This window comes from Pipistrellus hanaki (assembly GCF_964339955.1).
Source record: "Pipistrellus hanaki genome assembly, chromosome: 1".
In the NCBI taxonomy this organism is placed as follows: domain Eukaryota; kingdom Metazoa; phylum Chordata; class Mammalia; order Chiroptera; family Vespertilionidae; genus Pipistrellus; species Pipistrellus hanaki.
The window spans coordinates 145,658,258-145,783,301 of NC_140503.1; the positions used below are offsets into that span (position 1 = coordinate 145,658,258).

A 125,044-nucleotide genomic window follows, 5' to 3' on the forward strand; every position below is an offset into this window, starting at 1 on the left:
ATATCCCATGGACACGCAGTAGGGATGTGAAGGCCTGGATGGGGAGGGGCTGGCCGGGGAGGGTGGAGGAGGGGAGGATGGGGGTCCTCTGGAATACTGTCAATAATAAAAATATTTTTAAAATACGTGATTGCTAGGGAAAATATGCACATGCTTTCTGGATTTAAATTGCTATGGGATAGTAGGTGCTATGACCTTTTTTATTTTCTAGTCTTAATCTTTTTACTATAGTAACTACAAAACTTCTATTTCCCACCCACCCCATTTCCAATATAAAAACTCTAAATTGGTTGATTTGTTCCTGAAATATGTACTCGATTGCTCTTTACTCCCAGGGGAAAGGATTCCTATGTTATTCTACCCTTTATTTTAGACATGAGGCAACGGCCCCAGAGTTTCTATCTAATACAGTGTTCTAAACGTCAGACCCCATGTATTCAAGGCATTTGCAAATGAGCTTCATGCAATCTGTATAACCTGGAAAATGGTCAGCTTGCGTGTGGGTTCATTTTTCTAGGGACTTGGGTTTATACTTTTATCATCTCAAAGGACTCTATGACTCTAGAGGTCAAGGACTATGATTTCAGAGAGTGTCCGAGATTTTGTATCACATGACTGGAAAGGGACAAAACAAGTTACATGAAGTTCAGAACAGAGTTAGTCATTCTTTGACTTTTTTGGAAAAGATTCATTTCCAGGAAAAAAATTATGAAGTAGCTGTCATTTTTAGTCAATGTATTGCATATTTTTCTTTAACATACTATCATAGCAATTTATAGGGCTCAGGAGAAATTGTCCCTAAAATCCTCTCCTCTCCCCCAGGTCTGTACCTTGGGAGTGTAGTTTCTCCTTTCCACACTTACCCAAACAAGACACTATAACAGAGTGCAGATTTGATTCTTTGCATTATCTGCTCCTCTACTGAATAAAAGTAATGCAAATTAGTAAGTACACCTGTGTAATAAAACTACCTTGAGGCCATTCAAGATATAATCAGTCTTCAGGTACTCAGTCTAGTAGAATGTTGCTTGACTCTTGAATTTGGATGTCCTATCTCAGATTTGGGGAGTTTTTACCATTATCTTCTGGCAGTACCACTGTGCATATATTGCTGATGTCTCCTAAGTACCTTAGGCTCTTCACATTTTTTTTTTTTCTTTTCTTGCCTCTCTGACTGGATAACATCCAGTGTCCTGTCTTCAACTTTGTTGATTCTTCCGCTGTTGAGCCCCTCTAGTGTATTTTTCTTTTCTTTTTTTTTCTTTTTTTCTTTTTAATTTATTTTTTTTTATTTTAACATTGCCCCCCCTCCCTCCCATACATACCCTCCCTCCCCAGAGTTTTGTGTCCATTGGTTGTACTTATATGCATGTATACAAGTCCTTCGGTTGATCTCTTATCTCCCCCAGATCTCCCTACTCTCCCCGCTGTAATTTTACAGTCTGCTTTTGCTTTACTGTCTTTATATCTATCTTTTGGTTTGTCAGTTTATAATGTTTTTTAATATCCATAAATGAGTGAGGCCATGTGGTATTTCTCTTTCATTGACTGGCTTATTTCACTCAGCATGATGTTCTCTAGTTCTATCCAGGTTGCTGCAAATGATGAGAATTTCTTCTTTTTGATGGCAGCATAGTATTCCATTGTGTAGATGTACCATTGTTTTTGGATCCAATCATCTGCTGACAGGCACCTAGGTTGTTTCCAGATTCTAGCTATTGTAGATTGTGCTGCTATGAACATAGGGGTGCATATATCCTTTCTGATTGGTGTTTCTAGTTTCTTGGGATATATTCCTAGGAGTGGGATTACTGGGTCAAATGGGAGTTCCATTTTCAGTTTTTTGAGGAAACTCCACACTGTTCTCCACAGTGGTTGTACCAGTCTGCATTCCCACCAGCAGTGCATGAGGGTTCCTTTTTCTCCACAACCTCGCCAACACTTGTCGTTTGTTGATTTGTTGATGTTGGCCATTCTGACAAGTTCTAGTGTATTTTTCAATCTCCTCAGCTCCAGAATTTCTGTTTGGTTCTTTTTTTGTAGTTTCTATCTCTGTTAATTTTCTTATTTTCTTCATGTTTTATTTGAATGGTTTCACTTAGTTGTCTGTGTTTTCATGTAGATCATGGAGCTTCTTTAAACTTATTTTGAACCATGGCTGGTGTGCTCAGTGGTTACAGTGTCCACCCACACAGCGAAGGATCACGGGTTTGATTTCTGGTCAAGGGCACGTACCTGGGTTGCAGGTTCAATCCCTGGCCCCAGTCAGGGCCCGAGTGGGAGTCCATCAATGTGTCTCTCTTGTATCAATGTTATTCTCCCACCCTTCAACTCTATAAAAATCAATGGAAAAAAATATTCTTGTGTGAGGATTAACAAAAAAAAGTATTGGAGCCCTGGCAAGTGGGTCGGTTGGAGTGTCATGCTGTACACGAAAATGTTGTGGGTTTGATTCCCAGTCAGGGCACGTATCTAAGTTGTGGTTTTGGAGCATGTACAGGAGGCAACCAGTCAGATGTTTCTCACATTGATGTTTCTTTCCATTCCTTTCTCTCTAAAATCAATAAAAACATCCTTAAGTGAACATTTTTTTTAAAGTGTTGGAGTTGTCCTTGATTGGAGAATTTTCATAATCATAAAAAATCTATCCCAAAATCCTCATAAATCAAAGGACAGTCACCATTAAAGCAAGGAGCACAGCTGTACGTGGTTGCAGATCACTAGACCCACAGTTAGGAACTACAGTCGGATAATGAGGTGCAGTTTTAGCAAAGACCACATGCAGAAACTAGGCTCAGGTTTAAAAAAAATTTTAAAGGACAATTTTTGTTAACCATTATTTAATTTCTAATGACAACATTAAGTTCAAATGGAACACTTTGTGCTGCTGCTGGTTTTACATGCTACGTCCTTCCCTGAAATAGGTGCTATAGTTTGGTTGTATAGTATCGATTGGTTGTCTCCCACATGAGCCCTGACCCGACTGTGGATGGAACCTGCAACCCATCTGCTACTCTTGACTAGAAATCAAACCCGAGACCCTTAGGTGACTGGGCCAAGGCTCTAACCACTGTGTACACTGTCCAGGACCTGGTTTATTCAATCTTGAGAATCTCAGAGCATAGTAGGTGCAAACAAATGACAAGGACTTAGATTAATCTTAAACTGAAGGAAATGATTTCCACATCCCAAGTAAGCTGTAAAATGCTTTCCACTTTTCACCTTCTACTTGGACTTAACAGTTCCAACTGAGGTCCACTAGGAGGCAGCACGTACACATTTACAGTATGAACGTGAGAATCCTCTTAAAAACTGAAGGAACCTGAACTACAAACCCCAGCATGCACCGTTAAGCGCCTGACTTGCTTCTGCACAAAGGTCTCGATTTAATTGCTGGCTGAGTGATCGGAAGGACGCCATCCGTTTGCTGCTCTAACGTAAGATTCCCCAAAGTATTTTAAAAGAAACTTTGGGAAAGGGGGAGGTGGAATTTTTAGATGTTCCTTCTTTTCTGCACATTACCTATATCAGGGTTAATTTTAGCATTTAGATCAGGATAAGGGTGGGTTTTTTAGCGAGTTTGAAACTCTGGTATTTTAGTAAGTTTTTCAAAATAGCCAAAGAAAGGAGGATTTTACAGTGTCTAACGTGAACATTTTTCTTCCTGACTCATAAGAGTTCGTCACAATGCTCTGTTGTGTCTGTGTTCATCGGAAATTAACATTTTGATTCCATTATTTAGAGTAAGAAAGACATCCTGTGTGGTTCTCACTTTGGATGTATTGAAAGTTGCCTCGTTTCACCATTTCAGGCCATGTTTGCACTCATTTTCTTTAAGTCCGTTTTTGTTTGATAGTGCAGATGTGTCTAATAGTGAGCCTTTGGATCCAAAATCTGGCCCCGGAAAGGCAGGGCAGCAGCGAGGGGCCGGCTCTCAGCGGGAGGGAAAGGGCGCTCTGTGTTCAGCAGCTCCAGCCCCTGCCTCTCAGGTGTCACAGGGGAACCTTTGGCTGTGCCCGGGCAGTGCCACGTGTCAGGTGTCACTAATGGCAAGAGTGTGAACTAACAGCTTTGTAACACACCTGCTCCGGATTGGAGCAGGGAACAGATTGTTGGAATCTCTCACTTTCTAAAGTATACATTGACTATAGCTCTTAACTCTTTTCGTGTTTAAAGTGAAAATGTATCACTTGTGTAATAAGGAAAAACAAAAAACAAGTGCAGACTTGTTACTGGGTTACTGGGATCCGGGGTCAGACGGCCCCAGTAACTGACAAGGCCCTGGCTGCGCATGGGGTTTGCAGGATGTGTGGGAGAACCAAGAGAAGAAAAACATGAACCCGGTCTTCCCTGCAATCCGGCCTGGGTTTGAATTCATAGTTTGGAAACACTGGGCAAAGCACAGAATCCCTTGGCAGTGAGTGGATTGGTGGCCAAGCTGGGTCTCATCGCCACCCCTTCTCACAGCCACCTTCTGTCCTCCATGGGATCTTTCTAAAATACATGTCAGATCCTGTCAGTGCCCATGGCCCACAGGAGCAGTCAGCCCCTCATTCCGTAGGGCTTGGACAAAGGCTGAATGAAGGCTTGAAGTGGAAGTGTCCATTGAGTGCAGTCTGAAGTCACGCAGGGCTGAAGAGGACAAGATAAGTTCAAAAAGAAAGGAATAGGTCGTGTGAGTCCTCCAGGCAAGACTAGCTAGCTACCTGTACTTGATCAGGCAAGTAATCGAGCAGACTGTTTCAGTTGGTTATTTATGTACTACTTAAATTGGTTCACTCAGCACCCACCTCGTTCTTCACCACCATCACCACCACCTTTTTGTTTGTTTCTGCCTGGGATGTCTATATGATGCCTTGGATCACAGCCATTCTGTTACTTGGGGTGAGGTGAGAGGCACGCATTAACGACGGCACGGTAAGAGAAGGAACCGGTTCCTGGAAGACGGCCTCATTTAATTAGCATCTGACCCTGAACCACCCCCACCTCATCCCCAGCCACTCCTCTCTCATAAGATCTGCAGTGCCAGCACCGGCCAAATAGCTCATGCACATCTTATTTCCCCTATGTCAGAATGTCTCAGTCCTCCGTTTAAACATTACCGACTGTCTGTTAAAGTGTCACTGCTGCATGCTTAAACTTTCAAAGAGGACCAGCAGTGTTGTGGGCAGAATGCCCACATAGCAGGAGAGTCAGGAGGCCTGAGGTTAGTGCTGGCTCTGCTATTGACCAGCTCCTTGACCTTGAGCAGGCCCAGTCAGGCTCTTGTCTGTAAAGTGAGAGTATTGGATATGATTTGATTTTTCCAGTTCTTATGTTCAATGAGTCTCTGAGGCCAATGGTGGCATCTTTCTTAGGGACAAGGATAAACCTCAGGTGATTGATGTGCAAACCCTGACCAAAGTTTCCAGGAGAGAAAGCAAGGAGCAGCCTGATAGGGAGGGCACGTAGGAAGCTGCCGCAGCGTGTGCAGGGGCAGGGAGAGGGCGGGAAGTAGTCAAGGGAAGGATCTGCTGGGTCCCATCAGAGCCCTCTTCTCAGGTACTGAAGAAATGAAAGGTAGGTACAAGTCCAATGTCTGCCTCAGTTAGCACTTCAGTGGGTTATGCTAAACGTGTTTGATATACACAGCTAGGTATCCTATCTAATAAAAGAGTAATATGCAAATAGTTCGGGCAGCTGCCACACAAGATGGCTGCCCCCATGTGGACACAAGATGGCTGCCACAATATGGCCAGCAGGGGAAGGCAGTTGGGAGGGAACAGGTCTGCAAGGGAAGGCAGTTGTGGGTGATCAGGCCAGCAGGAGAGGGTAGTTGGGAGGGACCAGGCCTGTGAGGGAGGACAGTTGGGGGAGGTCAAGTTTGCAGGGAAGGGCAGCTAGGGGTGACCAGGCTGGCAAAGGAGGGAAGTTGGGGGCGACCTGGCCTGCAGGGAAGGAAAGTTGGAGGGGACCCAGGCCTGCAGGCGAGGGTAGCTGGGGGGACCAGGCCTGCAGGGGAAGGCAATTAGGGGCAATCAGGCTGGCAGGGAAGTGGTTAGAGGGTGATCAGGCAGAAGCAGTTAGGGCAATCAGGAAGGCAGGCAGGCAAGCAGTTGGGAGCCAGTAGTCCTGGATTGTGATAAGGATGTCCAACTGCCTATTTAGGCTCGATCCTGGTAGGACATTCCTATCACAATCCAGGACTGGTAGGATTGGGCCTAAATGGGCAGTTGGACATCCCTCAAAGGGGTCCCAGATTGGAGAGGATGCAGGCTGGGCTGAGGGACACCCTCCCTCATATACGCATTTCATGCTCCAGGCCTCTAGTAGAGTAATAAGCATTCAGATGATGGGCTCTTGGTATGGAGGTGCTGTCTTCAAATTCTTAAAGGTGCACATTGAGCCATTCGTTCTAGATGTTGCTGCTGGCACAGGGCCAGACCCCAGTAACTGACCAAGACCCAGGTAACTGACCATTAGGCCACCAGAACGTGAACTTGACTTTAGATTCCACCACAGGTTCCATTATGGGGCGACTGGATAAGAAAGTCATCATCCTGACAGCAGCTGCTCAGGGGATCGGCCGGGCAGCCGCCATCGTAAGTTTCCGTCTTGTGCTGTTTGCTCCCTAACGGTTGAAGTACTGAATTATGTGGACAGATTCCATGCTTAGCTTCTTCTGCTCTCCTTTTTTTTTTTTTTTTTTTTTTTTTAATGTTTGTGCTTCTATTGTCTAAGGTTACAAAAAGAAAAGTTGCTACTTCTGACCCCGGTCAGATAAGGGAATACCTCATAAGTTTGCTATGTGACATTACAGATAACCTGTGATTCTGGGAAACTTACTCCTCCATCTCGGTTTTGCTGCACCCGGGCCCTAGGGAGCACATAGCTTTCTGAAATCATATCGTTTCAGATAAAGGACACCAGAGTTCATGCTGTCAGGTCACCTCCACCCTCTCGTTTATATCAAACCTCCCACACTATACCCCACTCCTGAGCTAATCACACACTTTTAGCATAATGGCAGCCTGTGGTTTGACATTTATGAAAACAGCGGCGTATGCTTTTGAGAGGAAAGTGTTGAAATAACCCATTTTCCTCTTATTATTTGGAACGTAATAAGAAATTGAATATAATAAGAACATGCTCAGAAATGGAATACAGACTATCAAATCACAGAATCATATTTTGAGAGGTGTTAATAACTGAATCCTAGTTGGTGGGGGGTAACACTGATTTATTTTATATTACAGAGTCAGATGACAAGCACAATATATGTCCAGTTGTCCTAGTTAATGATAAAAATAACAATGGGAAGGGTGAGGTGAGACCAGTTTGATATTCCACCTATTTTATAGGGAAGGGGGGAGACAATGAAAATAAGTTAAAGGAGAAAAGGCCTAATGACTTTTCATTCATGAGAGGAACTTAAGCAAGTACACAAAGCATCTGTTTGTGTATTGTGTCTCCCAGGCTTTTGCAAGAGAAGGTGCCAAAGTCATCGCCACAGATGTCAATGAGTCCAAGCTGCAGGAACTGGAAAAGTACCCAGGTAAGCAAGCCTGCCGCCTGGGCCTGGGATCCGGCGTCTACAGGGATCAGAAAGCAGCCGTGCTCAGGTGTGAAAGAGGATGCCTTAGCCGCGCAGTCCACTGGCCTCCTTTCGGAGCCTGACTCTCTGACCATCAAAGTTCCGTTCTGTGAACCTACAGACAGAAATCTGCACACTTCAATGTATACACGGAACTTTAGATACAGACTTAAAATTGTTTATGTGTCCAACATGTCGAAGGATTCGGGACCTGACAAGAACATTCTGAGTGAAAGTGGAACAGCTGCTAACTTTTTATGACAGCTCGTCACTTCTGGGCCCTCCTTTGCCCGTGGCAGTGCTGTCCCACAGCCACCGAACGTGAGCCACAGGTGCTGTTTTAAGTCTTCTAGTGGCTGCATTTAAAAACTTAAAATGGAACAGTTGAAAGTTCATTTAATAATCTATTTTATTTAACTCGATATAGCTAAAATATCATGTAACATAATCAAAAATTATTAATGTGTTATTTTTATATTCTTTTTTTTCATACTAAATCTTTGAAATCCACGTGTGTTTTACACTTACAGCACATTGCAGCTCAGATTAGCTGCCTTTCAAGTGCTTCAATAGCCACATCTAGCTAGTGGCTTCCATGTGGGAGACAGCTCAGCCCTAAAATCACGGGTCATGATCAGAAACCCAAAGAGAGCACCCAAATTATTTATGTGTATATAAGCCCTTACAGCACCCCAATATCGGAGAACTTCAGTTAGAATTATTCTGAAAGGAATCAGAACAGAAGATTGAAAGAAATCAAAACAGAACGGTTATGTGATCAAACACAAATTAGGTCTTTGAATTATTTAGCTGAATCAGACGACGTTGAAGTATCATTTCAACAGCTCAGAGTAGAGCTATTATGCAGGAAAAGTACAAAGGGGGAAAGGAGTCTTCCTGAAACTCAATTCCATTTTTTCTTTTCTTTGTTCATGTTTTGTTTCCTATATCTAAAAGAGAATAACAAAATAATCCATATATTGTTTTTTAAAAAATACCAATAATGAGTGCCGCTTAAGAGAATGTTTGGATTTCTCTAGTAACTAGTACAGACCCTACACCTGCTCTTTCAAGGCCAGATTCTTTCTCTGGCCTCTCATTTCTTACAGTTTAGGCCAGAAACAAGTCATGATACCTTTGACCAACAGAGTCATTTCAATAAATAATGGAATTGACATAAAAATAAAGTTCACAAATAAAAACAGTCTTTCCCACAACCCTGCCCTTCCTCTCTGCCTCCCCCGCACACACACAATTCAGAATTTCTATTGTAGGGACTCAACCAATGAGGGAAAAAAGGGGCTAACATAGCCGACGTTCAGTTATTACTGCTTGCTTACTGAGAAGCATCTGACGTAGATCACTTATACTTCACTGTAAGTCGTTGCTCAGCAAGCACCTTTATTAATCAATTCAGAGAATGGCGAGACAGGCAGAAAGCCAGGAAAGTGTGTTATTGGGAGGTCCAGTTGGGAAGGACTTGAAGATTTTTACTAATGCGATTCTTAAGACCCTTCTAATGATCAACAATCCTATGATTGTTGGGCAGATACTGCAGCCTTCACACTTCCAAACAGCTGAATCTCCGAGGCTAGATCTTTTTTATGGGTATAGAGAAATGGTGTCTTCTGTTTTATTTTTCAGGTATCCAAACACGGGTCCTTGATGTCACAAAGAAGAAACAAATCGATCAGTTTGCCAATGAAGTCGAGAGAGTTGATGTTCTCTTTAATGTTGCTGGGTAATTCAGAACTTTTTGATTTCGCTCTTCTTACAGGAACTTTCTGTTAGAGAAAGTTCCCTATGACTTTTATTGAAAGAATTTGGATAATATGGCCAAATTATTTATAATGAGCCACAATATAGTCCTTGAAAATATGACCTGATTTTGGACAGAATTTTTATTGCAAGTAAGACAGCTGTAGGCGTTAAAGTGGGTTTGGGCCTAAAAGCCAATTAAGGTCTATTCAAGACAACTGGCACTAATCGAAAGGTACTGACCTTAAAGCTGGTGACAGGCTCACACCAATGGACTTGTCACTGATGTCCCACTAGGATTTATAAAATAAAATGAAAAAGTATTCTAGTTGAGCATCTTTAAAAGTAAGTATGTTGTCCTAACCCCTTTGGCTCAGTGGATAGAGCGTTGGTCTGCAGACTGAAGGGTCCCAGGTTCAATTCCGGTCAAGGGCATGTACCTTGGTTGCGGGCACATCCCCAGTAGGAGGTGGGCAGGAGGCAGCTGACAGATGTTTCTCTCTCATCAATGTTTCTAACTCTATCCCTCTCCCTTCTTCTCTGTAAAAAAAAAAAAAAAAAAAAAAAAAAAAATCAATAAAATATATATTTAAAAAATACAATAAAACTAAGCATGTTATTAGAAATCAAGTACTCAGTGTATTGAAATGCAAGCATTCCCAATTTTTTGACATAGCATTCTAGTAAGTCCTTTATACTATCCTAAGCTCTGTGGTTCTTACTGGGACAATGAACCCCAAGGAAAGAAGTTTCATATTATAATTTTGTATGAAGCACAGAAGGAATTTGTGAAACTGGTTAGGGTGGTCCCAAACTTGCTGAACCACACATGAATGATGAGACTGGAATTGGAGCAGCTACATGTCGATGCAGTGACTTCTAGCACTGTCCTCTCTCATTTGTGACCGTTGCAGTGAATACAATTGAGACTTACACAGAAACTCATTGATACATTCTGAAATTTTACTTTTATGTAGTGGCATATTTGTATCATAGTTTGATAGAATAATCCTAGAACCTTCCTATCTAATAAAGATGGAATATGCAAATTGACTGTAACTCCACAACAAAGATGGTGATGCCTACAGCCAATACGGAGGGAGTATGCAAATTGACGCAACAAGATGAGAGGCTGAAGTTGGCTCCAGGCCAGAGCAAAGGCAGTGCCAGCAGCCAGGGGAAGGAAGGCCTATTCTTGCACGAATCTTCATGCATCAGGCTTCTAGTCTAATATATATTTACTAAAGGCCTGTTGCATGAAGAGATTCATGCAATAGGTCTTCCTTCCCCTGACTGCCCTCACTGGTTTTCCTCTGGCACCCAGGACCCAAGCCTTCACTCTGGCTGTTGCCTTTAGTCTTCACTCTGGGCAGAAGGATACTTCTGTAGTTCCCTCCGTTCCCCTTCCTCCCCCTCATAGCAGTCATCCTGCCCTGCCCGGCCACTCCTTGCCTGCATGTGTGCTGCCCAGAGGCCTGGAGTAGCTAGGGGGAAGGGATGTCGCCTTCTTTGTTAGGTTAATTTGCATACTCACTCCTGATTGGCTGGTGGGTGTAGCAAAGTGATGGTCAATTTGCACGTTTCTCTTTTATTAGTGTAGATGTTTTTTTCCAAACCATGTTTCAGAGCCAGGCAGGGTGGGGAAGAGGGGACCTCAACCTATCCATAGTTTAATCATGTGTTACAATGTATGGAAATTAAGTTAAAGCAGCAGTTTGTGATTATCTATTTTATAAACAACCTGCTCACCCCTCATAAAAGAATATACCCAGAGCCATAAAAAAAAAAAAAAATCAGCTAGAAAAATTAGTTTCTGAGAATTTATTAAACTTTCAGCTAAGTAAGGAGTATTGAGACAGAGCATGTGTTCTTTCTCTCATTCTGCTTACTTGGAAGTACAGTCACACCAATAATATTTTATTAATTACATAATTTTGGTCTAGGGGACAGTGACATCACTTAGGACCCCAGATTTTTACAATGCTTCCTGAAGGAAGTGTGACTTGCAAAAGAGTGATGTTACTTTAAGGTTTTTGGCTTGTTCCACTCTGTCTACTTCATATGTTAGACATAGTGATAATACTTTGCTGCCTGGAGATGTTTTCCTTGCAATTTTGATTTCCCTTGAAATGTTAAATCTGTGCCACCAGGGGGCACTGTTGACCTTGAAAGGGAAGTCAGGGCAGCTGTGATGTTCTCATTTATGTTTGTTTTACATGTTTCCTGTGCTGTGGTATAAAGCCTCTTATGTTTGGTGGCTTCAAACTCTTGCCTTCTTCTAGTAAAAGAAGGATATTGTTTTCAAATATTGTTGGGATACCTGCTAACCTAATGTATGATGTGATAGTATGTTTGATATGTTGAAAATCTTGGTTAAGGAAGGGACAATGGCCTAAGTCAGTGGTCGGCAAACTCATTAGTCAACAGAGCCAAATATCAACAGTACAATGATTGAAATTTCTTTTGAGAGCCAAATTTTTAAAACTTAAACTTCTTCTAATGCCAATTCTTCAAAAGAGACTCACCCAGGCCGTGGTATTTTGTGGAAGAACCACACTCCAGGGGCCAAAGAGCCTCATGTGGCTCGCGAGCTGCAGTTTGCCAATCACGGGTCTAAGTCAATAAATGACAATAAAAATGAAAAGGAAATAGAATAGAAATATTTTTGAAATACTTGATCATTTCCCCCATGTGTAATCACCGTTCCAGTTTTGTGCACCACGGAACCATCCTGGACTGTGAAGAGAAAGACTGGGACTTCTCCATGAACCTCAACGTCCGCAGCATGTACCTGATGATCAAGGCATTTCTTCCCAAAGTAAGGCAATCCAATAGGGGAAGCCCCACTGGATAAGCAGGTCTCCTCATGGGCATCTGGAAAGGACCCCCTCAGTGATAATAGCTGACCTAATGACTAACCTGTATTAAACATTTATATCAAGTCACTTAATATAAGTCAGCTCACCCAGTTCATCCATTCAAGGAATACTAAGCACTTTCTACAAGCCAGGTTCCATTCTAGGTGCAGAAGAGAGCAAGACAAAGCCCCTCTGTAAGGGAAGTCCCCTTTTTGTGTGTGTGGGCTCATGTGGGGCGGGCTAATATGTAATCAAATAAACATACATCATGTGGGTGGTTGTAAGTGCTCTGAGGAAAGAAAAGTGAGGCCCACTTCAGCATCTGGGGAGAGGGTTCCTTGAGGAGGGACAGCAAGGAGGCACACTGGCCAGAACAGTCTGATGAGTGGGCACCAGCTTACCACATCCACTGTGCAGAGATTAAACAGGAGGCTGTGGAACTTGCCTAAAGTCGCATAACTGGCAAGTTGTTAGAACCAGGATTGATTGAAACCCTGGAGGTTAGTCCCCTTCTTGAATTTCAATGTCTAGGCACATGCCCTCAAGATGGATGTACCCCATTGATTTTCTGGACTCTTAATCTGGACTCTTAAGTATTCTGCCAGCACTCCTGTTTTTAGCTAGGCAACAGAGGAACCAGAGAGGTCAGAGACGTTGCATGCTAAGAGACAGTGATCTTCCTACCCTTGAATTCTCCAGCCGTCACAGCTCATCAGCATTCTTAATTTTATTTTACAATCATTAAGTACCTTTTGATAGAAAGCACCACACTAGCTGCTCTGAGGGGAGGGAGGTATAAACATGTAAAGCACTGACTTGAATGAGCTTATAAGTCAATAGTCGCAGATAGCACAGGCTCAGACAATGGAAGGGACTGACTGAGTACAGAACCAGCCCAGGTCAGGATTGTGAGCTGAACCCTCGAGAAAAGCAGAAGAGCCCTTCTCTCCGCCCAGCTGGATTAGATGACGGACATACTGAATGCTGCCCAGCCCAGGGCTGGAGAGAGCTTTTCAGTGACAAAGCAAGGCTGGTACTTTGCTCTGAATATTCAGTCTGATGTCAGGAAGCATCCAGATGGGTTTTAAAGGGAAAAATGGAACAATTAACTTAGTAACAAAGGAATTTTTATAAAATCTACTTGTTGAGATCTTTGGTTGGATCCATGGAATGTTGAACTGGAAAACTTTTTAAAATATATAAATTGCATGTTTTGTTTATTTGGAGTTCAGGATAATCTGTTACTTGGAACTTGCATTATTTTTCGAAGACGTATTGTTAGTGTCAGATGTGGGAGAGAAGCAGAGGCTCTGGTAAAGGGGAAAGCTTAGGGAACAGCTTGCAAGACGGTCACACTATATGGGACTCATTTGTAAAACCAGCCTCCTGTCAGGAAAGCTTTATAAGCATCAGTGAGGGAAGCAGGTGTGAGTGCACTGAAGCTGAACTTTAAACATGTCCATAAGTGTTAACTGAAAATATCAGACACTGACTTGTAAATTAATGAGTTTGTCTATGATTGAAAACACAGCGAGTTTGTATCTACAAAACATTTTAACAATAATCCATATGAGCCAATAACACTCATTTGTTTTAAAAAAAAAAAAAATCCCCAAGAGATATTAATGACTGGGACAGGGAATCAGGAGTCAATGCCACTTACTAAATTTGACCCTGGCCCTGGGCCTCAGAAGACCTCAGGTACTGCCTGAGCTCTGCCCCTAATTCACCATGTGAGCTGGGAGATGGCACTTGCTCCCTTTTAGCATTTATTTATTTATTTATTTATTTATTTATTTATTTATTTACAATATTTATTAATGAGGGTGATAGGCTACCCAATCCCTTCCAGGCCAAATTGTCTAGGACCCTCTGCGTTCATTAACCATGGTGCACGTATACCAGGTTGGAACTTTCCGGGGAGCCCAGGACTGAAGTGTAGGCAGATCTGAAATGTCAGATGGCCAAAACAGGAACACTTGTAGGAAATGTTTGTTCATGGGTAGACAACAGGAAATCATTCCTAAACGAGGATCAGTCAAATGGCAGAGAACAAGTTGAAAATGCTGTAAGGAGGTCAATGCAGAATCCAAGGTCCACTATGGAATGGAAAAGAAAACCCTTGATGGCAAGAATTCTAGTAGGTCTTAGATGTGTGGGGATTTTAACCACTCACTGTATCTTATAGGAGCCCCTACCACATAGAGGTGCTTAGGAAACACTTGTTGGATGAATATGTGTATCTAGGTTGTCAATCCAGGTGGAAGTCAGGCATGGAATCACTGAAGATCCAAAAGCCAGCATCTGCCTAATTTAGGAGCTGAGCTCTGGTCAGTGGGAACAGGAGGGCTGGGTCAGAGTAGGATAAAGCTAGAGGGAATCTTTAGAGATCTTTCCAGCCCCTGCTTGAGTTTCAGAGACATCAGTCCTATGTGGCATTACTATGTACCAGGCACTTCTCTTTATAGTCATCCTTGCCAGAGAGGACGGTTGCATGGGGTGCCAGGAAGAGCATTCACACAATGACAGCAGGTACCAAGCTGGTGCTAAGAAGGCAGAGCAAAGGAGGCAAGAACTATGGGCTCTAGGATCAGCAGAGAAACCTGGGTTGAATGGATAGTAATGGTGACAGAGGGTGGCCCACCATCTCCTAAAGTTTGGCCCAAGTTATTATTGCATTTCAGGAAATGGGAGAGTGAAATTGCTTAATAGCCCATCTTTATGTATTAAACGGGGCTATATGTATTCTATATGCATTTAAAATGGGTTCTGTAAGACAACCATAGCTCAGTAAAACTGGAACATATGAATAAATAAAAATGGGTTGCGCTATTTGCTGAATTTGATGAGAAGGAATAATTGTAAGGCTTGGTTTCCAGCATGACTATGTTGCACTAACTGTCCAGGGGTGTCCCGAGGACCCCGTTTCACTATGATATTCTTTATTATGGAAGTTTTTCCCCTATCGTACACTTCAATCTCTCCTGTGTCCTGTCAGTCCATCCAGCACAATGCTTAGGGTTGTTTTAGAATCTCCTTTTACATACAATTAGTAGCTAAGTATCAAAATAGGAAGTAAGAACACCGTAGTAGAAGCGTATACTCTTGCAGCCTCACCCCTGGATCCATCCAGTCATTTACCTTCTCCAGTCCTCTTTGTCTGAAAGCTGCTGGGGAAACTCACCCTAATAGAAACTTTTCACTGATTTTCATGATATAGGACATACTGGTTTTTTCTCCTGTTCTCTAGTTGGTTCTTCCATTTCCCCCGACAGTTATGGTAACTCTTTACCCCACTCTTGCCCACCATCTCCCCTGGTTCTTTGTGGCCATTTTCGTGGCCTCTGCTTTCAGTGAGAAGTTAGTGCCCAGGAGGCAGAAATTCTCCCCACCTCTTGCTTCTTCCCCCGAAACATACATGGGCACCATGCCCTTGCACATACATGTATTATCTTGAAAACATACTCACATATGATATAATACATAAAGTTCATTTGAAAACGTTGTAACTCATAGCAGCTTATTTCATTAGATATTTCCATTAGGTCTGGGGCAGAGCACAGTAATCTGCACTTTATTTTGATTCATCAAAATGTATTGACGGACTATGGTGTACTCTGTCTAGAAGGACAGGACAGCTAGAGACCGTCCTCCCTCTGAGTTCACTCGTTAGTGGAGGAATTCCGAGGGAGGGGGTCTTCACAGCTCCAAGTGGGGAGGCAGCCCTCATTGCACGTAACCATTTACCAAGTTCTGCCCTTGCTGCCTCAGCTACCTCTTACCCACTGACAGCTCTGTATCTCTGCTTTATCCCTTTCCTGAAACGCTACCTATGCTTCCAGGATACCAGTCATCTCCATAAACCCCCACGTCTGAACATGCCTCTCCTCTGCACTAAATCTTCCTTCTCACCACAGCTGTGCCTTCAGGGTAAAGTCCAAATTCCTACATTCAACCCCACAAGACCCCTGAACCTCACTGCTCCCAGCTCCTCGATGGAGCCTTTCTGCACAGCGTTCTCTCTCCTTCAAACACCGTTCTCTTTGATCTTTCTGACTAACACTGGTTTTCAAAAATCAACTCACATAATTCTTCCTCAAGAGCCTCTTCCGGGTGTCCAGCCCCTGGATTGCTCCCTTCCCTCCCCCTCCCCCTTCTCTGTGAAGGTTGCTGCTGTCCTGGGTGCTGATTAAATCAGCCTTTCCAAGCAGACTGGCAGCTGTCTGCAGGCAGGACTGTCATTGACATTTGCATCTTCTAGACCTAACGCCATGCCCGACCACAGTTAGGTATTCAACAGATACTGTGGTGAATGAAGGCGAGAGCTTTCCAACATCAGGACACACAGTACGGATCACCATTCTTTTCCTTCCATTCAGCTCAATTCATTCTTGGTCTGGCTGATGCTCTTGTGCCTCCGCAAGGGGGTGGGAAATCCCCCTGGGAACTGTCCCCGCCAGCCAGCGGCTGTAGCACAGGCTGTCAACTCCCAGCAGTGATTGGGTCAGACTCTTAAAGAGTGCTGAACTGCACTTAGTGTTAATAGCTAATAAGATGGATCTCCAAATCCTAAGTAAATGCACATCTTCTAAAGAGGCAGTATTTTTAGCCTGCGGAGTAGCATTTTTTAAAAATTTGTTTTGCTTTGGCAGATGCTTGCTCAGAAATCTGGCAACATTATCAACATGTCCTCTGTGGCTTCCAGCATCAAAGGTAGGTCTGTCTCCTGAGGTCATAATGCACAAAGCCCCTCACCTCCCTTCGCTAAGGGGAGGAACCTAGCAAAACCCATAAAAGCCACACGTCACTTCAAAACTGCCTTTAACATTGGTCCTAAGTTCCTTAATTTCCAGTCCCTTTGCCTTAGATGTGAACCAGTCATAAAATTAAACTTTTTGTTGTTGTTGTGCCCTCCTTTTATTTTTTATAATGGGAAATCCGGAGAGGGAAGAAGGAAATCAAGAGGGAGAAGGAAGCATTTCCTCATTTAATTAATCCAAAAAGATGTGTTGTCTTGACCAGCTGGCTCAGTTGGTCAGAGCGTCATCCTTTGCACCGAGAGGTTGCGGATTCGATTCCCGGTCAGGGTGCTTATGGAAGGCAGCCGATCGATGTTTCTCTCCCACATCAATGTTTCTCTCCCTTCCGCTCTAAAACAGTGGTTCTCAACCTTTCTAATGCCGTGACCCTTTAATACAGTTCCTCATGTTGTGGTGACCCCCAACCATAAAATTATTTTTGTTGCTACTTCATAACTGTAGTTTTGCTATTTTTATGAATCGTCATGTAAATATCTATGTTTTCTGATGGTCTTAGGTGACCCTGCTAGCGGTTCTCAACCCACAGGTTGAGGAGCTGTATTAAAGGGTCTTCCACAGTGTGAGAGGATTGTAACAGAGCTTTGTGCAAAGTGCTGTGCCATCACTAGGGAGCTAACTGCCTGTGGATATGAGGAGGGATTCGTGGGGACAGCTGATCTGGGCCCTGAATGAAGAGTCAAGTTGAACAGCAGGATTGCAGAGCAAGCTGGGAATAAGGCCACAGTCTGGCCCAGACGGGTTTGCAGGTTTAAAGTGAAATAGCTGCTGCTGAGATAGCACACCTTAAACCTACACCAGAGAGGAATGCAAAGACATGCCTGGGCCTCTTGGTTTGGTTTTGTTTTCTTTACCCTGACTCTCTTTTGGAATCTGCCAAAGGGGTCTACCAACTGATGATGAGCAACGAAGACCACTCTAGTCACTTAAGTGCAGCTTGTCAACACCTAAGTCTCAGTTGAATTGTGCCAATAAAGATGGTACTTTCCCACTTTCAGAAACTAGCCCTATTAAGGGGGAAAAAACTGATAATTTTTTAAAAGGGTGGGGTGAGGGGAGCATGGCCATGGCTGCTGGGGACACTTATTTGTGCTCCGTTTCTGAAGGAGGCTGTGTTTTTCATTCCTTCCATTGCTGAGCCCTCTCTTCCCCCAGGAGTTGTGAACAGATGTGTGTATAGCACCACCAAGGCCGCTGTGATCGGCCTCACGAAGGCCGTGGCTGCAGACTTCATCCAGCAGGGTGTCCGGTGCAACTGTGTGTGTCCAGGTGAGTCCCACACTGAGGGCCGTGAGCCTGTCCTGTCTGACCTCCCGGCTGCCACTGTGCGAGATATCTACATACGCTGTTCACTCCATGTTTTATTGTCTCCTGTCATCAGGAAACGTTCAAAAGGAAAGGGCTGGGCTTGTTAAGACAATTGGGAATGAGAGGCTAAGTCGTTAGGAATAAGCCACAGAGGCAAAGGGTTTAATGTTATTTATGTTTTTCGGGCAACTCCAAACCACGTGGTGAGAGACAGCCCTGGCCAGGGCATGGTATCTTGGAAGCAGACCAGGGGTGACCTTGTCAGGGCAAAGAGGAAAAGTAGACCTTACTGACGGGACAGCGGGAAGGAGGGGAGAAGAGCCTCCCAGAAGGCAGGGGTTCTAGGAACCTCCTGGATGGCCCTAAGTGAACAGCGTCCTTTAGGCTGTAACAGGGGCCAGCAAAATGATGGCCTGCAGACCAAATCTGGCCACCACCTGCTTTATAGAAACGGATTAATGGGAGCACATCCACAGCCTGCGTACGTGTTGGCTAGGACTGCTCCCGCACTATAGGCAGAGTTGGATAGTTAAAGCACACCAAAGGTTTCTCAAAGCTCAAACTATCCCCTGTCTGGCTTTTCACCAGAAAGTATGCTGACTTTCCTATGCAGGAAAGGGGAAAGGCGAAACTCATTATTAGTAGAAACAACATTCCATTTGTCCAAACAAAAGCATTGGGTAACTTATTTCTTGATTAAAAAAAAAAAAAAAAAAAACTTCCCCTTCTTAATGACCTCGGGAGTTTGGGTTAAGTAGCTATGCCCTTGCACTGGGCTCCACCTACCCCAAATGAATGCAAGGTGCCTGAGAACAGGTATTAACTTCCTCTCTAGAAAGCAACTAAATAATGCCTGTCCAGGATCAGAGTAGTTCACAATGATTACTGAGGAGCTGGGGGGAAGTGTAATTTCACAGTTACCTGTGGGACCTTTTAAAAATCTGAAGGGCCTGCTGGAATTTGGGGTGTGATGGGGAAACTGTGTGTATGGTACAGACGTACCTTGGAGGTATCATGGATTCAGTTCCAGACCACCGCAATAAAGCAAGTACCTCAATAAAGCTAGTATCGCAATAAAGCAAGTCATAATCTTTTTGCTGGCAAAAGGTCTTGTGCTCAATTTATAATAGGCTCAATGGGTGTGAAACACAATAAGGGGAAACACAATAAAATAAGGTATGCCTGTGATTGGAAAGCCCCACAGGAGATTCTGACGTAATCCATCAGGGTCTCCCCTCAGGTTGAAATCCACTGACTTATTAGTTAAGGAGGGAAAACTACTATTCTGTTTACCCGAAAATAAGACAGTGTCTTATATTAATTTTTTCTCCCAAAGTTGCGCTAGGTCTTATTTTCAGGGATGTCTTATCTTTCCATGTGCTAGGTCTTATTTTTGAAGGATGTCTTATTTTTGGGGAAACACGGTAAGTACCCTGCAAACTACAGAATTTCCATGATTGCAGTGTTCTGCTTGATTTTTCTTAGAATAGAAAAGTAAACATAACTCTGGCCAGTCGCTCAGTGGTTAGAGCATCAGCTCATGGACTAAAGGGTCACAGGTGCAATTCCTGGTCAAGGGCACATACCTAAGTTGCACATTTGATCCCCAGCCCCAGTCAGGGTGCATTCGGGAGGCAACTAATCAAAGTGTCTCTCTTGCGTCAAAGTTTTTCTCTCTCTATCCCTTCCACTCTCTCTAGGAATCAATGGGGAAAAAATATCCTCTGATAAGGATTAAAAAAAAAAAAAAAAAGGCCGAAACCAGTTTGGCTCAGTGGTAGAGCGTCGGTCTGCGGACTGAAGGGTCCCGGGTTCAATTCCGGGTGGGGGCATGTATGTTGGTTGCGGGCACATCCCCAGAGAGGGGTGTGCATGAGGCAGCTGATCGGTGTTTCTCTCTCATCGATGTTTCTGGCTCTCTATCTCTCTCCCTTCCTCTCTGTAAAAAAAATCAATAAAATATATATATATATATATATTTTTAAAAAGGTAAACATAGGTAACACTAAGAAAAGGAGGATATAGGTGAGACAATTTTAACACATACTGGTGAAACTTAGGTATAGCTATTCTCAGGGCTATTTACCCAATGGAATAAATGGCAAAATGATTTGGAAAATGTGGTTGTTTTAGCAGATGGACTTTTCAGGAGACTGGAAAATATGTTACCAAACTTTCTGGAACAAGGAACCAGCCATGACTCACCGAGCCGGTCACGGGAGAAAACCTGACTAGGAATGGTTGTGTCTGGGATGACCCTGGTGGTTGTACAGTCACAGCACTTCAACTGCGGACTTGTGTAGACTGTGGCATGGGTGGTGGTCTGTGCCATGGACACAGCAGAATCCAGTGGCAATGAATTAGGATCAGAGTTTAGGTCATGTGAAGGCGTAAGCTTGCTCCACAGTTTTCGTGCAATAGCCAACATACCAGCCACAGGTAGGGTCTGGCGCTCATTTGCCTCAGTGAAGGGAAGTGGCTAAAGCTGTAAGGATTTTGAAGAGAGTGTACAGGGAACGTGTTAGGGGCCTTGAGCACACTGCCGGTAGAATGTTGTACTGTGAGGAGGCTGTTGGTAAGGGAGGTGAGGGAAACACTCTTGGAAACTGATACAAAGTATGTGGCTTCACAAAGTTTATCAACACTATTCCCTGCATTACCATGAGGTAGAAAACATCCCTCATGAACTGGGTGATCTAGCAAAGGCAATTTCCACCCAGAATGTTCAAAAGAGTCACCCACCTACAGTAAGATGTGAGGGGAGAGAGAAGCTAAAGGAAGAAGGGCTGGACAAAAAAAAAAAAAAAAAAGAGAGCCAGGATTTGCGGATTCTGAAGATTCCTAGCCTCTCCAGAGAAATAGCAAATAATGAGAAATTAAGAAATGGTTTCCAAGCAAACATCAAACCTGTGGCATTCCCAGGAGCATGGTCTAAAGACAGAGCTGCAGACATGACTATAAAAGTCACTTATGACCTAGAAAGGTCATGTGGTCCCCTTGAGTACTCTCAGTCAGAAGAAGAAAAAACAGCCTCTCAAGAGAACTGCCAGACTGTGTAAGAACAAAAAATCTGGAAGCATGCTCTAAGTGGGATCTAAAACATTTTTTTAAAATATATTTTATTGATTTTGCAGAGAGGAAGGGAGAGAGATAGAGAGTTAGAAAATGATGAGAGAGAGTCACCGACCAGCTACCTCTTGCACACCCCCTAGTGGGGATGTGCCCGCAACCAAGGTACATGCCCTTGACTGGAATCGAACCCGGGACCTTTCAGTCCCCAAGCCGACACTCTATCCATTGAGCCAAACTGGTTTTGGCTAAAACATTTAGTGTCATTCATTTTTTTAAGCGAAATAATTTCAAATTACATTTTTCATGAGAGTGCTTAAAAAGAGGAATTTGAAACCAATGAAAATAGGCAAGAGAATGAGGAAAATGTAGAACCGCCTAAGTTACGGGGGACGATGACAGCACTGCCTTGGCCCCGCGGTCCCCGGCGTGAACCGAACAGCTGGGGTGGTTTGAGGGCTTCAGGCGGCCTGGGTCCTCATGCTGGGAAAGCACTTCCATGATGGTGTCCACACCTCAGGACGGTTGTGAGGATTAACTGAGATAATACACGTAAAAGTGCTTAAAATCCATAATGGATCATGTTAACCTCCTGTGACTAAAATCTAGATCTTGGGAATGCTGGGTGTTTCACCCAGAGTCCCTGCCTGATGTCACCAAGATATAGTCTGTATTTTAAAAAGTCATAGATATGTCACTACAGAAGTTATAAGCGTCCTACATAACAGGGCTGGCTGGTAGACATGAAATTGTCATTCTGAGTAGTGGAGAAGGCTTTCATTGATTGTCCTATTATATGGAAAGGGAGTTCAAAGTGTCAGGTTTTTGTTTTGTTTTTCAGTTAAAAGAAACTAACCACATTGAATGTCCTGTTTGATTTAGGAACTGTCGATACCCCATCTCTGCAAGAAAGAATACAAGCCCGACCAAATCCTGAAGAGGTATATCTACTCTCCTAAATGTGTTTAAGTCTTCCCGTGAGAAAATGCCCTCTTCCTTACCTAGAGTAGACAAATTTGTAGAAGCAGAAAGTAGAATGGTGGTTGCTAGGGGGGACAGGGGAGACTGAGGGTGTGGGCATGGGGAGTTGCTGTGTACTGGGTACAGAGTTTCAGTTCTGCAAGATGAAAAGAGCTCTGGAGATAGGTCGCACGACAGTGTGAATGTCCCTACTGAACGGTAATGGTGAAGATGGCAAATATCCCACTAAGTGTATTTTACTACCGCTTTAAAAAAAGCTTCCTTCATTAATATGAACTTTTCGATCTGTCACGGAGTCTGTAGGATAACAAAATAGTTTGAGTAGCTAGGAAGTCGCCATAGCCCTGCTTGGCCTGCTTTAGTCCACAATTAGTGATATTCTCACATATTATGCATCATACATGATGCAGGCTCCAAGCCAGTGGTATGTCTAGATTCAGCTTGCCTTTGATTGCCAGGAGGAATTGCAGGTGAGTTCCCACTTCAGCTCCGGTCACTGACGTCTGGCATGGTTTCTGGCCACAGGCACTGAGCGACTTTCTGAAGAGACAGAAGACTGGAAGGTTTGCAACTGCCGAAGAAATAGCCCTGCTGTGTGTGTACTTGGCTTCTGATGAAGTAAGCACTGCTCTTCGCAAGGGGTTCATTATCTTAATCGTATTTGGCCAATATTTGCTAAAAAGAAAAATATTATGTCTTTGGGAGCAATGGACATACACACGCTAAGATGCTGCGGTTACTGAATAGGGATCCGTTCTGGTTCAATTTGCTCAAAGGAAGGCCACTTTGATCTGAGCTGCGAATTTTCCTCATTCAGCTTTACATGTTACTAAATCTTATAGTAATTGAAATAGAGGAGTGAAGAAAAGAATTGCTCAACTTCAAACAGACAGCTGCTTTCAAAAATTGCAGTTGGGGAAACCCTGGTTAAGTGTGAGTCAAACAAATGAGCCTCCAAAATTCTGAGCGCTTGAGGTGAAGCAGGGAGGAGGTCCATCAGATTTAATTGAATGTGGCAAGCACAAAATTGGGGATTTTAGTGTTACCGGTGCCTTTATTTAGCAGACTCTTCCTGGCTCTCTTTTCCTATGAATTCATACTTGTTATCTGTATGGAAGTTCCTAATTCTGTCTCCTTCCACTTCGTACCTACTTAGGAACCAGTTTCTGCTTTAACAGCTATTGTCTGTTTTTAAGTGGCATCCTACTGCAAAAGCAGAAACTATATTTACAAGGTGTAGGGCACAGGAACATCCCTCTCTGTCTTACGGCTTTGAATGTTACATGACCAAGGCACTACAATGTATGAAAAGAGACTAGGATTGCCCTGACCAGTTTGGTTCAGTGGATAGAGCGTCGGCCTGCGGACTGAAGGGTCCCAGGTTCCATTCCGGTCAAGGGCATGTACCTTGGTTGCGGGCACATCCCCAGTAGGGGGTGTGCAGGAGGCAACTAATCGATGTTTCTCTCTCATCAATATTTCTAGCTCTCTAGCCCTCTCCCTTCCTCTCTGTAAAAAATTTATATTTAAAAAAAAAAAAAAAAAAAAGAGAGAGAGAGAGAGAAACAGGGATAAGGAAGTGCATGGGCAGGAGTGAGGAGGTGTGTTACTCATCAGTTAGTTCCTCTTTACAGGAGCGTGGTGTGGCATACCAGATGGTTGGTGAATATGACCAATACAGGATTTGAATCTGACCAATACAGGTGACAGAGCAGTTACTACTTCTTAGAACTACTTGGGGAACTTGCTAGACGAAATACTAATGAAGCATGTATGTTGGCCTTGGTGATTTCCCTGAATGCATGTCTTCGGAAGAGCCCATATGATTTGGGGGTACAACTGATGAGTTAGGTTGCCCTTGTTTATCCAGAGTTTAGGTTACCACATATTTGGAAATGTTCTGGCTTGAAACGTGCAACAAAAGGACCTTTAGCCTCTTAAAGGGGCCCAGAGGAGTGCGGATGTGTTACAGAGAGCTTGCCTTATAAAAACCTTGGGGAAGGAGGGCATCATTTTTTGATAAAGTGATTAGTATCCCTCCTAGTTTATCTACATGATATGATCAGTTTTCATGGAATAGACTTTAAAAATTTCTGTACTCGTGTCTTTTCTTCTTCCCTCTTCCATTGTCTTAGGCTTTCGATAAATTTAAAACTAAGAACACAGATTTTAATCTTTATTATCTATGTTTAAGTTGAAAGATATTTTTTAAACCTCTACCATAAGAAATCATTTTACCTTTCATAATTTGGAAAGTAAAAAATTCTGTCAGAAAAAAAAAAATTATTTGTTTTAACTCCTTTAGCACAGATTTGTATCTAAAACTAGCATCAAACTTTTTCATAGTTTAATAGATTATAATAATTCAGTATCTTCATTCAAATTTTTCAAATATATTTAGTCTGCTTCAGTTCCTGGAATTGCCTTTGGTCAACAAAACTATGTTACAGAAAACCGGAGAAGAACCAAGCAATTCTTAGAGAGATGGAGTTACATTTATTACACGCAGGTCCAGAGGAAAATGTCACGATTGAACCGTAGTGTGCCCCATAGGGCTAGGAAGCCAAGCCATCCAGCTGCCATCCGGGCTGCCTGCAGTATCTGCTCAGTTAGGTGAATCCCTCACCTGCAGCGACTCCACCTGGGCCCACACCCTAGATTTTAAGGCCCATCTCAGGAGCCTTCCTACTTGTCGAGGGGATTCCGAAAGGACGCAGAGGTGTCCTTATTGCTCCCCTTCTATTCTGGCCAACCGCCAGTGATGGCAGGGCATGGGCTTGACGCTCCAGCGCCAGCCATTTTCAGGGCTCCCAAGCAGGATACCAGGCTTTTCCTTGGCACACTTATTGGCTTCAAGTCTTCAGAGTTTAGACAGGGCTCTTTGAAACGTGACACTCCAGTCAAAGTTTCCGGTCAATATAACCACTATTAGAAACCGGTCTTACTGAGTTTATGCAGAGAAATGTATTGTTGTGATTTATTAAGCATTGCCAAATTTCAGAGAAATTATATAAGGAGAAAAATATACTGACCTGCTTTAAGATATTCTGATTTTCCTTGTCAGTCCTTTCTGTGGATTCTTCAGAGTAATGTAACTGTCTTCAAATAACAAGGAGAAATTCAAAACGTGTCTATATTCAAGTAGACAATTATAGCTGTCCTTGTAGTAGGGTTCCCCCTACTTGACCTGCCCTTAAAATTTCATATGGTCTCTGGGAGGGGTGACATGCTCTCAGAGAAAGGACTAAGGGAGCTTTATTGCTTTACAGGGTCTCACATGTCACAGGACCTCCCGGGGTCTGTAATTCCTGTAACAAAGGGCTGGTACTCACCACTTCCCTCAGTTCTAAACAGCCTTCCCCAGTTTCCTAAAGTTGAGGTTTGTGCCACACCTGACATGGGCATGGTCACACAGGCCTGCAAAGACAGTATACAGGCTGCCAACTGTCTTCTAATAGAGACCAAAACCAGAAGGGTATTTTCCTTGCCCATTTGGGCACCTGCCCTTTCAAATCTGTAGGGTTAATGTAACACAATGAAGTACAGTATTGGCGCTGTGGCCACCTCAGGTAGCCAAATCTTCTGCTAACATATATGACACATGGTAGGGCTATACAAATATCTTAGGGAGATGACTAAAGTCTATTTTTGTCCTTCCCACACAAAGCAAAATTGTTCTTGTCTTTCTGGAGTCATGTCCATAAGATGCAGGCATCATCTAAATCTATTATGCAGTGTTCTGCAGGCCACTGTCAGGGCTGTGCATGGTGGCCAGTTCTTCTTTCTAGCCACAAACACAGCCTGTCTGATTTCCTTAAAATTTATTCTGGTGTGGGAGAAGGTTGTTTTGCTATAAACAGGCAGTTTAACCTCTACATATCTGGGCTTGGACATCTGCCTAGAAAGCTGTAATTTATAAGTTGTGGCCTTAGGTCCTTCCAACCCAACAGGGTCTCTGCCATCCTCAGTCAGACTCCTCCTCTCTTGGAGAATCTCAAAGTCCTGAAGGCTCCCTGGTCAAGGGAGAGTGCCTTTCCTTTGCTCTTTGACTTTAAGCTGTCAGTCCAAAGCAGCCAGAGTTGCAGTTAGAAACAGCTTTGCATATTGCCAAGCGCCCCTGTGGCAGTGGCTTGGGTATTAGGCCCCTTGTCTTTCCGCCAGTGGCAGAGCAGCGACCAGGCCTCTCCCAAGGGAGTGCACTGGAAGGGGATCTCAGCCCCTCCTCTTCTAGCAGCAACAGGTAGCAAACCCTTTCAGTACATTTGCAGACAGGGAGCTTTCACTAGCTCTATCTGCTGCTTTTACAGATCCCGGGCCTGATGTTCTATTCCTGGGGCTGCTGGAAGGCCAGTGGCAGTCACTGGCTTCTGGTTTAACTGCTGCAGCCAGCAAGCCAAAGGCCTACGTCTTGTATTGCTTGTTGTAAAACACTCATTACTCACTGGGCAGCAGCGGGGTAGCTCTAATGTCAGGTAAATGTCTGCTGACCCCCGCTTTTCTCACTGCTGCTGCTTCTTCCAGGGCCACTGAAGGCAGCTCAGGCATTCTGCCCCCCTTACCTCCTTCTTTCACCTGGCTCTCACAGGCTGAGTCTGCCTAGCAGCCAGTTTTAAATCACCAGGGCAGCTAGTTTAATTATGCTTGCAGAAAACTTGCGACCTTGAATCTAGTGAAGTTCTGATAAGACACCTGGACCATACCCCTATGCCAGCAGAGTGGTCTGCAGCCAGTAAAAATCAACAAAAACCTATCTCTCCCTGCTTCATAATTAACAGCCAACCCCCCTACCCTTCACCCCCCCACACACACACACACACAGACACACACACACACACACACTGCTTTTTCTGCATTAACCATTTACCTTGTCCTGAAACAAGTCAAATGGTCTGAGATCCTGTATATTTAGGCTTTTTACATTTAAGGATACTTTTTTCTTTCTGTAACCATTGTTTTCCCTCGTGGATTTTTACTCTAAGCCCCTAAACTCCTAGAGGATCTTAAATCTTTATCTTTTACTACTCCTGATTTCTCCAACCATTCCCGTTCCCAGTCCCGTTGCTTGTCCCCTTTCCTATTATGACTCAGAAGAAGACAATTCCTACAGAGGGGAGAAATAGAAACAGTGGGAGTTTCGGAGAAAACTATGGACTACTGCTATAGTAATCCTCCCTCCCGGAGGCTGGGGTCTGACCTGTGGGAAAAAATGACTCTTCTTCAGCCTGGAAAGATAGAGGAGGGGGATAAGGGTGTGCAGGGAGATTTCTTGTGAACTGAAAGCCTGGAGGACCTCCTGAAAGAAAAGATCTTTAATCCAGTTACAGGTGCTATTAGAGGAAGGAAAAGACCAGGTTATGTCCTCTATGAGGATCCTAATAACTGAAAACAGTAAGTTAAACAAAACACACAGCCAGGGTTAAAGGGATCCATAGACAGTTAATAACAACTTCAGCCTTAGTTCCCCTCAGGGGGCTCACGTTGGACTATGATGTCACAGGCAGGGACAGGGCCCGTAAATCTCTCCGCCCTGCAGAGCTGTAAGCTATGTCCCTGGAAGTCTCCAACCACCAAAAGAGATAAGAAAACCATAAATAAAAAGTTCTTTGTTCTTGGAAATGTCACAAATTTATACCTTTAAATTAACCCTAGGACTTTAAAATTTCAATTTAATACAGCAAATTCACAAATCAGAGCAAACTGAAACCCTTACTTATACAGACATAGAGAGAAATTTTTATTAGCTAAATGGGCTGATTTCCTCCTACTGTGATAGAGAGCAAACATCTCTGAGAAAAATAATTCAGCAGAGCTGCTTAAGATGTTTACAGACCATCACAGCAGGTCCCGCCCTATCTTTAAACAATTAAACAATAGAAAGAGATAACAAATTCTCTATGTGTACAGCCAAAAGGCACAAAGTGGCTTTCGTTTCACACAGACCAGTTAATGAGCAGATAATTATGCCAAGATAGACAAACATCCATATTCACACTCTCTCAGTAGATTAGCCCAGACTGGAGCTCAGCAGATAAACAAAACAATGGCACTCCCAGCACCCAGAACAGAATTTTTGACCAACATCTTGGTGAGAACATACCGGAGGAGTAAAGACTGCATCCAGTCCCCCTTCTGGGTAGCAAATTGGCTAGTCCCACACAAACAAACAGCAGAGTGAACTCATAATTCCTTCAGTCACTTCCAGAGCCCCACATTTATATACTAGCTAGTTCGAGTTTTTTACTTCTACCAGATATTTACTCAGAGATTAAACAACCCACCTGATTCCTGATTAATTTGCCTGAGGAAGCCGTATGGCTTCTGGGGAGGTGACCAAGCTCCCCCTTCCACTCACTTGGAGTGGGCTGAACCGACTGGGCCCCTACCTTACCGATTCTGTTGACAGGTCCAGAAGTGTCTGTCCACTCTCCAGATGCAGGCTGGGTCCTGGGCTGAGGTCTGAGAGCGCCCAGAATTGAACTGGGGGACTAAATCAGCAGAGCGGACCTCCTGGAGGCCTATCCGGCTCCCCCAGGCCCCAAACCTGGCCCATTCACCGGAGGCCGAAAGGCCAAGCACAGTTGTTCGCTGGTTCAGGGAACCAGTAATGTTACAGAAAACCGGAAAAGAACCAAGCAATACTTAGAAAGATGGAGTTACATTTATTACACGCAGGTCCAGAGGAAAATGTCTCTCAAATTCTGGGCCCCAACATGGATTTATATGTTTTTACCTTCTTTGTCTCCCAAATATGGGGTGTTTCCGCCCCCCTTTGCAAGTTCTTAAAGAGCCCCTATGTGCTGGAGCCTTGAGATCTCAACCAAAGGCCTGGCCTGGTGTCAGTACTGGTAATTTCATCCAGGGAAGGTTTAATGGTCTCTCTGAAGTCGGAGTAGTCTTATTCTCCTTATTATTTAAGCAGGCAAGCATTTACAGAAGCCAAATAGCAGGGTTAACATTTCAAGCAGCAGTTTTTATATAAGATGGATGCTTCAATACAATATCTTTTAAAAAAATTTTTGGTTTGGTAATTGGCATGACCACTTTATGACCGACATACCTGATTATATTCAAAAGTTTATCAATGGCACAAAATTCAGCTCATTTAGAATAGTTCTGAGTTTCAAAATGCAAATGTAATGTTCTAGCCTAGACTTTATCCTAATTTCAGGAATGACTATATGTCACCGAACTTTTATTTTTGTTTTTGTTAATCCTCACTCAAGTATATTTTCCCCATTGATTTTTATTTTATTTTATTTTTTTTTAATATATTTTATTGATTTTGTACAGAGAGGAAGGGAGAGAGATAGCAAGTTAGAAACATCGATGAGAGAGAGTCATCGATCAGCTGCCTCTTGCACACCCCCCACTGGGGATGTGCCCGCAACCAAGGTACATGCCCTTGACCGGAATCGAACCCGGGACCCTTCAGTCCCCAAGCCGACGCTCTATCCACTGAGCCAAACCGGTTTTGGCCCCCATTGATTTTTAGAGAGAGAGGGAAGGAGAGAGGGAGATGGGAGAGAGAAAAAAACAGACAGACAGACAGACATCAATGTGAGAAAGATACATTGGTTGATTGCCTCCCGCACATGCCTCTGACTGGAGCTGGGGATCAAATCTGTAACTCTTGACTGAGATTCAAACCTGTAATCCTTTAGTGCTTGGGCCAACACTCCAACCACTGAGGAATACCAGCCAGGGCTACCACCTAACTTAATTTTCTGATTGTGAGACCAAACACCTCATAGACATGCTTAGAATATGACATATGTTGAAATATGAGCCAGAGGCCAGACCACAAGAACACAGCAATGTTAAATCATCCCAAAATTTAATTCAGACTTTCGTGAATTCTCTTTGTTGAGTGCTCCCTTTACTCTGAGAGTAAATTGTTTAGCTACATCAGTCATAGATGAATTTGGAAAAACGCCACCTGTGTGGAACCTGGTTAATTGTTCTGTCTCCGTGTGTTCGTCCCTGCAGTCTGCCTACGTAACAGGTAACCCCGTCATCATCGATGGAGGCTGGAGCCTGTGACTTCAGGCTCTCCTTGCTGGGAGGAGGCCCTTCCTGTCCACTGTGAACCTGGTTCTGAAGAAGACTCACCCATCACATCTTTCTTGTTAATGGCACAGGAATGAAAATAAGGCCTTCGTAATGATATCATTGTTTGTATGGCTGGTTCTTTAAATATGTTAATTGCTCTAATCTCTTCTACATTCCATTGTAGATGACATCAAAGATAAGGAACTCACTACAAATGGTTTTAACAATAAACCCCAATTTCTAAGCATTTAAAGTAAAATGTGAATATGAAGAAAAAAGGAAAGTTGTTTTTTTGTTCTTGTTTTTTAAGAAAAAGTATTCATTTCTATTTTACCTCTACTCTGTTTTCCAACATTCAAGTGTTTTTGTATAGTTCTGCAGTGGTCTGTTTATGGGTACTAATTTTAAAATCTTACACCTTTATAAATGAATACCAGAGGTAGGAAGGAGTTTGGCTCAATAACTTACATTTAAAGGAGTTTAATCAGAACTATATTGCTAATCTGTTACATAAAAGAAATATAATCATCAGGCATTTATCCTTAATGGATGCCATCACTTATAATTATAAGTACTATTTTCTTAATGCTTAATTTTAGTCGAACTAAAAAATATTTATTAAAATAAACAGTGATATTTGACATAGGCCTAAAAAAATGTAGTTCACTAACTTGGTAGTATTGTCAGTGTGGGGAATATTTCTTAGATTAAGTATAGATTTTTTTTTTTTTTTTTTTTTTTTACCAAATTCCAGGATAATAAACAAGAGGACATACATGAAATTTAGAAACAGTTTCTGGATAAATGAATATAAATGAATCATGTATCAGGAATACATAAAGAAGAAAATAAATTTTTCAAGAAAAGCATTTAAATTCACAGATGGTAATTCTATAAGAGATTATGAGAAAGAGCTTTTTCTTATTCATTTATTTACAGGGTTTTATTTTATTTTTATTTGTTGCTACTTCAAAAGAGCAAATAGTATGATGTACATAACCTATCTAATAAAAGAGTAATATGCAAATTGACCATACCTCCGCTTTACCCACAAGCCACACCCACCAGCCAATCAGGATCAAATATGCAAATAAACCCAACCAAGATGGCTGTGGCCACGGAGAGAACAGGAGGAAGGCTTGGGTTTCCCCAGCAATGGAGGAAGCCAAGCTTTCCACCTGCCCTTGCTGGCCTTGGCCAGGGGAGGTACTGGGCAATCAGAGCCGGCTGGGGGTCCCCTGCCCAAGGCCTGAGCCTCAGCCAGAAGCTTGCAGCCTTGGCGGGGGGTAGAGCTGGGTGATCAGAGCCAGCTGGGGGTGCCTTGCCCAGGGCCGGAGGCTTTAGGCCTTTGCAGGGGTGGAGCCAGAGATCAGAGAAAATAGGTATGAACTACAGAGAAAACACCTTTTCTGACTACTCATTGGCTAAGTTCCCTGTATGCCACTGGTAATAGTAACTTGGGTATGAAAATCCAAAAAAATGATCTAGGGCTTTCTACCACACTCATGGAGAAAGAAAAAAAAAATGAAGGCCCTCTCAGTGGATATTGCCTAAGTTTGCCAACCGCAGGTCTGGGTTTGATTCTGATCAAGGGCATGTACTTAGGTTGCAGGCTCCTCCCTGGCTGGGGCCTAGGTCAGGGCTCATGCAGGAGGCAACCAATCAAAGTGTTCCTCTCACTTTAATGTTTCTCTCTGTCTTTCCCTTTCTCTTCCACATTCTCTAAAAATCAATGGAAACATATACTCAGGTGAAGATAAAAAAGGAAGAGAAAGAAAGAAAGAAAGAAAGAAAGAAAGAAAGAAAGAAAGAAAGAAAGAAAGAGAAAGAAAGAGAAGAAAGGAAAGGAAAGGAAAGGAAAGGAAAGGAAAGGAAAGGAAAGGAAAGGAAAGGAAAGGAAAGGAAAGGAAAGGAAAGGAAAGGAAAGGAAAGGAAGAAAGGAAGGAAGGAAGGAAGGAAGGAAGGAAGGAAGGAAGGAAGGAAGGAAGAAAGAAAGAAAGAAAGAAAGAAAGAAAGAAAGAAAGAAAGAAAAGTCATATCCTATGAAAGACACATCTTGAAAATGCCTAAAGAAAGTTGTCATTTTTTTCATGATGAAGGGACAGGAGTTCATGTTGATGAAAACACCTTGGTGGCTGTGGTGACTGGCAGTGGCTGCAGCAGCAGAGTGATGGGGCTGGTGCCTTTCTCTGATCAGCCCAGTTGTCTTCAACAAAAAGAGGCCAGATTGCAGCTTAGGCCTAATCCCCACAGGGAGCAGGCAGAAGCCACCTTTTCTGACTACTCATTGGCTAAGTTCCCTGTATGCCACTGGTAATAGTAACTTGGGTATGAAAATCCAAAAAAGTGATCTAGGGCTTTCTACCACACTCATGGAGAAAGAAAAAAAAAAATGAAGGCCCTCTCAGTGGATATTGCCTAAGTTTGCCAACCGCAGGTCTGGGTTTGATTCTGATCAAGGGCATGTACTTAGGTTGCAGGCTCCTCCCTGGCTGGGGCCTAGGTCAGGGCTCATGCAGGAGGCAACCAATCAAAGTGTTCCTCTCACTTTAATGTTTCTCTCTGTCTTTTCCTTTCTCTTCCACATTCTCTAAAAATCAATGGAAACATATACTCAGGTGAAGATAAAAAAGGAAGAGAAAGAAAGAAAGAAAGAAAGAAAGAAAGAAAGAAAGAAAGAAAGAAAGAAAGAAAGAAAGAAAGAAAGTAGGACATCCCCTGAGAGCTCCCAGTATGTGAGAGGGGGGCAGGCTGGGCTGAGGGGACCTCCCCCCTATGCACAAATTTCGTGCACCGGACCCCTAGTAGGAAATAAAGCTGAATATGGTTCTAACTTTAAGGAGCTCACAGTCCTCCCTAAACTAACATGAAAAACAAATAACCATCTGGCAATAATTTCAATCTAACCATCTGCCCCAATTTTTCTGAATTCCTTATATTCAAAAAGTATGGACCCATGACTTTGAATCAAACAATGAATTGAAGCTAAATATTTTTTTACTCAATATACTCATCAAACCTCCATGAACTTAATCTACAAGTTTTCTTTTAAAAAGTTTTTTCACTCTTTTGTGTTCTTAATCCCCTGAACTATTATAGGTTCATTTTTCTCATGCATAGGTACTGCCATAGGAAAATGAAATGGAAAGAAGCTCATTCTCCTGTTCAAATAAAAACATTAAAAAACAGAACAGCAGATTCAAGATCCCCACCCCCCAACCCCCACAAGTACAAATGAACACATTTCCAACCCCATTAAACCTAGGCAGCTTCTAAAAGTCTAATATTAGCGGCCAGCATCGCTGCCTCTCAGAATTGCTAAGCATGCTAGCAAATGAATCATTCACGAAAGAGATCAGGGCTGGTATTCTGACACTAATTTCCAAGATGCAGAACACAAAGCTGAATTATATCTGCCATTCTTAGGTGACTCTGACAGTTGAGCTTGAAGTACGGAGTTTTGGCAAAATACTGAATTTCTCTATTCTGTGCCCTAAGCTTTATGGCACAATAACAACAAGGTATGCTCTTGTTGCAATTTCGGTGGGAACAAACAAAAACCTCTAATTTTTTTTCATATCTACATGCTCCAAATTTTTGTAGACGTCTTTATGACTGTTACTTCTATGTATATGCCAAACAGGATAAACCCATGGAAAGCAGCACTGCTAAAGAACACCAGGAACTTTATGCAATTGTAAAGCCAGTTTGGCGAGTAGAGTAGAGAATAAACAGTGGTAGCCTTTTCTCTTAGAACCTTACCAACAAGGAAAATATTGAAATGAACAATGAAAGGATAACATTTTAGGAAGAAGAATATTTGCAGTTGAAAGAAGATAAATGACAGCAAAGGATATTAACTTTGAGTTCAAATGACAGCAAAGGGTATTTTGATTAGCATTCCCAAAGAGCCCATTGATTGCTAGATTCACTGTGAGGTTCTGGGCCAGTTGTTCCTCTGCTGGCTCACAGAGAGCTTGGTTTGTGACCTAGAGCCTGTTGCCCAGTTTATCTTGGATTTTCGTCTTCTGGTTTGTGAAATTAGAAAGCTGGGCCAAATGGCTTGCATTTCTTTTGGGTGTATCCTAACCAAACTGCTGTAACTTTTTCTCAAGTGAAGTATAGAACACGAAAGTCTATAAGTTTGTTCTCGAGTACTTTACACTGTGAGCACACACACATGTATTTGTAGAGCTGTGAACAAATGAATTTTAAATAAATTTGATTCTACAAAATGCATTCTAACTTGAACAAATGCTCCCTCCTAGTTATTTCTCTCAGAGCTAACTGTAAGCTGTGAAACATTATAAACAATAAAACCAAAGTAAAATCTAGCTCAATAGTTCATTTCTCCAAAGTCATGCTAATGACATTGGGTGACGTATCAGTGAAGATCATGTGACTGGAAGAAAAGGGAAAATGTGCTTCACTCCTGTGGTAAGAGGAAGCTGGATGTAACTAGAAATTTTGCCAAGCTGTGGAAGAGGAAGGGGCCAGTTTAGGAAATAATCATGTCAGGTGCTCTGGAGAAGCTTATTGGGCGGAACATAGGTTCATCCATTCTTTCCACCAAGGAGGACCTGAGAGGCAGGAATGAGTGGCTTCTGTCTGCTGGAAGCAGTTACTGAACATTGTCCCTCTTGCCTGGAAAGAGGTGACTAAAATTGGCACTTGCTTAAAGGAGTGAAAAACCAGGTAAGACTTTTTTTTTTTAATCTTAGAAGAAGAAAATGTAAATTATCCCCAAAAGGGATGTGCGGGCATATGCACAGCGCACACTCAGTTGGTGGGTCAAATACAGAAGAAAGGCAGGCAATGGAAGGTAGTTTTAACGGTAAAATAATCAAACTGATGAACAAAAAGATAGATACAGAGACAGTAAAGCAACAAACAGACTGTCAAATTACAGCGGGGAGGGGAGGGAGATATGGGGGAGATAAGAGATCGACCTAGGACTTGTATGCATTTATATAAGCAAAACCAATGGACGGAAAACTCTGGGGAGGGAGAGCATGTATGGGAGTGAGGAGGGGGAGCAATGGTAACATATGTACACATATAATACCTTAATAAAAAAATTAAAAATTAAAGGTAAAATAATCAAACTGCTGGTGGAAAGGTTAAACCTAAAACAAGAACAAGAAGGGCACGAGGGGGAAGAACAAGATTTGGTCCCACTTCGTTGGCCACCAGAAGAACGATCCTTGGTCTTCCCGTCGCACAGGAGAAGACTCATAAAGTGCAACTAAAAGGTGGCTTTCAAGTCCGGACAGAGAGGCTTAGGGACCGATGAGCCAGCCGTGGCCGCAGGGCCTGCCCCCGGGGCTCCTGCAGGGCCCGCGCTGCGTGCCCCGGCCCAGGGCCTGCCTATGCGGGGCACCGCGCCTCGCCGGGGCCGCGCTCCACCGCGGCCTTCCCGGGAGCTCCCCGCAGGGAGGGCGCTGGTCCGGCGCCGGGGCTCCTCGGCGGCCGCCCCTTGCGCGGAGAAGGCGGGGCCGCAGCCCCGGGCGATGCGCCGAGCTCCGGCCGCGGCAATAACTGGGGCCTCGGCCCCGCCGGCAGCGATGCGCGACCCGGCGGCCCGCAGCGCCGCGTTCGGACCTGGCTGCCTCGAAGACGTTCTTAGCTCCTTTCCGAGGCGGGGGGCAGCGCCCGGGGCAGCGCTGGAGACGGAGGTGAGTGTCCCGGAGAACGGGGAAGGAGAAGGATAGGAAAAATCAGCGTCCTGGACAGGAATCTAGGGTTTCGGGGCCAGAGACCAGCACCAGCGCCCCGCGTTTCTGCTTGCGGTTGCGCTCCCCGCAGAGACAGGAGTGAGTGGTTGGTGTTGCTGTGGCGCTGGGTTTCTCCTGTTTGTTGCTGCCCTGGGCGACGTTAGCGCCCCGAGGTGCTGAGAACCAGCAGATCCTACCGACTGGAGAGCAGAACCACCTGCTCAGGGCGCCCGCTGAGGCTGCCTGTGGCTCCTTTCCCTGGCCAGGCGTCCGCTGGTTCTCTCACCCTAGACTCTGGTAAGATGTGTGGCCCCGAAAGGTTACTAGCAGAAAAGTACTGTTTCCTTAAGCCTCCCATCAAGAAATGGACAGCAGCGCCGGAACCTTTCTTAGCCGGGCCAACCCCTGTCTTCACTGGAAGACTGACACCCCTTTTTCCCTGCTCCTCTGTATGGGGGCCTCACCTGACATTGCATCTATTAGTTACTCATGAAATCTGGCTGTTTCTCTTCAAGTCCGGAGTGAAACATCTCAATTCAGCAGATACCTGCGTGTCTTCTCTGATCCAAGCAGGCCCGGGGAGAGGAGATACAAATAGAAATCGAATACAGCTTCTGCCTGTGAGTGGTTTGAAGTTCAAAGTGTCCTACTGTCCCTAACAAGTCGTTCGGCGGTGTGATTCGTGCTATATACCAACATATGAGCAAAGTATTCACACAATGTATTTTCCAGCCTCTTAAGATCTTTAGGATTATTCCCCTGCTGGCTAAGGTTCATGCCCTTTGTTGTTGTTTTATTCTTTGGGATTTGCATAGCAGGCCTTATAGCATAAGAGGGAAAGGTCCGTAATGTAGGTCAGAGCTCGGAAGCCTACCCTAGAAGTTGCTGTGCTGGATATGGCAGTCTGGCGCTCCCATCCTCTCCTCCCGCTTCCGGTGTGCCTTCTTGTACCGGAGAAACTGGGGCGCTGAAAACGTTCCCCGCACCGCCTTCCAGCTAGAGTTCTGGAAGTAAAATTAAGGTCAGGCAAAGAGATGACTTGCCTGACATTTCGAAGGCAGAGGTGAGGCAGAGGTCCTCTCCCTGCTATGTGGGGCTGTCCTCTGTGGGCAAGCAAGGTCCTGGAGATGCCAGCGTCCAGGCTCTGGACTGTAGGTGTTGGCAAGGACTTGCAGTCTGCGACAGCCAGACACAGCATTGCTGTGCTGACTCACGAGCTCTGTACTATCAAGAGGCTGTTGAGGAAGGTGGTGAATAACATACTCTGTGCTCCCTCCCCAGGCAGCTTTCAGATCCCAGCTTCTAGGGGTCACAGATAAAGGTGATGTTCTTGAACTCCACAGTCCCTGTTGGCTTTCCTAATTGTGCAAAAATAGTACACTGTTCGGTTGCTCAGTTGCTAATATTCTAGAATTCATTCCTGGAGGCCAAGCCTAGATCCTGTACTTCTAGCCCTTTGGCAGTTCACTTAATTCCCTGTATAAAATTTCTTTCTGCTTAAAATACCTGGTGTGGTTTCGGTTTTCAGCTCTCCCTGCCTCTGATTAATGTGTTTGCTCTAGAGCCTCTAAGAGTCACTTATGCCTAGTCTCTTCAGTTTCCTTAGATGAGAAATGAAACCAGGAGGTTGGATCCAGAAGCTGGCAGTGATTTGAATATCATCAGTGGGGCTGTGCCTTCTCCAAGGGCCTCAGACCCCAGGTTTCTGTTTGGCCCTGAAGGCATATGAGCATGTTGCATATAGACTGGATTATCTCTAAGTCTCTTGCTCTACAAGTACAATGTAAAACATTTCTTTGTTTAAAGCACTTAAAGAGATTGTTGAATATCTGGCTCATGACCAATTATTTACTAGTAATCTCCTATATAATAAAAGGCTAATATGCAAATTGACCAAACAGCAGAACAATTGGTTGCTATGACACACACTGACCACCAGTGGGCAGATGCTCAGCCAGAAGGCCTCGGCGGGAGCCTCTCCCACCTCTGCAGCAGCGCTAAGGGTGTCTGACTGACAGGCCCAATCTGTCAGTCGGACATCCCCTGAGGGCTCCGGACTACCAGAGGGCTCATGGCAGGCTGAGGGACGCCCATCTCCCACTAGAGGTGTCCTATTTATTACTAGAGGCCCAAATGCACAAATTTCGTGCACTGGGCCTCTAGTAATAAATAGGCCACTGACTCTTTGGTCAGCGATCCCAGTGATAAAACAGACTTTTCCTCTGTAGGAAAAGGTTTCCATCTGTTTTAGATAAAGACTAGGAGCATTGTCTAGGGGGAAATGGGGCTACCAATGTATGCACTTGTGTAGTCATGTGTAGTACCTGTTAAGGAAAGCATACTTGTGTTAAGTTCTAGAGTTTTCTAACAGCCTTATGAAGTAATTAAGTATATCTGGTCCATATACTAAAAGCTGTTTGCCTTTTTAAAAATCCATTTTTAAAATTTATTTTTTTCTGTGGTTTATCTGAAGGACTGCAAGATCCAAACCTACCAGTGTCCTTTATCTGATACAGTCTATGCATTCTCAGGGAACATCTTGTAAAAGGAAGATAAAGCATTGGGAGCACTGCATGGGGACTCTAGCATGTGCCTCGTACTGCTTTAAGGCTTTGTGACATAGGCATTATCACCTTTCACAGGTGAAGAAACATATCCAGACTGATTCACTTGCCCAAAATGGCCCAAGTAGGAGGCAGTGTCACAGGATTTACATTTAGGATTTTCATCTCCATATTCCTCTGACCACTCCACATTTTGAGCATGATGCTCTAGTAACTAGAGTCTAGTTAATATAGCCATACATAGAGTTCCCTATATGCACTTTCCTTCCCACCTTTCACCCTTTAATCATGTAGTTCCTTGGCCTGTAATGGTCTTGATTTTATTTACAAGACTAAGTCATCATTCAAGGCTTAATTCAAGTATCACTTCACCCCAGCCAAGCAAGGCAATACTTCCTCTCTCCTGCTTAACTCTATGCCTACACTTCTCATCTCATGATTATATTGTCTAAAGGTAACGCCAACTGCTGTAACAGGTGAAATCCAGAATCTCAATAACAATGCAGTGGGAGCTTATTTCTCCCTCAGGTAAAGCCCTTTTTTCACTCATGTAATGGTATTTAGCTGGTGGCCTTCGATTCACTGATGCAGGAACCCAAACTCTTTGTATCTTAGGGCTCTGCCATCCCCTAAGACTTTAGTTTCCAGGTAGTAGTCAGGAAAAGAGAGAGCAGATATGTGGAGGATTGCATAATATGTTTCTTACAGGTGAGGAATGGAAGTAACAGGCATTATTTATTCCCACATCCCATTGGCCAGACCTCAGTCACATGACACACTGACCTGCAGGGAGGCTGGGAAATGTCAACTATCTAAGTGCCCAGGCAGCAGGGGGAAACTAGCTCGGTGAAGAGATATTAAAAGAGTGTCAGCATCTCAGTCATCTTTGTAACTTTTGGTGCCTTACACACCATAGATACCCAGGAAAAATCTGATGAACTGCAGATTGTAAAGGGGTGAGGTTACTAGCGCATGTGCCAAAAATGAAAAGTTACCACTCTTCATTATGGTTGCTTAAGGAATGAGCTATTATTGGATGACTAGATTACAGCCTGTTCACTTTTGAATTCCAGCACAAGGGCTAGAACTTGGCAAGAGTTTAATACATTTTTGTTAAATGAATGAGTTCTTAGAAGATAAAAAGGACAGAGGTAGTTTACCTGGACTTAGGAATTACTAATTGATGTGTTTTAAATGAGATCTTGAGTAACTAGTAGAATTTTGCCAAATAGAGAAAGGAAAAAAAAGTTATAGGCAGCAATAATAACAGGGTTCTGTTGTTGTTTTGCTTGTTGAATAGAAATTTAGATAACAATCAAATGCTGATAAGTTCAACTATTTTTTTCATTCAGTGTTCAAACATTACAACTTCACTTCAAGTTGTAAGGGTTGGGGAGAGAAACTATATAACCTTACAATCTATATAATCTCTGTTGACTAAAAGAATGATACTAAAACCCTTGGCACTAAAATGTTATTTTCTGGAATTTTTTAGAATTATCAATACAAAGGCAGTGTCGTGATCATTCATCTTCTATGTTGTAATCATTCTTTTTTTTTTTTTTTTTTTTTTCACCACGTCAAAGAGCTAGAGAGCCTGGGTAAGCCGAAAGTTCCTTGCTCATCATTACTCCTTATCAGAGCTTCGCAGAGTTGACTCTGCATCAGAATCATCTGTTATACTGGTTAGGCTGCCTTTGACAGCAAGTAACAGGATATTTGGCCAAAATTGCCTTAAAAAATATAAGTTTACTTTTCTCAGACAACAAGATGTTTGAAAGTAAGTAGATACAATGATAGCAGGGTCTAGGTTGCTTTCTGTGAGCTAATTTTGACATTTTTTCCATGGGTAAGTGATGGCTGCTAGAGTTCCAAGAAACACAACCCTCTTTTCCCCCAACCCCCACCCCTTCATCTCCCTCACACACAAACACCAGGGCCTTTGAAGACAAAAAAAGAATTTTCCCCTTGCTTCTTTTTATTAGAATGGAAAATCTTACCCCGTGGCCTCAATAGCCTTATGCACAAATTTCATTGGCAAGAAATTAATCATGCTTAGCCCTAAACCTACAGGAAAAAAAGGAATGGTATTACAATACTGATATTGACCAATCATGACTTACCTCTAGGAGTGGGGAAGGGACCCCCTGGCATACCTGCGCAGTGGCACTTAGAAAGTAAATCTTGTCAGCCAAACTTGGGGAGATTCAGTCTCTGGAGATTCTGAGTTTATTTGAGATTCAAGAAATATTTGCCCTTCATATGGAGAGAGATCAGAAAGGAGAGAAGCCAGTATTGAGTCCTTTCTTACCTAGGCCTAACATTCTTTTATTGATAATTCAACCAAATTACCATAACAATTAGACAAATAGATTAGCAGTTTTCCTTTGATACTTGGTCTCACATGGTTGGCACACCTAACGCTTTTAAATAAAATAATTCTCATTTGGGGGAAGCATTCTTAGTCATTTCTGTAATTTCATTGTCCAGGAAATTTTAAGCCTTACTCTTTACTTGATCTGAACTCCTCACTGCTGGGTAGGGTTTGATTTGGGAAATGACCATTAGATTAGAATTGATTAACAATTCAGAAAATGAAAGGTTTCTGTATATTCTGCGTAGAAATACTGCATGAGACTGAGAAACTACATGTTCAACACATGAATGGATGAACACCAAAGATAGATTTCCATTATTATAATAATTATAGAGCATATAATCTATACTAATAGAAGGATAATATGAAAATTAGACCAGACATCTTCCGGACAAAGCGTGGTGGTGGGGGCTAAGGCAAAGGCTATTAGGGGTGATCAGACAGGCAGGGGAGAGCAGTTAGGGGTGATCAGGCAGGTAGGCAGGAGAGCAGTTAGGAGCCAGAAGTCCTAGATTGGGAGAAGGATGTCTGACTGCCAGCAGTGGAACATCCCCCGAGAGGTCCCTGATCGGAGAGGGTACAGGCTGGGCTGAGGTACCCCTCATCCCCCTGTGCATGAATTTCGTGCACCAGGCCTCTATTCATTATTATAATCATTAATGAACCCTTGTGGAAACCAGCACATAGAGTTCCTCCAGCAATCTATACAAATGCTCACACATGGAAAATAACAGGGGTAACTAGTCTTTATCCATGTGTTGATATTATAGCAGGAATTCAGTTGATATCAGAAAGCATGTTTTACATGACCAGGAGCCTGTGGACATTTGCAAGTTGACAGCTCTTTTATTTCCTCTGAAATATTACAGAAAGCGCTTTCAAATATTTAGCTCACCAAGACAACCTGAACAGGAGAAGGCTGATTTAGCCAACATCTATCCATATGTAAAGGCATATTTACCAGGTACAGAGGCGGTTTCCAAAGTGGGCTTCGCTTGCCAGGCGGAACAGCGGTGGGTGGACAGGGCCCCTCCAGCACCACCTTTATCTGTCCCATCATTGGGTTCAGGATAAGATTTTATTGGATAAAAGATTTTTGGCTTGAAAAATATTTGAAAACTACTACCATACAAGATTCCAGGTAGTTCCCTATCTTTTTTGTAAACCACAATAATAAAGAAAAGACCTTAAATTGTGGCTAGTGGAATTAAGTTATCTAAAATCCAATTTTCAAATGCTATCTATGAAAAATATTACTAAGGAAAGTTGTATCATTTTCTATTCTCTAAAGTTTTAAGAATTGCATAATTCATTGTAATGTATTTTAACTTACATAAGAAAATCCTATTTAATAAAAGAGTAATATGCAAATTGACCATCACTCCAACACACAAGATGGCTGTCCCCATGTGGACACAAGATAGCCACCACAAGATGGCCAGCAGAGGAGGGAATTTAGGGGTGACCAGGCCAGCAGAGAAGGGAAGTTGGGGGCAACCGGGCCTATTGGGAAGAACAGTTGGGAGGGGAGGGAACCAGGCCTGCAGAGGAGAGCAGTTAGGGGTGACCAGGTCTGCAGGGGAGGGAAGTTAGGGGGACCCAGGCCTGCAGGGGAGAGCAGTTAGGCATCAATCAGGCTGGCAGGGGAGTGGTTAGGGGGTGATCAGGTTGGCAGGCAGAAGCAGGGACAATCAGGAAGGCAAGCAGGCAAGCTGTTGGAAGCCAGTAGTCCTGGATTTTGATAAGGATGTTCAAATGCCCGTTTAAGCCCTATCCTGGTGAGATCGGGCCTAAAAGGGCAATTGGACATCCCTATCACAATCCAGGACTGGTAGGATTGGGCCTAAACGGGCAGTTGGACATCCATCAAGGGGTCCCAGATTGGAGAGGGTGCAGGCTGGGCTGAGGGACACCCTCCCTCATATATGGATTTTGTGCTCTGGGCCTCTAGTAGAGTAATCAGCATTCAGATGATGGGCCCTTGGTATGGAGGTGCTGTCTTCAAATTCTTAAAGGTGCACACTGAGCCATTCTTTCTAGGTGTTGCTGCTGGCACAGGGCCAGACCCCAGGAACTGACCAAGACCCAGGTAACTGACCACTAGGCCACCAGAACATGAATTTGACTTTAGATTTCACCACAGGTTCCATTATGGGTCGACTGGATAATAAACTCTGTAACATTCTTAGCAATGAGAAAGAGTAAAGCTAAGATAACACAAGGTAGAAAATAAAAATACTTATATTTGCTTATAGAGTGTGTTTTTAAACTTCTTGTGGAATGTGTTTTCAAACTTACAATTAACTGTGGGTAATATGAAACAAATTTTAAACAAAATATTACAGCAAAAACTGTAAAAATAGAATGCAGAGATTTGATAGAAATGATATGAAGTCAAAGATAGACTCATTCCACAAATTTTTATACAGTTCTATTATGAGACTCTGGCTGATAATGTATTTGTTGAAAAAAGTTACTTAGCTTTTCTAGGCTTCAGTTTTCTCATTTGAATATTAAAAGAAATAAGACTAAGTAATTTCTGAAGATCTTTTCAACTTTTATTATTCCATGAAACTATGATTCTTACGTACTTGGGAACCATCTATTTTCTTGGGGGTTTTTTTGTTTGTTTGTTTGTTTTAATCCTCATATGAGGATATGTTTTTATTGACGTGTTTTAGAGAGAGAGGAAATTAAAGAAACATTAATATGAGAGAGAAACATTGATCAGTTGCCTCCTGTACACACCCTAACCCGGAATAGAACCTGCAACCTAGGTATGTGCCCTGACTGGGAATCGAACCATAACCTTTTGGTGTATGGAATGACCCTCTAACCAATTGATGATCCACTTGGCCAGGGCCATATATTCTCACTTTTTAATTTTTCTATCCCAGACACTCACATGTCAGATCAATTATTTTCCCCACCATGGTTTATTATTTATTTTTAGCTATAATTGACATATAACATTGCATTAGTGTAAGGTGTATACATAATCCTATATAATAAGAGGCTAAATGCACATAGACCAAAGTGCAGAACAACCGAACAACTGGTCACTATAACGTGTGCTGACCACTAAGAGGTGCACACGGAACATGGTAGGCGTGAGCAGCAGGTGGCAGAGTGTGGAACATGATGGACGTCAGCTGTATCAGGACGGTGGAGCAGGTGAGGGGGGAGTGCCAGAACGAGGCGGGGCACCAGCCGCTGTCATTGGAGTGAGCCTCTGGTGGTTACTGAAAATTCTCTGCTCCCATGGACTGCGGCCCCGCCCTGCACTTGCACCTGCTGCCAGTGCCAGCTCCATTCACACCTGCTACTGGCATCAGAGCCACTGCTCGCAACTGCTGCCAGTCCCTGATCGTTCAACACTATCAGTGGTTGTGGGCTATGGCTGCTGGCCCCAACTGCCCCTCAGGGCTTCTCCACCTCCCCCTGCTCCTGAGCAGTGATCAGGACTGGCAGCTGACTCTCACACCTACTGCCGACACCAGAACTGCCACTCACAGTCACTGCTAGTGCTGTCCCAATCACTCTGAGCTGTCACCAGGTGCATGTGGCCTGATGCCATCAGCATGTGGGAGCAGGAGCGGGGCTTCTGGCAGACAGGACCAAGGGCCATGGCGAGCGGGGCTGGAAGGGGGCGCAAAAGATGGGCTGAGACTTGCCCCTGTGCCCAGGGCTGAATACTCGGCTGGCTTACTCATGGCGTGTGGAGAGGGCTGGCTGCAAGTGCATGGCTAGCTTTCTCATTCAGGAGGGAAACAAAACCTCCAAACTGCACTGAAATCCAGATCCAGGTGAGACTTTGGATACCCAGACTCACTCGGGGAGAAACTGGACTGTCTGGCAGTGGCCGAAACTCGAGAGCAGCCTTCTCTCAGAGGTGCGTGCAGCAATTGCTGCAAGACACTGAGACACAGGGGCCTCTTAGGGCGGAGCTGATGAGAAACCAAGGCTGACTGCTCCACCCTGAGACTCTACCCCATCCAAGCTGAGCACAGAAGCTCTCCCAGCAGAGACACAGCTGATCCTTACAGCCAATTGGCCTGGAGATCAACTCTCCCAGTGATACTAATAACAATCTAGGCTTAACTACAACAAGACTGCACACACAGCCCACAAAGGGGTGCACCAAGAGTGTCCATCTCAGGTGGGGAGGCTGAGCCACTCGGCCATATAGGACACCTAGCACACAAAGCCACTCCATCAACCCAGGGAAGCAGCCAAAATGCGGAGACAAAGAGACAGGTCACAAACAAAAGAAATGGAGGAAATCAGCTATGCTCACCACTATACCACCAACGCAAATCAACAAACGACAAGTGTTGGCGAGGTTGCAGAGAAAAAGGAACCTTCATGCACTGCTGGTGGGAATGTAGACTGGTGCAACTACTGTGGAGAACAGTATGGAGCTTCCTCAAAAAACTGAAAATAGAACTCCCATTTGACCCAGTAATCCCACTCCTAGGAATATATCCCAAGAAGCTAGAAACACCAATCAGAAAGGATATATGCACCCCTATGTTCATAGCAGCACAATTTACAATAGCTAGGATTTGGAAACAGCCTAGGTGCCCATCAGCAGATGATTGGATCCAAAAACAATGGTACATCTACACAATGGAATATTATGCTGCCATAAAAAAGAAGAATTTCTCATCATTTGCAGCAACCTGGATGGAATTGGAGAACATCATGCTGCGTGAAATAAGCCAGTCAATGAAAGAGAAACACCACATGACCTCACTCATTTATGGATGATAAAGAACATTATAAACTGATGAACCAAAAGATAGATATAGAGACAGTAAAGCAACAAGCAGACTGTCAAATTACAGCGAGGAGGGTAGGGAGATCTGGGGAACATAAGAGATCAACCAAAGGACTTGTATACATGCATATAAGTACAACCAATGGACACAAAACTCTGGGGAGGGAGGTCATGTATGGGAGGGGGTGCAATGGTATATGTACAAAGATAATAATTTAATAAAAAAAATTTAAAATAAATAAATTAAAAATAAATTTTTAAAAAAGAAAGAAATGGAGGAGAGCAAGTGACTGGATATAGAGCATGCTTATAAGGTTCTATAACCTCAGAACCATGGTTGTAATGTTTTTCAAGAATTTCCTAGAAAAGGCCGATAAATTTAATGAGATCCTCGAGGATATGAAAAAGGATCAACTAGAAATTAAACATACACTGACTGAATTTAAAAATATTTTACAGAGACCTAAAATCAGATTAGAGGATCACAAAAATCAAATCAAAGATTTGGGACACAAAGAAGAAAAAAACACTCCTCTGGAAAAGCAAAAAGAATCCAAAAATGTGTAAGGAGCCTCTGTGACAACTTCAAGCGCACCAACATCAGAATTATGGGGGTCCCAAAAGAAGAGAGAGAGCAAGATACTGTAAACCTATTTGAAGAAATAGTGACAGAAAACTTCCCCCACTTGGTGAAAGAAATAGACTTACAAGTCCAGGAAGCACACAGAAACCCAAACAAAAGGAATCCAAGGACCACACCAAAACACATCATAATTAAAATTCCAAGAGCAAAAGACAAAGAGAGAATATTAAAAGCAGCAAGAGAAAAACAATTACCTACAAGGGAGCACCCATACGATTTCAGCTGATTTTGCAACAGAAACTATGCAGGCCAGACGTGAATGGCAAGAAATATTCAAAGTGATGAATAGCAGAAAACTACAACCAAGATTATTCTACCCAGCAAGGCTATCATTCAGAATTGAAGGTCAGATAAAGAGCTTCACAGATTTAAAAAAAAAAAAAAAAAAAAAAAAAAAAAAAAAGCTAAAGGAGTTTATCATTACCAAGCCAGAATTATATGAAATGAAGAAAGGAATTCTTTAGGAAGAGGGAAAGAAGAAAAAGATAAATATAAAAATTATGATCAAAAACTATGTCTCTATTAAGTGAATCTAAAAACCAAGGGAATAAAAAATCTGATGAACAGTAGTAACTGGTGCATATAATAGAATCAGAGGCATAGAAGAGGAGTGGACTGACAATTCTTAGGGGAAAAGGGGAATGGGGGGTGTAAGAGGAGACTGGACAAAAAGCGTGCACCTATGGATGAGGACAGTGGTGGGGAGATAAGGCAGACAGTGGGGTGGGAGCCTGGTGGAGGAGAGCTATGGGGGGAAGAAAAGAGGAACAATTGTAATAATCTGAACAATAAAGATTTATTAAATTTTTAAAAAAAAGAATATGAATGTGCTGTGACCCAAAAAAAGGGGTGTGACAGGTAAGAAATGCTTGTCAGGTCAAAGCTTCAAATATTCCTTATGGAAAAGATATATATCCTCATATTTTGTAGCCTTAGATTGCTATCTTTTTTATCTCTCACTAGCAGTTTTTACTCATGCTGTTGTCAGTTTGCCTCTATCACAATCTCTTCCTACATTTTAACTTATAATAGCTTATCTTCCAAAGGTTTAGAGACCAGATGAACAAAATCATTAGAATTGTTTTCAAAATAAGAGTTAATGGGCTCAGAGGTGAGGCCTCAAGTGTCTCTTTGTGAGTGAGGAGTATACACTATCTACTTTTTAATGGATTTCATATTATTTTTTACAAACCTTTAAAGGGCATTTTTGCATATTTTCTGATATTTATTTATTTATTTACTACTTATCTACACTAACAAAAGAGAAATATGCAAATTGACCATTCTCTGTAATGCCCACCTACCAATCAGGAGTGAATATGCAAATTAGCCCAACAAAGATGGAGGGTTAATTTGCATATGAAGGCATGGAGTGGCCTGGCGGGGCAGGACACCTGCTATGAGGGGTGGGCAGGGGGTAGAGGGTGGTACTGGAGTGGGGCTCCAGCTGGGAACGAGGACCTGCAGGCTCTCAGGCAGCTGGGAATGAAACCAGGGAAAGGAAGGCCTATTCTTGCATGAATCTTCATGCAATGGGCCTCTAGTTTACTTATAAAACTGCCTTCTTAATAGAGCATATACCATTGTAATTTCAAGAACCAAAGACTATGACCAGTAAATGCCATGGACATTACTTTAAGTAAAGGTTACACTTTTGTGATTTTCCTAAATTTAAGTGGTTTTCTGAAGTGAGACTGATGGTACATGTTCTTTTGAAAATGGAAACATAACAGAAAATGAAAAGAGCTGACAAATTAGTTGTAAGTTGCTTTCCTGGACTTATTAGAGTACCTTAAAAGGTACTTTATTTTACCTTTCTTCCTGCAATACCTCTCTGATCTCAAATAAGTACTTTGGCTTCTATGGTAGAGTATAGGGAAACAGAAGGAAAAAAAAAATTTAGAACACAAAACTGTGTAAACACCCACAGAGAGCATATACTGTGCAACATTCCAAGTCTTGATTATGTTAAAAAGAACCACAATGTTAATAAAATAAAATTTTAAAAGCTTCATTTTAGCTAGTAGTTTATATCTTCTATAAATAATCATTTGTACTTGTTGGCTATTTTAAAATATTCTTCGTAAGTGGTGGAATTGGCTGACCTGGGGAATTTCATAAAGGGGGTTATTCTAGTGACACTGCCCCAGAGTGTCTATGTAATTCTTCTAATGAGAGAGGTGAAGAAATGACATTGGTGAGTGTTATTATATTCATCTAATCAAGAAGTCAGCCTCAAAAGAAAGATGTGAAAAGCATGATAAAATCAAAGAGATTGAATAGTAAATTCTTCAAGACTGGTGATACCTTGTCCTGCTTCATAAGAAAAGCAAAAAGATTCTTAGAGAATTGTGATTATTGAGATTATTAGCTAATAACCAACACTATTGAATGCTTACCATATGCATGGTTGGGACTACTCTAGCCTCCATTGTACAGAAAAGGAATCCGTTACAGTTTGGTGGAAGATGGAGCTGAACTTCAGGCTCAGGTTTGTCCAACTCCAGAGCCAGCAGACCTCTAATTGTGGATAAATAATTTCCTCAACGCTTGGCAGCCCCAGATTGACGTAGCAACTCAAGGATGTCACCAAGGAACCAGCTCTTCCAGTTTTACTTATGTACCTTTGGTGTAGGACCTTTTAATCTCATGGTTGAAAGATGGGTGTTGGCCCTTCAGCTATGTACCTACATTCTAGGAAGAAGAAAGAGAAATATTAGAGGGTAAAGAGTAAACAGTATGATCCTTGAAAGTCTTGCCTCATTATTTGGGAATGAAATTCCCCTGAGAGATTCCCATTACAGAGAACTGTGACCCTTGGCCACCTCTAGCTGTAAAGTGGAGTACTTGGCTCTCAGCCTACATAGCATAGGACACCTAGAGAGAAGGGACTGAAGTGGGTATTTATGGGGTATGCCTTACAGGTTTTTTTTAGTTATTTTGTGTAAGTTTATTTTTCCTGGGATACTGTAAACCTATAGAGAACAAAGAATATGTTTTCATATCTGAATTGCCCACTCTAAAGGGCAAGTGACTACCATGGATAGCACTTATTACAGTATCTAAGACATTGTGGCTTCTCAGATCAATGTTGGTGTTGGTGGTTTAACTTTAATTTAGAAATAACAGCCACGCAAGAATTAATGACCCTAGTTCCTCTGAAAGTGATGGAATCTGTAGATTTCTCTCTAGTGACTTATTTCCTCATATCAACACTGGAAAATTACCTGGAGCTTTTGTGCTTCATCGAAGCAGAGAAGACAATTTAATGGTAGTATTACTTGGAATATTTGAAGTATAAGTCACAAAAACAAGGTGGAAATAAATCATAGAAAACTATGATGGTCAACAAGGGCTTTTTCAAGAGAGGTAAAAAGATAGAAAAAAAATAGAATAAGATATTATAATCAAAGAAAAGATTAACGATTAAAAACTAGGAACAGTCTAAAGTATTTTAGCCATTCAGAGTTCTAAGGGGAAGTACAAGTCATTCATTTGAATTGCTCAAATTGCTATTTAATTTATTTGTTCAAATCTCAGATTGCCAAAAGAGGAAATATAAATAAATAAATCTCCGATTGCCATTTTGTATCTATACTGTTTCTCCTTCAGAACAGATCTTGTTTGTTGCCCCTCTGTCATCTTATTAACTATAAATCATGAGGGATGAAGATAAAACAGTTGAACATGAAGATTTGGAACCATCCACAGGGATGAATCACACAGCCTCTTCGAATCAACAAATACAGGTAAATCTGAAATCCTATGAAGTTCATCCCAACTATTTCCTTAAAGAAAGGACTACATATTTGTTTCCAAATCTATGATAGAATTGTTTTCTTTTCATTATATCATTCAGTTAACAATTCTCCCTATTTTTTATTTTTAATTATGTTTTTATTGATTTCAAGAGGAAAGGAGAGTGAGAGAAAGATAGAAACATCAATGATAAGAGAGAATCATTGATTGGCTGCTTCTGCATGCCCCCTACTAGGGATCCAGCCTATAACCCCAGCATGTACCCTGACTGGGAATCAAACTGTGCCTCATGGTTTACAGGTCGAAGCTCAAACATGAGCCACACCATATGGGTACTTATTCCTGTTCTTAATCCTCAAACTCATACATTCCAGGATAAGTGTGACTACCAGTTTTCCCAGATAGTCATTAGTAGCTGGCCCAACATAAGGTTAGAAATATAAAAAACCTGTGAATTTCTTTATGTTCCCAGCCAAACCCTTACTATATCTAGTAGTGTTTTTTTGTGTGTGTGTGTTTTTGTTGTTGTTGTTGCTTAAATTTAAGCAGATGAATAAGTGAGAATTTATTTTCAGCAAAGATAGTTATCTTCTTCTGGATTACTTTTATATATTTACCAACTATTGCCTTAAATCATATCTTTTTGTTTGTTTATTTGTTTGTTTTTAATCTTCACTTGAGGCTATGTTTTATTGACTTTTTAAAGAAAGAAGCAGGGAGAGAGAAAGAGAAACATTATGGGAGAGAGAAACATGATTGGTTGCCTCCCATATACACTTTGATCAGGGATGAACCCACAAACTAGGTATGTGCCCTTACCAGGAAGCGAATCTGCAGCCTTTTGGTGTATGGGACAACTCTCCAACCAGCAGAGCCAGGGCTTGAATCATATCTTTTTTTTTTTTTAATATATTTTATTGATTTTGTACAGAGAGGAAGGGAGAGAGATAGTTAGAAACATCCATGAGAGAGAGTCATCAATCAGCTGCCTCTTGCACACCCCCTACTGGGGATGTGCCCGCAACCAAGGTACATGCTCTTGACCGGAATCAAACCCGGGACCCTTCCGTCCCCAAGCCGACGCTCTATCCATTGAGCCAAACCGGTTTGGGGGAATCATATCTTAAATAGGCTCATTTTTAAACTCAGGATTGTAAAACATAATGAAATTGTATGTGACTCAAACATTTATAAAGAGACAAATAATGACTCAATGGTAAATATACCCAACATAGTTCTTGTTCCAAGTATTAGCTGATTAACTAATAATAAAGCTGTACATTTCCTGGTACTAGCTTTGATTGTAGTAATGGGAATTTGATTTGTGATGTGATGGCTCAGTAACTTAAAAAAAAAAAAAAGTATAACAAATATACTATTTTTAAGTATTTTTTTTTTCTAAAAATTTCCTTAAACACAGGAGGTACCTGTTACAAACCAAATAGGATTAGATGAAAATGAATCACCTGAAGGAAGTAGCGTTTTGACCAGCAGTGGGGAAAGACTGCAAGAAACACAAACTGAATTAAACCATTTGCAAAGACTAAGGCAAACATGTGCTTGCCCTCCACATGGCTTACTGGATAAAGTAATAACAAATGGTATGTATTAAACAATAAGGATGAATTCAGAAACAGAGGGTAAAATACGAAGTTGTTATACAATGGGAGATTCTAAATAATATGGTTTAAAGAACAAAAAGAAGTTACTTCTCTCTCACATAAAAACTACTAGGTGGAGAATCCACAACGGTAAGTTGCTCTGCTCCATACAGTCATTCGGGAGCCCAGGCTGAAGGACTCCACCATGTTTGACACCAGGCTCAAAAGAGCGCTGTGGTCATTGCCATTCCGGACACCTGGAAGAGGCAGAGAGCGGGAAACGAGGACCTTTTCCTTTTTTGTATCTGAGTTATTGCACAGGATTATGTTAGGGCTCCAATGAGAAAGTGATTGAGAACTTGCTTGTAAACAGAAAACACAACATAAGTGTTGCTTGTTATTACTGTGAGTTAATGCAACTAATGTTCGAGGGAACACAGCTCAGTTTGTACTTACGAATGAATCATGTCGTTTTATAAGTAAAGATCTTGATTTGCAATTCAACTTATTTCAATAAAGATGCTATTACTTAAAATATTTGGGGGATTTTTCTTTGGGGAATTGATTTCAACATGGTTTTGAATAGAAACCCCATGAGGGTTTAAAAAAAATGAAATGTTGAATTCCATCGCTAGCAATATGGTAGATAAAACTCAATAAAAAATTTTTACTTTTACCAATGAAAACATCTGGAAAAAAATAGTTTAAATATTTTTTAATGCATCTTTTATCTATCAAGGAAGCAGAAAATCATCAGGACACTAAAACAAAGTATAAGAGAGAGAAATAAGCCTTCAATATAGCCTTCACCCTGAAAGCTTCCGCAAAATGCCGATGAATTTGAGATTTATTTTAAGAACTATGTGAGTATAGGAGACTACACTAGAGCCTAGGTTGGGAGACATGTAATAGGAGAAATTATTCTCCCTTATCCATACACAGCTGGAACCCAGGGCCATGGTGAATTTGAAGTAAACGATGGGCCAGCAGCTAAATCTATCTGTGGGAGAGTATCTACTGAAAATGTGTAACTTCATGGTGATTTGTGTTCCAAAGTCAGTGAAGAAAATCAAGCTGAAATACAGTATGTCTAAAAGTGGTCCTGAATTATTAGCTTCTGAGTACACAATAGAAGCAAACTCAGAGCCTATCTGGCAGAGCTCACATTCAACCTAAGGCTCCAACAACTCTCAAAGATAAACAACTTTCCAAGAAAGTGGTTACTATTGCAAAACAAACCAAAAAATATCACAATGTGAATAAGAGAACAGATTTCAAAATTTTGCATTACATGAAAATATAATATAAAAATTTTTTGGTAACTATAAAGAATTTGAGATTATAACAATTATGAGTACAAAATAAGTAACTATTTTTAAAATGAACATAAATATTCTATTAAGGAACAAATTGAATTTCTAGAAATGAAGGATATGGTATCGTAATTGAAATAGAAAATTAGTAGCTAGATTAGGCAATAAAGTAATAAAAAGAGAATTGATGAACTAATAAATAGGTCTAAAGAGATTACCTAGAATGTAGTACACACAGACAAAAATAGATAATATGAAAACTAGGGTTAACAACATATGTGTCACTATCTAGTCGTAGTTCCAGAAAAAGAGAATAGGAAGAATGGCGAAGAAATATTTGAAGAAATGAAGACAGAATTTTCCAGAATTGATGAAAACCAAAAGGAATCCATACCTAAACATAACATAATTAAAAACAGCCAAATAAAAATTTCCTAAAAGAACTGAAATTAAACTTAAAATGAAATTAACAGCAGCAAAAGCCAGAAAAACAAGTAATAATATTGAATATTTTCAAGTAACTGAGAAACTCTCAACCTAGTATTTATACCCAGAAAAATTAACTTTTAAAAATGAGAATAAAGACAATTGTAGACAAATAAAACAGAATTGACTACCAACAGATCCTAGTGAGAAATATAGCATACTTTACTGCCAAGTGTTTCTATACCACTAAGCTCATTTGAAATGGTAAATAGAGAATCATGTCAGTGTAATATGAAATTTGCATTTTTCTGCATAATTTTTCCTGGCACATTAATATTTAACATCATCAAGAAATAGAAGTGAATTGAAAACAAACAAACAAAAAATCTGACATATGCTTTCTTACAATAAAAGATTAAGACCTTGCCCTAGCAGGTTTGGCTCAGTGGATAGAGCATCAGCCTGCAGACTGAAGGGTCCTGGTTAAATTCCAGTCAATTGCATATGTCCAGGTTGTGGTCTTGATCCCCAGTAGGGAGGCAGCCAATCAATGATTCTTTTTCATTGATGTTTCTATCTCTCTCTCCCTTTCCTTTCCTCTATGAAATCAATAAAAATGTATTTTTTAAGTGTTTTTTTTTTAAGAGTAAAGTCTTGCTAAAAAAGCTGAAATCTCTGTGGAAGTGCCTTCTTTTTAGGCAGTTAGTTGCTGGTTTAGGAACTACATAAGACCATTAACTTTCTACCTCACCCTACCTAATGAAACCAAATGTCAATGAAGAAGCTAACAGTACAGATGAAGAAGCTACCAACACTTTTCACTCAATTAAAACATTTGATTGATGGAAAAGACTGCCAATTTAGATGGAAGTCCTCTCTATTTAAAGCAAAGCCCTCAAGATTCTCCATCTTGAAATAGGAGGTGTGGTTCCAGGGTTATAGTGTGCAAAGAAGAGACTAAAGGAGAGAGAGACAAATGTCAGTGGAGATTTAACTGTGTCGGTACTTTTTTTAAAGGATTTTTATTATTTTTGTTAGTGCTTTGGTCACATGTTTTGAGATTAGAGTTGGTCTGGCCAACTTTGTTTTCCCATGAGCCTTTCTATTTTCAGTGTATAGTTTTGTAGAAAACAAGGTTTTCAAACAGGAAAAAGTGTTTTACATTCTAAGAAATACCTCTACTAAAGGGCATACTTCAAGCAACTATTGTCTCAGGTGAAAGGTGTAAGATGACGTAATGAATGATGATTATAAAAAAAAAAAAAAAAAAATTAGGTAAGACCCAGCCAGTGTGGCTCAGTGGTTGAGCATTGACCTATGAACCAGAAGGTCATGATTCAATTCTCAGTCAAGACACATGCCTGGGTTGTGGGTTCAATCTCCAATGGGGGTGGTGCAGGAATCAGCCAATCAATGATTCTCTCTCATCTTTGATGTTTGCATCTCTATTTCCCTCCCCCTTCCTCTCTGATATCAATGAAAATATATTTTAAAAAGTAGGTAAATATGTGGTAATTCTAAACAAACATTTGACTGTAGAAAAGAAACAATAATAATGTCTACTTCAAGGCAGAACTAAAATACTGGCGTGTGATTGATTGTTCAAGTATTCTCAGGTTCCTGGGAAGAGGGTAAAGATAGTGATTCTCTTTTTAATATTAACTACTGGGATACTTATGGTAAAACTAAAAGAAAAATAAGAAAATGGCAAAAAAACAAAAAAAAACCACACACACAAAACATTCAAAATAGTAGTTCTCCTGGCAGTGTGAAAGGAAATGGGGATGGGACTAGGAGCGGGGCACTTAGGTGGATTCAAAGCCAGGGGTAACAGTCTATTTCTTCAGGTGTTGGTAATTCCGATTGTTCATAGTACTTATGTTCTTAAACTTACACATGGTTATAAGCATTTGTATACATATTCAATGTTGTTGTTGTGGTTTTTTTTTTTAATTTAGGTTATATTTAAACCTGCATATAATAACTTATTGATAGAAATTCATTTTCCTGGTTTATTTCAGTGACCATGGTTGTTCTCCTGTGGGCTGTAGTTTGGTCAATCACTGGCAGTGAATGTCTTCCCGGAGGAAACCTGTTTGGGATTATAATCCTTTTCTATTGTGCTGTGATTGGAGGTAAACTTTTTGGGCTCATCAAGTTACCTACGTTGCCTCCACTGCCTCCTCTTCTTGGTAAGTGCTAAACACTTCCTGTCTTCTTCCGTGCAAATCCGTTTTAAGAATAGTAGTTTTTCCAAAGTTTGGGAAATAAAGGAATAAACTATTTCTGCATTTTCTGTGCTTGAGCTACAAGTAAACACTGAAAATTAAATTTTGAAAAATTTTGTGAGCCTGTTGTGAAAAATTATGATTTCAAAAAATTAAATTATAGCCGGGACCGGTTTGGCTCAGTGGATAGAGCGTCGGCCTGCGGACTGAAGGGTCCCGGGTTCGATTCCTGTCAAGGGCATGTACCTTGGTTGAGGGCACATCCCCAGTAGGGGGTGTGCAGGAGGTAACTGGTCAATGTTTCTCTCTCATCGACGTTTCTGACTCTCTGTCCCTCTTAATTCCTCTCTGTGTAAAATCAATATAATATTTTTTTAAAAAAAATTAAATTATAAATACTTAGAGTTAAGTAATCTGCATTGAAAACAAGAGCAATAAATACTTAAAATTGATCATAAATCTGATCCTAAATCTTTTTGCTATATTTCTCCTTATCGCTGCTCTTGAGATTATGGAAATACTACACAATAGTGTGACACTGCTTGTTTCTTTCAACTCCACATTTGGTGATATAATATCATGTTCATAGCTTAACATGGGCCAGGATAGAAGTATTTATAAGACAGAAACCAGCATATGCTACAAATCACGACTTGATATCTTGTAAGTCACTCACATCTTTGACAAACAAGTGAGATTCCAACACATATTTTCTTCTTATTCATTTATGTAAATAAACGAAAATATCAACCAATATTTCTGGTGATGCTAGTACTCACTCATCAGTGATATGAGTGATTTATTTGCTAATTTATTTCAATAAGGATTTTCTTCTAAACTTGGAAGCATTTGAAATAAAAGTGGCCTTTTGTTGATAACTCTTTTATATTTAAAAAGAAACTTTCTATCATACAAATTAAGGGGGGTGGGGGGAGAATACACCTTGTCAAAGAAGGTGTTCTTTCCTCTACAACCAAGGCAGATTTTCTTGTATGCTGAGAGGCAAGTAGAGGACACCTGCCATATCACAAGCAGGTGGCCACATCAACCCAGACCTTGGGCAAAGGAAACACAGTCCCAGGAAAATTATTTTTACATTCATTTGGAGAATAAAAAGTCCTCCTTCCATAAGATATTTTTGAGATTTCATAAGATTATTATTCTTTTTGATTTCAGGTAGTTATATGCTTTAATAATTATAGTAATGATTACCCTACCTGGTTTGGCTCAGTGAATAGAGCATTAGCCTGAAGACTGAAGGGCCTGGGGTTCAATTCTGGTCAAGGACACATGCCTGGGTTGCAGGCTTAATTCCCAGTGTGGGGCATGCAGGAAGCAGCCAATCAATTATTCTCTCTCATCACTGATGTTTCTATCTCTTTCTCTCTCCCTTTCTCTGTGAAATTAATAAATAAATATATATATATATATATATATATATATATATATATATATATATATAGCACTGATTTACATCCACATTTTAAGTTTCAGTAAGAAACTATGGACATAGAATAAATGTATGGTTACTGCAGTATTTTTGGCCAAAGACTCATCAATACCTATTAAAATGTTATATGCACCTGTACTCTAGAGCCTAACATTTCCACTTCTATGAATTATTCTGTGGATATCCTATATAATAAAGAGTAATATGCAAATTGACTATCACTCCAACACACACAAGATGGCCACCCCCATGTGGACACAGATGGCCACCACAAGATAGCTGGCAGAGAGGGCAATGTGGGCAATCAGGCCGGCAGGAGAGGGCAGTTGCGGGGATCAGGCCTGCAAGGGAGGGCAGTTGGGGATGACCAGGCCTGCAGGGGAGGGCAATTGGTTGGGGGCTGGGGGGGAACCTCAGTCACACTCAACTACTTTCAGGTCTCAATTGTGTTCCATTTTCTCTACCTACCTTGGAAGAAACTTCTGTGTCTTCCATAAACTTCTCAGCTCTTCTAACCCTGCCTTTCTCCCCTTCCCCTTCTTTGGACCTCTGGAACTCACCTCTCCTGTCTCAATTCATACTTGTGCTTTCATAACATTGAGACTGTCAGTTCATCTTGCTCCTCTACAGGCTGAAAGCAGTACTGAGTCCTTGTTCATTATCTCAAACTAGTGACCCAGTGCACAAAATTTGTGTACATTAAAAGGGAATTAATTAGAGGAAATATTTTTATATTGCTATTTGCCCTTCCTCTATAATAGAAGTGTCAGCAATGAAAGAAAATTAGTAAAATATATATGAAAATCTTCCTCCTGTCAGAGTCTGGAGCACACCACAGGACCCAGAGTCAAGTCCCTGCCCACCGGCGTGCACCTCGAAATCATTAGAGACCCAGACCTGGCTGGTCCCACCCCCATTGTGCAAGATCCAGACCTGGCCAGCCCCATCCCTGTCAAACCCCACTGGGTGGGGAGCAGGGCCTGAGGCCCCCAATCAAGCCTCAAGTTCCCTGCCCCAGCTCGACGCCGCCACACAGCATCAGGTCCCTGCTCATTGCTTGTTACAGGAACCCCGCCTCCACTGTGGGCATAGCTATCTTGTGACAATGGGTTGAGGGTCAATTTGCATATTACTTCTTTATTATATAGGATTATATAGTATACCCACTACAGCAAGCATGTCAAACTCAAAGGCTAACACGGGCCAAATAAACGTGGTTTAAGTTTATGTGGGCCCCAACAAAACAAAAGCTTCAATTTTCATAGAAACGTAGGTTTATTTCGATAGAGACATGCTAAGTACAAAGGGCTGAAATAAATGAGTAATAGTTAACATAAAATAATGGAATATTTTAATAAAAATTAATATTTTTTCCTGAACATTAACTTACCAGACATTGAATAACTGCAAAAATTAATAAGTGTAAAGCCAATAAACCTATTTTTCTTGTTCTCTCAAAGCAAAAAACTTCCTGTTGCGCACACCAAACAAGTCAGTCCAAGACTAATGACCTGGCAATTGGCTGCTAAAATATTCGCTACTAGAATTAGTGGAGAGAAGTGATATGCCTGTACATAAGGCACATAAGGGAAATGAATGCAAGATGATTATAGCAATCAGTCATTAGTGAATGTTGTAGTTCGTTATTAATAATCATGTATAACAGGATATTATAAAAATTAAGCTACGGAATTTTTATTAAAACGTTTCTTATATACCGTTATATTGGCTGGGCCACAAAAATACTCATTGTGGGCCACATGCAGCCCACAGGCCATGACTTTGACATGCCTGTACTACAGTGTCTCAGATACTGAAGGCAGTGGTATATGTTTAATGACTAAATGAAAGGAGGCACCAGCTGACAAGATAGAACAATATCCAATTCACCATAACTCACTTTTAAGCCTTTGTAAAGCAGCTTATGGATTTTTGTTTTTTATTAAATTATCTTGTTTGAAGGTAAAATAGAGCCCAGATAGGTGTTTATATTTACTTCAGGTAATCTGACTTAGCAAATAATTTCAGGAACTACTTGTGGTTGCACATAAAGTGGTGACTGAATTGGACATTTTATTAAAACGTTTAATATTTGATCCCACTTTCTAGTACTGCCTCCTATGTCTCTCTTTCAATTTCAGTCATTCTAATAATTATTCTAATCTGTCCTTTTATTCTGCATTCTAAAGCTTTTTCTTTGCTCCTTTATTATATTAATGTTAACTTAAAGTTTAATGTAACTTTATCTGAGGGCTACGAATAAAGGAAGTGGCTCCTGAGATTACAGAGTAGTTCTCTCTCATGTCCACAGGGCCAAAAAGTGTTTTCTGTATTTGGAGACTCTCTAAAAGTTTGTTTGACTTCTCCATTCCAGGCATGCTGCTTGCTGGGTTTCTCATAAAAAATATTCCTGTCATCAATGATAACGTACAGATCAAGCACAAGTGGTCCTCCTCGTTGAGAAGCATAGCCCTGTCCATCATATTGGTTCGTGCTGGCCTTGGGCTTGATTCAAAGGTACTGAGGTTGTAAATGCCTCACTGTTGCCTAGGAATGTTATTCTCCCAATGTCGCAAGTATTTAGAGTCACTGAGCTTTAGGAAATGGATGTGGACACTGCATGGCATTCTCAAAAAGACAACTGAATTTACTTCAAGCAGGACTGTCCCCAGAAGATGTCCCCATACCCTTTCTTAGAGAAAGGTGGAGTTACTGCCTGTTTGGGGACAGCACCAAGAATAAAGCCCCTCCCTTACTCTGACAGAGATATAGGCCATAGTTATAAGTAATGAGCATGAGAGAAAAACCACATTTTAAAATATATATATTTTATTGATTTTTTTACAGAGAGAAAGACAGAGGGATAGAGAATTAGAAACATCGATTAGAGAATCATTGATCAGCTGCCTCCTGCACACCCCCTACTAGGGATGTGCCCACAACCAAGGTACATGCCCTTGACCGGAATCGGACCTGGGACCTTTCAGTCCGCAGGCCAACGCTATACCCACTGAGCCAAACCGGTTTCGGTGAGAAAAACCACATTTTTGATGCACAAAACCCTGTGCAGGTGAGGTGTTCAGGGATAACAATACTGGCTTAGTAAATGGCCTGGTGTATAGAATGAGTCTCAAATGTGTTTTTCTAAAATGCTTTTATTCATGTATGTTTTTGAATATAGAATGAATATGCTTGGGAATGAGTCTTTAACCTGGGTTCATGCTGGTGTTACAGGTTATACATAATGCCAACACTGAGAAGGTTAAACTGGTGTGGAGATTATGAGCCACCTTCCTGGATTCAAACCTAACTCCACCATTCACCAATTTCATGGTCTTGGGCAAATCACTTGAACTTGTGCCTTTTCAGATGAATACATCTAAATAACAGTGGTGATAATAGTACCTGTATTGTAGCGTTGCTATGAGGACTAAATAAGCTATCTCTAAAACACTTAGAACACTGAAATGTTTGCGGAATGAAGCGCATTACCTGGAACCTTCATGATGATCCAGACATGGTCTGACTACTGAAGAAAAAGAATTGAATGTCGTTTTCCCTCTGTGTCTTTAGCAGATTGTTTTAGAGTGTCTGTTTTTATATTTCAGGCCCTGAAGAAGTTGAAGGGTGTTTGTGTGCGATTATCGATGGGTCCTTGTCTTGTGGAGGCATCCACGTCCGCTCTTCTTGTCCACTTCCTGCTGGGTTTACCATGGCAATGGGCATTTATACTGGGGTAATGATTTTTCCTTGTCGTATGAAAATATGCATGGATATTCAGAACTTCCTCTAATTCGATACAAGAGAATGCATAATAGCGTTTTCTTAAGGACATCAGAAGATACAAAATGGATATTGTAGCACAATATTATAAGTATTAATATTCCAACATGTATATATTTTAACTTCAAAATAGAGTATACATCCTTGTCAGTACCAACTTTTACAGTGGTTGTAATAATTTATACGATTGAGTAAGTAATAGACTTTTTACCTACATTTGACCTCGTGCTGCTGAGAGAGCTGCTGGATCTCACTCCAGAGTCTGCACAAAGGATCATAGATACCTCAGCAGTGATCACCTGGTCCTGTTTTCCTCTAGACTAGGGGTGTCGAACTCAATCAGAGAAGGGGCCAAAATCTAAAATCCAGCCTAAATCGCGGGCCGAATGGTTTACTGAACAGTTATAAACTGACAATGTCATAAACTGACAGCGGAGTGCAGTGATGACAGCGCGGTGCGGGCCACATTGCAAGGCCTGGCAGGCTGGATTTGGCCCGCGGGCCTTGTGTTTGACATATGTGCTCTAGACTATTGTGATTACGGGATTTTGCTGCCTCTTCCTTGAACTGTCAGTTCCTATTTCCGAGGGCTGAGAGCCAGGAGAGGTAAATAAATATAAATTGCTGAGTAAAATTGTGGTGCTAATAAGTAGGTGAGAAGTCAGTTATTACTTCTCATGGTGAAGACTCTGGAGCTATATCCTGCCTGGACTCGGTCCCAGCTCTGTGACTTTCCAGTGTGTGATCTTTGGCAAGTTATCGTACCTAAGATCTCTCTGTGCCTCAATGTCTTCATTTGCAAAATAAACAGAATGATTGTAGCTACCTCATAGGGTTGTTGTGAGGATTAAATTATTTAATATATGCAAACAGCTTAAAATGGGGTTTGGCATATGGTAGGCACTATGACGTGCTCCTTGTGTTACGACTGCTGCTATTCTTAGTATCTGTCAGGATGGCCTTCCCCTTCCTAGCCTGTTGTCTTATTTTACATGCCAAGCCCCGATAGAAAACCTGAGATGACTAGGTTCCAATCCACAGATCCATGGCCATCTTTTTAAAAAGGCAGGTGCCTGGAGCCTAACTCCATTAGTGCAGATATATATTAAGTGCAGATATATATTAAGATATATATTAACCCATAAGTGCAGATATATATTACGCAACCAAAGTGCTTGCAGTGCAGGTGGTTTGTGGCCACAGTTTGCAAAGTGTTCTGTAGCACTTGTATGTGTGTATGTGTTTCTGGTTTGATGCATCATTGCCATTTGAAAGACCATGTTAGGTGTGGTCTAAAAGAGCAGAGGTTATTGTAATGTCATAATAATGATGATGAGAGAGATGCTACCATAAATGTTTGAAGCACCGCCTGCTTAGTTTTGTTGTAGGTGCTGTCTCTCCAGCTGTCGTGGTGCCTTCAATGCTCCTTTTGCAGGAAGGAGGTTATGGTGTTGAGAAAGGCATCCCGACCTTGCTCATGGCAGCTGGCAGCTTCGATGACATTCTGGCCATCACTGGCTTCAACACGTGCTTAGGCATGGCCTTTTCCACAGGTAAACCGATCAGTTCACCATGTGCTGTTCTCTGCGCTCTAGAGACAGATTGTGATGACATAAGTGTGGCATATTTGCTTGGTGATTGGTTAAGGCAAATTAAAATAGAGAAAGCAGTTCCAAGAGTTAGGTCCTAACCTAAGCGGGGGACCAGGAGCTTCCTGGTTTATTACCTTTGCCTTCTAGATCAGTGTTTCCCAACCTTCTCTCATGATGAGAATCACCTGGTGGAGTTGTTAAAACACAGATTCCTGAATCCCAACTAAGAAGTGCTAAACTAGAATTTTTGAGAATATATAGGTAAAATTGCATACCTAACTTAGGGCTCTGTATATAACATCTGTGTTAGAGCACTAGTTAAGTATAGTGCTCTATACTAAATAGTGCTAAACTAGAATTTTTGAGAACATATAGGTAAAATTGCATACCTAACTTAGGGCTCTGTATATAACATCTGTGTTAGAGCACTAGTTAAGTATACAATTTTACCTATATGTTCCCAAAAATTCTAGTTTAGCACTTCTTAGTTGGGATTCAGGAATCTGTGTTTTAACAACTCCACCAGGTGATTCTCATCATGAGAGAAGGTTGGGAAACACTGCTCTAGATACAGACTGCTCAAGTAGCATGAGAGGTGCACAAAGGGGGATGCAAAGTAGGAACGTTTAAAGGAAAAGAGCTTCTGTGTGGAGACTTCACACAAGGGATGAGTAGGTTTTCAATGAGCCCAAATGACAGAATATTCCAAGTGGAAGGAAAAATTTCTGTTTTCTCATCTTTAACATTTTATGAGTATTAACAACAATGATTTTAATAAATAGCCTATTAACACTTGATAATTGTTGATATGGATGTATTTTGGTTTAAGTAATAATAAAAAAGGAACACACCTTAGAAAATTACATATTCTCTCTCTAGCCTGCAGGAGTTATCTTTTTTTTTTTTTTAATATATTTTATTGATTTTTTTACAGAGAGGAAGAGCGAAAGATAGAGAGTTAGAAACATCAATGAGAGAGAATCAACTATCAGCTGCCTCTTGCACACTCCTATCAGGGATGTGCCTGCAACCAAGGTACATGCCCTTGACCAGAATAAAACCTGGGACCCCTCAATCCGCAGGCCAAACTATCCACTGAGCCAAACTGGTTTCGGCTCCCAGGAGTTATCTTAACCATTTATGGTTATATATGCTTTACACTGATTACCTAAAACCTCACCTCTTCTGTAGCCCCAGTTGCCTTACACCCAGTCCCTGAAATTTCTCACTAGTAAACTAATCTTATCAGACTATGGTTTTCATAATGTTACTTTCTTGTTCAAGAACCAATGAAGATTCCCTTTTATCTATTAAATTCATTCTACACTGTTGTCTTTATTTTAACTTTGCTGCACCTATACACACATGTTCTTGCTGATTTCCTGATATATACGTTTAAAATAATGGTTCTCAGCCTCAGCTGCACACATGTCAATGTAAGAAATATCCAAACCTGCAGAAAATTTTTATGCATTTATTTGGGCCAAACTAACTACAAGTGCCGAGAAGCAAAATTTCAACATATTGAGAAAATGTTTTAGAGAAAAATGGTTTTATAGTTTATTTTATACATTAGAATCAAAGGAGGAGCCGTATGTGAGGGAAGAGAATGCTACATAAAATTCATTGGTGGTGGATTAGGGAGGCAGAAGAAAGCAAAACAATGAAATTTCTGAGATTGGATAAAGAATAAAACATACTTCTTTTTACTGGTGGGCATAGGATAGTTAACTATTATTTTTGTCTCTGCTATTTGTGACCTGCCTCTTTGTCTCCGCATTTTGGCTGCTTCCCTGAGTTGATAGAGTGGTTTTGTGTGCTAGGTGTCGTTTCGAGCCCAGTGGCTCAGTCTCCTTAATTACGTGAGGTGGACACTCTTGGTGTATCCCTTTGCGGGCTTTGTACAAGTCTTGTACTTAAGCCTTGATTGCTGTTGGTATCACTGGGAGGAATTGACCTCAAGGACAATTGGCTGTGACTACCAGTTGTGTCTATAATGGAAGAACTTCTGTGCTAGAGACACCCTTATGGGGTAGGATTTGCTTCAGTGGGGCTTTGGTGCTCACTGAGTCTTCCCCCTGAGTGTGTCTCTTATAGATGTGAAATTTATAATCTGGTATGGTCTCACACTGACCACTGGTAAGCTGGCTCTTGAATCTCCAAGGAGGTGCAAAGTCAGCCACTGCCTGAGGCCCCCCAGCAGGAGCTACAGAGAGATATGCAGCTTCCTCCTCTTAGTTAAGAGTTTGGAGATACCCGGGTGAGGCCCAGCTGTGAAACAATGCAAGCTGCGCTAGACCCTTGTGCCTTCTTTTGGAAGCTCTGGGGCTCTCTGACCCAGCATCAGTTTGTTAGGTTTTAGATTGCAAAAGGCCAGGCCATTCATATGCAAAAGCATCTGTGAATAGCTTGGGTGGGGTTGTAAATTGGTGGGCAGGGTCTCAGAGAATCACCAGGGCGGAGCAGATAGCAATGGCTGCCCATCAGCCCTACCCCAAAGAGGCTCCCAGGTCTCTGTGTCCTGCGTCACCATGCAGGAACAATGATCGCTGCAAGCACCTCTGAGAGAAAGCTTCCCTTGCATTCCGGCCCAATGCCGGACAATCCAGTTTCTCTCCATATGAGTCTGGGTCCCCAGAGTCTTGGCCGGAACTGAAATTCAGAGCATTTGGGAGCTTGTATTTCCCTCCCAACTGAAAAAGACAACAGCATATCTAGTTTCCAGCCCCTTTCTTGCTCGCCTCCATACCTTCGTACTTCCACACCTTCGCACCTCCTACTGGATTCGATGTGCTTTTCCCTTTCCTTCTTGTTGTAGAATTTCCACTCAGCCAGCCTTCCAGTGGTTCTGTATGATATCCATTTTGTATTTTAGTTGTAGTTTTTTTTGTTTGTTTGTTTTGTTTTTGTTTTTTTAAATATATTTTATTGATTTTGTACAGAGAGGAAGGGAGAGAGATAGAAAGCTAGAAACATCGATGAGAGAGAATCATCGATCAGCTGCCTCCTGCACACCCCCCACTGGGGATATGCCCGCAACCAAGGTACATGCCCTTGACCGGAATCGAACCCGGGTCCCTTCAGTTCCCAAGCCGACGCTCTATCCATTGAGCCAAACCAGTCTCAGCCTTTAGTTGTAGTTTTGATGTGGTTTTGCGTGGCAGCTAGCTCAGATATTTACCTATGCCACCATCTTAGTTGTCTAGGATAGTTAACTATTAACACTTACAGTGCACAAAGATAGTATGCCAGGAACAAGATAACTATGAGGGGCTTGTGATATGATGGGGGGCTCTGAGGGAGCTGGAAAATGAGATTACTCTGATGTTGCAAAGGTATGTTATCTTAGATGGAAAAAGACAATAAGCTCATCAGGGTAAAGACTGACATTTGTCAAGGAAGCTACAGGCAAAGGATGTGACTAAACACCATAACACACTTTTAATTAGGAATTTTTATTATTCAGACCATCCTATGTGGTTACTATCTGGTCTCTGAGTTTGTAAGATCTGCCATGCAGGCCTCTCCTGAGTTTGTCAGGTTTAGTATGAGGTTACTTTTTGTCCACACTAGAATTACATAGGGAGTGGGGAATTAAAAAAAAAAAAAAAATTCATATATGGGCTCTACCTTAGACCAGTTAAATCAAAACCTATGGGAATAGAAAACACAACTTTGGAGTGTTAAAAAAAATACATCAACCAAGTAAACTTGAACATCTAATTGGCCTTAATGATTCTTAATGTTTTCGATCCCATTACTTCGAATTACTATTTTACTTAAAGTAGAACATTAAGACTAGAATGGTCATCAATTTAAAAAAAGACTGACAAAAAAATTATTCATTGCTGTAGATTCTTTTAAATTTTGAAAATGAACTGTATGTTAATAATCACTGACTTTATAATCATTCAAAGAGTGTATACATTTTTTGTGGATACCCTGTACTTAAGAATGCAGTCAGAAAATATCTGTAAAGTCTTCCTTCAATGTAATTTGATGTTTTATGTTGATGTTTAAAGTCAAATCTGTTGTGGATTTAGAGTTTTGTCTGAAATTTTCCTTTTTATGTGGTTTTAAGGTTCCACCGTTTTTAATGTCTTCAGAGGAGTTTTGGAGGTGTTAATTGGTGTGGCAACTGGATCCCTTCTCGGGTTTTTCATTCAGTACTTTCCTAGCAGTGACCAGGTAAAAGAAACAATCCAATCGGCGAGAAAGCCGTCCTCTGAAGTGTCATTGAAAGAACAGGGAACACTTCCTTCAAAGCGGAAGTGAAGGGCGGGACTTAGACAATTCCCCCATTTCATACTGTTGATTGCTCTCACAGTGCTGTCCATGAGCTTTATGAAGAGGACTGAATGCATAAGATTTTAATGCAGTCCTGAAAGTTTTTCTCAACTTTTATTTTGCACATTTCAAGTTTCGCTGTAAAACAAGTAACAACAATTCCAAGTTTTTAATTTTTAAAAATTATATGCACGTTTTTAATTTTTAAAAATTAATTTATTTTAACTTTATTTCTATTTGTGTCTATTTGTTTTTAATTATTATTCATAATATTCAACTAAATTAAGATATAAAATAACTGTTGAGCCTCCTTTTTAATATCAAAATACCTTAGATTCGATATTCTATCAAATAGACCTTAATATTTCATTACAATATAGTCCAATATTTCTAACCAAGGAAATCAAAGTTCTTTATTGTTCACAATGATTTCTTAATGATTATCATCCTAAGTTCCTTAGGATAAATAAATTAAAAAAAAAAATTTTTCTATATGTATTGGCATTTTGAAGATTTCAAAGTATTCTGAATGCGATTAGAAACAACTAAAGTAGAAATTTAAGTAAGAAGATTAATATTTCTATTTCCAGTATGTTGTTTTGAATTTATATTATACTCCATAAAACTCCTAGTAAAATTGTTTTGTAACAGGCCATTGTAAAAAATTTTGTAAAAGAGTTTTTTTATTGCAAAAAGAAAATGACAAGATTTTTCTGATTACACAACAAAATAAAGAGAAAAATGTGTGTAAAATTGTGTGTAAAATGATATGGTAAGTTCAATAAAGTACCACTCTGTTCCATATGGCAGCCACTAGCTACATGTGGCTAAGGCAGATATAGACACTTCCATAGACCATGCAGATACATACATTTCCATCATCACTGACCGTTCTGTTGGGAAGCTCTGATCTCCTACAATCCACTGGTAACCTATGATGTGAATACTATTTATACAACCCTTTTATTGACAAGGAAGTCAAAGCTTAGGAAGAAGTGACTCGAAGAAGGTCACATAGCTAGACTGCACTGCAGTAGGGAATTAACTTAGTTATTTCACCTCCAGAGTCAGCATGGCTCCAAGTCAAACATTTTTAAAGCCCCTCTCTCCTTCTAATGTTAACACAAAGTTTTAAAGGCTGAACAACAAAAAGTAAAGGGAAAGAGGTACACATTTCTTAGACTTTAAAAATCAACAACAAAAATAAAACTCAACAACAACACAACTCAGTCTATAGCCTCTTAAAGCTTCTTGGTATTTAGAAAGAAAAACCAGGAGAGCATCACATTAAAGAATAAATAGATAATATCTATAATAAAAAATGATAGATATGTCCTATCTTTATCCTTTACAAAATGCCCATGGGGTAAGTCTTGAAGATGAAAAAAATCAGTAATATGAAATAATTGGGCTAATCAACCTTTTTCTCCTCCAGAGCAAACTCGTATGGAAGAGAGCCTTCCTTGTCCTGGGGCTCGCTGTGCTAGCGGTGTTCAGCAGCATGTACTTTGGTTTCCCTGGGTCGGGAGGACTCTGCACATTGGTGATGGCTTTCCTTGCAGGCCGGGGATGGGCCAGCAAAAAGGTGCATTTCATTCTGTTCTTCTCATAACTACTTACTGCCTAGATTAATTTTTCTTTCCAGATACTTTCTTAACATCAGGTTAATAAAATTATTTTAGCATAAAAGCTATTTTCTGTGCAGAGATAAATGTATGCCCAAATGTACACACACACATTCCTTTTTTCCCGTTACATACTGGTCTATAACTTGAGATATATCTTGGATCCATTCTCCTGATGCCTTCCTTATTCTTTGTAAAGGCTCTAGTGTATTGCATTGTATAACTGCATTATACTTTATTAAACCAGTCTTCTACTCACAGACATTTAGATTGTTTCCTGTTTTCTGCTAAACAAACAAACAAACAAATCCTTGTATATACCATATTTTATAAACTCTAAGACACTGCCAAGTCTAAGAAGAAAGAAAAAGAATGTTGCAGTTAAACTATGACATGACATCCTAATTTCAGAAATGTTTAAATGTGAAGAAATGTGTACCTTTAAATCAACAAAATATACATATCTTTGAGTTAATCTACAGGGTAAATTTCTAGGAAAAAAGTCTGCTCTATGAAAGAGGAAGTACATTGCTACTTTTTTAATTTTACTTTTCAATTACAGTTTAGATGTGTGTTATTTTTGTGCTAGTTTCAGGTATACAGCATAGTGTCTAGATAACCAGATACTTTACAAAGTATTTCCCTCTATATTCCCTGAACCCACCTGACACTGTGCATGATTATTACAACATTATTGACTGTCATTCTGATAGTATCAATTTACTCTTTTATTAAGGCAGTACCATACTGATAGGTAAAAAGTAATATCTTGTTTTCTGTTTCTTTGATTAGCAGTAAAATTGAATATTTTTTCATACATTTAATCACTTGTATTTTTTTTCTTTTCTTTGATATCAATCTTTTGTCCAGTTTCTTCTGAAGTCTAATGCATTGACTGTTGATCTGTAAGATATACTAATATACATACATATAGATGATATGTAGTTCATTTTTAACATACAAATGATATTTTTATGTGGTGAGATCTATAAGTCGCTTATGGCCTTTCCTCAATAGCTTTTTCCCCCTTAAATATCTCTTTATTATGCAGGTAAAATCTTCCATACGTCATCGCATTTATTTTTTACAATAGCCTTGACAAATATATATTCCACCCACTTTGCAGATGAGGACATGGAGGCTTAGAGATCTTAGACAGATTGTCCAAGGTCACAAAGGTGCTAAGTGGCAGAGCCAGGATGAGAGCACACCTGTAGAGTATAGAGGGTCCCTGACTCACAGTGGATCAACTGGATTTTTTGACTTGACGATGATGGTGCTAAAGCAGGACACCTTCAGTAGAAACTCTAGATGCAGTTTTGAGTTTTGATCTTTACCTGGGCTAGCGATATGCAGTCTGATACTAGATACTTTTTCTGATGCTGAGCAGTGGCAGTGAGTCTCAGCTCCCAATCAGCACAGGATCATGAGCAAACAACCAATACTCAGGAGTGCTGTGTGGCCAGCATTTTTGAATATTGTGTGTTATGTTTTTGTATTCCATCATGTCAACAAAATGCCTATCTGTGTTTCTTGCTTCTGTTGAGAAGAAGCAAAAGACAATTACTCTTAAGGGGAAACTAAAGATAATTGCTAAACTAAGTGTCCTGAGCACATTTAAGGTAGGCTAGGCTAACCTATGATGTTTAGGAAGTTAAGTGCATTAAATGTATTTTCAACGCTGATGGATATATTGGGACATAATCGCATCATAAATCAAGGAGTGTCTGGATAATCAATATGATTCCATGAAGAAAGGAAAGGAAACAAATCTTCATTGAACAATCATGTGGCAGGCACTCTGCATACCTTTTGTAGTTTAGTACTCAAGAGACTTCTTAATTCTGGAGATACCAGTCCAGTGTGTCCAGATTTTGGACTTCTTTTCTCCCTTGGTCTGGAATATGGCATAAGGTCAAGAGCTCTGACAGGCTAATCTTACCTGTACAAACTTGTACCTATATTATCACATATAAGTAATCTAACTGCTCAGTCCTCAAATTCTGTATCTCAGGAGTGGGGAGAGACAACAGTAACAACTACATTGGAGGACTAAGTTAAATAATCTCTATAAAGCAAAGTGCTTAGTCATAGAATGCACTCAGTAAATAATAGCCCATATTATTTTTATACCTACTTCCAGAGCAGTGCAGCATAGTAAAAAGAGCATAAAATTAAAAATATGGAGATTGGGATTCCAATCCCAATTCTACTATTCTCTACCTGTAAGTCCCCTCCCCAAAAAAAGTCACTTCCCTCTCTAATACTCAGTTTTCTTAACTGTAAATTTGAAGAAAATAATAACATCTAAAGAACTGTTGGGACTCTTATGTGGGAAAATGGAAATTGAATATTTGTAACCTCAACAGTGCCATAGCAATATTGTTGACTTGTATTTTGAAAAACTCAAATATTTTATAAAATTTAATTTATGCCTGATAGTTTTAGAACATTATTTTATACTTTTATGTTTGGTTTTTCATATAATCATTAACCTTGCCATTTGTTGTATTCAAAAGCACTCACCTTCACAAAACCTCTTTGGTGTATTTTTAAAATCTATTTTCAAATCCAGTGCTTCTTCAGATGACTTTGGCAGTCATGGGATATTTTTCCATAATTTGGATCTCCTGAATCTTGAAATGTTGTTATCTCTAAGAAGAGAAGGATCAGCTTAAGTAGATATTTAAGTCATGAAGAAACTTTATTTCTCTTAACTTCTCATTTTGCTCATCTTTGAAAAAAATTAATATTTTTGAATATTCTTACTAATAGTGCATTCATATTTGTAAAGTGGCGTAAACTTTCAGTGGACAGTACAGTCTTCATTTTTCTGGGCTCACCTTCTTTTATACTTAGCCTATTCAGTGAGTCTATTTTCTTTATAAACCAATTCACTTTAGTTTTGAAATTATGAAAAAGCCACAAGAAAATATATTAGCAGAGCTAGCCATTGTCAATAAATGATGAAGGATATTACAGATGAGAAAAATGAGGTGCTGAGTAGCAAGTAGCTTACAGCTAGTGAGAAGCAGAATTTGAACCAAAGTCATTATCTGTTTCCTTATGATGTGAAAAATTCAACTTTTTGCATGATATGAGAATACAACTATATACAATAAATAATCAACAAACTTCCTCACATCTCTGCCTTTCACATTTATAAGCTAAGGGTAAATAGAATATTTATCCTAATAAAACATTAGAAATAAGAAACAGAGAAACTATGTAATCTTCCTTTGTTAAGCTGCTTAATACTATATATACATGAAACTGCAAATCCTTAAAGATGTGTAAGTATAAAAATGTCATCTAAAAATATGTATTCTTACTAGTTTATTGAAAAATTTGTTGAAGGTAAATTCTTTGATACTGTAATGGTTACTGATAAACTTCCTTCCAAGAAAAGCATTATCAATTTGCTCTCCTACCAATTAGTAAGAATTTCCTTAAAATTTTTATAAATACTTCACATTATTAAAACTTTTTAGTGTATTTTCCAATGTGATAACCCCCATCCTCAAAAATAGATGGTGTATCATTTTAACTTGCGTTTCTCTGATTACTGAGTTTTAGCTTCTTATTTTTTGGCTACTTGTGAATATGCACTGCCCATTTTTCTATTGGATTCTATGTCTTCTTTCATATTGACTGGATATTGCTCCTTATTCTGTTATTCTTAGTACAGATATTTCTTCTGGTTTGTCACTTTTTTTTCTTCAAACATTTTAGTTTTACTATCGTCAATTGTGTAAATATTATCCTAGGGTTTTGCACTATGTGTTATAAAATTAGTACTTAAGGTCTTGCCAGGAAAGAGAAGCCATATAGTAACTGGAATATGGAAAGTTTATTGTTAACCAGATATTATCTTATAAGATGTAGAGATCCCTAAAGAATATAGGAATAGCAGCTATAACCCCCTAGGACTCAGATGGAGCATCCCTTCCTCCCCCCACCACTACCAATCCACCTACTCCTGCCCCCAGAGCTGAGAATCCAGACCACGTTTAGTGCTTGGGTTCTAAAATACTAGATGGTAGAGAAGTCACTGGTGCCCTGCCAGCAGAATTTGCTGGAAGTCTCCCCTCCAAATTTCCAAGAAATCCACTGTCTATGGTACATGGGAAGATATATTGCTCAAGGAGTTGACTATGAAATCACCCAGCAGTAGGCTGGGGGAAGCTGCTGGCCACTGGGTGCTGCCGGCCACCAGGCACTGAAGGATCCTGGCGCTGGAGAAACCGCCTGGTCTGCAGGAGCCTGGTGCTGTAGGATCCTGTGGGAGGAGCCACTGAAACCAGGAAGAGCACCTTCTTCTGGCAGTATCTCTTCGGCGCCCTCTACTGACAAAATTTAACATGGTGCTAGCTAGTAAAGGAGAAATATTTTAAAGAGTTTAAAGGATGGGGCTCCATTTTCCACAGAGCAACAATGAAAGGAGACAAGGGACAATAAATTAATAACTGGAACAGCTTTTTATAAGTAGATTTTTATTTTTATGCACAATTTGAAATGTCCTTAAAAGGTATTTTTATAAATATAAAATAAAATTGGAAATAACTTAGAGGTCCATCAATAAAGAAATAATTCAATAAACTGTGGTACTTCCATAACAGATTCCTATGTAGCAATAATGAGGTACCTGGATATATGTGCTAAAATGAAATTTAAGTCATAGTGTTAAATTAAAATAACCTTAAATTTTAAATTATGAAAGAAAACTAAGTATTATAGTATGTGAACACACAAATATTATGCATTCAGAAGTAGTTCTGAGATTACTTTATAAGAAATATTTATAATTAAGATCTATTTGCAAAGCAACATTAAACACCTCATTTCATAACTGTGTTATAAATATGTGCAATTTTGTGCTCTGTTTTAGCTAATCTCTTAATTTATAGATGTCACAGAAGTAAAGCCTATCTCAGCTCAAATAAACTCAAATCTCAAATTAGTAAGATTCTTAGAACTTGTAACTTTACATAATAAAAATTCATATGTGTGTTTGTTTGCTTAGGCAGAGGTTCAAAAAATCATTGCAGTTGCCTGGGACATCTTCCAGCCCCTTCTCTTCGGATTGATTGGAGCAAAGGTGTCTGTTGCATCTCTCAGACCAGAAACTGTAGGTAAGAATTTCAAAGTAGTACCTGGGCTAAAATCAACTTTTCATATTCAGTTGAAATACCTTTAGTAGGTATATGTTCAGTAGTTCCATTGTCACATTATAGTTAATAATGCTTTAAAAGTAGTTGGTTAGAAAATAATGTTTGTCAGCCCCAGATGGTTGCTCGGTGATGGGAGTGCTGACCCTCAGGATTGCAGGTTCAATTCTGGTCAAGGGCATGTGCCTTGGTTGCAGGTTTAAACCCCACCCCCTGGTCGGGCATGTGTGGGAAGCAACCAAACAATGTGTCTCTCTCACATTGTTGTTTCTCTCTATATAAACCAATGGAAAAAACACCCTCAGGTAAAGTTTAATAAAAAGAAAAAGAGCCGAAACTGGTTTGGCTCAGTGGGAAGAGTGCTGGCCTGCGGCCTGGGAGGTCCTGGGTTCGATTCCGGTCAAGGGCATGTACCTTGGTTGCGGGCACATCCCCAGTAGGGGGTGTGCAGGAGGCAGCTGATCAATGATTCTCTCTCATCGATGTTTCTAACTCTATCCCTCTCTCTTCCTCTCTGTAAAAAAATCAATAAGATATATTAAAGAAAATAATGTCCATCATCTAAGATAGTAAGTTGTATATCTTTACAATTACTCATTGTAAAGAAAAGTAATACTCCTTATTACTGTCAAAAATGTAGGCCTTAAAATATTTTTTTCTATTGAGTGTTCATCTAGCCTTGTTCTGATCAAGGGCCAGAATGTTAAAGATAACTAGTCATTTCTGTAATATGTACCCATGGAATGGAAATGTTTGTGCATTCTTTTTTTTTTTTTTTTTTTTTTTAAGCATTTAAAAGCCACCATATTAAAACTCTTGGTTCATAGTACCTATTTCAAGTTAATTTGCACATATATTCTCTGTATTTCCTCCTTTCCTCACATCACAATATGCTCCCTCCATCCTAGGGATCTCATCCTTGCCCTCTCCTTCTGGATCTCACACAGATTCTTCTCATGCATCTTTGAATGTATTTGTCATGTGTATACTTGTCGGTTTCTCCTCTTCAGAATTTAAACAGAGTTTAAGCTCTCTTATCTTAGAATAAAATTCATTCATTCTAATACATGCTGCAACATGGGTGGACGTAGATGAGAACAGTATACTATTTGAAATAAACCAATCACCAAAAGACACAGACTGTGTGATTTCACTTATAGAGGTGTCCAATAAAAGTCAAATTCATAGAGACAGAAAGTAAATGAGGGTTGTCAGGGTTTTAGGAGAAAAGATCTAGTGATTGGTTGCATAAAAATGTGAATGTTTAGTACCATGTAGTTGTATATTTAAAATGGTTAAGATGGCCCTAGCTGGTTTGGCTCAGTGGATAGAGCACTGGCCTTCAGACTGAAGGGTCTCTGGTTGATTCCCGTCAAGGGCATATGCCCAGGTTGTGGGATCGATCCCCAGTAGGGGGCGTGCAGGAAGCAGCTGATCAATGACTCACATCAGCTCTATCTCTCCCTCTCCCTCTCTGAAATCAATAAAAATATTTTTTAAATGGTTAAGATGGTAAATTTATGTGTACTTTAACACAATTAAAATTTATTCTTTCTCCATTTCACTTCCCTCCTCACTTACTTTAATCTACCTCTCTATTCCTTTTTTTCAACTTTTCCAAAGAGGCAAGTAATCATATCCCCTTTTCCATCTTAATTCTTATTCTTTTATTCAATACATTTATAAAAATAAAAAATACATTTCAGACCAGCTTTTGCCCTTTCACACAACCAACTCTGCTCTGATGAAGGTCATATTGCTAAGACCACTGAATGTGCACCACTCTTTATTTTATTTGAGCTCTCAACAGCATTGGGAGATCTTTAAGCCACTTTTTAAACAAATTTTATTGTTTAAGGTATTACAAATAGCAGTGCATATGTCTCTTCTCCCCCCGCCCCCACTAACCTCCCCCCGGCCTCCCCTACCCCCCAACACTTGCCTTCGTCTCCCTGCCCCCAGTGTCTTGAGTCTGTTGGTTGTGCTTATATGCATGCATACAAGTCCTTCAGTTGATATCTTACTTCCCTCCCCCAACCCTTCCCTACCTTCCCGTTATAGTTTGACAGTCTGTTTGATGCTTCTCTGCCTCTTTTTTTTTTTTAAATATATATTTTATTGATTTTTTACAGAGAGGAGCAGAGAGGGATAGAGAGCTAGAAACGTCGATGAGAAAGAAACATCGATCAGCTGCCTCCTGCACACCCCCTTAGGGGGTCGTACCACATTATTGTTTTGATTTGCATCTCTCAGATGATTAGTGAGTTTGAACATGTTTTGATATGTCTCTTGGCTTTCTGAATGTCCTCTTTAAAAAAGTGTCTATGTAGGTCCTTTGCCCATTTTTTTTTTATTGGATTGTTTATCTTCCTTTTGTTAAATTGTACGAGTTCCTTGTAAATGTTGGAGATTAAACCCTTATTGAAGATAAAATTGGCAAATATGTTCTCCCATACAGTGCGCTTTGTTGTTGTTTTGTTGATGGTTTCTTTTTTTTTTTCTTTTTAAAAAAAATATATTTTATTGATTTTTCACAGAGGGGAAGAGAGAGGGATAGAGAGTTAGAAATATCGATGAGAGAGAATCATTGATCAGCTGCCTCTTGTACACCCCCCACTGGGGATGTGCCGGCAACCAAGGTACATGCCCTTGGCCGGAATCGAACCCGGGACCTTTCAGTCCGCAGGCCGACGCTCTATCCACTGAGCCAAACTGGTCCCGGCTGTTGATGGTTTCTTTTGCTGTGCAGAAGCTTTTTATTTTGATGTAGTCCCACTTGTTTCTTTTCTCTTTAGTTTCCATTGCCCTAGAATCTGTATCAGTAAAAATATTGCTATGACAAATGTCTATTTTGCTGCCTATGACTTCTTCTAAGATTTTTATGGTTTTCCATCTTATGTTTAAGTCCTTTATCCACTTTGAGTTTATTTTTGTGTATAGTGTAAGCTGGTGGTCTAGTTTCATTTTTTTTTTTTTTTTGCAAGTATCTGTCCAGTTTTCACAACACCATTTATTGAAGAGACTGTCTTGTCTCCATTGTATGCTCTTGTCTCCTTTGTCAAATATTAATTGTGCATCGTGGTTTGGGTCGATCTCTGAGTTCTCTGTTCTGTTCCCCTGATCTATATGACTGTTCTTGTGCCAGTACCAGGCAGTTTTGAGAATAGTGGCTTTGTAGTATAGTGTGATATCTAGTATTGTGATCCCTCCAACATTGTTCTTCTTTCTCAAGATTGCTGCAGCTATTTGGGGGTCTTTATTTTTATTCCACGTGAACTTTTGGAGAATTTGTTCTAGTTTTTTTAAATATGCCTTTGGTATTTTAATGGGAATTGAGTTGAATTTATAGATTGCTTTTGGTAGTATGGACCTGTTAATGATGTTGATTCTACCAGTCTATAAACATGATATATTTTTCCATTTGTTCATGTCTTCCTCTGTATCTTTTTTAGCGTTCTGAAATTTTCTGAGTATAGGTCCTTTGTCTCCTTGGTTAAGTTTATTTCTCGGTATCTTAATTTTTTTGGTGCAATGGTAAGTGGGATTGCTTTTTAAATTTCTCTTTCTGTGAGTTCATTATTGGTGTATATAAAAGCCATACACTTCTGGGCATTAATTTTGTATCCTGATATATTGCCGAATTCATTTATTAAGTCTAGTAGTTTTTTGATGGAGTCTTTGGGGTTTTCTATGTACAATATCATGTCATATGTGAATAAGGAAAGTTTTACTTTCCCCCCCCCCCCCCCAATTTGGATGCCTTATCTGATCCCGATGGCTAGTACTTCCAGTACTGTGTTGAAGAGGAGTGGTGAGAGTGGGCATCCCTATCTTATTCCTGTTTTTAGGGGAAATGGTTTTAGTTTTTGCCCATTGCATATGATGTTGGCTATAGGTTTGTCATATATGGCTTTTATGATGTTGAGGTATGATCCTTCTATTCCAACCTTGCTGAGAGTTTTCATCGAGAAAGGGTGTTGGATTTTGTCAAATGCTTTTCCTGCATCAATGGATATGATTATATATTTTTTATCTCAGTTTGTTTATGTCGTGTATCACATTTATTGATTTGGGGATGTTGTACCATCCTTGCATCCCTGGGATAAAGCCTACTAAACCACTTTGTATATTGAAGTATGAAATTATGTTTTCCAGAGCCTTTTGAGTCCTCCTCCTTTAAAATATATATATAAATTATTTTTAAAAGGAGGAGGACTCAAAAAGAAGAAGGGAGAGAGAGATCAATGATGAGAGAGAATCATTGATTTGTTGCCTCCTGCATGCCCCCCACTGGGGATTAAGCCTGTAATCTGGGCATGTGCCTTTGATGGGAATCAAACCAGAGACCCTTCAGTCCGAACGCCGATGCTCTATCCTCTGAGGCAAACCAGCCAGGGCTTGAGTCCTCCTTTACACTCACCTATATGTGGCTTAAATGCTGCTCTTTATCTAATTCTTTCCAAAGCTGCTATGCTACTTACCCTACATCACATCTCTGAGCTCACCTACACTCCCTCTTCCCAAACTTTTAATGTTACCCTTTGAGAGTAGTATCATTTCTTGTATTTATACTTCAGACAACAAGTACTTTGGAAAATTTATCATCATGGGAGAAATTTTAATACCCTTCAACAAAGAGCCACATAGTTGTTGTTTTTTGTTTTTTTGTTTGTTTGTTTGTTTGTTTGTTTTTTAATAAAGAAACCTTATTCACAATAGATTCACAGTAGATCCCCAGCAATGTTTGTCTGATGTTTTACAGCCAGAAAGTTTATCTTTTCTGAATTTTCTTTTTCAACTGTAAAATGAGAAAAATTACCCCATGGTTGTAAGATTAAGTAAAGTAATATACTTAAGGCTTAATACAGAATGTTGCACAGAGTAAACACTTAACAAATGTTACAAAAAAAAAAAAAAATTACCCTATTATTTACCAGTCACCTTAGCTATGCCTTTCTCAGATCCAGTAACCTGCAGCAGCCATTGTCACAATCCCTTATTTTGCAAATCAGGATGAACTTATCTCTATCAGCAAAGGAATTTAAAGGACTGAATGAAGTACTGTTCAGGTGAACCAGGTCTAATGGGCACGTCAGTATAAACACAAGTGTGGTAAAACACAGGGGCTGATAAATATTTTTAATATCACTTCTGGTCTTATACTCCAGCGTTTTTCAACCGCTGTTCCGCGGCACATGTTGCCTGGTGTGCCGTAGGTGCAGACAAGACAAGAATTTTATAATTTTTCACTATTTTGTTTACTTAATATTTCATAATAAAGTAATTATAAAATACTTTCTTTGTGTTTATTTGATTCCTATTCAAGAGAATTACTTTATATATAGTCAATATAGGCACAGAGTTAAATTTTTTAACATTTTCTAATGGTGGTGTGCCTCGTGATTTTTTTCATGAAACAAGTGTGCCTTTGCCCAAAAAAGGTTGAAAAACACTGTATTTATACTCTATAAAGAATTCTCAACCATTATGATGAAAATACTGATTTTTTTTCTTCTTCTTGCTCTCTTACCGATATATTTATACTTTACTTTTCCTTATAGTATATTAACTGGTTGTTTATACTTCTGGTTTCCTCTGACTTAGAAGTTCATCGAGGCAAAGTCTATACATTATATATTTTGTATAGCCAGTATTTAGCCCAAATCCTGTCATGCATTGTTATCATTTAGTAAATTATTGTTGAATAAACACATGAAAGAAAGTGTGGTTTTTGCTATAATGCATAAGGGAAATAACATTCAAATCTCCTTTGCAGAAAATCAAATATGTTTAATTAAGTCTTCATTTTATTCTAGGGAAAATACCTTCTTTTAAATAAATGGTCTGACTGATTGATCCTCAATACAGGCATTGGCAAAAGTAGGTTTACAGTTATAATACAAATAAATAATACAATAATTAATAAATAATAACTGTTTCAACTGTAAACCTACCTTTTTCCTTTTTTTTTAAATATATATTTTATTGATTTTATACAGAGAGGAAGGAAGAGAGATAGAGAGTTAGAAACATCGATGAGAGAGAGTCATCGATCAGCTGCCTCTTGCACACCCCCTACTGGGGATATGCCCGCAACCAAGGTACATGCCCTTGACCGGAATCGAACCCGGGACCCTTCAGTCCCCAAGCCGACGCTCTATCCATTGAGCCAAACCAGTCCCAGCTAAACCTACCTTTTTCAACTCCTGTATTAATATTTTGATAAATTATGCCTAACCATTTTCGTTTTTTAAAAATTTTAATAGATTGAGATTACTGCTGTTGATAGTATTATGAATCAATAATTATGAGATTTGATTTCTCCCCAGTAGTATTTCATTATGTCTAAAAATTGAGTATTTCTTCCAGGCCTTTGTGTTGCCACCTTGGGCATTGCAGTATTGATACGAATTTTGACTACATTTCTGATGGTGTGTTTTGCTGGTTTTAACATAAAGGAAAAGATATTCATTTCTTTTGCATGGCTTCCGAAGGCCACAGTCCAGGTAATGGTGGATAAAGGATGGCTTTACATTTTAACTCCCATTTCTATTTAATACCTTGAAAATTTGAATAAAAGAGCTTAATCAAATTTGGTGAAAATAAGCAATTAAGTTTGATTTGTGAAAAGAATTTTACTAATCTATTTTTAAAAGTTTTATTTTTGGTTACCAATTCCTTAAATATGACAGCTCATTTAAATTTATTTAGATAACCAGGGCACAACAAAAATTCCAATAAATCTCCCTCACATTGTTAGGAAGCAGTAGTAGCAGGAGGAAGGAGTTTGACTTTTCATCAATCAGAGCTCTTTAAATCCCCCAGAGAGATAGTTGTTAATACTTTCCATTTCATTATCTTCTAAGAAGAGAGTAAACAAATAGCATGGTTTGTCTTAGTATTTGGAAATACTTCAGTGTTAATATGGTTGATGATAAGTTATGCTTGACCACAGTCTCTTTTTTAAAATATATATTATTGATTTTTTTACAGAGAGGAAGGGAGAGGGACAGAGAGCTAGAAACATCGACCAGCTGCTTCCTGCACACCCCCTACCGGTGATGTGCTCGCAACCAATGTACATACTCTTGACCGGAAACGAACCTGGGACCCTTCAGTTAGCAGGCCGACACTCTATCCACTGAGCCAAACTGGCCTTGGCTTGACCACAGTCTTTATATATACAGTAGAAGACTTTATTGACAAACATTTCAGAAAATGTTTTACTTATTTCCTATATTATTAGTTAATGTTGTTTTTCAAACTAGCTGAAACTTCTGTCAATTGTCTCAACGCAGAACCCAAAATTTGTGCAATTAATGAACAAGGCACTAAAGGTGCTTGAAATTATTGACCAGGAATTTGATAGGATCCCTATAATTGCTCATTAAATTAGCATTCTTTAGAGTACGATTTGCTGCAAATATAATATATTCCTAATTGTATCACATGTTTGTTTGTTTTTTTATCATCACTGAGGATATGTTTTTTTGTTTGTTCGCTTGTTTTATTTTAGGAAGAAAGAGGAAGGGAGAGAGAGAGAGACATACATTATGTGAGAGAGAAACATCAATCAGCTGTCCCCTTTAGGGATCAACCTGCAACCTGGGTATGTGCCCTGACCAGGAATTGAATCCATGACTTTTCAGTGTACAGATGATGCTCCAACCAACTAAGCCACACTGGAAAGGGCTGTATTGCATATTTTCTAGAGTAGTTATAGCAAATGAGATTTAACTCTTCCATCCCTGATTGTTCTGCAGTTATTTAAGTATCTATTTCATGAAATGAAAATCAAATATTCATACTTTTAGGAAGTTTTGGTAGGTGTATATGCTCTGTAATTACATGCCAGATTTTGTACAGCTGCAGGCTTAAGAATTATTTCAAAAAAGTTTTTTCTTTCCATCAGACTTCAAAGATGTCTGAGATATAATGGCTAAGAATACTGTGAGGTTAATATAGTACAATCCCTCAGTGTCTTCAGCTTCCACACTACTTTTGGTAACTAGTAAATAAATATTAAAAGAATCCTTCTAGTAACTTTGATATGAAAGATTTGTTTCTAAAAGTTAAACTTTAAAAGATGGCACCTTCCTGTTATCAAAGCAAAATTTAAAATACAGATATATTATCTAGGATGTGTTGAGAACGTATGTTCTGTGAAACAAGTATTGTATAGAATTTTCTTTTTTCTCCTTTTGCCACAGCACAAGATACAAGACATTTTATATATCTTTTCTATATTAGTTGTTTATCAAACTTTTTTGTTCATATGATACTATAAAAATATACTTTAAATCACAATTCAACATGCATACACACTCCAAAAGATTATATATATATATATATATATATATATATATATACACACATACACACACAAAAGAGAACTGAAAGAGAAATATACAGTTGACCCTTGAGCAGCACAGGACTCGGGGATCAAAAATTCATGTATAACTTTTGACTCCCCCAAAATTCAGCTGTCCCTCTGTATCAGTGAGGGATTAGTTCCAGGACTCACCTGTAGTTACCAAATTCTGAGTATGCTCAAGTCCCTTATATAAAGTGGTGTAGAACAATGCATACATTCAGCCCTCTGCATCTGCAGATTCCCAGCTGCAGGTGGAAAATGCTGTTTTCAATCATGGTTAATTGAATTCCCAGCTGCAAAACCTAGAGATATGGAGGGCTAACTGTAAACTATTGGGGGAAAAAATCACGTATAAGTGGACTTGCAGAGTTCAAACCCGTGTTGTTCAAGTGTTGAATATATATCATCATGTGTTCAATTCTTCCCAAGAATTCATGAAACATTGAATTAGTTATGGTACCAGGTAACCTGCAATAACAAAGAAGCCTCAATACAGGGACTACATTAGATAGCTTTTTTCTTTCTCACCAGCAGTCCAGCAAGGGCATCCCAGAGCTGGCAGGGTGACTGCTGTCCTCAGCATGTGCTTTTCAATGATTCCAGTTTCCACAATTTCTCACCCAGTGGGAAAGGGGGAAAGATTAAGGTACAAGTGTTCCATTTGTTCTCAGGGAGCAACCTGAAGTAGCATTTATCACTTCCACTCACTTCTCAGTGGCCTTAGATACAGAGTTTCATCTTGTTGCAAAGAAGGCTGAAAAAAAGTGTCTGTATGGACAGCAGTGAGACCAGCTAAAACTCGGGAATTATAAGGAAGGGAAAAGGGACATCCAGATATTTGTGTTCAATTAGTAGTCTCTGCCATTGTATCTCATGCACACTAATACCTCCTCCTCTGTTTCACTGTCCTAGAGGCTAACGTGTTCAGTGGAATAGGGGAAAACCAGATAGACTAATATATGACTTTCCCATATGCACTAATCCTATATTTTGCCTCTAAAAAGAGAAACAAGAATGTTTATAAGATTTTCCAGTAGATAAACTTTAAGTGAAACAGTTCACCAATCCTGAGCCAAAGAGTTAACCAAATCCCTAAGTTTTGAAGGTACTACCACTTTCAGGTTTCATGATGTTTAAAAATTAGTTTTGATTCTAAAACAATACATATTCTTTTTTTTTTTCATTTACAACTTCATCATCTTACAGTAACTACTTTTTTCATCTTGTTCTTTCTTAATTCCAAGTTCCTAAAGATGAAAAACTAAGATGCCCAATAACTTTCCTCTTTAAGCAGAAGAAATTTAGTATAAAGAATCATATTATAATTAACTAAATGATGAGTTTGTGTTTGCTTTGTGTTTTGAAATATATATGCCTGATATTTTTTGTAACCTTACCTTATGCCAACAGGTATAGATGAATTATCATTCTTTCCCCATTCAAAGGCAGGGTCAGTTTTCAAACAATCAGAACCAACTTCAATATACTTTGAATGAAAACTTACTGAACTTTCTTAGTTGAGCAAAAGAATAAGCAATTTTCCCTAGCTTTAAAAGAAAGAGCGTCGGCCTATGGACTGAAAGGTCTCAGGTTCAACTCTGGTCAAGGGCACAAGCCCGGGTTGTGGGCTCGATCCCCAGTAGGGTCCATGCAAGAGGCAGCCAATCAATGATTCTCTTATTATTGATGTTTCTATCTCTCTTTATCTCTCCCTTCCTCTCAGAAATAAAAAAATATATATATTGTTTAAAATATTATTTTAAAAAGAAGAATAAGCAGTTTGTTTAAAAATAATTCACCTTCTGTCTATGTGTTTAGCTTATTATGTTTCCAAATTTACCTTTAAACTTTTATAGGCTGCAATAGGATCTGTAGCTTTGGACACAGCAAAATCACGTGGAGATAAACAATCAGAAGAATATGGAATGGATGTGCTGACAGTGGCGTTTTTGGCCATCCTCATCACAGCCCCAATTGGAAGTCTACTGATTGGCCTGCTGGGCCCCAGGCTTCTCCAGAAAGTTGACCATCAAAATAGAGATGAAGAAGTTCAGGGAGAGATTTCTGTGCGCTTTTAGAGATGAAAAGAAAGTAAGCTAAATATAATGATTAGAAAGCTGCTAGAAGAGGCTACTTTTATCAAGATGAATACTGAAATATGCAATGTTTAAGCTTAAAATGTAGTAGAACGAAATGTGTAACTATTTCTTTAAAAAGCATTTTTAGCCATTACCCTTTCCATGTGGATGGTGATGTTCTGCATCTCCAACCTGATCCCATTACCTTATTTTTCTTTCAAGCACGCCTTCATCATATATCTCAATTTGTACAGGGACATATACATTGAATGTGCTACCACAATTTAAATTTCACCTCGGAAAGACCAAGTTCAGAATCCTGTTCTGCCAGCCAACAGCTTTCTCTGACTGGCTGTTAGTCACAGCTTCATGATCCCTGGTCACCTAGCTTCTCGTGTGTTGAGTTGGCTCCTTTTGGGGGGCTCATCTTTTCTCTTTTTTTTTTTTGTTTTGTTTTGTTTTGTTTTTGTTTTTGTTTTTGTTTTTAAATACCCTAATCCAGTCCCCATCAGTTTCTACTTTCATTTTCCCTGAGAATCTGCCTCACCTCCATTTCTACCCCTTTTATTAGAACAGATTCGTCCTGCCAAAATATTAAAGTACACAAAGTACCTTCATTGGTTCTTCCCTTGCACTTTCTGGACAACGGAAGCCCTTATCCTGACTCCTAGCTGGCTACACAGAGTCCTCCTTTCAGTGGAGCCTCTAAGTTTGCTCCTCGTAAAGAGTGCCCTGTCCAGCCCTTGCCTGTTTGTTTCAGACTCTTCCTGTTCTCTAGGTGAAAGATAGCTCATTTTCAAATCTATGCCAACCCCATAAGCTGCTATAATGAAGAAACAAACAAACAAAAAAATACCGAATAGAAATTTATTCATGTGTCAGGAAACTGGCTGGCTGGTTGATGCTGACAGGGTTCTCCACTCATGAGGTAACTCAGACCTACACCCTCTGTCCGGAGGCTCTGTTCAGGACACAGGTTAAAGATGGGTCTCTCCCACATCTCCTTTCTAGCCCTCGGGACAAAGGGAAAAAGGAAGTCTAAGGCAAGGAATTTGTTTTTAAGGAAGTGATAAGAACGTGGGCACATGTCTCCCTTACATTCTATTGGTGACAACCACACCAGCTGTGAGGAGGCAGAGAAGCATTCACGTTCCTACGAGGAAGGAAAGATCAGATTTGGGAGCCAGAGGTGCCATTGTGCTGGCAGGTACCATCACTTGATAACATACTCTTGCATTTTAACAACGACTTTCTAAAGTTGGTACTTTTAGCCAAAAAAAAGTGACGTCTGTGGCTGGAATTTCAGACATTGTGACATGCCAGCAGAGAGGATAGTAGAAGAAAAATTCATCTGCATGGGTCACACTGTATCCTACTAGGTGTACCAGTTATTAATGGGAATTTTTTTCAATAGATGGAGTTACACATATGTTGATATGTATGTGATGTGATATTTATGCTATTTTGTTGTATTGACAGCAAGCTTCAAAGTGTCATATGTCAAATTTGCTGAAGGTGTTAACATCATAGATATTTTTACACTTAAAAATGTCGAATTTCGTGCCAAAGAAAACATTTGTGGGAAGTTTTAATTCATTACTTTATTTTGAAGAAAAAGTTATCGTATACTTCCGGAAGCTTATGGTGAACATGCTCCTTCTCAAGATACTTGTGAACACTGGTTTAAATGCTTTAAAAGAGATGATTTTGAAAGACAAAGAACTTGGTCAAACAAAAAAGTTTGAAGACCAACAATTACAAGCATTATTGGATGAAGATGCATGTCAAACTCAAAACCAACTTGCAGAAAGATTAAACGTTGCTCAGCAAACAATTTCCAATCATTTACAAGCAATGGGAAAGATTTTAAAGGAAGGAAAATGGTTACCAGATCAACTGAACAGACAACAAATGGAAAACTGAAAAGTCATCAGCAAAATGTTGCTTCAACAGCACAAAAGAAAGTCTTTTTTGCATCAAATTGTGACTGGTGATAAAAAGTGGATTTATTTTGAGAATATCAAATGCACAAAATCATGGGTTGATCCAGGTCAACAATCAACATTAACTAAAGTCCATATTGCTTCAGAAAGAAGACAATGCTTTGTGTTTGATGGGATCAGGAAGGTGTGGTGTATTATGAGCTTCTAGAACCAGGTGAAACCGTTAATACTGATCACTACCAACAACAATTGATCAATTTGAACCATAAGTTGATTGTGAAATGGCCAGAATGTGCCAGAAGACATGGCAAAGTAACTTTGCTTCCTGATGATGCACCATCACACACTTCAAAACCAGTTAAAGACACGTTAAAAGGTCTTGCCTGGGAAATATTAATGCACGTGCTGTGTTCACCATACGTTGCTCCTTCAGAATACCACTTGTTCTGATCGATGGCACACACACTTTCTGATCAGTATTTCAAAATGTTTGAAGAAGTGGAAAATTGGGTCTCTGAATGGTTTGCCTCAAAACAAGAGAAGTTCTATCGCGATGATATCCACAAATTACTTGAAAGATGGAAAAATGTGTAACTAGCAATGGACATTACTTAGAATAAAGAACTTAAATATATATATATATATATATATATATATATATATATATATATATATATATATAAAATTGATTTTTTACAGAGAGGAACAGAGAGGGATAGAGTGTTAGAAACATTGATGAGAGAGAAACATCGACCAGCTGCCTCTTGCACACTCCCAACCGGGGATGCGCCCGCAACCAAAGTACATGCCCTTGACTGGAATTGAACCTGGGACCCTTCAGTCCGCAGGCCAACGCTCTATCCATTGAGCCAAACCGGTTTTGTCAGAATAAAGCACTTTTGATGTTTCTCTTGAAACTGTCGTGTTTTCTTTGATTATGAAATCTACATTATTAATCGGTACAGCTAGTACTTACTCAACTATCTCTGCTTTTGTGTATCACCCGTAAGTGCCTTTATTATTATTGGTCAACTCCTAGTTGCTAAAATAATCATGCTAAAATACTGATTGCAACTATTATCATGTTGTTTGTATACATGAATAATTTATTACTTCTTGTCATATCCCACCTAAACCATGTCACCTAGAATTCAAAATTCTATCTAATCTTGAATTATATAATATGTATTAAATGTGTGGATTATGAATATTCTGATTCAACCAGAGTAATCTGTATACAGCCTCTCCATGCCTCTTTTGTCATCAGATTACCATTCCAGCCCCTTCTCCCATGATGTTCACCTCCATTCAAAACTAGCCTAATTTGTATTCAGCTAACATACTATAAAGTCATACCAGGCTTCATTTTTATGTCAACCTGACTGATTACTCTCTGACTTTGGTTACTGTATTCCCTCACTGTGCATGTTTTCAATTTGGACTGAATTTATACCAAAGTTCAGATGGATCTTTCAAATTGAACTTCACTGGGTAGGTGCATCTTGGTGGTAACACCATAAACTAAATGCTCTTGTGTTTCTTCTTACAAGGGTACCAATCTCACCATCAGGGCCCAACCCTTAGGTCCTCATCTAAACCTAATTATTCCCCTATAGGCTCCAACTCCAAAAACCATCAAAATATGAATTAGCAGGGAGATGGGGAGTTCAGTTCAGAGCAGGGGTGTCATACTTCCAAGGATGGTGCTAAACAAGCATTGAAAATCCTTGTTCTTCAGTGCCCTTTCTATCCCTATAGTCAGTGTCATTCATATCACCTTTGAAAAGTATTTTTTAGATAGAATTATTAGGTTTCAGATCTTTATTCTGTTTTCACATTTCAATGTATTTCTCTTTGGCATTAACGTCTAATAGCTTTGATCTAACTTGGGTGTGCTCAAAACTTCCCAAGCCATACATTTGCAGACAATCTCATCCATTACATTCTTTAAAAATAGTACTTATTTTTTTTTTCTGATTGAAAAATAACATTTCAATTACAGAAAATTTAGAACACAGGAAAGTAAAAGGAAGGAAACAGAAAGTACTCATAGTGTAAATACCCATTTTATTCAGATTCTTTTAAATTTTACCCTTGCAGTTCTGAAAAATGTGTTATTTTCATAAAAATATATTCTCTATTAAGTTAGTTGGGCAAAAGTTAACATAAATGCATACACTTGAGCTTTGTAAAGATATATAGATTGATGAATATTTGTTGTATATAATGAATGTTAAGCTTTCCAAAAAATTTTATTCACCTGTTCCAATATTCATTTTGCAATAAATAAAATAAAAATCCTTGCTGTCATGGAGCTTATGTTTTAAAATCCATTCATTTACTCATTCAAATACACTTAAAAACATGTCTGCTATATGTAGATCGTTTAACCTTTAGAGTTCCCTGCTTTTTTGATGTTTTTCCTCCCCTTTCTTTTGCTTTTTGTTGTGGCTGGCCTGTTTCTCCCCCTCTTTCATCAATTTTCTCACATTTGTTGAATCTGGGTTCAGACATGTTTGAGGCTCATTCTTTATTGTAGCAATGATTTCAGTTTTCTCTCAAGAAGAACTTGGGGAAAACTGCTTAAGATCCTTTAAAGATTTTAGGTGGGTCATCCCTTGGTTGGCATTGTCGCAGAAGCAGCGTCCTTTCTTCGTTATAGGGACTCCATTCTTCTCTCATGGACCCCAGAACCAAACACATTGGGAGACATGGCACTGCTGCCCATCAGAAGTCAGTTCAAAGGCCCTGCCCCTTAGATGTCCAGGATGGCATGTTCCCTGGGAAGACTTCCTTGAATCCCAGACTCGGTCCGGTCCTCTCCCATATGCTCTCATGCCACCTGGCGCACCTGTCCTGGTCCAGCCCATTTCCAAGGCCACGTTAAGTTTATCTGGAATCCTATGGTTAACATCCCTTCCTGCCACAACGAGGGAGGCGTTGGAGAATCTACGCTGAGCACAGGGCCTGGCACACAGTAGGTGCTCAGTAGACATGTGGGTGGGCAGGAGCGAGCCTGCTGGGTGCCAACTGAACCAAGGATCCCAGTCTAGCTTCGCACTGCTCCTGCGAAGCACTGCCCGGCTCCCTGGGGGCCGAGATGCGTTCTGCGCATGCGCAGGCAACCAATGGGGCCCAGGCGCGCTCTGCGCATGCCCAGCCAGCCAATGTGGGGGTGGGGGAGGGGCAGGCGCGCTCTGCGCATGCCCAGCCAACCAACTTCCAGAACTTTCGGTGGGGAAGCAACGGCCGGCCGCTGTAGCGCCCCTCCTCCGCTCTCTGGCCGCTGCCGGTGTCCCTGCCGCCCGCGCTGTTCCCTCCTGGAGAAGCACATCGGGGGGGAAAGGTAGTAGCTGTACCCCTGGGGGTCTCGCCTCCCGCCTTCTGCTGGTCCCACAGCCTCCAACCCGAGGCCGCCGCTCCTCCTTGGGGAACGCCGGGAGGGGGCCCATTTTGCAATTTCCACACCAGCCGCGGGTGGAGGCCGAAGGGCACGACGGCTTTAGAAGGGCCTGGGCACGGGGGAGGAGGCCGCCACGCGAGGCTTGGGAAGGGGGGGCCCTGCGACCCTGGGCTGCAGGGACAAAGGCCTCTTGGACGAGGAAAGGAGGTGTTGGGGTCAGTGAGGCGTCGCTCGAGGCCCGTCCTTCTCATGCAGAAAAGACTGATTTTCGGTGGTGACAAGCAGATGGGGGTGCTCCTGGGGGGCCAACCCAGTGGTGAGCTGCTGCCCGTGAAGGCCCTGGAGTGGGCTCCGCTTGGGCCCGTGTGTCGCAGGCCTCCTTGAAGTTGTCCTGAAGACGAGATACAGCACGTCGCTGTCGGGGCAAAAGGACTGAGAAAACTCCCAGGAAAAGGCATTTATGGATAGTTATGGCCTTTAGGAGAAATAGAAACCAGGTGGTGAAATTTTGCAGACATTTCTCACAGTCCTGGGAAAGGCGCCAAGGATTCTCAGTGCTGTTGCAATCAGATGGTGGTCCATTTCCCTTGGAGGGAGTCTCTTTTAAATTTCATTTATTACAAATAGTAGTACATATGTGTCCTTTGTTACCCCATTGATCTCCCCCCCTCCCCAGCCCATGCCTTCACACCCCACCCCCACCCCCACCCCCGTGTCTTGTGTCCATTGGTTATGCTTATATACATGCATACAAGTCCTTAAAACCCTCCCTCCCCTGCCAACCCACCTCAGCCTTCCAACTGTAGTTTGATAGTCTGTTCCATGCTGCTCTGCCTCTGTATCTATTTTTGTTCATCACGTTATAATGTTCTTTATTATCCATAAATGAGTGAGATCATGTGGTATATTTTTCTTACACTGGCTGGCTTATTTCACTTAGCATAATGCTCTCCAGTTCCATCCATGCTGTTGCAAATTGTAAGAATTCCTTCTTTTTTATGGCAGCATAGTATTTCATTGTGTAGATGTACCTCAATTTTTAATCTACTCATCTGCTGATGGGCATTTAGGCTGTTTCCAAATCTTAGCTATTGTAAATTGTACAGCTATGAACATAGGGGTGCATATATCCTTCCTGACAGGTGTTTCTAGTTTCTTGGGATATATTCCTAGAAGTGGTATTATTGGGTCAAATGGCAGTTCCATTTTTAATTTTTTGAGGAAATGCCATACTGTTTTTCCATAGTGGCTACATTAGCATTCCCACCAGCAGTGAAGGAGGGTTCCTTTCTCTCCGCATCTTCGCCAGCACTTGTCATTTGTTAATTTGTTGATGATAGACATTCTGACAGGTGTGAAATGGTACCTCATTGTTTTGATTTGCATCTCTCTGATGATTAGTGACTTTAAGCATGTTTTCATATGTCTCTTCCCTTTCTGAATGTCCTCTTTCGAAAAGATACTATTTAGGTCCTTTGCCCATTTTTTTTTTTTTATTAGATTCTTTATCTTTTGTTAAGTTGTATGAGTTCCCTATAAATGTTGGAGATTAAACCTTTATCGGAGATAACGTTAACAAATATGTTCTGTTGTTTTCTTGACGTTTTCTTTTGCTGTGCATAGCTTTTTTATATATATATAGTCCCATTTATTTTTTCTTTACTTTCCATTACCTTAGGAGCTGTATCAGTAAAGACATAGCTATGACAATGTCTGCTATTTTGCTGCCTATTTCTTCTTCTAAAATTTTTATGGTTTCCCATCTTACGTTTAAGTCCTTTATCCATTTTGAGTTTATTTTTGTGTATGGTATAAGTTGGTGGTCTAGTTTCAATTTTTTTTTTTTTTTTTTTGCAAGTATCTGTCCAGTTTTCACAACACCATTTATTGAAGAGACTGTCTTGTCTCCATTGTATGCTTTTGTCTCCTTTGTCAAATATTAATTGAGCATATTGGCTTGGGTCAATCTCTGGGTTCTCTGCTCTGTTCCCATGGTCTATATGTCTGTTCTTGTGCCAGTACCAGGCAGTTTTGAGAATAGTGGCTTTGTAGTATAGTTTGATATCTGGTATTGTGATCCCCCCAACATTGTTGTTTTTTCTCAAGATTGCTGTAACTATTTGGGGTCTTATTTTATTCACGAAGAATTTTTGGAGAATTTGTTCTAGGTCTTTGAAGTATGCTGTTGGTATTTTAATAAGGATTGGGTTGAATTTATAGATTGCTTTTGGTAGTATGGACCTGTTAATGATGTTGATTCTACCAGTCCATGAACATGGTATATTTTTCCATTTGTTCATGTCTTCCTCTGTATCTTTTTTTAGCATTCTGAAATTTTCTGAGTATAGGTCCTTTGTCTCCTTGGTTAAGTTTATTCCTAGGTATCTTAATATTTTTGGTGCAATGATAAATGGGATTGCTTTTTTAATTTCTCTTTCTGTGAGTTTATTATTGGTGTATAGAAAAGCCATAGACTTCTGGGTGTTAATTTTGTATCCTGCTGCATTGCCGAATGCATTTATTAAGTCTAGCAGTTGTTTTTTTTTTATGGAGTCTTTGGGGTTTTCTATGTACAATATCGTGTCATCTGTGAATAATGACAGTTTTACTTCTTCTTTTCCAATTTGGGTGCCTTTTATTTCTTCTTCTTGTCTGATCCCAATGACTAGTACTTCCAGTAATGTGTCAAAGAGTACTGGTGAGAGTGGACATCCTTATCTTGTGCCTGTTCTTAGGAGAAATGGTTTTAGTTTTTGCCCACTGTGTATGATGTTGGCTATAGGTCTGTTATATATGGCTTTTATGATGTTGAGGTGTGATCCTTGTATTCCCACTTGGCTGAGAGTTTTCATCAAAAAAGGGTGTTGGATTTTGTCAAATGCTTTTCCTGCATCAATGGATATGATTATACGAGGGGCCTGGTGCACAAAATTCATGCACTGGGGGTGGGGGGTCTATCAGCCCAGCCTGCCTCCTCTCATATACTGGGAGCCCTCAGGGGATGTCCTATTGATGGCTCCCGTTGGGAGAGGGCCTAAGTCACAGTCTGGCCTCCCTTTGTGGGAGGCAACTGGACTGATCAGGGGAAGGCATCAACCCTATCACCCCACTGCTGCAGCCACTGCTGATCACCTCAGCCACCAAGGTGTTTTCATCTACACGGACTCCAGTGTTGATGAAAAGTTATTTTTTCACCAAGAAAAAATAACTTTCTTTAGGCATTTTCAAGATGTGTCTTTTATAGGATATGCCTGCCTGCCTGCCTTCCTTCCTTCCTTCCTTCCTTCCTTCCTTCCTTCCTCACCTGAGGATATGTTTCCATTGACTTTTAGAGAATGTGGAAGAGAAAGGGAAAGACAGAGAGAAACATCAAAATGAGAGGAACACTTTGATTGGTTGCCTCCTGCATGAGCCCTGATCTGGGCCGCAGCAAGGGAGGAGCCTGCAACCTACGTACATACCCTTGATCAGAATCGAACCCAGACCCTGCTGTTGGCAGGCCGAGGCATCATCCAGTGAGTAAAACCGGCTAGGGCAGGATATGACATTTCTTAGCCCTCCAGCAGCAGACCTTTGTTTTTTTCTTTAGAAGTGGTGGAAAAACCCTTGATCACTTTTTAGATTTTTATTACCCAAGTTACTAAGAATATTACCAGCAGCATACAGGAAGCTTAGCCAATGTGCAGTCAGAAAAGGTGGTTTTAGGCCTGGGCAAGGGCCCTCCAGCTCCCTTTGATTGCTGGCTCCGCCCCTGCCCAGGCCTGCTCAGACTGAAAGCCTCTGGTCGGCCTTGGGCAGGAGTGGACCCCTAGCTCCCTGCCATTGATCACAGGAGCGGACCCCCAGCTCCCTGCAATCGATCGCAGGCTCCGTTCCTCCCCCCTTGTTCTGATTGCAGGCTTGGCCCTTCCCAGGCTGCTCTGGGCCCATGCAGCCTTACCTCACAGTGCCCTGGGTGCCAGGATGTTCCTGGAACACAGGCACTAAGCACCTATGTATGCAGATTAACTTCCATATTTTTTGAGTTAATTTGCATACTCACTCTGATTGGCTATGGGTGTAGTGAAGGTACGGTCAGTTTACATGTTTGTCTATTATTAGGTAAGATGGTTTTTATCTCTCAGTTGGTTTGTATGGTGTATCACATTTATTGATTTGCAGATATTGAATCATTCTTGTATCCCCAGAATAAATACTACTTGGTCTTTCTAATGTCTTACTGGATCCAATTTGTTAGAATTTTGTTGAGGATTTTGGCATTTATGTTCATGAGGGATATTGGCCTGTAATTCCCTTTTTTTGTATTGTCTTTATCTGGTTTGGGGATTAGGGTAATGCTGGTTTTATAGAAGGGGCTTGGAAGTGCTCCTTTCTCTTGAATTTTTTGGAATAGTCTGAAGAAGATAGGTTTTATTTCTCCTTTCAATGTTTGATAAAACTCCCCTATGAAGCCATCTGGTCCAGGGCTTTTGTTTGTTGGAAGTTTTTTAATTATTGTTTCAATTTTCAGTCTATACAGATTTTTTTTATTGCTCCTGGTTGAGTTTTGGAAGGTTGTATTTTTCTAGGAATATCTCCATTTCTTCTAGATTGACCAGTTTGTTGGAATAGAGTTGTTCATAGTATTTTTTAACAATCCTTTGTATTTCTGTGGGGTATGTTTTTATTTCACCTCTTTCATTTCTGATTTTGTTTTTTGGGGGGTCTTTCTCTTTGCTACTTGGTGAGCCTGGCTAGAGGTTCATCAATCTTGTTCATCAACCTTTCAAAGAACTAGCTCTTGGTTTTGTTGATCTTCCATATTGTTGTGGGTTTTGTGCGTGTGTGTGTGTGTGTGTGTGTGTGTGTGTGTGTGTTTATGTCTCTATATCATTTATTTCCATTCTGATCTTTATTATTTCCTTCCTTATGCTCATACTGGGCTTTTCTTGTTGCTCTCTTTCTAATTCTTCAAGTTACAGAGTTAGATGGTTTATTACCAGTTTTTCTTGTTTTTTTGAGGTAGGCCTGTAATGCTATGAACTTCCCTCTCAGGATTATTTTTACTGTGTCCCAAAGATTTTGGATTGTTGTGTTTTCATTGTCGTTTGTTTCCAGGATTTTAAAAAATTTCTTCTTTGATCTCTTTGGTAACTCACTCATTTTTTAATAGTATGCTATTCAGCTTCCAAATGTTTGAATTTTTGTGATTGTTTTTACTGTATTTGATTTCTAATTTTATGCCATTGTGATCTGAGAAGATGTTTGATATGATTTCAATCCTCCTGAATTTGGAGAGACTTTGCCTATGTCACAATATGTGGTCTATCTTTGAAAATGTCTCATGTGCACTTAAGAATGTATATTCTGTAGTTTTGTGGTAGAATGTTCTAAAGAGGTTAAGTCCATCTGATCTAGTGAGTTGTTTAGGATTGATGTTTCTTTGCTACTTTTTTTGTCTAGAGTATTTATCCAGTGATTCTCCTACTATGATTGTGTTGCTGCCAATCTCTCCCCTAATATCTTTCAGAAGTTTTTTAATGTATTTGGTTTCTCCTGCACTGGGTGCATAAATGTTTACCAGAGTTATATCCTCTTGTTGTATGGATCCCTTTAGAATTATGAAGTGGCCTTTCTTGTTTCTTATTATGGTCTTCACTTTGAGGTCTATTTTGTCAGATATAAGTATTTCTACCCCAGTTTTGTTTATGTTATTTTTAATTTCTGTTTCCCTGGAAGATATTTTTCCATCCCTTCATTTTCAGTCATTATGAGTCCTTTGTTCTGAGAAGGGTCTCCTGTACACAGTATATATAAGGGTCATGCTTTCTTATCCATCTAGTCACTTGATTTCTTTTGATTGGAGCATTTAATCCATTTATGATTAATGTTATTATTGATAGGTGCTTGTTTGTAGCCATTTCTGTATTTTATGCCTGTGTTCCTTCCTCCCTTATATTCTTTTTTAACAAATATATATTTTATTGATTTTTTTACAGAGAGGAAGAGAGAGGGATAGAGAGTCAGAAACATCGATGTGAATCATTGATCAGCTGCCTCCTGCACACCCCCTACTGGGGATGTGCCCGCAACCAAGGTACATGCCCCCGACCAGAATCGAATCTGGGTCCTTTCAATCCGCATGTCGATGCTCTATCCACTGAGCCAAACTGGTTTTGGCTATATTTCTTCTTTTTACAGCATTTCCTTTAGCATTTCTGGCAGTGCTGGCTTGGTAGTGATAAACTCCCTTAGCCTTTTTTCGTCTGCGAAGCTCCTGATTTCCCCTTCAATTTTGAGTGATAGTCTTGCTGGATAGAGTATTCTTGGACTCAGTCATTTGTTCTGCAACACTTTGTATACTTCCTTCTATTCCCTGCTACCTCAATGTGTTTCTGTTGAGACATCATTTGATAATCTTATGGGGGATTTTTTGTAGGTAGCTCTCTGTCTCTTTCTTACAGCCTTTAAGAATCTCTCTTTGTTGTTAACATTTGACATTGTAATTATGACGTGTCTTGGTGTGATTCTTTTGGAATTCATCTTGGTTGGGAATCTGTATTTGTGTAACTTTTTCTTCCCCATATCCAGGAAGTTTTCTATCATTATTATTTCAAATAGATTTTCTAATCTTTGCTGTTCTTCTTATCCTTCTGGCAGCCATATTATACATATGTTACTTCGTTTCATGTTGTCCCAAAACTCCCTAAGGCTCTTCTCCTGCTTTTTAATTTTTTTCTCCAGTTGCTGTTCAGATTGGGCTTGTTTCCCTACCTTAGCTTCAAACTCACCAATTCACTCCTCTGCTTCTTCTAGTTTAGTGTTGAAACCTTCCATGGTGTTTTTTATTGTAGATATTTCACTTTTGATTTCTTCCTGATTTTTGCATAGGTTGTTGATTTTCCCATTCATCCTGTGTATGAACTGTATAACCATTACTCTGAATTCTTTTTCAGTCATATTGCATGCCTCCATTTCACTTATTTCCTTTCTTGGTGATTCCTCATTTTCTTTCCTCTTGGGGTTGTTTTGTTGTCTCCCTATTATAACTATCACTGGAAGGTTCACATGCCAAGTATGCATAGGTCCATGGACTATGCATATATACATATAAGTTCTTTGTTTAATCTCTTCCTATAGTTAATTATTTTCTTCAGAGATAGTTGAAAGTTGCTGCTTTATTTAGGAAATAAAAACTTTTAGGAACATTTATGGTTCTGCATCTTAATTTGAGCTGATACATATTAATATTTGCTTCCCTAGATAAACTCATTCTACAAGAGATAACATTTTGAAATGGGAAGATGATTACTAGGGAAAAGAGATTTTTGTAATTGTAACTTAGTAATATATCTAAAGCTATTGGAGTAGAGATAGAGTTTACCAACAATAAAGATAAAGTTTGCCTTTGAGAGAGAGAAAAACAAGAAGAATAGAAATTAGACAACTCAGGTATTAGAATAAGTTCCAAATACTATCTATGTCATTTCCAGTCAGTACCTTTCTACAGTCACCAGTAATACTTACAGATGTAGGTATTAATGTAGTTGATCATGTTTCATTTTAAATTTTCTTGAAATCTGGTCAGGAAAGGAAGATGGCTGCCAACGGGAAGGCAGACTGCAAGATAGGTTGTGAGTGAGAAAACAAAGGGAGAGTGTGTGGTAGCATGGGGAGTGTTTGTTGGTGAGCTGAGGGACAGCTATACTCCAGGAGACTGTGACCAGCTCAGATGTGGAGACCATGCCATCTTGAAGGGGAAAATGGATGTTATTGGAAGCCCGGGGAATCTACAATTATGGCGCCCACCAAACAGCTGCAAACCCAAGAACACCAGTCCCCAAGTGGCACAAGCATTGTGAACTATTGAGAAGTATTATATTTTTGTATGATAATAGTTGTTAAAATTTGGGCACGTCTTTGGTTAATAACTTTAAAATGAAAATTAGAACTGTTTTGATTATAAAGATATCTAACTTGACTATGATACAACTTTATGATTTAAAAAATCATTAAGAAATGAATCCCACTTAACTGTGTTTATTCTCAGATGGAATTATAGTCCTGTTTTTTTCTTTTAAATATTAGCATGAACATCACAGAACTAGCAAATAAACATTTGGAGGATATAAGTATTCAACAATCTCTAAGTTCTCAGGTAAAAACTTAAAACTATGCTGTAATACATGATATAAAAATTTACTTGTCTTAAAATATATTTCTTAAGCTTATTTATTAGGTTTTTCTTTATGTTAAAATATGTTTAATATGTTATGTTAAAATATGAGAAGAGGTCATTTTAAAATAGCTTGTTTTAATGGGTCCTAAGAAATGAGCAAAAGAAATAAAAAGATGGGAAGGGATGAGTACAGATTATTTTGCAGTTAAAAGAGCATATTTCAGGAATATTGGAAATGTATGTAGCTTCTTATTTTTTGCCATGTCCAGGAAAAACTCAGTAAGTTAGACTATAAAAGGTAAAGACAAAGCCAACTAATTAAAATGTTGTACTGTATACAGGGTGAGGCAAAAGTAGGTATATAGTTGTGAATATGTGAAACAAGAGTTTTTTCTTATATTATTATTTATTTTATATTATTCTCCCTACTAAGAACTGCAGACCTACTTTTGCCATATTCTGTATTTGAAGTAACCCAAGTTCTCTTTTTGCAAGTATATAGAATCAGTAGACTGTTGGTTGCTCTAGTTTTACTAAATAATAATTGTTCATATTAGTACTTATAATCTTTTTTTTAAAATGAGACTTCTATATTTCTTAAGGGCCAAAGGCTCTTCCTTTAGATAGTTAAAATATTCACCATTGATTGCAACTATTACTTTTAGTTGTAAAGACTTCATCTTAGTTTATGTCAATTTGTTATAAATTCTGAAATAATAAAATTTAAAGAAATATGGTTTTATTGTATATGACCTTTTACTTACCTTAATCAAAATTCACCTTTGTATCTTTACCTTGGCTCTTTTGTATAGAGACAGACTTTAAAAATGATCTCTACACATGCCGAAATCGGTTTGGCTCAGTGGTAGAGCGTCGGTCTGCGGACTGAAAGGTCCCAGGTTCGATTCCGGTCAAGGGCATGTACATTGGTTGCGGGCACATCCCTGGTAGGGGGTGTGCAAGAGGCAGCTGGTCGATGTTTCTCTCTCATCGACATTTCTGGCTCTCTATCCCTCTCTCCTCCTCTCTGTAAAAAAAAAAAATCAATAAAATATATTTTTTTAAAAATGATCTCTACACAGGAACTCAAACAGATTAATGTGATTAGATTTAAAGAATTTTTATCCTAAAGAACTATATAATTTGTGTACATTAGCTTCTATAGTGCTCTTTTCCCCTAACCCAGTGGTTGGCAAACTGTGGCTCGTGAGCCACGTGTGGCTCTTTGGCCTCTTGACTGTGGCTCTTCCACAAAATACCACATGCAGGCGCACACATACAGTCTGATTGAAACTTCGTGGCCCATGTGCAGAAGTCAGTTTTCAGCCTGGGCAAGTCCATTTTGAAGAAGTGGAATTAGAATACTCAAGGGGCCAAAGAGCCCCATGGGGCTCGAAAGCTTCGGTTTGCCATCCACTGCCCTAGCCATTAAATGTTTCCTCATCCTTTCCTTATTCTGCCCATGCTCTCTAGCCTTCATTACAATTTCTTGTGACAATATGATGTTCTCTCTTCCCTGCACTCAAAGACCCAAAGTATTATCAATACACACACACATGCCAGGGTTCTTTTCCCAGCCATACAAAGGGTTCAGCATTCTGGAGAAAGGGGCTGCACGTAGATGATTTAAAGAGTCCAGAGACAAAAGATAATTTTGAAAGGCATTGGGGGTCAGAGGAGCTTCAGCTAAAGGGAGCTAAAAGACTCACCTAAGGACCCCATGGTATTTCTTAAACACAATTTGTCCTTAGGCAAGGTGGAAATATACACTTCACAGGGTAGGATTTCAAAGGGTTTACAGAATCTTATCAGTTTGTAGGGGTGTCGAACTCAATCAGAGAAGGGGCCAAAATCTAAAATCCAGCCTAAATCTCGGGCTGAATGGTTTACTGAACAGTCATAAACTGACAATGTCATAAACTGACAGCGGAGTGCAGTGATGACAGCGCGGTGCGGGCCACATTGCAAGGCCTGGCGGGCTGGATTTGGCCCGCGGGCCTTGTGTTTGACACATGTGGTTTAGGGAATAGCCTAAAGTTGATCAGGTGTTGGCCAGTAGGAAGCAATAAAATGCCCTGTGCTATCTGGCAGCAGGCAATAACCCTATTGAGGTTTGGGGGAAGTGCCATTTAGCCGTTTCCAACAGGTAAACTAAATACAGTGGCTCACCCTTGTTGAGCCCACCAACCTTTTGACGGAACTTTTGTAATTATTACATTCTGGAATTGGTTCTTGGCATTACACCCATTTTGATTTTTTTTAAATTTAACAAGAATGTATGTTTTAAGATTTTTAAATTCAATGGAAAGGACAGAGTTCTATAAAGTCCCTTTAAATTGCTGTCAGGTATAAAGGAATTAACCTGCAGTCAATTCCTTTTTGGGCTAATAGTTCTTTGAGTGCCAATTTCAATGTCCAAGTTTCTTATGTGTACATGGCAGCAATGATATTTCAGTTCTGGATGGTGAACAAACGGTGGCAATGCAGGTCCAACCCTCTCTGGTTTGGTCCTGGGCAACCTGCAGTGATGCACAGCTGCTGACTACTAGCTGGCAAGACGTCTCACCATTTTCATTTTTGGACTGTTTCTCCTCTGTTCTTGGAGAGCAACTGCTTTTTCTGTGGCTGGAGCAGTCCTGTCAATTCCTCTCCATTGTTGCAGGAATCCACATGGTCTTGGAGTTTTCTGGAAATACACAAACATATTCTCGACCAAAGATTAATAAAAGAAACTTTTCTATAAATTAAATTTGGGATCCGTTTTATTTTTACCCAAACAACTTTCCTTTGGCTTATTTTAACACCATGTGATTTTTCATGGGTGTCTTGCTGTTAGATTTATAAATAAAAATTAATTTTCAAAGTAAGAATTTCTTGATTTAATTTACTTACAAGGTATTTCTTATAGGATATTATTCCAGTATCCACCCTTTTTTATTTCAATATTAGGATGATTTTGGAAAAATTTTAATGCAGTCTTGATAACTTTTAATTTTATTTTTTTGCACAAAAAAATGACATTGCATGTTGAGCAATTTTATTGAGATGAACCATAATAAAAATTTTTTTTATTAGTTAATACTTCAGGAACAGTTTTTTGTCCAGTACAATTAAGTTTTCTTGAATGTTCACTTATTTCAGCTAGCCAAATTAAATCAATCTGAAATAAGGTTTTTTAACTTTACTTGTCTTAGGTTTTGGACAATGAATGACATTAATTAAATTTTTGCAAGTAGTTGAATAATTTAACATAAACTTTGTCAAAAAGGCAAAAATACAAATTATTTACTTCAGTTTATGAGGCTAAATATATTGACTTTCAATTATAGTTCTTCAGATGTTTGAAGAAAACCTCTTTTAATTTCCTTCCAGAATAAGTTTCAGGCTATAGAGTTTCATTTTAAAATATTTGTCTTTCTTTACACCAAACAACCTACAGGAATGATGCTTAATATTGGCTTGTACAGCCAAATAGCTAGCTATATTACAAGTATTTTTACAGTAAGGTTGACTACTAATTTTACAGTCAGATTTAATACTTTAGCAATCTTCTTACTTTACTCTGTAAATATTAGTGAAAGAGACGTCAAAATTTTTAAATTTCTTCTTTTTATTAAATTTATAATTATATTTTTAAAGAGTATCCCTATAGTCTTATTGGCAAATACAGAGGGATCATGGGAGGTCCAGTAACTTCCTTAGAAGACTTAATCAAATGTCTTACAAAGACATTTGATTACTCAAAGGCAGGGGTTGGTCTTTGCTGTTTCCAGATGGTGGCGCCCAGAGGAGTGGCAAGCCATGTGGCCAACATGGGAGCTGCCAAGTCATACAGTCCAAAATGGCAGCTGTCTAAACTGTTCTTTGACAGAAAAGATGATTTGTTTATTCTCTCAATAAACAAGAGAACAGCAAACTGAAATTCCTAAAAGATAGACAGTTAAAATTATATTGCAGACAAATAGGAATCTCAATGTCTGTTTCTAGTGGCTTTATTAGAATTTAATTGTTTATAAAATATTAGAGGCCCAGTGCATGAAATTCATGCGGGGGGGGGGGGGGGGGGGGAGGTTGTACCTCAACCCAGCCTGCACCCTCTTCAATCTGGGACGCCTGGAGGGATGTCTGACTGCCTGTCCAACTGCCTACCAGGATCAGGCCTACACGGGCAGTCAGACATCCCTCTCACAATCCAGGACTGCTGACTCCCAAATGCTTGCCTGCCTGCCTTCCTGATTGCCACTAACTACTTCTGCCTGTCATCCTAATCACCCCCTGACCACTCCCCTGCCAGTCTGATTGATGCCTAACTTCTCCCTGCCAGTCTGTTTGCCTCTAACTGCCCACCCCTGCAGGCCTCGTCACCCCTAACTGCCCTCTCCCTCTCCTGTATCCTGTAGGCCTAGTCACCCCTAACTGCCCTCTCCTGCAGGCCTGGTTCTCTCCCCCCACCCCAACTGCTCTCCCCTGCAGCCCTGAGTTGCGGGGGGCCCCCCCCCTCGCCCAATTGCACTTCCCTGCAGGCCTGGTTGCATCAACTTCCCTCCTCTGCTGGCCTGGTCACCCCTAACTGCCCTCCCCTGCAGGCTTGATCACCCCCAACTGTCCTCCCTTGCAGGCCTGGCCCCTCCCAACTGCCATCCCCTGCTGACTGTCTTGTGGCAGCCATGTTTAACCACATGGGGGCAGCCATCTTTTGTGTTGAAGTAAAGGTCAGTTTGCAATATTACTCTTTTATTAGATAGAATTGGCTTTTCATATAAGTTAATTTATACTGTACCTCGATTTATATATATTTTTAAATTTTATTTTTTTATTGATTTTGTACAGAGAGGAAGGGAGAGAGATAGAGAGCCAGAAACATCGATGAGAGAGAGTTATCAATCAGCTGCCTCCTGCACACCCCCCACTGGAGATATGCCCGCAACCAAGGCACATGCCCCAGACCGGAATCGAACCCGGGACCCTTCAGTCCCCAAGCCAACGCTCTATCCATTGAGCCAAACCGGTTTCAGCCCTTGATTATATTTTAAAAAGCCAATTTATAAAGTAATTTAAGTAGATATCTTTTATTGAAAAGCAAAGCAAATTTAATAAATGTTTACGTTGATTTACAAGGTGCAAATGTTGCCCCACCTCTAGCCTATTGAAAAATGCAGGCAGCTGTGGGCTTTTGTCATTTTAAATTTCCTCTGTTGGATTTAAAGAAATATTTAGTTACTTCATTTTGCCCTTTTTAGAGGCCAAAACTTTCATAACATTTATAAATAAAATATAGTTATTAATTTTTTAAAATATTTTCTTGATTTTTTACAGAGAGGAAGAGAGAGGGATAGAGTGAGAAACATTGATCAGCTGCCTCCTGCACGCCTCCCACTGGGGCTGTGCCTGCAACCAAGGTAGATGCCCTTGACCGAGATCGAACCTGGGACCTTTCAGTTCGCAGTTGACACTCTATCCACTGAGTCAAACTGGTTTCAGTTAGTTATTAATTTTTATTTGATACAGCTTTTCATGTGATTTCAAGTATATTAGATCAGTTTAATTTCAAAAATATTTCCTTTAAGAAGAGAGAATAACTTCTTGAAAACACTTCAGGGCCCATGAAAATGTCTTAAAATCATCCCTCCGTTATAGCCTTGAAATTTAATGTGGAAAAACCATTATTTATATATAAACACACAGATATATATATGACTTAAAGATTATAATACTTTTACAATTATCTTAAAATATTAATTAAATTTAAACTGGTCTTTATATTTAAAATTTCAGTTGGGTTCATAGAATTAATCTTTCATTATTTAATTAGACCAATAAACAACATACTTTGAATTCCTAATTATCAGACAAAACACACTTTATTTTGTTCAAAATAAATTTTTAAACTTTAGACATTTAGTTACCACAATTACATTTTCTCCCAATTTAATTTGAATCTTGAACTTTTAGAGCTGACAAGTCAAATATTTAGCGTTTCTAGATTAATAACCCTTTATATTTTTTAGAATATATTTCAAAAACACAAAACATAATCACTTTAATTCTGTCTTCTAGATTTTTTTCATAAGGCAAATTTAAATATTAGCATTTTTTCATTTCAAAATATCTAAACATTTAATTTTATTATTTATATAATTAAGCAAACTTTCAAACTTTTTTTTTACAGCCAAACAATATGGAAAAAGTTTGTGGCCAATGCTACAAATGCAAATTACCACATTCCTTAAAGTTGTCTACTGGCGGGAAACTGGCCTACCTGCCCTGGGAAGGGCTACTAGCTTTCTTCCTCCTTTAACAAAGGGTGTAGCCAGCCCTCCTAGGCTACTTAATCTTTATAATTAATACATTATCCTATTTAATAAAATAGTAGTATGCAAATTAGCCACCACTTGGCCACACCACCAGCCACGCCCACCATCCAATCAGAGCGATTATGGAAATTAACCCAAACCAAGATGGCTACAGCCACAGAAAGCAGGAGGGAGGCTTGGGTTTCCCCACAATGGAGGAAGCCAAACTTTCCACACACCCTGGCGGGCCTAGGCCTCCACTCAAGGGTACAAAGTTTCAAGTATAGAAGGTAAATTCCAACAGAAATATCAGCAGCCATTGAGCTGGAAGAGCTGGAGGCTAGGGTTGCCCCAGGCGATGGAGAAAGCCAAGCTTCTTCATCCCTGGCTGGCTTAGTCCTTCACTCCAGGTTACAAAGTTTCAATTATAAAAGATACATAAATTCCAAGAGAAATGACTGCCACCACAGAGCGAACTGGAGGCTTGGCTCTGCTGCAGGCTACAAAGTTTCAATTGTAGAAGATAAATTTCAAATACCAGGGCCTCCTCTTGGGTTGCCAGGGGGTGTGGCTGGTCTGCAAACCACCACAGGCCCCTCACCCAGGTTGCCCCACACCCCAAGGGAACCCCCACCATGATCTGGGACACCCTTCAGAGCAAACCAGCTGGCTACCACCCATGCACCAGGCCTCTATCCTATCTAATAAAAGACTAGTATGCAGATTGGCCATCACTTCAGCACATGTTGGCTGCCCCCATGTGGACACAAAATGGCCACCACATGATGGCCAACAGGGGATGGCAGTTGGGAGGGACCAGGCCTGCAAGAGAGGGCAGTTGTAGGTGATCAGGCAAGCAAGGGAAGGAAGTTGGGAGGCACCAAACCTGCAAGGAAGGGCAGTTGAGAGGGACCAGGCCTGAAAGGGAGGCCAGTTGGGAGCATCAACGCTGCAGGGGAGAGCAGTTAGGGGTTACCAGGCCAGCAAAGGAGGGAAGTTGGGGGCAAACAGGCTGGTAGGGGAGCAGTTTGACATCAATCAGGCTGGCATGAGAGTGGTTAGGGGGTGGTCAGGATGGCAGGCAGAAGCGGTTAGGGGCAATCAGGAAGGCAGGCAGATGAGCAGTTGGGAGTCAGCAGTCCTGGATTGTGAGAGGGATTTCCAACTACCTACTGGGATCGGGCCTAAACAGGCAGTCAGACATCCCTTGAGGAGTCCCAGATTGGAGAGGGTGCAGACTGGGCTGAGGGGACCCCCCAACCCCCTGTGTACCGGGCCTCTAGTTTATCTATATTTCCACAATTTCTTTGAGATTCTAAAGTCAATTATAATTATTTTACATCATTTCTTTTGCAAATTTTTGTAACAGACAATTAACTGATTTTCTTGAAGGCCTTGAAGTTGTTTTAACACACTTCATTAGCATTTTGAAAACCACTTTTTATTATGCAAATGCCAATCTCACTGCTGGAATTATCCTGTGTCTTCTCCTGGGTCAAATTACCCTTCTTTCTTTTTGCAGGAGAAAAAACAGTCTTGGGTTTTTCATTTCTGTAGCTTTTGCAGAGAGTTAAGTTCAGCCAGAAACCTATCTAATATGTACACAAATTGGACAGTTGCTCGCATTTTCTTTTAAACTAGCTTCTCTCCTCACGAGTGCAGAAATCCCAGACACATTTCTAAATTTTTATGACAAGAAAAGAGACTTTAAATTAGCATACTGGGAGGGTGGGCTTCCATGTTGGATCTCCATGTGTCTCCCTTCCCCCACATCCTGCTCGCTTTGGGGAAATTTTAGCAACAGTTTCTTTTCATGCTTAATAGATAAAGGCAGATATTAATTTTTTTCCTTTTTCACTTTCCAAAGTAATAACTAGCACCCACGCTTATTTTTGCCAAAATTTGGCTATCATAAGATGTTCTTCGGTAATTTTTAAACAAAACTTGAAGTAATCTCATTGTTGGAGAGCAGATAGCTCTGCCCTCTCCTGCCACATTTGAATTTCTCCACACTAGAGGCGGTTTTGGCAGTGAAGTTTCATTTATTATTACAGATTTTAGATTCCAAATACAAATTAAGATTTTAATTTGAATAAGAAACCACATTAAAGACAACCATGGCACTCTTTTTTCAGCCCCATTTTAAAAAGTACCTTTTGATATTCCAATTTCTTTATAAATTTGCCTTTTGACCAAATTTTCCCTCATAATAATCTGACTGAAACACAAAGTATCACTCACACACTTACTGATCCTCAGGGTTCCAAAGCTGACCTGGGCTCTACACACAGTGAACTTTACCATTTGCTCAGGCAAATCCTTCTTTCTCCAGACGCACTCCATTAATGTTTCCAGGGTTGAAGTCTAGCCCCAGGTCGGGTTGCCATAATTGTTGGTACCCCTCATTTGGGCATCATAATTCCAGGGTTCTTTTCTCAGCCTTACAAAGGGTTCAGCATTCTGGAGAAAGGAGCTGCACATAGATGATTAAAGAGTCCAGAGACAAAAAGATAATTTTGAAAGGCATTGGGGGTCAGAGGAGCTTCAGCTAAAGGGAGCTAAAAGACCTAAGGACCCCATTATATTACTTAAACACAATTTGTCCTAAGGCAAGGTGGAAATATACACTTCACAGGGTAAGGTTTCAAAGGATTTATAGAATCATTTTCAGTTTGGGGAATAGCTTAAAGCTGTTCAGGTGTTTGGCCAACAGGAGGCAATAAAATGCCCTGAGGAGAAACCAAGATGGCAGCATAAACACCTATACTGCTGCCTCACACAACTGTTTGAAAACTGCAACTGGAAGACAGAGCGGACATCGTCCAGAACCACTAGAAAGCTGGCCAAGTGGAAATTCTAAAACTAGAAGTAAAAATAAAAGGACACTGAGACCCAGAGGATCTGTGGAGGACAGGTGTGTAGACCCATGCACTCAGAAAGGGCAGATGGCTGAATACGCAGCTGGCTTACTTGTGGCGCTCAAGAGAGGGCAGGCAGCAAGTGCACGGCTAGCTTTCTCATTCAGAGGGAAACAAAACCTCCTGACTGCACTGAAATCCAGATCTGGGTGAGACTTTGAATACCCAGACTCATTCAGGGATAAACTGGACTATCTGGCAGCAGGCAAAACTCAGGGAAGCCTTGTCTCAGAGGTGCAAGCAGCAACTGTCACAGGACACTGAGACACAGGGGCCTTGTAGGGTGGAGCTGATGAGAAAACAAGGCTGTCTGCTCAGCCCTGAGACTCCGCCCCATCCAAGCTGAGCACAGAAGCTCTGCCAGTGGATACACAGCTGATCCTCATAGCCAATTCGCCTGGAAGTCAACTCCCCCTAGTGATACTAACAATAATCTAGGCTTAACTACAAGACTGCACAGCCAACCCACAAAGGGGTGAACCAAGAGTGTCCACCTCAGGTAACTGAGGAGGCTGAGCTACTGGGCCCTGCCAGGACACCTAGCACATAAAGCCACTCCATCAACTCAGGGAAGCAGCCAAAATACAGAGACAAAGAGGCAGGCCACAAATGAAATAAATCAGGAAAGTAAACGAACTGGATATTGAGTTCAAAACCACAGTTATAAGGTTTTTCAAGAATTTCCTAGAAAAGGTCGATAAATTTAACAAGATCCTCAAAGATATGAAAAAGGATCAGCTAGAAATTAAGCATATACTGACTGCAATAAAAAATATTGTACAGAGACCTAAAAGCAGACTAGAGGATTGCAAGAACCAAGTTAAAGATTTTAAATACAAAGAAGCAAAAAACACTCAACCAAGAAGGGGAAAAAAAAAAAAATAATCCAAAAATTTGAAGATAGTGTAAGAAGCCTCTGGGACAACTTTAAGTATACCGACATCTGAATTATGGGGGTGCCAGAAAAAGACAGCAAGATACTGAAAACCTATTTGAAGAAATAGTGACCCAAAACTTCCCCTACCTAGTGAAAGAAGTAGACTTACAAGTCCAGGAAGTGCGGAGAATCTCAAACAAAAGGAATCCAAAGAGGACCACACCAAGACACATCATAATTAAAATGACAAGAGCATGCCGAAACCGGTTTGGCTCAGTGGTAGAGCATTGGTCTGCGGACTGAAAGGACCCAGGTTCTATTACGGTCAAGGGCATGTACATTGGTTGTGGGCACATCCCCAGTAGGGGGTGTGCAAGAGGCAGCTGGTCAGTGTTTCTCTCTCATCGATGTTTCTAGCTCGCTCACTCTTCCTCTCTGTAAAAAAATCAATAAAATATAAAATAAAATGCCAAGAGCAAAAGGCAAAGAATATTAAAAGCAGCAAGAGAAAAACAGTTACCTACAAGGGAGCACCCATACAATTGTCAGCTCATTTCTCAGCAGAAACTATGCAGGCCAGATGGGAATGGAAAGAAATATTCAAAGTGATGAATAGCAAGAACCTACAACCAAGATTACTCTCCCAGCAAAGCTATCATTCAGAATTGAAGGTCAGGTAAAGAGCTTCACAGACAAGAAAAAGCTAAAAGAATTCATCACCACCAAACCAGGATTACATGAAATTCTGAAGGGTATTCTTTAAGAAGAGGAAGAAGAAGAAGGAGATAAAGATAAAAATTATGGACAACAAATACGTATATCTATCAACAAGTGAATCTAAAAACCAAGGGAATAAAAAAATCTGAGGAACAATAAACTGGTGAATATAATAGACTCAAGGGCGTAGAAAGGAAGTGGACTGACAATTCTTGGGGGAAAGGGAGCGGGGGGTGCGGGAAGTGACTGAACAAAAAGCATACACCTATGGATGAGGACAGTAAGGGGAGGTAAGGACAGAGGGTGGGGTCGGAACCTGGTGGAGGGGAGCTATGGCGCTAAAAAAGAGGAACAATTGTAATAATCTGACAATAAAAATTTATTAACTTAAGTAAAATAAAAATGCCCTGAGCTGTCTGGCACCAGGCGATAATCCTATTCAGGTTTGGGGGAAGTGTCATTTAGCTGTTTCCAATAGGTAAACTACATACGTGGCTCACCCTTGTTGAGCCTACCAAGTCCCATCAACCTTTTTGACAGAATTTTTGTAATCATTACATGTTGGAATTGGTTCTTGGTACACACACATACACACACACATCATGAAGACAGTAAGACAAATTTGAAGATCTCTGTTCTAGGGTTAACTTGACTCTTTTTGGTTTTTTATTTTAAAAATTTTGTTTTAACCTTGGGAAAAGCTTTTCTATATTCTCATGTATTGTTTTGTCCCTAAATCAGTAGTTTCATAATTAGACCAACTATTATTAAAAGTCTGGAGGGTTGAGGTATACCCCTGAACTATCTGAATATGTTATCTATAAATAATAATAGAAGCTTGAACCTTCACCTTTTGAAGGCTTGGTCTGTTTTTCTTTTTTTCTTTCAGTTATATAATTTTTCAAATAAAATAAGTCCATGTTAAATTATATTTTACCTTCTTTCCAATTTAGTTGTATTTTCATTCCACAAAAGTTTTGTTTGATATTTTTGGGGAGTTAGATTGAAGAGGAACACTTTTAATTACTCTATCCACACTAGAGGCTCATTTATTCATATACATAAATCACAAATGAAAATGACAGGCTTAAATTCTAGAAAAGGCTAAGTCAAGGTGCCCTGCAAAATAAGATGCACACCTATGACATCCCCATATGTCAATATTATATATTGATATAGAACATGAATAGACTTTTATCTGTGTAATTCTCCATGTTGAGAGTAATAATATGAGTTTAATTATGAGATTCGGTGGTTTCATACCTTCATAAATTTGTATGGAAAGTAAATTTTTAAAAATATTTCTTTGTTTTACTTCAGATCCCCAATGATTATAATACTGAAGAAGATAAAGAAAAAGAGGAATCAAAACCACAGGTGGCAGAAAGTGTTTGTCCTCCACAAGGAAGATTGAATAAATGTATTACAAATGGTATGTAAAATAAAGAATATAAATGGAGAGAAAATAAGATACGTGTTTGATAAATATTAAACCACAAGCCTACAAAACCACTGTTTATGTACTCCTGGATAAGGTTATCAGGTTTATTACAGTCAATATGTAAACAAAAAGAAAAATTTTCCTTGAAGCTGTCAAACAAAATTGCTCAACAGATATATATTTTTATAATTTTTATTGTTAAATTATATATATTAGAAATAGCATTGACTATGTTTTTTAAGGGAGAAGGAAAGGGAGAGAGAAGCATCAATCAGCTGTCTCTTGCACACCACAAATGAGGATCGAGCCCACAAACCCAGGCATGTGCTCTGAGTGGGAATCAAACCAGACCTCTTGCTTCATAGGTCAACACTCAACCACTGAGCTCACCAGCCAGGCCACATTTATTTTTAAATTAGCTAAAATGAACATATACTTCTGGCAATATTACAGTTCTTATTACATTAGGCTGCAATTTTTCAAACATCTGTTGCCTTGTAAATAGTTATATAAAACTTGCTTACACACTAACACTTTAAAGTATCTCATTGCACCAAATATGTGTGAGAATTTATTGATTTTTTCCCTAGATATTCCATATAATTAAACTTGAGATTTTGACCTCCAGAAATATAAAGCCTATAGAAATCAAAAAGTATTTTAAAATACGAGTATAATTGAAGTTTTAAACTTTTAATTTCTTATTTGCTGCTTTGTAACTTTAAAGTTTTTAAAATATATTTTATTGATTTTCCACAGAGGTTTGGATCAATATCCGGATTCTCTATTCTATTCCATTGAACTATTTGTCTGTTCTTGTGCCAGTACCAGCTGTTTTGAGAACGGTGGCTTTGTAATACAGCTTGATATCTGGTATTGAGATCCCTCCTACTTTATTATTCTTTCTACAGATTGCTGTGGCTATTGCGTCATTTTTTCTGAAATGGTTTTCTTTTAGACAGCAGATATATTGGTCTTGTTTTCTTATCCAATCCGTTACCCTGTGTCTTTTGATTGGGTCATTTAATCCATTTAAATTTAAAGTTATTATTAATAGGTACGTATATGTCACCATATATTTTTATTCTATAATCATGTGCTCCTTCTTCACCTCCTATTTCTTTTTTCTTTTTTAGCAGAGACTCTTTAGCATTTCTTGCATTGCTGATAAATTCCCTTAGTCTTTTTTTGTCTGTGAAGCTCCTGATTTCACTTTCAATTTTGATTGATAGCCTTGCTGGGTACAGTATTCTTGGATTCAGACCCTTCCTTTGCATGACTTTGTATATTTCATTCCATTTCCTTCTGGCCTGATGAGTTTCTGTGGAGAAATCAGTTGCTAGTCTGATGGGGGTTCCTTTATATTATATATAACTTTCTGTCTCTCTCTGACTGCTTTTAAGATTCTTGCTTTGTCGTTGGTGTTAGCCAATTTAATTATAATGTGCCTTGGCATCGGTCTTTTGGGGTTCATTTTGCTTGGGACTCCGCAAGTTTCTTGGATTTGTGTGGGTTTTTTCTTCTCTATCTCAGGAAAGTTTTCTGTCATTATTTCTTAAAACAGGTTTTCTATGCCTTCCTCAGTTTCCTTTTCTTCTAGAACCCTTATTATGCAAATATTGTTTTGTTTTGTATTGTCCCAAAGTTCCCTTAGGCTCTCCTCCTACTTTTAAATTTTTTTCCCCAGAAGCTGCTCTAATTGGGTATTTTTCCCCATCTTGTCTTCTAGCTCTCTGATGCGGTCCTCTGCTTCTTCTAGTCTTCTCTTGATGCTTTCTATTGAGTTCTTTACAGTAGCAATGTCATTTTTCATTTCTTCTTGGTTCTTCATTTCCTCTTGGTTCTTACTCATATTGTCAAATTTGTCTTCTATTCTTTTTAGCCATCTTATGATCATTTCTCTGAATTCTTGCTCTGATAGATTGCTAGCCTCTAATTCGTTTACTTCCTTTTCTGGTGATGCCTGCTTTTCTTTCATATGTGGGCTGTTTCTTTGTCTCCCCATGGTCTCTCTTTTCAGGATGTCTGGTTATGTAGTTCTATCTCTCCTGTGTTGATTTAAAGGCATAAAATACAACACAACCAGGTACAACGCACAAGGCACTGAACAGAAATGTATTTTTGATATTAATAACCTCCAATAAAGGTGACCACTAGAGAAAGGCAAATTAGGGGATAGGAGAGAAAGAAGAGTAAAAAGAGAAGAAAAAATAAATTAAATAAATAGATAGATAGATAGATAGATAGATGGAGTGTCGAAATGAAATTGGGAAACTGGAAAGAAAATAAGGTAAGAACAAGACTAAGAGAGAAAAGGGGAACAAACTATATAAGATTCCAATAGAACAACCACTAATCTTAGCAAATGCCCTCAACACTACTTGAAGATTAATACACACTACAATACCAACTAATATAAAGCGAGGTAAGGGAAAACAAGTAAAAAACAAACAAAAACAAAGCAAACAAAAAATACCAAGCAACAACAACAACAAAAGAATAAGTAAAACAATCTCACTAAAAAGAATAAAAATGCAATATAATCAACATTCAAGCAAACAACAACAAAAGGACAGAGAGAAAAACAATTTTTTTTTTTTATAGTTAAGACAGTGAAGAGTATGGGTATGCACTTGGAGTTGGGGATTGGATATTAGATATATAAGTAGGGTGAAATTTTAGCAGGGGTTAGACAGAAAGGATAAGGAAAATATAAAACAGGAAAGGATTAAGATAAACAGGACACCAAAAGGGAAAAAGTTAGGAAAAGAGTGATGGCAAAAAGGTAATGTTGAGATAGGGTTAAAGGATGCTAAAGGAAAGATTAAAATAGAATGTAGAACACTAATCCCAATGCAAAATAAAGAGAAAATAAAATGGCACTTTAAAAAAAAGAATAAGGAAACAAAAAAGGTAAAATAGCAGTAGTAATACTGAGTGAATCTAAAAATGTAGTAATTAAAAAGGTAAAATCAAGTGAGGAAAAAAGAAAAAAATTCATTTCTTAAGTAAAAGATGCAAAAAATGAAAAATTTTTTTAATTAGCATAAAAAATGCCCAGTAGTGAAGGTCATTCACTTCCTCTATTATTCTGTTTGGCTCGCCTGCTTCTCAATCCAGACAGTTTGCGGTTCCCTGTGTTTCACTGCTCCTCAGTGTTGTAAGCCAGTCCTTATTTTTAAGTAGGTAGTTTCTTGTATTTCTTTATTTTTTATTAAATAAAACTAATAATAAAAAAGTCAGTTTGTAATTCAGCCCTTAGGTGACAGTGTTTCTGGATTGACTTCCCATTGTTTTTGGCTGCTCTAGCCTTCTTCCTCTTTGGCACTCAATACCGGTTTGTGGAGGTGGACTGCCTCGGAGCTGGCTCCCAGATTGTCTCTCCTCTCTCTGATCCCCAATTTCCAGAAAAGCTACTTCCCCCTGAAGTCTCCCAGGGTATGCCAGTCTGGGTGATGCTTGCTTAGTGATCAGAAGCAAGGGGATGAAGGTGGAAAAGCCCAGGTGTGCGAATGATGGGTCTATGCGCAAGTTTAAGCAGACTGCATACCTTTCAAATTCTTATGCTCTCCCTCCATGTCAGATCAGAATGAGTTAATTTTAAAGATCCCTTCTGTTAGCAACTTTGAGGACCCCCTTCCACATTAACGGATCACGCCAGACCCAACAGCAGGGGACTTTTGTGGGCACAGACTTCCCCGGTCCTCAGGGTCCTAGAGCACGGCTTTTCTCTCTGCCGCCGCTGCTGCCACCACTGGCACTGGGACTCAGATCCCTCACCTTATCCCCAGCAAAACTTGACCTTTCCATGGTGAAATGAAGATCTCCCTTGGATCCGCATGTTTTCACCGATTGGGGCCTCACAGCTGTTCAGTAGTCTCCACAGTTGTGGGTTTTCAGGCCTCTGATAAGATCCACTTTCCCTTGCAAGATGGAGCAGTTTTCTGTCTGAGCCCATAGCTCTGGGAGATGTCTCAGCTGCAGTTTGAACTGCTTAGACAGGGAACCCCATCTAGGAGTCACCCACCTTCTCTTAGAGTTCTGCTATCCCTTAGCTTGCCAACAAACACTCCCCTAGTGACTCTCAGGTGCTCTTTCTATCAGCTCCAGGACAAGGCTTGGAACACGACTGTCTATTCTGTTGCCATTTTCTCCCCCACCCTCCCCCGGAGAATAGCTTTTAGTTCTTCCTTGAATGTTTGATAAAACTCCCCTGTGAAGCTGTCTGGCCCCAGGCTTTTGTTTGCTGGAAGCTTTATGATGACTGCTTCAATTTCTTCCATAGTTATTGGCCTATTGAGATTTTTAAAATCTTCCTGATTGAGTTTTGGAAGGTTGTATTTTTCTAGGAATATGTCCATTTCCTCCAGGTTGTCTATATTGTTGGAGTACAGTTGTTCATAGTATTTTTTAACAATCCTTTGTATTACTATGGGGTCTGTTGGTATTTCATCTCTTTCATTTCTGATTTTGTGTTTTTGGGTCTCTCTCTTTGCTACTTGGTGAGCCTGCTAGAGGTTCATCAATCTTGTTTATCCTTTCAAAGAACCAGCTCTTGGTTTCATTGATCTTTTATATTGTTTTTGGTTATATTGTTGTTGTTGTTGTTGTTTTGTTTTGTTTTTTGGTCTCAGTGTCATTTATTTCTGCTCTTATCTTTATTATCTCCTTCCTTCTGCCACTTTGGGCTTTTCTTGTTGCTTTCTTTCTAATTCTTTGAGTTGTAGAGTTAGATAACTTATTACCATTGTTTCTTATTTTTTGAGGTAGGCCTGTAGAGCTATAAACTTCCCTCTTATGACTGCTTTCATTGTGTCCCATAGATTTTGGATTGTTGTGTTTTTATTGTCATTAGTTTTCAGGTTGTTTTTAATTTCGTATTTGATCTCATTGGTAACCCAATCATTATTTAATAACATGCTATTCAGTTTCCAAGTGTTTGCATTTTTTGGATTGTTTTTATTGTAGTTTTTTTTCTAATATTATGCCATTGTGGTCTGAGAAGATGCTTGGTATGGTTTCAGTCTTCTTGAATTTGGGGAGACTGCTTGTGACCCAATATGTGGGCTATATTTTAAAATGTTCCGTGTGCATTTGAGAAAAACATATATTCCGTGGCTTTGGGTTGAAATGTTTTGAAGATGTCAATTAAGTCCATCTAATCTAGTGAGTCATTTAGGATTGCTGTTTCTTTGCTGATTTTTGTCTAGAGGATTTATCCAATGATGTTAGTGCTGTATTAAAGTACCCTATTGTGATTGTATTGTTGTTGATCTCTCCCTTGATATCTCCCAGGAGTTTTTTTTTTTTAATATATTTGGTTGCTCCTGCATTGATTTCATATATGTTTATCAGGGTTATATCCTCTTGTTGTATCAATTCCTTTAGTATTATGAAGTGGCATTCCTTATCTCTTGTTATGGCCTTCACTTTGAGGTCTATTTTGTCAGATATAAGTATTGCTTCCCCAGCTTTTTTTTTTTTTTTTTTTTTTTTTTTTTTTTTTTTTTTTTCCATTTGCCTGAAAGATATTTTTTATCCCTTTACTTTCAGTATATGTGAGTCCCTTGATCTGAGGTGGGTCTCTTGTAGACAGCATATACATAGGTCGTGTTTTTGTATCCATTCAGCCACTCAATGTCTGTTGATTGGAGCATTTAGTCCATTTACGTTTAAAGTTATTATTGAAAGGTACTTGTTTATAATCATTTCTATTTTTGTACCTGTGTTCTTTCTTAACTTTTTATTTCTTCTTTTTACAGCATTCCCTTTAGCATTTCTTGCATTGCTGGCTTGGTAGTGATAAACTCCCTTAGCCTTTTTTTGTCTGCGAAGCTCCTGATTTCCCCTTCAATTTTAAGTGATAGTCTTGCTGGATAGAGTATTTTTGGACTCAGTCCTTTGCTTTGCAACACTTTGTATACTTCCTTCTATTCCCTGCTACCTCGATGTGTTTCTGTTGAGACATCATTTGATAATCTTATGGGGGATTCTTTGTAGGTAACTCTGTCTCTTTCTTACAGCCTTTAAGAATCTCTCTTTGTTGTTAACATTTAACATTGTAATTATGACGTGTCTTGGTGTGATTCTTTTGGAATTCATCTTGCTTGGGATTCTCTGTACTTGTATAACTTTTTCTTACCCATATCTAGGAAGTTTTCTGTCGTTATTACTTCAAATAGATTTTCTAATTTTTGCTGCTCTTCTTGTCCTTCTGGCAGCCCTATTATACATATGTTACTTTGTTTCATATTGTCGCAAAGCTCCCTTTGACTCTTCTGCTTTTTAATTTTTTTTCTCTCCAGTTGCTGTTCAGATTGAACTTGTTTCTCTACCTTATCTTCTAACTCACTAATTCGGTCCTCTGCTTCTTATAGTCTACTGTTGAAACCTCCCATGGTGTTTTTTATCGTAGGTATATCACTTTTCATTTCTTCCTGATTCTTATATAGTGTGTTGATTTTTTCATCAATCCAGTATATGAATTGTACAACTATTTCTCTGAATTCTTTTTCTGTCATGCTGCATGCTTCAGTTTCACTAATTTCCTTTCTTGGCGACTCCTCATTTTCTTTCCTCTGGGGATTGTGTCATATCCCCATTCTGACTATCACCAGAAGTTTCAAACATTGAATTGCATGGGCCTGGGCCGTTTGCATTGGGAGCCTCGCACCACCCAAGTGTCACTGAAGAGCTCTGACACTAGGATGTGTGACTGCCATGGGTTGGTGGGAACCAGGCTCGCCCAGAATCAGCACTCAGTGTTTGCGCACCTAGAATTAGGGACCCCGCTTGTACCCTCCTGAAACGGAGTCCCCACTGGCATATGCCAAAAATCAGAGCTCCCTAGTGTGTGTCAGGAGTCAGAGTTCCCCTGTACCTGCACCAAGAATCGAGTATCAGAGTCTCTATTGCTTCGTGCGTTCTGGCACTGAGATCAGGGTCCCTGTGTGCACATGCACCAATAATTGTAGTAACTGGCTCTTAGTGTGAACGCACTGTGAGTCTGGGATCCCAGGCACACACGATAAGAAACAGATTCAAGTCACTGGTGCTTAGTCCTGCCTCCCGCCTGCAGAAGTCTTGGTCAGCTTGGGGGACTGGGTTGCACAGTAGCACTGTGTCGGCAGGAGGTCCACCCCTGCTCTGCAGAAAACAGACTTCGGTGTATGCTTGCCCAGAATCGAAGTCAGGTGGCACTGCCTCCCTGCATGGGCTTAAGATTTGGTCCCTGAATTGTGTTGCGGGGAACAGATTCCCAGTGTCCACATGCTTCCAGGCTCAAATTCCTGTAGTGTTACTGCAGTCCGTGCGAGGAGTAGATCTGTCATTTTCTATGGCACTGCCCATAAGCCTGGGGAGGAGGATAGGTTCTGTGAAACACAGAAATCTGCGGCCGGGATGTCTGGATACTTGGTGTCTGTGAGTCTGCAGCTGTGGTCACAGGTCTTTGTCCCCAGTGGCTGTAGGGTCCTGGTTTGCTTCTGAGACCAGACTGGGTGGTGCTAAGGCCAGGATCATAGTCTCAATCAGCTTTGTTTCTCAAGTGCCCTTACTGGCCGCCCCCGAGTATCTGCGTTGGGAGCAGGACTCTGCTGTCCAAGACTGCCCAGTTTCGCAGTCCCTTGGAAGACCTGCAGAATCTAACTGTCCCTAGCTCATGCATACACACACCACACACATCCACACGCCCTTCTATCACTCCCTCACTCTCTCACAGTATCTACTCCCCTAGCTTCCTGCCATTTGCCATATTCTCTATCTTGATAAATTTCTTATCTCCATTTCATTTAGCTTTTCTGGAGAAATCTTTTGCCCTTTCATTTGGGGCTTTTTTTTTTTTTTTTTTTTTTTTTTAAATATGGGAGCCCAGCCAACCCTCTCGTGCCTCTGTCCTTCCTACCAGTCTCTATCCAGTCTCCTCTTTCCATCCTTGATTATCAGGTTCCCTCTAGCTAGTCTTCAGTTGATTGTTCAGGATGGTTTTTCTATATTTTAGTTGTAATTACAGTTTGGTCCTGGGAGAGTTTCATTGTAGCTTCTACTTAATCTGTCACCATTTTTCTATCTCTGTAAGTTTTTATTTTAATTTCAACTTCAGTGGGACTTTATCTTTGGGCTTTTATGCATCTGAAATCAGTAGAGTTTATTAGGATTATTTTGAACTAGCATCTACTAACTGCCCTAGGGATAGTTCCATGGAAAGATGCTTCTTATGGTAGGCTTAGGGTTTGGAGGCTCCAAAACCATGCAAATCATATAAATTTCTCCTTAAACATAAGTTATTTGAGACCTATTTATATATGGATTTTCAGAGGTTATTTTGCCTCTCAGAGATCAGTGAAAACAGACAAACTGCCTTTTCTTTTCTCTTTGTCAGTAGAATGACATTTTCTGGTCTGTTCTTTTAGTAAGAATTCAATCCTTCAAGTGCTCAGTTTTGTGGAGTAAGAAATGGTCAGAGGGGAGAGCATAAGAATCTCAGTTCTTACTTCCTGCTTTTAATTTGTCAAAATCCTCCTCTTTTACCCTTGGCAATACTATGAAGCCAAAAAGCCATTACATAAGCTGTTTCAAGAACCTGAAAAAACATTAGAAACTATGATTCATAGCCATTTAATTTATAGATGGCAATTTACAGTCATCCATACTTTATAAAAAATCTAAGCCATTAGTGATCAAAGAAATTCAAATTAAAAGTGACAGTGAGATACCACCTCATACCTGTCAGATTGGCTATCCTATATAATAAAGAGGTAATATGCAAATTGATTGTCATGCCCTTGCCCAAGATGGCTGCCCCCAGTGGTCACAAGATGGCCGGTAGGGAAGGGCAATTGTGGATGATCAGGCCAGCAGGGGAGGGCAGTTAGGGGTGACCAGGTTGGCAGGGGAGAGCAGTTGGGGGCGACTGGGCCTACAGGGGACAGAGGGCAGTTGGGGTTGACCAGGCCTTCAGGGGAGGGCAGTTTGGGGCAACCAGGCCTGCAGGGAAAGACATTTGAGATCAACCATGCTGGCAGGAGAGGGCAGTTAGGGGTGACCAGGCCGGCAGGTGAGGGCAGTTGGGGGAGACCAGGCCTGCAGGGGAGGGCAGCAGGGATCAGGCCTAAACTGGCAGTCGGACATCCCCAAGTGGTCCCAGATTGGAGAAGGTGCAGGCTGAGCTGAGGGACACCCTCTTCCTTAGTGCATGAATTTCGTGCACTGGGCCTCTAGTCATTAATCAACAAACAACAAGTAGTGGTCAGGAGAAAAAGGAACCCTAGTGCACTGTTGGTGGGAAAGCAGACTGGTGTAGCCACTATAGAAAACAGTATGGAGCTACCTCACAAAATTAAAAATAGAATGTCTTATGACCCAGCAATTCCACTTCTGGGAATATATGCAAAGAAACCTGAAACACTAATTAGAAAGAATATATATACCTCTATGTTCATAACAGCATTATTTACAATAGCCAAGATTTGGAAGCAGCCCAAGTGCCCGTTAGTAGATGGGCAGGATGGGCCTAAAGAGTATTATGCTAAGTGAAATAAGCCAGTCAGAGAAACACAAATGCCATATGATTCCACTTACACTTGGAATGTAATGAACAAAATAAATTAACAAAATAGAAACAGGCTCATAGATACAGAGAATAGACTAACACCTGGGTCTGGGTGAAAAAGGTGAAGGGATTAAGCAAAAAGAAAAAAAATGAAAGAAAAAAAACTCATAGACACAGACAATATGGTAGAGTATGGTGTTACCTCAGAGCAAGGTGGGTGGGAGGGGGAAGAAAAGAATACAGGGGGAATAAATGGTGATGGGAGGAGACTTGACTTTGGGTGATGAACACACAATATAATATACAGATGATTTATTACAGAATTGAACACCTGAAACCTATATGATTTTATTAATCAATTTCACCCCAGTACATTCAATTGAAAAATAAAATACTTCCATTAGATTAAAAAAAAACCCACACATTTGGATATCCTTGTTAGTAGGGCCTTTTCTTAGTATCTTTTTGCTAGAAACAAGATGTCTATTATCTTATTCTTTCTTACCCTGCCCATCTCTGCTTTCTATACATAACTAAGATACTTTATATTCAACCAAAGGCCAGCCCTTATCTGCTTTAATAATTTATATCAAATATCAACTGAGTTATCCTTTCAATACAAAAGTTTATTCTGCTCCTGTTAAAAATATGAGAATTCATATCACAACCAATCATCATCTTATTCCTCATGGAAAAAATACTTTAAAATATATAAAATGAAGTAAATCTCATTATATTGTCATGACATTTTTTAAATGTCATATAATTTGAGAAATATTAAGCACTTTAAAGTATTCACATAGTTTTGAAATATTCTAATAGGGTTTTATGGATTTTTAGGGAGAGAGAGAAACATCAATGAGAGAAGCATCATCAATCAGCTGCCTCCTGCATGCCCCTTACTAGGGATTGAGCTCTCAACACAGGCATGTACCCTGACCAGGAGTTGAATTGGTGACCTGTTGGTTCATAGGTTGTCACTTAACCACTAAGTCACACTGTCCATGAAGTTTTAAAGTATTTTTTTAAATAAGAAACTTTGTTTAAAACTCATCCCATACAGTGGGGTAAAGGTGGAGGGTACTTATCTGTACTATTACTAACAATAAAAGAAAAAACAATCTCATCCCATAAATTGGCAGGGATTTTAGAATATATGTTAAACAGATATTTCTTCAAACTAGCAATAGATATTATTCTACAACAGTGATATTCAATCTTTTTCATTTCAGAGCACACAGAACCTAATTACTAAAATTCTGTGACACACCAAAAAATACATTGTTTGCCATTCTGACAAAAAAAAATAGGTATAATTTCAATAGATTTACCTCCCAAAATTAATAGTAATTACCTACCATTTTTGCTGCAAAGTGACTTTTTAAAAATCAGGTGCCTACATGTCTGAGTTTCCGGCTCAATTCCCAGTGAGGGAGTGTGCAGGAGGCAGCAGATCAAAGTTTCTCTCTCACTTTAATGTTTCTATCCTCTCTCCCTCTCCCTTCCTCTCTGTCTGAAATCAATAAAAACATTTAAAACATAAAAATTAAAAACCCGGCGCATATATATATATATATATATATATATATATATATATATATATATATCACTATGTATCTTTTAGATAGCACTGGCTATTAATAAGATACTTGATAAAATATCCATTTTTAAATGTATATATCTATGTCTGTGTGTGTATATAAAGATAGATAGATATGTATCTTTTTATATTTTAGGATTTTTACTTTTTATGATATGGTTTGCAATCTCGTCAGTTTCAAGCCATGGCCATTACCCTAATGAAAATTCATTTGGACTGCTATTTGTCTTTTTTTGTTCCCTAATTGCGGGGAAACTTTTGCAAGTCTGTAGAATACCTTCAATGCCTCCACTTCCACCTCTTTTGGGTAAGGGTATAATTAGCTTTAATTTCTTCTTATTGATTCCATGTAAACTATGAGCATATTCTAGTCAGAATAAATATAATTTAGAAATGTTTTAATGTAATATAATTTATATAGCATCTTTATATGTGTATGTATTGTATATGTGTGTATATATACCTAATTTATGAGGTATTTATTCTCTCTACATATACACAGATTTTTTTCTGAAATATATCTTTAAAATAACAATTATACTCAGTATATAATTCTTGTTACTTTATCATTTAATAGGACATTTTTAACTTAATTTTAAATATCATAGAATAGGGAAAGACCAAATTTTTCTATAGATAACGTAACTCAAATTCAATTACAAATTTAAGTATTATAGTGTCTATAGCATCAAAAAGTCTTACAGTTTTTGAGTAAGCTGCTTGGGTATCTCCACTATGTGTATTCATAGATATATCACCTGCCTGACGTGTTTCATACCTATTTCATCACCTTTTTACATAACCTCCAGGTGGACAGAGGAAAATTAATGGAAAAGCTATATCTTCTAAGTATTCAATACATTCAAACATTCAGTAAAATTTTAATAGACATAATCTTCATTTTATTTCTAACACCCTTTCTAAGTCCATTACACTCCTTCAGCACTTAATAAGTATTCGTTGAATCTTCTTTCCTCCTCTTCAAAATTTTACTCTTATCCTAGTTTAAGTATTGTTTCCAACTCTACCATGGACTACGGCAAAGCCTTTTCAATGTTTTTCCTCCAATGTTATTTCTATCTATTCACCAAGACCATAAATGCAAGAGTCATTATGTCACTTCCTGCCTAAAACTTTCCCATGATACCTTACTCTGCCAAAGCAGGTGGGAATGTGGAGTGGGAGTATATATTCACAATCTGAGGCCCATTCTCTTGCCCATTCTCCCACTCCCATTTTTGCCTTTTATATTCTAGCAACACTAGATTACTAGCTGTACCCCATTAAGATATCATTTTTTTACCTTCATTTCTTTATGCTGTCTCCTCTATATGTGTGTAACTTGTCCTTCACCAAAGTAATGAAAGATATAGTGTGTTTGAAAAAGGGAAATTAAACGTATCTGTTTTCCTCTTGGAAAAATGAACTGAATCAAATATGATTTATTTTCTTTTTTGAAGGGATGTTATTGGCTGGTTTTACTATTAGGAATGCTCCATATATCAGTGAGCACGTCCATATTAGTAGCGACTGGTCTTCAACTATAAGAAATGTTGCCCTTACCCTTATCCTAATAAAAGCTGGACTTGGACTCGATATACAGGTATATTTCCCATCGTACTGTGAGTAAAGATACTTTAAATATTAGAGGCTGGTAGAAAAGAAAAAGAGGATGAATTTTTGTTAATAGCTATTTCAAGTGGAATCTGTAAGCACAACTAAGATAAAGAACAAAAATTTGTGGAAATATTGGGACCTTAATTTATGCTTCTTGTCATTATTACTGATATGAAGAGACATTACTATGATGTAATATCTCCATTAGAAATAGCCTTTAATTATTTGCATAGAGATAAATGGCCCTTATCCAACATTTGTATTATTTGGGAGTTGTGAGTCTTCATTGGAGAACTATTAGCTTTTTAGTTAACAAAGGATAAAATACCCTATAAAAGGTTTTGCTTTTGTTTCTTTTGATTTTTTTTCCAGAGAGATTAAAAATGTCAATAATATTTTTGTTTTATGACTTTTCCCTGTTAAAACATGTTCCTAATTATTGTTGCATTATTGTAAAAGCTAATCTTCTATAACATTTTCTAAAATATTATTATCTAGGAATCACAAATCTATTTGGGTTTTAAAAAGATTCACATAATAGCTTCTCAAATAGATGTGACAAATATATAAGTTTAGTGGTAATATCTCAGGAGTATAAATATAGTCAATGCTAATTTATTGTTCTCCAATAGAAAGTTTAAACCAATGAAAAAAAAATTGTTTTCCCTTTTAGTTAATTTTGCAGCTTTTAAGTGATGTTCTTTTTTATCATGTTGATATTTTCTATTTACAATTATTAAGTTAATCAAATAGTTGATCTCTGAAAGTCAACTGATGGGTATAAAGCTATACTTTCATTATACTATTTACTAGGAAGATTAAGGGAGATAAAAATAGTTATTTAAGCACGGAGGAATTGATCTTTTTTAACAATTAAAATACATCAGTGTTTGACCCTGGCTAGGTAGCTCAATTGGTAAGAGCATTCTCTTGCTACCCCAAAATTGCTGGTTCGATTTCTGGTCAGGGCACATACAAGAATCAACTAATGAGTACATAAATGAGTGAATCAACAAGTTGATCTCGCTCTCAAATCAAGTAAAAATGAATTTGATAAAATGTGCAATGGTTTGTAATCCAACCTATTATGACATATAAAATGATTTGTATTAACATTTCAAGCCTAGGAACAATCAGGAAGATTTAATTTAGTAAAAGACTATATATTTTAGATTTTCCTTCATTTTCTTGCTGTCCGTTATAAGTTTTTCTAAATATGACTGTGCTTATATTTCAGGCTTTGAAGCGTTTGAGGAATGTTTGTTTAAGATTGTCCTTTGGTCCATGCCTCGCGGAGGCATGTGCGGCTGCTGTTATTTCCCACTTCCTTTTGAATTTTCCCTGGCAATGGGGATTTCTTTTAGGGTAATTTTTTCTCATTTTTTTCCCTATTTACGTAAGGATGTTTGGTTTAAAAGTATTGATATATTCAGAATATTGCATAGGCAAGCTTCTCATTAGGATTATTTTCACATGGTAGAACACCTTGGAAATCAGTAGGTCAGAAGCAGTCATGTTCTAAAATTATCATATCCTTGACAAGCATGTATAGTTCCTAAATGTCTAACCCTATCTAATAAAAGAGTAATAAGCAAATTAACCATCACTCCACCACACCCATAAGCCACGCCCATCACCCAAACAGGAGAAAGTATGCAAATTAACCCAAACCAAGATGGCTGCAGTCACAGAGTGAGCAGGAGGCTTGGGTTTCCCCTGCAATGGAGGAAGCCAAACTTTCCACACACCCTGGTGGGCCCAGGCCTCCACTCAAGGCTACAAAGTTTTAATTATAGGAGATAAACAAATCCCAGATGTCAGGGCCTCCGCTTGGGTCACTGGAGGCATGGCCAGCCTGCAAACCACACAGGTCCCACATCCCAAGGGAACCCCCACCCTGATCCAGGACACCCTTCAGGGAAAACCAGCTGGCCTCCACTTGTGCAGCAGGCTTCTATCCTATATAATAAAAGAATAATATGCAAATTGACTGTTCCTCCAACACAGAAGATGGCTGCCCCCATGTGGTCAAAGATCCTGTCCCTATGTGGACACAAGATGGCCGCCACAAGATGGCAAGCATGGGAGGGCAGTTGGGAAGGACCAGGCCTGCAAGGGAGGGCAATTGGGGGTGATCAAGCCTATAGGGGAGGGCAGTTAAGGTGGTCAGGCCGGCAGAGGAGGGAAGTTGAGGGGGGGGAGTAGAGGGAGTCAGAAAATAGCTGCTTTTTATATACCAAAGGGTTTTTAATGTAATATATTTTAACAATATTTCTCTTTTTTTTAATTTCTTTATTGATTAAGGTGTTACATATGTGTCCTTATTCCCCCATTATCCCTCTTACCCCCTCT

General features: G+C 39.8%; 3 protein-coding genes across 5 annotated transcripts in view; all 3 read left to right on the forward strand.

Moving 5' to 3' along the window:
• Nucleotides 1-3,343: 3,343 nt before the first annotated feature.
• On the forward strand, nt 3,344-30,528 carry BDH2 (3-hydroxybutyrate dehydrogenase 2). Its single transcript, XM_084901926.1, has 10 exons — nt 3,344-3,437; nt 6,502-6,581; nt 7,456-7,534; nt 9,218-9,314; nt 12,041-12,149; nt 16,842-16,902; nt 18,162-18,275; nt 22,266-22,324; nt 22,890-22,982; nt 30,351-30,528. The coding sequence occupies exons 2-10, from the start codon at nt 6,510-6,512 to the stop codon at nt 30,402-30,404; spliced, it is 738 nt and encodes a 245-aa protein (XP_084758052.1). The 5' UTR covers nt 3,344-3,437; nt 6,502-6,509; the 3' UTR covers nt 30,405-30,528.
• Nucleotides 30,529-35,842: 5,314 nt separating this feature from the next.
• On the forward strand, nt 35,843-86,737 carry SLC9B2 (solute carrier family 9 member B2). Of its 3 annotated transcripts, none has more exons than XM_084901823.1 (12): nt 35,843-36,088; nt 50,104-50,240; nt 51,671-51,851; nt 55,612-55,782; nt 59,643-59,785; nt 60,877-61,004; nt 62,429-62,604; nt 66,725-66,831; nt 68,366-68,515; nt 73,579-73,687; nt 80,093-80,229; nt 83,954-86,737. In XM_084901823.1, exons 2-12 carry the CDS (start codon nt 50,151-50,153, stop codon nt 84,173-84,175), a joined length of 1,614 nt encoding a protein of 537 aa, XP_084757949.1. In that variant the 5' UTR covers nt 35,843-36,088; nt 50,104-50,150; the 3' UTR covers nt 84,176-86,737. The 3 variants fall into 3 exon arrangements, with proteins under 3 accessions (XP_084757949.1, XP_084757950.1, XP_084757951.1); XM_084901824.1 differs by having other exon boundaries at nt 50,109-50,240; XM_084901825.1 differs by lacking the exon at nt 80,093-80,229.
• Nucleotides 86,738-108,413: 21,676 nt separating this feature from the next.
• LOC311631621 (sodium/hydrogen exchanger 9B1-like) overlaps nt 108,414-125,044 on the forward strand; it is a 58,195-nt gene continuing 41,564 nt past the window's right edge. Inside the window, exons 1-4 of the mRNA XM_084901917.1 lie at nt 108,414-109,916; nt 121,212-121,382; nt 122,536-122,678; nt 123,930-124,057. Coding sequence (XP_084758043.1) covers nt 121,226-121,382; nt 122,536-122,678; nt 123,930-124,057 — 428 coding nt within the window. The 5' untranslated portion in view covers nt 108,414-109,916; nt 121,212-121,225. The remainder of the gene's footprint in view (nt 109,917-121,211; nt 121,383-122,535; nt 122,679-123,929; nt 124,058-125,044) is intronic.

Coding starts and splice junctions, on each gene's coding strand:
- BDH2 (XM_084901926.1), top strand. CDS start 6,510: ATGGGGCGACTGGATAAGAAAGTCATCATCCTGACAGCAGCTGCTCAG. Junction 7,535..9,217: donor GGAACTGGAAAAGTACCCAG/GTAAGCAAGCCT, acceptor TTTATTTTTCAG/GTATCCAAACACGGGTCCTT. Junction 9,315..12,040: donor GTTCTCTTTAATGTTGCTGG/GTAATTCAGAAC, acceptor TCACCGTTCCAG/TTTTGTGCACCACGGAACCA.
- SLC9B2 (XM_084901823.1), top strand. CDS start 50,151: ATGAGGGATGAAGATAAAACAGTTGAACATGAAGATTTGGAACCATCC. Junction 51,852..55,611: donor GGATAAAGTAATAACAAATG/GTATGTATTAAA, acceptor GGTTTATTTCAG/TGACCATGGTTGTTCTCCTG. Junction 80,230..83,953: donor TTCCGAAGGCCACAGTCCAG/GTAATGGTGGAT, acceptor AAACTTTTATAG/GCTGCAATAGGATCTGTAGC.